We start from the raw sequence: 144,179 nt of genomic DNA, 5'->3' as shown, positions 1-144,179 counted from the left end.
TCATGCCACAGTCGAAATCACTGAGATCACATTTTTTCCCCATTCTGATGGTTGATGTGAACATTAACTGAAGCTCCTGACACATATCTGCATGATTTTATGCACTGCACTGCTGCCACACGATTGGCTGATTAGATAATCGCATGGATGATTGTTGGTGCCAGATGGGCTGGTTTGAGTATTTCTGTAACTGCTGATCTCCTGGGATTTTCACACACAAAAATCTCTAGAATTTACTCCAAATGGTGCCAAAAACAAAAAACATCCAATGAGCAGCAGTTCTGTGGATGGAAATGCCTTGTTGTTGAGAGAGGTCTACAGAGAATGGCCAGACTGGTTCGAACTGACAGAGTCTACGTTAACTCAGATAACAGCTCTGTACAATTGTGGTGAGAAGAATAGCATCTCAGAATGCTATTCTGAGATGCAGGTTGGCGCTGTTTTGGCAGCATGAGGGGGACCTACACAATATTAGGCAGGTTGTTTTAATGTTGTGGCTGATCGGTGTATATATATATAATTAGCTTCATTTTAAAAAGCTTAATTTTCTTATGCAATATCACCTGGAAATGTTCTAACGTTTTTGTAAAATTGACCCTTTTGCAGTGAGAAACACTGTGTGCATGCATATGCGTGGGCGCATGTTTCTGAAAGTCTGTGCTCTTGAATTACAAGCATGCCTTTCTAAAATCAAAGATGAAATTTCAGTCAGCAGTTTTTCACCACCCAATCCTGTTTTATCTCTTCAGTGTGTTCGGTGAGGTAACAGACAGGGTTCAGATTGACTGAGAGGAGATGTGAGTGGAAGACGTCGGAGCACATTATAAATGACAGCTGAGCTTTTTAGTGGCAGGTCTAATTCACAGTTGAACACTGACTGCCTATGGATAGCACGCCCCATGAGGCACAGAACAGCTGCGAGTATGCGAGTTTGTCTGGGTGTTTATGTGGGCTTGATCAGCACATATTCTGTGGAGGTTTATCTTACATCAGTACATCATGAGGGCACTGAGCGAGCTCGCTGTGGCGGAGAATGATTGTACCGTGCTGAGATAGAACGACCTTATGACTCACTCTCAGCTCAGGGGAAGGTGCAGGTGAGAGAAGATTTAGTTGAAGAAAAAACTGAGCTTTATCTAAAGACAAAATGTATTGATTTGGAAAAAATTAGCTGCTAAAAGTGGACCAGTTTGTGTGTGTTGTCAGTTAAAACAGTAGGGATTTAAAATAGTGATTGAGCGATATGGGTTTTTAAATGGCCGATGCCGCTATTCAGAGAGCAGGTTGGCCCATAGGCTGATATAATTTGTGTGTGTGTGTGTGTTGTGTGTGTGTGTGTGTGTGTGTATATATATTAGGCAATTGCTCATGTCTCCCATGCCTAAATCCGCCACTGATTTTATCAATGTAGCACAGCAGCAGAACATGCCCGCAAAGCAAAGGTAGAGCTCGGAACTTTATAACTTTATTGAAGCGGCAAGACAGCTGCCATTTGAACACCTGCCTTGCACTGAGAGGCGGATACTAAAGTATCGATACTTCCAATACTGATTGTGGTATCAAGAATATCGATCCTCACATACAAATATCGATTCTGAATGTTTTTGTTTGTTTGTTTTTTGTTAAAACAGGTAATCTTATTATTTCAATTATATGAATATCAGTGCATCTCATAAGCTTTGAAATGGAAAAAAAGAATTATATGAGCGAATTGTTGCATGGCACCAGAACTGTTTTTTCTTCCACTCATCTTGATGCGCAGAAATGTTAAAATACACCAGCAGTCACAGACAGCGCTCACCATGTCAGTCATAGTTTTCGTTCAAAGAGGGAGCAGTGCTTTCCTGATATAATGACAGAAAAACAGCATCTGGAGTTATTCACAATAAGTAATGACAAACTTAGACATGACATGTATTATAATGGGCTTGTTTGACATTTTTTACAGGTTTATTTCAATTCAGAGTTGTTAAAACATTGATAATGATCTTCAATCCTCATTAATATATGATACTGTTATGAAAATTTACTATGGATTTACTGTAGTAATATTATATTAACCATGACTAGTAACCACGACTGTAGTAACCATGTTTTTTTGTTTTTTTTTTGGCAGTAACCAAGGTTTTGATAAAATTAACCATGGTTTTACTACAGCATTACTGTAGTATCCATATGGTAACTTGGTTTTAGTATAATAATATCTATGATTAATTTTGAGGTTTTATATGTGGCTAATACTAACTTTTAAAGGGTAAACAAAGCAGCCTAATAATTTTCTGTTTTGGCCCATATATATATATATATATAAAAGTAATAATAAAACTACTCATTTTATCCAAAGAATTCCTAAAAATGTAATTTATTAAGGTAACGGTATTAGTATCAATAACTGCGATATTGGCCTAAAATTACTTGGTATCAGATCGAAAAGAAAATATGGTGCTGATTCCTTGAATAACATATTACATGCCAGTAAAGGCAGCCATTGGAGTTTCTGGTGCCCTACGCAGACTGCGTAAAATGCGTATAGGGAGTGGTGGCACTGATTACCGGTTAACGGAAACCCTGCTGCTGTCTACAAGGTTCTGTCACAGTGTCTCTGTTTGATAGTGCTCTAGCCAATGCAGAAGTTGGAGACATTGCTGAAACCCTGCAGATAATCTTCACTGTTATTAACTCATTTAATCCCACCAATTACAATTGTGTCCAGGGTCTAAAAGGAGTTTTTGATGTATTTTGCACAGAGTTGTCAATTGTAAATGACAGTGCAGACTTTTTTACACGAGTGGTGTAAATAGTCACATGACCAGAGCTATTTAATTCCACTGTGCTCCTGGAAAGATTATGTCTGTCAAAATTCCATAAAAAGAAGTGAATAAATCCTGTCGTAATACACTTACAACTACCATATTTTGTACATAATTTGAATTGAGTTGTGTTATGTTCAATTTCTGTTGTTCAACTCTGTTGGTGGGGTAGGTTTTGTGTGGATGACTGAAAAATACATCTGGATGAGGCATATTTTTAAATAGTTTAATCGTTTGACAGCCCTAATATATATATATATATATATATATATATATATATATATATATACATACATACATACATACATACATATATATATATATATATATATATATATATATATATATATATATATATATATATATATATATATATATATATAGTATATACTCTCACCAACCACTTTATTAGGTACACCTGTACACCTACTTATCATATGGTAGCAGTGCAATGCATAAAATCCTGTAGATACAGGTCAGGACCTTCAGTTTATGATCACATCAACCATCAGAATGGGCAAAAAGTTTATCTCAGTGATTCCGACCATGGCATGATTTTTGGTTCCAGATGGGCTGGTTTGAGTATTTCTATAACTGTTGATCTGCTGGGATTTTCACGAAAAACAGTTTACTCAGAAAAAAACATCATACATAAAGAAATTGTTAAAACTTACTAATAGAAGGAAGAAGGAAATAACAACAGAGCACACAAACTGTATGTGTGCATTAGCAGTCACATATTTTTATTTTTATTTTTTTACATAAAGACGAATCAAACTAATTATACATACAATGCACACTGAATATGACTATAATAGTGGGCAATTACATGTAGTGTACTTTGAATTTAAAGTTGCACACTCGCTATCTCATGTGGATGCAGCGAGAGCAGCATTCTCCTGACCGCTTCCAGTTACACGTCCTTGATCACCACCTCCTTTTGTCATGGACAAGTACAAAGTTTGATCCAGAGTGATATAATAAGTGCACCAGAAGAAGATCAATGAGTGCGGCTTGCGAATATAATCGGCCAAACTGGAAAACATGTTTGTCGATACAATAACTTAAAGGAAAACTTCTTCCAAAAATTATAATTCTCTCATCATGTACTTACCTTAAGCCATAAAATCATGATCACCAAGGACACTGCAGGTGTCAAAACTTATTGTGAAAAAGGAGTTTCTTTTTGGTCTGATTCTCTCCCTAAACCGATCATATCACTTCAGAAGACATGGATTAAACCACTTCAGTCATATGGATTACTGTACCTTTATGCTGCCTTTATGTCCTTTTTGGAAATTGAAAGTGTTGGACCCTGTTGACTTGCATTGTATGGATATAGACACCTCATACATCTTTGAAAATATAGTTGTTTGTGTTCTGCCGAAGAAAGAAAGTCATACTAGTTTGAGACGGTTGAGTAAATGATAAGAGAATTTTCCTTTCAAAATACCAAATATTGCCTGATTTATTGCCCTTGCGGATATATCGGTCAACCACTAATTTAAACAAACCCTTAAACTTTGGCTCATGATCCTGCTTTGGTTGTGCAAATAATACCTCAAATTAACCTATGAGAAAAGTGTGGCCATACAGTAAGATTAAAGAGCTATAGAAATTAATATATAACATGAATGTGTATATCACAGCTCAAATAATTTGGTCTTGGAAGTATTTGATAAGAAATGTTTGAGTTCTCATTGAATTCTCTTAGATCTGAGCACTGTTTGAGACATTGTTGAGATCTCTTTTGAAAGAGGAGACACGTATAAAGTTATTTTTCACAGGAGAAAGATATGAGAAGCAGAAAACTTAAACAAAAGCCTCAATTTAATTTCATTGCAGTCTAGGAGAAACAGTTGAGATATTTAAGAGCTCTCTTTTGTGATTTTTCTTTTCAGTGGGTATGTGTGTGTCTGTGTGTGGCGGTAGTCTTGTGGGAACCTCATCAGCTCTCATTGTTTCAATAAGACATCCCCTGCTCTCTGTGTTCACATCTCAATAGAGAGTGATTGGTGAAAAGAGACCTGTCACTCAAATAGAGTGGTGCAGGACTCGTGGCTCGGCCTTCGACAGTCAGGCGTCTATAGCGCTCTCACAGAGATTCCTCAGAGTGTCAGCCTTCATTCACACTCTCAGACCCAGACGGGGTCTGATGCCAAGTACTGGACTACGATGGAACACTCTCAAGCTCCAATGGCTTGGAGTTCCTTCCAAATTGGGGCCTTTTGTGGCCAAACTTGGCTGCTTCTGAAGTGAACGACGTTGTTGGGTCTTTTCTCTAAAGTGTGAAAACAGATTTCCAGAATTGAGTCAACCTTCGCTTTCAGAAGCGTCACATGCACGCTCCTCAAATAGGTGTAAATAGGCTCTGTGTGGAGTTGAGAGGAGTGTTTAAAGGATGTAAACATGGAGAAGAGGATCTCGCTGAATGGCTGGAGAGTGGTTTAGCTGTACAGTGGATATGCTTGGCACACACTGTGGGTTTTTTTTTTTTTTATCAAGAGTGTATAAGAGCTTTTAACTTAAGTCTAGCTAAAGTGAAGTGACTGTCCGTCAGCAAGTCAAGAGGCCAAGTGGTTGTCTGATTTAGATGAATGCAAGGAAGAAGAGGGGAATTGTAGGGGAAGAATATCTGTCAGGTTTCCATGACAGCCATCAGATTCATCAGGGCTGAGGTGGTGTGCATCGATATGGCCCTCAATCTCTACTGTGTAGAGTCCTGTTACCTGTCACACAAATTTCTGTGAGGCAGGAGTGTGTGTTTGTGTGCATGCATGACATGTGCACATGTTCTTGGAAATGTCAGTACGTTATTTCTGCAAAGGGTGTATTGTATTTCACCTTTAGAACCCCACTGTTCTAAAACCTAGTGAACTGCTTTGCTATGTCTACACTAGATGTGACCAATGGGCCAATCAGCTGAAAGCCCAATACTATACTTCAACAACAGTAAAATGGGTTAATAACCTTGTATTCTACTTTATTTTCAACGAGAATCAAAAATGTGTATAAAAGGTTGACTGAATATTATGGATACAACTGCGTATAGCTACAAATGGTTATAAACAAAAGATGCTTTAATTCTGGGTTCTCAACCACTGGGGCTCGGCCCAAAAGTGGGTGGCGGGTTATTGTCTGCTGGGTCAAGAGATCTTTTCTGTCATGAATACAAATTACCAATTAGAAGTATAGAACTGTACATTTGCAACGTTTGGGGCAACAGTGACCTCTATTGTCAAATCGTGTTAATATATCTAGATTTGCGTAAACAACCATCACAATAATCCATAAATGCTATGAATCGTTCTGTTTGGACAAGGTCTCTTTATGTAGCATTGCATGCGCTAGCAACGCTACTCGCCATGTGGCACGTGGCCCGCATGTGGCCCTTGAGCCATCTTTTGTGGCCCGCATTGTAATTTCATCATAAAAAATATATTTATCAATAGCCTATCAAATGTGCATGAATTTCATTGAGGTGTTCCTTTATCAGAGGGTTTACGGTAGCTCTCTGAATGGCTGAAGCACTGCACAGTTAGAGAGGAAAATAAACTGCAAAAGGATGTAACGAATGAAATAAACAACAAAGAATTACTGAGCTCAGCTGATGTTTAATGAGAGTGGCGGTCAGTCAGCGGGCAATCAAGAATGCGCGCACTCAAACTCACCTGAGAGTCACTCATCAGCACGAATCTGTCAAACTCGTTTGAATAGCTTAACAGAGATATTTGCTTGTCATGAAAACAGTCATAACAGGAAAAAAAATAATAGTTTATCCAGCAATAACGGTGTTGAGACGCCTTCACACAAATGCTAATAAGTGATCTGCATTACTTCACCGCAAAACATTAAAGAGGGTGAACAAATCTTTATGACTTCTCACTGGAGCAGTTTTGGAATTAATAGTGGATATATCTCTTTTGTTTTGGAACGTAGTATCTCAGGTGAGTGTGATGTTGAACACTCATGGAATTATAAGTTGACAGTGTCTTTGACAGTGACAACAGAACTGATCATATCGGTTTTCTTTATTGCAATGAATGTGCGTGAAAGTGGCTCTCTGAAAAATTTAAACCAAACCATGAGAAAATGTAACTGTTATATCCCTAATTTATGCCTTCATATAGGCTTGTATGATATTATATCATATTATAAAATTAAGAATTCTTAATATAAAAAATGTTCACTAAAAAATATGTATATTTATATATATTTTCTTCATAGTGTGTTTAATGTTTGAAAATGTTTGTGTATTTATGAAATTGCTTGGGCTACAAATATTGGGCTATAGATATTAGGCCGCTATATAATAAGCATATAAACATAACTAGATTAATTAACTATTAATATACTGGTACAGTATTATTATGTGGCGAACCCAAAAAAATGACAAACCATATCATGGCATAACTCGATATTTCGGAATTTGCAACATTGTTTTCTGTCCATGTGATCATAAATGAAGTAACCTGTCAAACATCATAATCTCTCGATCGCTTTATTTTACCACTACTGTGCTTTTTTTCTACACTGTTTACAGGGTCACATATGGTCCTTGAAGTGTGTAAAGTGATTGAATTTAGCTTTTATAAATTTGAGTACTGGAATACCTGGAAAATCGCCTTGTTTTGATGAAAAGTGCTTGAGATTAAAACAGATCGTTTCCTCTGTGTAATAGGTGTCCATCAAAGATGAGGCGACTCCACTTTCATTAAAAAATCTGTCTAAAGGTCCTTTCTGTTCTTTGCAGTCAGATAAAAAAGTAAAAAGAAAAATTTATTGTAATCTCACACAGCATGGATGCGCTAAATAAACCGAGAGATTCTCATTGATGTTCGCTGAACCGGATCACAGTGAGATCAATGCAAGTTGAAACTCTTAAAGTGACAGTAACCCTTTTAACATTTCTATACAAATGAATGTAAACTCAGTGTTTTTACTTGTGATTTTTTACACAGTGATAGCTCATATCATTATTATATATACCATTTCATGATATAATATTAATTAATAGAATGTAGAATTTTTATATGTTTACCAAGTTAAACTGTGATTAAAATAATGTGAATTAACAAATGATTAAAAAAATAAAATATTCACTTTCACATACTTTTTTTCAGGACAGGTTTTGTTCAAGTTCTTTCGCTTGTCCTGGACCTGATCAGCCTGAATGTACCCCACTATTTTTAAAGGCTTATTTGTTTGTGATCTTTTCTTATAGTGAAAGGTATATGAGCAACTCTTATTATTTAAACTTTGAGCATTTATTTTGTTTATTAAAGAACATTATTTTGATGAGAAATTATAATGTGTATTTTGCAAAAAAAAAAAAAAAAAATCTGAAAATATTTTTTGTAATTTAAATGTTATTATATCGAATCGAGTTTATATCGAATAGTGAACCTCATATCGTATATTGAGATACAATGTTTGCATTTTTGTTTTCCCTGAAAGTGTAATTGTAATTCAAAGACATTACATTATTGTGCCAGACAGTAAAGCATTAAACAGACAATACAAAAAGTGGCTTTAGAAGTCAATATATTGTTTCACTGAACATAAGCCTTCCTCTGTCCTACAGTCCACAGCAATCTGTTTAGCAATTGAGTTCATCAATCTGTGTCACTTTTCACTGGTTTTCAGTGTTTAATGTTCATAAATGCTGAATTTTTATAACACTTTGTCAAATTAAATGTACTTTGAAATGCACTGAATTAACTATGAACCTCATAAGTGACTTTTGAAAAACTTGTCATTAATGTTTCATTAATGCAGCAACTCAATTAACGTTTCAGTAGCGTTCACAATTTATTGCTATACAGTCTGACGTTAGCATGTTGTTAAGCTAACAAACTGATACACAAATGTAGGCTGAAATAGTTTTACTTTTGAGTAGTAAATAATATACATTAATACTCATAATTTCCCTTGATTTTGTCTGCGAACATAGATGACAGTGATTTGATTTTGACCAAAATAATGTGTCTTACTGGCCAGCATAATTTTGTTGCCATAATTTTGCAGCCTTCTTGTCTGTAGAATGCCTATGATGCATAATATGCTGTCTAGATTGAGAGCTCTTCAAGGGTTTGGAACAGAGCTTGTGTGGGTATCTGTTAGCATGTAATTTGTGGCCAGAAATATGGGTTATGTTCATTATTTTGCCTTATTATGCCCCTCTCCTCTGATATGAATGGCATGATGGCTTTCCTCCATGGCAGAGGTAAAGTGGTATTTTTCCCATGTCAAATAAGAGTGTGACATCCTCAACTGGCTCCGCCAATTATCAAGAGTACCTGCAGTTAATAGCAGCGTGAAGCTTGGTCCTTCTCTCTAATATGAACCCTGCAGGAGCGCTGAGCTTTACAGACAAAACAACAGCCTCCACACACACACACACACACACACACACACACACACACACACACACACGTTGGTGCGGCTATCCTTATGAGGACTCTCCATGGACATGGAGATGGATCATGTTTTTTATACTGTACAAATTATAGATTCTATCCCCTAACTCTACCCCTAAAGCTAACCCTCACAGAAAACTTTCTGCATTTTTACATTTTCAAATAAACATCATTTAGTATGTATTTTTTTAAGCAATTTGGATTATGGGGACACTAGAAATGTTCTCATAAACCACATGTATAGCATGATACCCTTTTAATTACCAGTTTGTAACCTAAAAAAATGCCCTCGTAAACCACCCAAACCTGTACACACACACACACACACACACACACACACACACACACACACACACACCAGTGGATTAGTGCCCCTACATTATTAAAGTTTTTCATCCAATCAGTGTCTGTTATGACATAATAAAGCAGTTTTGCTGGATGAACATAGATGCCATTTTTTTTTTTTTTTAGTAGCCAATAGCCTTTAGTTTACACCAAAACCATAATTTGCTACTTAGTATTGCTGATCAAAAGTGGTATTAGGGGGAGGGGACATTATTTTTTCAGAGGAAATGGACATTAAACCTGTGTGTTTCACCACATCTCTCCCTGTTCCAATGGATAAACCTTCTACTACAGCTTGCTGGACTCGTATTTTTACCTCTCACACGATTGATGACTTCACCACAGCTTACACAGAGGCCTGTACACCCCTAGCTTTGGACTCCTCTCTGCATCACTTAGATGCTAATGAACATTTTAACCTGTTTTAGACTACCTATCTTAAACTCTATTGCTCCACTAAGGCTTAAACATCACAAATTTACCCCGGAGCCTTGGATTAATTACACTATCCGCTCACTAAGACAGATCTGCAGAAGAGCGGAACGCAAGTGGAAGAAAGACAAATTACAGGTATCATATGATATTGTAAGAGACTCACTTTCTGATTTTCAGAAAGCTGTTAAGACTGCTAAATACACATATTTCTCTGAGCTCATTACAAAAAATAGTCATAGACCGAAAGTTCTATTTTCCACCATAGACTCTGCCCTTAAAGCTTTTCCTGTGACATCCGTTTCTCTCTGTGACCATTTTCTGAAGTTTTTTACTGACAAGGTCACTGCCCTGAGGTCACAGATCCTGCCCTCTGCCCATAACATCTCGGAAACATTACATTTCTCTGTGTCCTGGTGTGAGTTTGAACCTATCCCTCTCCTGACTTGCAAAGAAATTATTGTACACTTAAAGCCCATCTTCTGTCTCCTGGATGCCATTCCCTCACGTTTTCTTAAACAAATTACTGACACCATTGGGCCCGGGCTTCTATAGCCATTATTAACAAATGCTTAAGCACTGGAACTGTCCCTGAATGCATCAAACTCACTACGGTGACACCTTTCATTAAGAAACCTAATCTTGATCCCAACAATTTAGCGAATTTTAGACCAATTTCAAATCTGCCTTTTATCTCTAAAATTTTGGAGAAAGTGGTTTTAACACAATTATATATTTGATAATTGTCAAAAAAGTCATATTTGAGCAATAATTCCATCAACAAAATTTTCCAATCTGGTTTCAAAACGCTCCACTGTACGGAATCTGCTTCACTAAGAGTCATAAATGATATTTTATCTGCAACGGACTCTGAGAATGCTGTTGCTTTTGTTCTTTTGGATCTCAGTTCAGCTTTTGATATGGTCGATCATAATGCTCTTATTTCTCACCTGGAGCAGTGTATAGGTATTCAGGGAACAGTGCTAAATTGGTTTAGTTCCTAACCAATCGAAGGTTTTCTGTCTGTCTGAGTCAACATACAACTTCTGCTGCTCTTCTCTCCTGTGGTGTACCGCAAGGCTTGATCTTGGCTCCCACTCTTTTCTCATTATATATGCTACCAATAGGTTAGATTTTTCAACAAATACGGTGTTTCTTTTTACTGTTATGCAGATGACACCAAAATCTATTTACCTCTGAAGCGCAATGACAGACATGCCCTTGAGCCACTACTAGCCTGTCTAAAGGAACTGAAAGCATGGCTGACTCAAATGTTAATTTTGAACGAGAACAATACAGAAGTTATGTTGTTTGGTTCTAATGACCATGCGTGCAACCTCGAGTTAGGTACACTTGAGCCTTTTACTACATCATGTGCTAGGAATTTAGGCCTCTTATTCGACAATAATCTTAAATTTCATAAACAAATTATTGCTGTGGTAAGATCAGGTTTCTTCCATTTACAAATGTTAGCCAGAGTAAAACCTTTTCTCTCTGCAAGAAACCTTGAAAAAGTAATTCATGCCTTCATCTAGTCTCGTTTAGACTACTGCAGTTCCCTTTATAATGGAATTAATCAATCTGCCCTCAATCATCTTCAATCGGTCCAAAATGCTGCAGCCAGATTCCTAAAGAGCAGATGCAAGTCTGAGCACATCACCCCAATTTTAATCTCACTACACTGACTACCGGTCAGATACAGAATTGAGAACACAAGCTTAGAAAAAGCTAATGGACATGGACTAATAGCCACAAACTATATAAAAAATAAATTTAAAAATATTTTCCAGTATAAATATCCTTAAAATATCCTTTAAATATCCTTAAAAGATACATTTACTTGACATGCAATATTGTGTAAGATAATATGTCTCCTTTTAAGAGAGTACTAAATATTTTGAATTAAGTTTATTTTTCCTCACACATTGACTGATTTTTTTTATTTTATATTTTTTTATGCTTAAAACAAGTTGTTATTTTATTTTAATTTTTGGCCAATGAGAAAAATTAACTTAATTCAAGATATGTTCTCTGAAAACAAATCTTAATAACTTATGCAGTCTTGCATTTCAGATATTTTTACTGGAAAACAATACAAAAATGTTGATTTACAACAACTTTTTACACTGTAATTTTGATTTCATGGGGTCTTTAATGACTTGTTATTTGTGTAAAAAAGCATTTTTTTTTTTTTTCAGAGGAAAAGCAAAGTTCTGCATGCTTGACAATGATATTCAAACCATAATGAGGTCCCTGATGTGTTAAGCAACAGAGCACCGCTCGTTTAGTGAAGCGTGCTGCGCATGCAGACTATATTTATTTATTTATTAAACACAGCACTAATGTAATGGTGCTTTTATGGTTCTTTTATGGCAGTTTTGGAGCTTGACGGTAATGACCATGATTTACACACAGTATCGATTTGGATCGGCCTTGACGGACCAATACTCTATCCGGTTAAAAATGTCAGTATCGGAGCCAATACTGTTCCAGGTTTGTTTGAAGATTGTGAAGCCCGATCCCTGTGACGACAGCTTGGAAAGAGTTTTTAAATTCAGGGGAATATTTGGCAGTCAGCAGGACATTTACATTGAGTTGAACTCCAAGTTTTCTCCATCTAAAACATTCCACTGGTGTGATGCTAGATTGATCAGTGCTAATGTGTTTGAGTTCTACTTAAAGAGGTTTTCCTCATTCTGTATGTGTTTGTGTGCATGGGTGTGGATATGGTTGATGGTGCAGTATGTACATAAATGTGTGCGCCTGTATATCCTACAGTTAATGTGTCCTGACTTGTCACTTGTGATGTCATTCCTCTGAGCCAGAGGTTGGGGAGTTTTGCGGCACAGCTGTGAGGTTTGATTGACTTTGATGTATTAGGGCAATTGAGCACCTGCATCATCAGTCACTGGGGTAGAAATATTAATACACCCAACTTGTTCAAACAAATCACAGTGCTGACTAAAACACCCTTCCACCAGCCAACCTTACTCAACAACACTTATCAAGACCAGGTGCTCTGGAAACAGACCTAGAGATGTTGTGTATCCTTTATAAAGTGGTACTGTGAAAAGCTCTCTGCCTTCATGGGCAGTTGCCTTCCAACATGGCATCCTACAGTCATAAGTCATTTTTTTTGGAATGCTCTACTTTGGTTGCAACTCATGAATCACACAAATTATGTTTCTCACTCAAAGACCACGAGAGACAGGATTTGCTTATAGTTGAGTTCAGCTTTTCTAAACCCACGGTTTTCAAGTTCTTTTCTAAACCCACGGTTGTCAGGAGAGGCGTGGAGATTGATGATAAGTTCACCAAGTAAAATCAAAAGATACATAAATACAATAAAAATGTATGGTCAAGATAAATGAAAATTAACAGCTTAATAGACTGTAGCTTTATGGCATTATAATACTATTAAATGTCAAGAACGAATGCATATCATGCGAGAGTGCATCCATGTGCCAGTTGCACGAGCTCGAATCTCTCCGTCCGCACGCACGCAGATTTCCTTTGTTCTCACACAAAGCTGAACATGCGCTCTCAAATACTGTATATGCTGCTCCATGAAATCTCCCTGCTCTTGCTCATAGAGTGCATGTGCATGCTCAGAACATGTCCTGTGCACTCGCAAATCTATTATAAAGCCATATAGTTCTGCTTCTGTTCATCCTTCATGACGTGACCATTGTTATGAGTTCAACATGTTATCAGGTCGATGTGCCTTCATGTGTTTGTGACAAGTGCAGTTTTACATGGAGATGGACAATGGCTCATGTAATGCGAGTTTATCACAAATATAGGCTAAAAACAGACAATTCCTTTGTCATAAGGGCAAACATGTATTTTTAATAAAAACTAATGCAGAATATGGTTTTATATTATTAACAGAAATATTCATAGCCGCTAATCACGCACCAGTGTATGACGTATTGCTGAACGAGTCTGTCAGACTGAATTTAAGGTTATTGATCATCATTGGTGAATTGTTCCAATGCCTGAAATATGATGAATTTTAATAATATAACACTACTAGAGGAAAATACCTGATAAAAAAAGGGGGGTGGGGTTAAGGGGGGCACAGGGGGGCTTGCTGTTTAAGACTAATGACCCTGTTTAAACTAATGACAGTATACTCTTAACAACCACAAAGTAGAGTATGCACAAATATTGGGTGAAATATTTATCTCGATTCGTCCACTGTCTGAAATGATTACTTTAAAATAAGTTTCTATTTGTTAACATGAGTAAATAACTTCTTAAACTGCTTCAAAGAGTTCTCATCAACTTGCCATAGATGTGGCTGTCTTGTCGGGCACTTCTCACACACCTTACAGTCTAGCTCAGGGTTCCTCAATTAGTTTTCTCCAAGGGCCAAATTCTGCCAACATTACAAAGCCAAGGGCCACTGACCACAATGTTATGACCACAATGTTTGCTCTGCTATTATTATTATTATTATTATTATTATTACTATTGTTGTTGTTGCTGTTGTTTTTGTTTTGTTAAAAGTCATATACATATTCTGATTTTTTTTTTTTTTTTTACATTTCTCAGTAGTCTTTTATTCAAACAGTTATGAACATTTTTGTATTCAGATACAGAAAACTAAAGAACTTTGCCTGTTGAATATTAAAAACAAATGAACAAACAAAAAATCTTGATCTCCATGTCTGCCATGCGAGTCAACTGCTCCTGCTCATCTCCAGACTGGATCTCTGCTCTTCACTTTCCCTAATTGAAGATTCAATTATTAGACCTTTCAGCATTAATATTTTTATTGTTCTTACTTAGATTTTATGGGGATCAAACTGTAACAGTATTAACTGACATGTACTCGCCATTCAATGAGAGAAGTGACAGCGACAGGCTGAAGCAATACCTCTGATGTTGGGGCTATATTCTGTTGTAGCAATCCTGAGACACTGATCAAGATGCACACTGGACATTTTGTTTCTATCCTGGTTCTTGATGATGTCCATTATAGAAAACGATGACTCACAGATGTAAGTGGAGGGGAACATTGAAAGTAGGAACATTGCAATGATTCTGCTGTTCTTGAATTTAACTTGAGAAACCACTTTTGTCCAAAAGTCACTCACACTAGCCTCCTTGTGTTGCTCTCTGAGCAAATCAGACTTTGACATTTCCAAAATCTCCAGCTGCAAAGATGCTTCATCTAAGGATGAAACCAGCCGTTTGGCCTCAGCAGACCATTGCCCATCTGCTGGGACTGAAAATGGCTATCTTAGGAAGAGAAGAAGTTCACTTGACAGGTTAAAGCTCTCAAATCGCTCCTTGAAATTCTTTGCCAGTCTCGTCACGAAGTCACGCATTAGCTGGTCCTCTTGCATCTGGTGTTTCTCGCAATGCTGTTGCAAATGCGGAAAGTGTAGCTTTCTCCCTTGAAGATCCCGTTAAAAAAGTGTCAGCTTTAAACGAAAAGCTTCAACAGCTTCATACATGTCTGCAATGGTGTGGTTTTTGCCTTGCAATTGCAAATTAAGCTGATTTAGGTGAGACATGATATCGCACAAAAAATGCACGTATGCCATCTCTGCGCTGTCGTTCAAAAACCTCAGAAATTTCTCTGCCTTTTGGCTTTGAAGGCTGCTTAAAAATGAACAAAGTTCATTTTAAAGTTCACACACTCTCTCCAGCACACGGCCCTTGCTCAGCCATCGGACATCGTTGTGCAGCAAAAGATCATGCCGTTCTGCTGACATTTCCTCCAGCAAGGCTCGGAAAAGGCAATGTTGCAGAACTCGCGCGAATAAAGTTTACCAGCCTCATCACAGTATCCATTGTCTCTTTCATTTTTCCAGACAGTTTAGCGCACAACACTGATTTATGGATTATGCAGTGAAATGCTATGAGTGTTGGGTCAAAAGCAGCTAGCCTGCTTATCAGGCCTCTGTGATGTCCAACCATTGATGGAGCCCCATCAGTGACAACTGACACAACTTTGGTTAAATCCAATCCATTCTTTTCAAAGAACTGCATCAGTTCATTAAAAATGATTTCTCCGTGTTGCGTGCCCCTATATTGGCAGCAAACAAAGCAGCTCTTCACGGAAAACCTTCCCATCAAAAAATCTGATGAACACTGACAGCTGTTCAATGTCGGTTCGGTCGCAAGACGAGTCTATTGCAAGTGACATGACTTCTGCTTTCTTTATGTCGGATAAAAGATTGGACAGACACTCACCCGCCAATGCCTCTACTCTTCTTGTTGCCGTGCAATCTGATAACGGCACCTTCTGTAATAGCACCACGACCATTTTCTTCGTTTTGTCATCGTGATTTAAAACTTCCTCCACCATGTCAATTGCACAGGCTTTAATTAATTCGGCATCCGTGAACGGCTTTTTGGCCTTTGCCAGGTTCCAAGCCACACGTAAGGATGCTGGAGTGGCATTCTCCTGTATGGATGTGGTTTTGTGAATAACAGCAACTGATTGCTTGTAAGCTGCAACCAATTGTGTTACCTTCTGTTTGCGGCTCTAATAATGTTCTGGATAATTGCAGTTAAAATTGCTGTGTAATGCATTGGAATGACGTTTGATGTTATCAGCCTTACAGACCGCTATGGTCTGCGTGCATAACAAACATGTTGGCTTTGTGTTGTGGTGGTCAGGCAAAATAAAACAAAATTGTTCAGTCCATTCACATTTGAATTGTCTGTTTTCCGTGTCCACTTTTCTTTTCTTCACACTCGCCATATATTCGCTGTCAGACTAAGCTGTCAATGATGCTGCTTTGAATTTTCGCGACAGCGACGTACTTACGCTGACGTTACCTTGACAATACTATTTGAAAGCGCGGGCCAAACGGCCCACGGGCTGCCTATTGAGGAACCCTGGTCTAGCTGATCCCACAAAAGCTCAATGGGGTTAAGATCCATAAGACTCTTTTCCAATTATCTGTTGTCCAATGTCTGCGTTTCTTTGCCCACTCTAACATTTTCTCTTTCGTTTTTCTGTTTCAAAAGTGGCTTTTTTTGCAATTCTTCCCATAAGGCCTGCACCTCTGAGTCTTCTCTTTACTGTTGTACATGAAACTGGTGTTGAACAGATAGAATTCAATGAAGCTGTCAGCTGAGGACATGTGAGGTGTCTATTTCTCAAACTAAAGACTCTGATGTACTTATCCTCTTGTTTAGTTGTACATCTGGCCTTCCACATCTCTTTCTGTCCTTGTTAGAGCCAGTTGTCCTTTGTCTTTGAAGACTGTAGTGTAGACCTTTGTATGAAATCTTCAGTTTTTTGGCAATTTCAATATTGTAAAAAAGCATTGTATAGCCTTCATTCCTCAAAACAATGATTGACTGACAAGTTTCTAGAGAAAGCGGTTTCTTTTTTGCCATTTTTGACCTAATATTGACCTTAAGACATGCCAGTCTATTGCATACTTTGGCAACTCAAAAACAAACACAAAGAAAATGTTAAGCTTTATTTAATGAACCAAATAGCTTTCAGCTGTGTTTGATATTATGGCAAGTGATTTTCTAGTACCAAATTTTGCATGATTACTCAAGAATAAGGTGTTGGAGTGATGGCTGCTGGAAATGGGGCCTGTCTAGATTTGATCAAAAATGACTTTTTTCAAATAGTGATGGTGCTGTTTTTTACATCAGTAATGTCCTGACTATACTTTGTGATCAGTTGAGTGCCACTTTGGTGAATTAATGTACCAGTTTCCTTCTGAAACAGCAAAATCTGTACATTATTCCAAACTTTTGGCCGCCAGTATATGTAGAATTAACATTAATTAAAGCTAATACATTTTGTTAAGTATTGTTCATTGTTAGTTTATGCTAACTATTCTGTTAACTGATGTCAACAAATACAACCTTACTGTAACTCAAAAATGTACCATGGTTTAACTACACCATGGTTACTATAGGTGTAACGTTGGTGTCTGGAGTTGAAGAGGAAGAGAGGAGACGCAGGAGTAGATTCTTTTAATCCTTTAATAATAAACGCTGGAGTGGAAACAAACGATCAAGCTCAACATACTAACGTAACACAACAATAACTCAACGTAACACTTCACAAAATAACGCTTCAAGGACTGACAAATGATGAACAAAACTAGAGGGTATATATATATACACAGGGACACTAATGAGGGAATGGAAGGCAGGTGCGGATGAAGATGAACCGATGGAAGTGATAAGGGCAGTGAACTATGGGAAACGTAGTGCAGGGGAAAACTTCAAAATAAGAGTCCTTGAAGAAAATGAGGGAGACAGATTGTGACAATAGGTACCAAATGTACCTATATTAACTATATTTCAGCTATGGTATTTGTATTGAATCCATAGAAATAATACAGGAAAACATGGTTACTACAGTCATGGTTACTGCAGTATTATTACAGTAAAACCATGGTTTCTCTCAAAAGAAACATGGTTATTACAGTCTTAAATATTGCTATAGTAAAACCATGGTTTCTGCCAAAAAAGCATGGTTATTACAGTTATGATTACTACAGTATTACTATTGTAAAACCATGATTTCAGCCAAAAAAACATGGCTACTACAATGTCACTGTAGTAAAACAATAATTTATTGTGAGGAACTGCAAAACGTATTTTTTTCAAAGTAACGTTCCAAACGCTAAACATGACAACTCTCCAAATCTTGAGCTGTGGCTTTTTTAACAAGGCACAAAACAGACACTCTCCAGAGATCTCTTCAGATCTCTCACTCTGTACCAGCACATTATGTCAGAGTGGAGAGAAAATTCTACTTGTTTTGACATCGATAGTTTTCTTTTTACGGCACTTCACTGAAGTCCATTATAGTATTTGATTACAAACATTGAGAGTCGATGGCGAGAGAGAGAAGGATGGGCACAAACGGTGGCTCTCAATCCAGAATGCTGTGCCGCCCGGTCCCTGGGGACAGACAGTGGCTAATCAATTTCAGACCAATGAAAGCTTCATTTACATCACAAAAGCTAATTACTGCAGCCTAATCAATCAGCACATCCTAATTAGCTCAGGGCTTGAGCTGTGACTTCCAGAAAGAAAAAAGGAAGGGAGAAGAAGAGAAAGGGAAAGAGATATTTCTGCCCTGCTGTACAGAAACATTTTCAGACATGCTGTTATTACATATACAGACCAGCCTGAGGTTAGTTACTTTGTTAAACCTACATTGAGAGAATGAGTCAGACCGACTGACTGAAAGGAAAGATGTATGGATGTCTTCTTTTAATAACATTCCCAGAATCCCTTAATATTTTCCTCCCTCTAAGGCCTCTTTCATGGAGAGGATGTGTAGAGTTCTGATTAGAGATGTCACTCATTTTGGTGTGTGTGTTTGTGTGTGTGTGTTTATGTTCGCTTAAAAAAACATAAAACAAAACATACTAAACAATGTTTTTTTGAAAATGTAAATATGCAGAACGTTTTTTGTGAGGGTTAGGTTTAGGGGATAGAATATTTAGTTCGTACAGTATAAAAATCATTATGTTTATGGAGAGTCCACGGCAACATGTGTGTGTGTGTGTGTGTGTGTGTGTGTGTGTGTGTGTGTGTGCGTGCGCGCACATGCAAAACACTAAGGCTGTGTCTCAGTCAGCTCACTATTTTATTAGTCAGGGCACTGACCAGGGAGTGTTAAATTTTTTATGATACTTGACTTGTTTATGCAATGTGAGGGTGTTTTAGGTTCTTAGGGGGTTGCTCGGTGGTTGCTAAGGCATTAATAAATGGTTGCTAGGGTGTTGCTCACTGGCCAAAACAGACCATCTCCTGATCATTAGATATGTGTGGGGAGCTTTTCAGTAGAAGTCTATGGGATTTTTTACTCATTTTTCATCTGCTGACATTTATATTGTGAAAACTTTTAGAGTATAATCCATGATTCTGTAGTTGCTTTTAACAGATACAATGTGTAAGAATTTCAGTCAGATATATATACTACTAAAGAATAGTACCATCACTGACATATAGGTGGCACTCTTTCCAACAAGCCTACGTCAATGTTCATGGTTATAATCAAAAGGGAAGCATGCTGTAAATATTCTCTACTTTACTGGGTCTGTTATAGACCTGAACAGAATGGTTGTTTCTCACAAAACAGAAGGGTAAAGTATTATAGTATAGAAATCATGGGGGAAAAACACCCCTTTTTATTTGTATTTATTTGTTCATTTATTATGTTCTCTATCCTAATAGTGCTGTAGTTTTATCATGTACAACAGAAACAAATTTTGATGACTACCAGAAATCCTCGATTTATACCAGCAGCATTTTAAAGAGTAATTGTGTTGCAAGTAATCAGTGTCCCAATGTTCAGTGACCAACACTCTTGCTAGTGCCCAAATTCATGTTCATGATATACTGATTCACAGTATAGGGGACTAGGGACGGGGATGAGATACAGCCTGGGTAGTGCACTTACTACTAAACTAAGGAGGGGATTGAGACACCCTGAGAAAAAGGCTGATAGAGAGACATCCAGCTCATATTTTTATTTTTTATTTTTTCTCATTAGACTTACTGACCATTAACTTGGGCATGGCACACTGAAGGACTGCCTAGTGCTCTCAGCTATTTCCAAACAAACTGACATTACTGAGCTGTACACATCATTAAACATCCTCTTCATAATCTAATGACCATCACAGACATGGCCTGCTAATCCCCAGCAGTGATTTGACATGCTGATTTGCTTTGGGTTTGATTGTGTTTCTGTGGAAGAACCATGTCCTCATATGGCACATCATATGGCTTGATACAGATGAGGACACAATTTTCACTTTTACATCTGAGGATTGACGTTTTACATTTGAGTGGGCATATTGTATAGCACAGAAGAGGGATACATGTATGTTCTTAGCAGATTTCTAACCAAAGTGACTTACAATAATGAGCAAAAATTTGCTGCATCTGTAGCTCAACTGGTAGAGCGTTGTGCTAGCAACACCAAGGTCATGGTTTTGATTCCCGTGAAACAGACATTCTGATAAAAACCATACATTGAATGCATCGTACGTCACTAGATAAAAGTGTCTGCCACAAAAAGCATATGTAAATAAATGGCAGTTCCTGCAGCATAGAATGTACAACGCACTTTATGTTGGGACTTAAACTCCAAGAAGAAACCAAGAAACAGATGTAGATTTATTGACTTTTTAAAATCCTGCCATTTGTAAGCTAACACATGTCTAGGATGCTAATGTATACAAACATATTTCATTGCCAAAGGCAAGTCCCTGAAGACAAGTCGGGTATGTTTTAGTAGATTATAATTGTATTTGCTTTTCCTATGAGCTTCTATCTGGCGTTTGATGCATAGCTTAGAAGTGCCACATATTCTCAGCTCTACCTGTCCTGGCAATTAGCATTAACGTGATTTGCACACTTAATTGTAAGTTGGATGCTAATTGAAAGTGTCTACTATTAACATAAATGTAAATGAGTCAAGGCAGAATGCACAGAGCTCCAAAATGGGAGTGAGCACACCCACTGTTAACAAAATCTGCATAAAGAGAGCTTAAATATCGTATATCAAAAAGCTGGAATATTGTATGTGATAGTGCTGTGAGGCACTTCATTTGTAGTAGGATAGCAACAGAAAAGGATGTGAGGTTGAGTGATAGACAGCAGCAGATAGGGAAATGAGGCAGTATGGGGTGTTTTGAGTGTTGTAGAGCAGCATTTCTCAACTTGTGGGTCGCAGGTCTGTTCGGATAATACCATGGTCCTACTTTCATTGAAACTTTTTTGGCGGCCACCCAAGCAAACTGTTGGGCTGGCGAAGCAAATGTAATGAAAATCACGTGTTCTGCGCTTTATACGTGCTAAATATGCTTCTCGAAGTCTGTGTTTTTTTTTTGTTTTTTTTTGCCAGTGTGGCAAGAGCCATCATGGAGCCATTAGCACCAGTGTTCTGTTCTGCTTTATTTTATCTCTGGAGCACGTGCGCATCAACCGGACCTATATATATATATATATATATATATATATATATATATATATATATATATATATAGTTTTTTTTTTTTTTTTTGTTTTTTTTTTTTTGTTTTTTAGGACTACAGTACTATAGCTGCATTGACCTAAACACAATAATAAGGAGACATCCATTTTCATACCTGTGCTTATATGGCATTGCACTGTAAATATAAGGCCAAGTACTGGACCTCTAAGACTATACATCAACAACAAAAAATAATGTCACTTGATATATGCCCTTATACTTGAAAACCATGAAAAAAAACTATGCAATATAAATAAAATGCAACCCAGGCTACATTAAATAAAGGTTATTTTTTTTACTATATTGGGTCCCACTTGATGTCCAATGTAAAATCTGGGTCCCGAAGCAAAACCAGTTGAGAGCCACTGGTGTAGAGTCAGTGAGCACGTTTACATGCACGTTCTTATACTGATTATGCTTAATAAGCCGACAACGTGTGTGGTCATGTAAACGCATTAAACGGCTTTATTGCCTTAAGGTCACAGACCGCTGAAGAATAAACCGGTTGACACAGGTAGATTTTTGCCCATTACCCCGATTTCATGTTGCATGTAAACACCTTTGTTCTGGTGTTCTTACCAGCTTATCTAAAGAATGAAGGTATTGTGTGCATGCCTCTTCACGAATTTACATCAAAAGCAAAGAATAACTCGATTATTTCAAATCTCATGTAAACCCGGTTTTCTTGCTTAGTCTGATTTTTTAAATAACCTGATTTTGGGGAGTTGACAGCATATTGGTGTGCATGTAAACAGGCTCAATGTGTGTTTTGTTGTGAATTGTGACTCTTCCGCACTGTCTCCCTCCAGGTGTTTGTTTTTGTGACTGAGGAAATTGCTCATACATTTTTTAATGATGCTTTGCTGAGAGACAGATTTCCCCAGATTCCATCAGAGTCAGATGTACAATACAGCAAAAAAACGAGTGCTGATGTTCATGGAGTGCCTGCATCCACCTCTTTGCACACAAAATATACACTCAAACACATACACATGCTATCAGTGAAGACTCACATACAATACAATCTCTTATAGGAATGACAGCTACAGTAAATCTACCATTTTACTGAGACAATAGTATCATTTTCCAAGATAAATACAGTTCTTAGATAAGGTGTACTTTTCTGTTGTGCTGCTTTAGAAAGAACAGCTTTTGGAAGAGTTTTTGATTCTAAACTTAAGCTAACACCCACTATTACTAAGGGACCATACATGTTGATCAGCATGTGTGGGTTTATCTGTGCCTTTTTCATTAAATTAATTAGGCTGGACACAAAAACTTATTAATATTGGAGATTGTGGCAGACAAGCAATTACATCCTTATTGGCTTGTGGACCTCTCTTTAACCCTTGTGTGACCTTCAGGACATTTTGTTCTTTTTCATTTTTGTTTTTTCAATCATTTTGGCTGTGTTAATGCCAACAGCATAAATTTTGCCAAAGGTGTGTATTTTTGGGGGAATTTTGATATTTCAACCTCCGTTCCTAAAATACATCTATAAAACACTGTGTACACAAAATAGTTACACGCGGGACCTTCAGGACAACTGCAATATTTGATCCCAGTGCCATTAAAGCATAAAATCATGAATTCTATGATATTATGCTTTCATTCTGGAGCCCTGGCTTCAAAATTAAAAATTTTAATATTTTCCACCAGATGGTGCCATTTTTCTCATGTTTAGCCTATGGAGCAAATACATGCTTTTTTCCTATTTTCTGTTTTCTGTATTATAGAGCACTGCAGGCCAATTGAATAAATGATGCAGCTAAAATTGAGTGGGTGTGTTGGTATGGATGTCAGAGTGTGTTTTATATGTGTGCGTATTGAGAAATTTGTGTGTGTTTGTAAAAAACAACAATGGCAATATGTAAACAAACTAGCATTTAAAGGGTTAAAATCCTGAAAATGAATGAAGATTTGGTAGTTATGATCAGGACTGATGTTGGTTAAAAAATCAGAAAGTCAGTGAAAGTGGAAAATAATATTAATATATAATATTTTGATGCCAGTTTTTTGATGTGGACATTTTAGTCCTCTAAGGTCCTGAGTGTGAGTTTTTTTCTCTGACACTGCACAAAAAATAACAATGGGGAACAGTGTGCATTAACTTTTTAACTGTAATATATATAGACATAGGTTTAGCTTGTACATGATGATCATCCAATATATTATCATGGGGGAAAATGGAAACATTTGCTAATTTAGTTATAACACAAAATGTAAAATTATGAAAAGGGGCCAATTACCCCATTACTGGCTATGCTTGTGCCAGCAGTTTTCTGTAATTTTCCCTGTTGCACTACTAGGACAATGACTATGACCCTTACCCACCACACACTCTCTTTATCTCTCTTTCTTTCTCAAAGGCTCTCTATGACTGTTGTGCCATTTAGTTCTCCTTAATGAAATTCTGCTCTGGTGGTGTGTACTTAAATGTGACTTTTTTTTCTTTTTAATTTTTTACTGAGGCTCTAAATTTGTGTTTGATGGTAGTATATGCAAGTACGTCTTTGATAAAGAATAATCCCAGGGAATCCTGTGTGTGTATCGCCACCAAGTGGTCATGGCATGAACTACACTTTAGTAATCTGCTCACGACTCAGCAATGCCCCAGAGGACTGTGACTTTAGATGCATGATGATTGAAAACAGAGGAAAAAGGTCATCCGATAGGGTGGTGGTGAACATGTAAACCAGGAGGATGGAATACATTAAAGTGAACAAAGAGGAGAGGAGAACAGAGAAAGCAAGAGAAAAAGTGCTCAAATCAGAGGGAGAATTTTAAGATTATTTATGGGCTGGTACATTCTGGGATGGAAATGATGGTTAATGGAAGTCTCTCTCTCTCTCTCTCTCTCTATAGAATAATGCTGAATGCTGCTGTATATCAGAACAGCTCGTCTTAATTGAGTTGGCAGGAGCCATCAGTCTGTGCTCAGAACTGTGTGTGTGTTTTAAGACTGTTCTTGTCCCTTTTGGCCATTTGTGACAACTTTAAACTGCGTCATGCCATTGGCCACACACATCCATTATGTGTGTTTAATTAAGACGGTTTGGGTGTGCGTGCATGTCTATACATGTGTTTGTGTGCACAGAAAAGTATATGTTTGTGCTATTTTTATTTTGTTGGTGTTTAACACAGCATGTAGAGTATAGAAATTTGCAATTTCTCTTTCTTGCTTCTTGTTACATACTACAGTTCAGTAGTATAGCTTTCATTTACTGATGCTTGGTCTCTTTCTAATTTGACCTATAGACAATTAGGTATGGAGGATAATTATTTTTATGTTACGGCCAATAACCAATATGATTGCTGATGTGAATATATGCTGTTTTTAAATAGAATATACCATTCACACTAATTGTAATGACATACTCTAGTGAAATTAGGCTTCCAAATATTACAGTTTGAACTGGAAAAACTGCTTCCATTACTTCCAATCCTAATCCAGTCAGCCTAATCAGACTGATATGACAATTAAAAAACACTACAGATGGCTGTTACCGATAAGGTCACAGATATATTGTGAATGCCAAACACAACCCATATTACTCTATTCTCTTTGTTTCCCAGCTTTTTGTCCTACTCTGTGGCTTTTTTCCCCCTTCTTTTTTTATCACCCAAATTCTGTCATCTGTCTTTGAAAGATCTGTGTATGAACAGACATCAGACAGAGGCTACGTCCACATTAATCTGGAAACATTTGAAAACGGCGTTTTCGTTTTCGAAACGCTCACTGTTTACACTGCCGTTTTCAAGCGTTTTCCAAAAATTGCTCGTCCACACTAAAACAAATGAAAACTCTTAAATCCCTTTAATGTGTATGTGAAAAATCTGCATTCCATTTATGGTGTGAAACACAATTTTTCTTGTGTTCCGTCGTCGGACAGCAATTCCGAGTAAACTTCCCATCGCCTTTGAAGGAATGCAATGTGAATGTTGTACAAAGTAGCATTTATCTTAAACAACGCTATCAAAGTAAACAGCAGGCACAACAATGCCACTGCAACATGGGCCACCATCTTGATTGTTTTGGGTTGAATGGATCACATGGCTGCATCACATTACAACAAATATCCCATTGTTTTCAGATATCACCGTTTCCACACTACAACGCGAAGACAGCGTTTCCAAATGTACCCACTTGGGAGAGCGTTTTCGAGAAACCTCCATTTTTGCTGTCAAAAACACCGTCTCAGTGTGCACGGAATGCCAAAACAGAGAGAAAAAGGTGCGTTTTCAAATGAAAACATATTAGTGTGGACGTGGCCAGAGAGAGCATAAACAGAACAGAGTGGAAGAAAAGAGTGATGTTTACAAAGCAAGACTATGATTCATTGAGAGGGAAGTGTGTTTAACATTGGCTGCTTTTCCAGAGTATGTCTAACACACTGTAGGACACTGAACTTTTAGCAGAATTTGGATTCTGGTTTGTGTGTGCGAGTCGTACAATTGCCAGACAGTAGTGAGATTGTGTTTCTAAATGTGAAAATTTTACCTTGCAAAAAAAAAAAAAAAAAAAAAAAAATAGAATAATACATTTAGTGAGGTTTATGCTTAAAACAAGTGGGAAAATATCTGATAATGGAATAATACAAAATACACTTGGTAAGATTTCATTAAACAAGACATTTAATATACATTCTCTGGAAACAAGACTTGAAGTTTTACTGTGTTGACCGTTAAACGCTTACAGCAGAACTCTATGGTGTAAGTATACAACCACTAAGTGTTGCTAACCTGTTTGGCTAATTCACTGAAAAGAACAGACTCAAAAGACTTATTCATTCGCATATCGAACATCACTAGTTCTGATTCTATACAGCAGACAGAAATACAGGACACACGTCATGGTTGCTAAAATATTGTCAGGGAAAATATTTCTCAGGTGATTTGGAGCACTCAGTTTTCCTTTACTATCTCACAGAAACTTTACCACTGAGATAATTTATCTTATTTTCAGGATATTTTTAGAGGAAAACAAGACAAAGATACTGATTTTTGATATCTGATGATAGAACAGGAATTTCTGCAGAGTGGTTGAGTGCATGTTTGTGTGTTTATGTGTGAGAGGGAGGCAGAGTTTTTACTCTGCGTTTACCCTGAGGGTCAACATCGTACATAATGTGGAAGCTTATGGTAGACTTGTTGCCGTCTGCATTCTTGACAATCACAGATTAATAAAATCATGTTCTCCACTACGGCTGTTATAATAAATAAGCCCATTCTCCCCTGCTCCATATTAGCCCACTACATTAATGTAGTCTGATTCATTCGGCTCTCTTCATGTGCTCTACATGTTTCCACTCAAGTGCACAAGAGGGACACATCCAAGACTTCACAAATTTAGTATAGGAGTGCAGGTTCAAAATAGAAGAGAGAGGTGTTGTGGGACATGTTATGCTCTTTTCATCTGCATTATGAAGTCTTACTGAAGCATATAAGAATCAAGAGCTCTACAGTTCAATCCCCTTTACGATTGTTTGTGATCACACGCACTGAAATTATTTTCATGCTGGAGGGATAAGAATTTATAATTCTTGCCTACCAGTCTAGTGTTGGTCCTTTGCTGCAGTACAGACATTTATCGTCTGAATAATAGTGTGGGAGAGGAAAAACAATTACACTCTGCTTGCTTTTTAATGAGTCAATAAAATCTATACAAAACCATGTGCAGAAAATGTTAATGACTCACAGTTGTCAGCAACATTCTTTCCTAGTGGACTGACAGTTGCTCCCGCTGTTACGCCGGATTCACACATACTCCGTGAGTGAGGCGTGAGCAATGCGTCGTGTTTGGTCTTTCATATTGGCCGTCACTTTTCTAGGTTCCTACGGCAATGGCGGGCAGTCACTTGAACTTGTTTATCAGTGTACTTGGTTGTGATTGGTTAATATAGCAAAGCTTCTTTCAGTTCAAGTCAGTCCACTCTGCAGTCTTCTTTAGAATGCTCTCGGGCAGGCTGGGCAGCTTATTTTTGTAAACAAGTGGCACAAAAGTACAGCTCCTATCTACTTGAATGGGGAAAGACTGAAATTTCCAAAATGGCTGGTCATGATTATGATCAAAGAACATATTTAAAGTCAGCAGTAAAATCTCACAACAACAGTATCATAAATTGTGCTGCTTTACCTCAGATTACTTTAAAAAGGCTGGAGCAGCTAATGTGCATGCATGTTCTTGAGTTGATTGACAGGCAGTATCTTTATCTAAAAGGTGATTGGCTCTTTTATCTGTAAGGCGAGCATTCCAATTTCTCCCATTCATTTTAATATCAGTTGTCTGTCTCTTCTAAACTGTCTCTGTATATATACAACACGGGCAAAAGTCCTGTAGTTTATTTATTTATTTATTCTTTCCCTTATTTAATTAATTATTTTGTGTTTGAATGCGCACAGACCTATAAATTGTAGTGTATTGCAGGTTCAGTTTAAATATTTTTTATCTGTTTTTGTTTATTTTCTATAATCCTCTGATTATTAAAATTTTTTACTGCACCCAGAGCTTCTGAGTCCAGCGTGAGCCGCGTGGCAAAAATAGGCTCGGCGCCGAAACTGTCCGCTCACTGCCACTTCTGGGACGCTTCACCTTACGACTCACACTTGCAATGTGAAGGGTGTAATCTGTTAAAATGGCAGCGAAATGAAAACGCACTGCTCACGCCACACTCACGGAGGATATGTGAAACCGGCGTTAGAAATGGAATGATTTATTTTGTAGGGTAGTGGAAAACTACATATTTCCAATATCAACTAGTTGATAGGTTGTCTGAAATATTTGATTAACTAGAAATAAAGTTTGATGTTGGCTTGATAAAGCCTTGTCTGAATGTTTAAACTAGTTTGAAAACTATGAAGTTTATACAGACAATTCAGTAAGTCAAACAACCAGCTAGCTAGATAAACTGTGCCAGAGCTTGTAGTGAGGGGCTACTAGCATGTTGCTGTGCATTGCTAGCATGTTTTAGCATGTAGCTAGCCATTACTAGCATGTTTAAGCTTGTAGCTAGGCACTGATAGTATTTTTAACATGTAGCTAAGAGTTGCTAGCATGTTGCAAGGCACTGCTAGCATGTTTAAGCATGTAGCTAGGTGTTGCTAGCATGTTTTAGTATTTTGCTAGGCATTGCTAGCATTTTTAGCATGTAACTAGGCATTGCTAGCATGTTTCTATCATGTTTAAGAATGTAGCTTGGTGTTGCTAGCATGTGGCTAGACATGGCAGTTGTTAAGCATTGTTAGCCTTTTATTTGGCATTGCTAGCATATTTTAGCATGTAGCTAGGCTTTGCTAGCATGTTTTAGCATGTTGCTAGGCATTGCTTGCATGTTTTAATATGTATCTAGGTGTTGGTAGCATGTTTTAGCATATATATATATATACACTACCGGTTTTGAAAACTCGGTTTTGAAACCGAAATGTTTCACATGATCTTAAAAATCTTTTGATCTGAAGGCGTATGCTTAAATGTTTGAAATTAGTTTTGCAGACAAATTAATTTATTTCATTATAAATCTAAAATTTAATAAAAAAAAAAAAAAGTTTTTGAAATTGATGACTTGGACCAAATAATAAAGAAAAGCAGCCAATAAGCGCCCAGCATATAGATGGAAACTCCTGCAATACTGTTTAAAAAGCAACCCAGGGTGATACCTCAAGAAGTTGGTTGAGAAAATGTCAAGAGTACATTTCTGAAAACTCTAGGCAAGGGTGACTACTTTGAAGATGCTAAATTATAACACAGTTTTGAATTATTTTGGATTTTGTTTAGTCACAACATAATTCCCATAGTTCCATTTATGTTATTCCATAGTTTTAATGATTTTACTATTATTCTAAAATGTGAAAAAAAAAAAAAAATAATTATAATAAAGAATGAGTAAGTGTTTCAAAACTTTTGACCTGTAGTGTATATAATCTTTAAAAATATCTAGATTAACTAGTTGGCCTCACTATTTGACCAAGTTTTAATCATCCTAACCTATCCACAATCCCATGATGTTTTGTGGGCGATATGGGTGGAACGTCCAGTTAAGTGTAAACAATCATTATGTTATGTACTAATGCAGCATTATAAATGATGGAAACTTGAGAACAAATGATCACAGAATTATAGCGAGGTGATATTTTTCTTCCTCACCTATCTGTTAATGATTATGGATTTCAGGATGATGGCTAAATATCACAAATATAGAAGCATTTTGTTATTTTGTCTTTATCCATCGATGGATGAACTTGAGCAGACTAACCTGAAAAGCTATGCAGCCTATTAGCGCCTTTACAGCTGTAAAGTTGGACATGTTTTGAGAACTGTAGATAATTATGGTTATTTTAAAGCATATATTGAGTCTAGTCAGAACCTGAAGAGTTTGTTGTACCGAGATGTACTTACCGCAGATACAGGAGAGGTCCAGACAGCAGGTTGCTCGTGTATTACAGGACATAGGCGATGAGATTGTCATGCTGCCATTTTTCGGATAAAATACAAATAATTTGCATGAGATCAATGTGTAGTAAACTCAATTCTAGTGTTATAATTGTTAGTTTACATATATAATATCCATATCTAAATGATATAACCTACATAAAATGTTTTAGTGTTGACTGAACAACTGATCCTGTTGATAGATTGAATTTATTGTTCTTGTGCAGCCACACAGTAAACTATACCGTACAAAAAGAACTACATGCAATACAAATAAACATTTATTTGGACATACATTATAAACATTGTACACAAAAGTTCAATGTTCTCTGTAAAGCGACTATAAAACAGTATGTATTATTAAAAGCACTGTACAAATAAATTGAATTGATACTGAATTAATGTCCACAATGTTTTCCAAATCAACTTTTCCCCTTAAGGGAAGACATGCACATTCTGCAAAGTGAACTGGAGTCAGGAAAAATGCAGGAAAAAAGGAAAATCATAATACAATTAATTTCAAACGTGATAAAACATCTCACTACTGTACATGTCTCATCTAATAATTATGGTCTTCCACTATAGAATTATCCATTTAGCATCACAGCATGAAAACAGTTGAAAACATTGTCACTACTAACAGACAGTTCAGGAAAAACACAGTTCCTTTTTATACTCAGTAATAATGCCATTTCAAAACACGTGAAGCATTCACAAAGGCCAACGCTGAATAGAAATGAACAAATTCTCAAAATGTCTAATTAACTTTCAGCACATGTACACACACCTCTTAGCACAATAATGCTATCGTTTATGTAACTCATTGCACTCCATTTCTGGACGTCTATCATAGCCGGACCGTAACGGTGGATAATATAAGTAATCCCCCCATTGACTTGCCAAAAAGTGAAAAGAGCACACAAACAAATTATTTCAAAGCTTTTTCAAACAGAAGGCAACCGATGGAAGAATCAGCATCTGGGCCTGGAGTGCTTTGCGAGTAGTTTCTGATCATAACATTGCTGTTTTAGATAAAACTTTAGTTTTGCTTTATTATTAGGATAACCATTAACTGCACACATTGTCAGGGGAATTTTAAAGACATCTTTCAACATTTAGAAAGCTAGAATCTAACCGCATGACACACAAGCAAGCAGTGACCAGCTACACACAAAATGGCAACCGATCGCACTTCCGCTAGCCAACCGGAAATTCCACCCACCTTGCGAAATACAGTGGACTCGCTGAGAATATTGTGTATTCCTATTTACTTGTGCCCTAATCATTTCTTTATTTCTTTATTCCTACAGGAAGTTCTACTACATCACTCTGTTACGGGACCCTGTGTCTCGCTACCTAAGCGAATGGAGGCATGTCCAGCGTGGGGCCACATGGAAAACCTCCCTGCACATGTGTGACGGGCGAACACCCACACCTGAGGAGCTGCCACCCTGCTACGAGGGGAACGATTGGTCGGGCTGCACACTACAGCAGTTCATGGACTGTCCGTACAATCTGGCGAACAACCGACAGGTGCGCATGCTAGCCGACCTCAGCCTGGTGGGCTGCTACAACATGTCGTTTATCCCAGAAAAGAAACGCGCCCAGATATTACTAGAGTCAGCGAAAAAGAACCTCCGTGACATGGCCTTCTTCGGATTAACCGAATATCAGCGCAAAACGCAGTACTTGTTCGAACGGACTTTCCGCCTCAAGTTCATCCGGCCCTTCATGCAGTACAACAGCACGCGGGCCGCTGGCGTCGACCTGGATAACGATACAGTTCAACGTATCGAGGAGCTTAACGATTTGGACATGCAATTGTATGACTACGCCAGGGATCTTTTTCAGCAGCGCTACATGTACAAGCGGCAACTTGAGCGAAGAGAGCAACGTCTAAAGAACCAGCCCGCACTTTTTCCTTTTCGTCGGATGGCCAGCACCGATCCAATATCCAAGGATGATGCGACTGAGTCTGAGGCTTTGCGCTTGCCCACAGAGGACTACATGAATCACATTATCAACCGCTGGTAGCAGAGCTGGGGGGAGGGGAACGGGAAATACTGGCTGATGAGGAGAAAACAGCTTCAATCCCCAGATCAAGTTAAGCAGGTGACAAAAACAGAGACATAGAAATAGACAGGGCTTTAGCGCCACCACCTTGTCCTTAAAAACAAGTCAAATATGGCCCTCCCCCCTTCTGTTATGCTCCAGGATATCTCTGTCTCTGCAAGGAAGGACTAGAATTGTGGGAAACACTGGCACGGTATTTGCCGTGAAGACTTTGTTTGCCAGATGTCAGAAATAGAACTGACTAACTAAAGCACTGAGCCTGAAGACTTCAATGGGCCTAATCACCCAATGAAGAAAATGAGGAAACAAATGTAAAGATTATGGGAATTATATTCACTGCAGATTTTAAAATAATGAACAGGTTTAAATTGTATAGAGGTATTTGCTTAAATGTCTGCTGCCATTTCAGCCATGAATTTGTGACTATAGAAGTCTGTCTCTTTATGTTTTAGTTTATAATGCTCTTATTTGTTTTTATTATTTTTAAAGGGATTTTCCCTTTCCTCGAAGAGGTATTCTCACAGCACTGAGACCAACAGAGCTGCCTAACACTTATTGGATGCAATTTATTAGCTTTTCAAAATCAGTGATGACTTGAAAAGGTCTGTTCTGTTGCTTGTTTTGTATTTGTGCGTCGGTCACAAATTTCAACGCACAGACAGGACGTGGACCATAGCCATTATTTAAAGCTTTCAACATACTGGATTAGACACCCATTAGATATGTGTACTAATATAATCTTACAGAATGTGAGAGCACACCTCAATTGGAGGTATTTCATTTGTCCAATCTGACAGATGTCTTGCCTGATGCTCTTGGCCATGACAAATTCGAGGTTGACATGGCACCAAGCCTAAGCATCCAATCCAGGCCATTTCGTAGTAGCTGAGTCGTGGCTATTGTCTTATGCCTAAAGGGAGCAAGTGGAGACCCAAAGAGGAAACTGTGTCTTATTTTACACTTAGTAGGGATTAGCTTTGTGTTTCTGAGCTTCTAGGACTGGGTGATATACCTAAAAAAAAAATTGTATATCAATATTTTTCAGCCTTTTGTTGATATTCGATATATTGCCCAGCCCTAGTATGTGTAATAGAGAGCTCATGAAACCAAAAAGCAAAAGGAAGGAGCAGAAGGCCGCAAATGCAGCCTTTATAAATGTCATCACCATTCTCAATTCTCATAGATGAATCATTATTTTGAATGCAAGTGGATAAGGAATGTCTGTATGTGTATATACAATGAATGTTTTAAAAAACTGTTCTACAGTAAGTATGCAAGTGTTTTTGGGTGTTACCAAACTTGTATGAATAAGCAAGTATTCATGAATATCTGTATGAATATGTATGTGTGTGTGTGTGTGTGTCTCATGACCAATCTCTTGCCATGGTCCTCAGGGACTGAAGCCAGTAAAGGGACAAGAAAGATGTCACATGTCTCCCCTTATGCAAATCTTTGTGAACTATGAGTTTTTTGTTGTTAAAGGAATCGTTTGCCCAAAAATTGTAATTTATTTGCCTTCATGTCATTCCATTGACTGTTTTTGCTTGTGTGGAACACAAAAGGAAATGTTTTGTAGAATGTCTAAGCTGATCTTTTTTCATACAATCAAAGTGAATTGTGACTGGGGCTGTTGTGGTCCAAAAATGGCAAAAAAGGCACCACCATAAATGTAATCCTTATGACTCATGCACTATATTTTAAGTAAAATTCAAAGTCTTGGATGAGCACATGGGAATACAAGTTGCATGAGTCATGGATTGCTGTTGTGGTGCTTTTTTTGTCATTTTTCAGTCTCGACAGCTCCAGTCCCCATTCACTTTCATTATATGAAAAAGAGCAAAATCTCCTTTTGTGTTCCATGGAAGAAAGAAAGTCATACTGTTGGAACAACTTGATGGTTGGTAAATAAATGATGACAATAGTTTTTATTTTTAGGTGAACTATCCCTTTTAAGGAATATGTGAGGTTCAATTCAAGTTAAGCTCAATCAACAGCATTTGTGGCATAATGTTTATTACCTTAGAAATTAATTTTGACTTGTCCCACCTTTTCTTAAAAAAAGAAAAAAAAAGAAAAAGAAAAATCTGGGTAACAGTGAGGCACTTACAATGGATGTGAATGAGGCCAATCCGTAAACATTAAAATACTCACTGTTTCAAAAGTATAGCCACAAGATGTAAACAATATGTGTGTTAGCATCGCTTGCTAACCTTTTCTGTGTAAAGTCATAGGCTAATGCTATTATGTCATAAAATATTGATTATCGATTGGCACGTTATTTTATTGATACTTTAAGGCATCGATTTATTAACATCAGCCAACATTTAAATTAGAAGCTTAATTTGTGTGCCTTCAATTCACTGCCAGTTGCATTCCATTAAATGTAGTCTGACATAATAGCTTTGGGAGACCACAAGGGGGCGACATAACATTAACTGAAGCCAATGGTGGGATGGACAAGGGATAGATCACACACACATTACAAGCTGATGGCAGTCCAAAGTTACTTCAAGAATTTACAAAGTGACGTTAATGAGTTTGCAAGTTAGTGTATGAAACTGGTGTAACTGTGCAAACTGAACGATTAGAAATGGCGATGTTTATTATGAAATTTCTCTGTATGTAGCATTGAATAGGTCTTTCATTTAAGCTGTCAAACCACAAAAGACATACTTGTAACTAAAAATACAATGTGTATTTGAAAGATACTTATACTTATGTCCTTTATTAATGATTTGGGTCAAACTTAATGGGTAACTATGCGAGTTGAGCTCCATGGCGCTGCAGAATTTTTAATAGCCTCTGGAGATGGTGAGCCAGCGGTGTGTGTATGTACCTTCAAAGAAAATAATTGTTTCGAATTTTAGAATGTGCCATGTCGTCTGCCAGATGCAGGATGACACGACCCATTAACCCTGCCGCTTACACTTTACCAAAGTTGTGTTGAGAAATATGTTTGAAAAGACTATTGTGCAACAAGCAACCCTATTTATATATGTGAAAAATCTGATATATCAAGAAAATCATTGGAAAAACCTTCTGATTATCGATATGTGAAAACGGTATTGATCCCAAGCTTCGCCATTACACCTAAAACCCTAAAAAGACTGTAAAAACAAAAATATAAACAACTTTAAAGCTCAAATAATACACAAGTTTTAACAGAAGAATGAATGTAAGTGCTTTTATAAAATTATAAGCTGCACATTTCTGCCTTTAAACCCTCCAAAAATTGGCCCCATTCACTTCCATTGTAAGTGCCTCACTGTAACCTCAATTTTTTCTTCTTCTTTATTTTTTATTTTTTTAATAAAGGAGGGACAGGTCAAAATAATTTGTTTTGGTAATCAACATTACGCCACAAATGCTGTCGATTGAGCTTAACTTGTATTGAACCCGGAATATCCTCTTTAAGTTGACAACTAAACAACACAATGCTCGAGCAAACAATATGTGAATAAGGTATCAGGAAGAATTACCCCACTGGAAATGTGTCCTTCCTGTTCAACTGACTTTCAAGATGTTCTGAGGGATGTCTTCTACTTACTGTTCTGCAATGGGAATATTTTTGTTTCAGTAACCATAAACACAGACTACTCTTATTACATATTTAACCAAGCCTAGAGTGTATTTTACATTATACAGGTGCAAATTTCTTATCATGAACGATTCGCATAATTCATGAATGATCCAAGGCAGCCCTTTATTAATATCTCATTGTGATTCAGTCATTCCTTTCAGCTGAAAATATCTGGGAAATGCTTTTCAAGGAAGCCTGTTGTGGTAATTCCCCAATGCAAAACTGACTCCATCCAGCCAATCAGTGTGAAGTGTTAGGCAAGAAACATACTATAGGCAAGAACGCAAATGCTTGACCAATGCATTAAACATTAAAGTCAAACCTCAGCGTTCAAGGGGGCAAAATAGTTACCTTCAAATGCCTGTGCCAGTTAACCCGATATGTTTGATTTCGATAACTAACTTTAAACTGTTGCTCTGCCATAACTGCTGTTGAGCTGAAAGAGAAAACTGGCCATAGAATAAGACAGCTTATGCTACTAACTGCTCTAGCGCCCCTTGTGGCAGTACTGATAATGCAACATGTTGACACATTTCAGAATGCACCGAGGTGTGAAATCAAGCTTACATAGCTAGATGCGTTTGCATTCACGTACTTGCATAGAGTATGTTCCGGGCCTTTAATGTGAGTCGAGCAAAGTGACTTAAATTGTTTCTGAAAGAATGAGTGTGTGTGCAAGAGCGAAGGCCTGAGCTCTGCAGCAGAGAAAGTGTTCTGCTCCTGGATGCATTTATCCATCACATCACATTCATCTGCTCTGGGTATTTTTCTCGTCATTACAAAAAAAATGGATCGTCAAAGACACCAATAAAAAACATTTCATTTTTATATAAGCATGTTGATGCTTTCTGTCTGTATTGTTTCACTTTTGTAGATATTCTGTGGGCATATTCCTTCTAAACTCACACAAGCACAATTAAAGGAATTTTTCAGGTTATTTTCAACTTAATGTCAATGGACATTGTTTACCACAGATTTTAAATTCGACTCAGCCTTCAGTTTGTGGGGAAAAAAAATAAAGCATTTAAAAGAATAGTTCACCCAAAAATGTAAATGTTGTTACCATTTACTCATCCTCATGTTGTTCCAAACCCTAAGATTTCTTTCTTTCTTGTGTTGTACACAAAAGGAGATATTTAGCAGATTGTCCAAGCTACTTTCTCCATGCAATGACAGTCACTATTCACTAGAGATTGACCGATTTTTATTTTTTTATAACCGATACCGATTGTTTTTATGTACAATAACTGATATGCAGGACTGATATTTAATACGTTTTTTATTTATGCAATTTTGCACAATGGTAAGTATTCGACTACAACAGTAAAAGCATAATAGCATTAGCCTATGACTATTTTAATATTAATAATTTAAATAATACTATCACATAACAGCTATTGTATTATTGGTATATAAAAATAATATTCCATTTTAAACTACTCATCTTGTGTATTAAAAGGTTAAGGTATTGTTTATAAGGCTATATGATAGCTAAAAATGTAAGCCTTGTTTTGACTTTGATGTGATTACATCAAGTTCTGCAAAGCTTTCCCACTGGAATTACATTGGTAATGCAGAACCAAAAGTTCATACACCTATAAAAGTAATCCCACCACAAAAGGATCATTTTGACAATGTTATAACTCAAGTAAAAATATGGTTTACAGTACACTACATTTAAGTTTTTTTTTTAATAAACATACAAGCTTCCGTTTTCTGCTTTTAAACAAACCCTCAAGCTCAGTTGCTTTTTTCCAAAGGAACTTACAGTACACTCATTAGAAGGACAATATCCTATAGAGCAACCTGGGGTTGAGTGCCTCAGTCAAGGAATGATAATGACTTATACAGTAGCTTGCTCCTTAAATGTGAGTTTATGTTTGACGAATCATACAATCATTGTAGTCATTAAGTTTTAAAGCATGCATAATTTTTCAAATGCATCATTTTTATAATTTATGTTGTAGAATAAAATGTAAAAGTGTCTTCAAGTAAAGTTTACCACAGACCTTCAGTAAAGTTTATCACTGAAGGAATAATGCACCAAAAAAAGGATACTTCTGACATCATTTACACACCCTTATGTGGTTCCAAACGCAAGTGTCTTTTTCCTATGCAGAACAAACTATATATATATATATATATATAGTTGTTCATAGTTGCTGATTAAACTGTTGTATATAAGCAATATCACACTTGCAATCATGCTATATGGCCCTAAATCAGCACTGCTGTGATTACCTGTGGCCTCGTGCCTGTGCCCGAATCACAGCAGTGCTGATGTAGGGCCAGATCACACTCTTGTTTGTGTGATATTGCTTATATACAACAGTTCAATGAAAAGGTAAATAAAAAATAGGAAAAACTGTGTACGGTCATAAAAACACATTTGTGCATGGAACTATTTTCTATCAAGTTATTAGAAAAAACAAGGATGTGTGTGTGTGTGTGAGAGAGAGAAAGAGAAAGAGATGGAGCATGTGCCATCACCTGTTGCCACTCCCAAGCAGAGATGCTGTCAGCTTTCTAAAGATAATGTAATTGTGGTCAAATTCATCCTATTTTCTCAGTGGAAAAATAGCCGTCCAAGCGGGGGTATTCTTCCCTATTTCATGGTAGCTGGTGCGCAAGAGTCATTCACTATAGAAACCGCAATCTCCTTCGCCATTTTGAACAATATGTCCTCTCTAATGTAGAAAATCCAGTAAGAGGTAAGCGCCTTGAGTTTGTGTAATTAATCAGTCTGTTGTGTCTCTCAGCTGTGCTGAGCCTTAATGCTTAAGTTGTTAGTTTAAAGCCATTTAAAGCTATTTCCTAACTTTAGTAGTATAGTCAGGCCCAGTTCCAGATCAAAATCAATGAGGGTGCTCTGTATAAAGTGGAGATGTAGCATAATTGCACATTTTTAAATAGATTAAATCATGTTTAAATGCTACTTAAACAACATAAAGAAAAGTTTGTTTTTTTAATGTACAAAACATTTATTGTGCATTTTTCCCAATGATCTGTTGCTGAAAATGACAGCAAAATACAGTGCCTGAAGATTAGGACATTCTGATTTGCAAAATCATACAAGTTTATAAGGTTTGATGCAGCATTTTGTGCATTCACAAAATGCAAGAATTGTCGTGTTTGCTTGCCAATTTGCAGTATTAGTCTTACATATTCAATTGAGCAGGGGTGTGCAATTATTTTGGTACTGGGGCCACATCAGCCATTAAGTAGAACATGGAACAGAGAAAATAATATCTTTTAAGCCCAGACATGCACTCAATGAATGATGCACAATTTTCTGAAATGTATACTGATGGGACCATTCTGCGATTGCTTGAAGTTTTGCTGCTATACTTTCTATCATGTGTTAGTAAAACTGAATTAAGGCTGAATAAAATTATTAATTGATTATTTTACCATACTTCAATGCAGTGGTAATTTAGTATTCAATTTAACACTCTATATCAGGAGTCTGGTTTAAAAGTAAAATAAAATATTCAGGAAAGAGATTCTAAAAGCTTATTTTAATGTTGGCCGCAAAGTGGACCCGTTTACTTGTTTTATTCTCAGAACATTATCAACCTTTTTACATGCTCATGGGTTATGATGTGGGTCTTGTCAATGTTTGGCACCCCATTCAGCACACCACTGAATAAAACAGGCTGCATGACACTGATAAATGATTACTGCCAGAGTAACATTCACATACAGGTGTGAGGGACTTCAGCATTTTACAAATAACACAAAGAATAAATATATTCCTCTCTCACTTGGTTTTACTCGCGTGTCCCCTCCGTGCACTACTGAGCGCTAAGTTGTTGTTTGTTTGTTTTTTGCAGAGAGAAAGCGCGTGCACTCACATGTATGGTTGCAAGATTGCATAAATTAAGTATGACTTAAGGCGGAATATTTCCAATTTGTGCAAGGATAAGTCTCTGATTGGGGTGTTGCATCTATTATCTAGCAACCCTGAGCATATTAAAAGTTTGTGGATGCACCCACATTTCTTATGGGATTCATATTCAAGGTTATAACAGAATGGCACAATCATAAAACAAAAATGGCAACAAAGAAAAAAATTTAATGACCCCTGTTAAAAATTCTGCATACCCTTAGTTCTTAATACTGTGTATTGCCCCCTTTAGCATCAATGACAGCGTGCAGTCTTTTGTAATAGCTGTCTATGAGGCCCTAAATTCTCGCAGGTGGTATAGCTGACCATTCGTCTTGGCAAAATGCTTCCAGGTCATGCAAAGTCTTTGGTCATCTTGCATGAACCACATATTTGAGATCTCCCCAGAGTGGCTCGATGATATTAAGGTCAGGAGACTGTGATGGCCACTCCAGAACCTTCAACTTTTTCTGCTGTAACCACTGGAGGGTCAACTTGGCCTTGTGCTTAGGGTCATTGTCGTGTTGGAAAGTCCAAGTGTGTCCCATGCGCAGCTTTCGTGCAGAAGAATGCAAATGGTCTGCCAGTATTTTCTGATAACATTCTGCATTCATCTTGCCATCAATTTTCACAAGGTTCCCTTTACCTTTAGAGCTCACACACCCCCAAAACATCAGTGAGCCACCACCATGCTTCACAGTGGGGATGGTATTCTTTTCACTATAGGCCTTGTTGACCCCTCTCCAAACATAGCGCTTATGGTTGTGACCATAAAGCTCTATTTTGGTCTTGTCACTCCAAATTACAGTGTACCAGAAGCTGTGAGACGTGTCAAGGTGTTTTCAGGCATATTGTAACCGGGCTTTTTTGTGGCATTGGCGCAGTTAAGGCTTCTTTCTAGCAACTCGACCATTCAGCTCATTTTTGTTCAAGTATTGTCGTATTGTGCTCCTTGAAACAACCACACTGTCTTTTTCCAGAGCAGCCTGTATTTCTCCTGAGGTTACCTGTGGGTTTTTCTTTGTATCCCGAACAATTCTTCAGGCAGTTGTGGCTGAAATCTTTCTTGGTCTACCTGACCTTGGCTTGGTATCAAGAGATTCCCAAATTTTCCACTTCTTAATAAGTGATTGAACAGTACTGACTGGCATTTTCAAGGCTTTGGATATCTTTTTATATCCTTTTCCATCTTTTAAAGTTCCATTACCTTGTTACGCAGGTCTTTTGACAGTTATTTTCTGCTCCCCATGGCTCAGTATCTAGCCTGCTCAGTGCATCCACGTGAGAGCTAACAAACTCATTGACTATTTATACATAGACACTAATTGCAATTTAAAAAGAAACAGGTGTGGGAAATTAAACTTTAATTGCCATTTAAACCTGTGTGTGTCACCTTGTGTGTCTGTAACAAGGCCAAACATTCAAGGGTATGTAAACTTTTGATCAGGGCCATTTGGGTGATTTATGTTATCATTATGATTTAAAAAGGAGCCAAACAACTTTGTGATGATAAATGGCTTCATATGATCACTATCCTTAAATAAAAGACTGTTTTTATGCATGAGCAGTCATATTTTCAAAATCAATGCCAAAATTTCACAATTTCTGCTAGGGTATGCAAACTTTTGAGCACAACTATATGTATGTATATATATATATATATATATATATATATATATATATATATACAGAACTGTGCAAAAGTTTTAGGCACTGGTGAAAAATGTTGCATAGTAAGGATGTCTTCAAAAATAATGCCATAAATAGTTTTCATTTATCAATTAATGTCATGCAAAGTCCAGTAAACTTAAAAAAGCTAAATCAATATTTGATGTGACCACCTTTGCCTTCAAAACAGCACCAATTTTCCTAGGTACTCCTGTTTTTCTTGGTTGTTGGCAGATAGGATGTTCCAAGCTTCTTGGAGAATTTGCCACAGATCTTTTATCTGTTTAGGCTGTCTCAATTGCTTCTATCTCTTGAATTTATCCCAGACTGACTCGATGTTCAGTAAGGGGGTCTGTGGGGGCCATGCTATCTGTTGTAGGGCTCCCTGTTCTTCTGTTTGGGAGTCTAAAATGTATATTTCCTATTGACACACTAAAGCATCTCGGTTACTTTCGTAACTTCCGTTCCCTGATGGAGGGAATGAGATTTTGTGTCGATGTAGTGACACTAGGGGTCGCCTTTGGGAGCCCCAAACACCTCAGATCTTTGAGAAAAGGCCAATGAGAAGTGGCGAGTGGAATTTGCATGCCACTCCCCCGGACATACGGATATAAAAGGAGCTGGCTCGCAACCACTCATTCAGGTTTTGTGAAGATTAGCCGGGACAGGGTCCTGGTCATTTCAGCGGGTAGTACAGCATTGTGGCAGGGGGGACACAACGTCTCATTCCCTCCATCAGGGAATGGAGGTTCCAACAGTAACCGAGACATTCCCCTTCTGTCACTCACTCGACGTTGTGTCGATGTAGTGACACTAGGGGTCCCTATACAAAATTCCACAACTAGCTGAACCATGTTACGTGGACTGCCAGTGCAGGTGCAAGCAAGCTGCTGCGTGCATAGTAGCAGGTGCACCAGTCTGCACGTAGCCTCCCCAACGCCCCAAAAAATGTCATATAGTTCCCCACATCCCTGGGGTGGGGGGAAGAGACGTATCTAGTATGGGAGCAGGCTGTGCCAGCCGCGGCCTTTTCTCTCTATGTTTTCTCTCCACAGAGTATTCAGTTATTCTGCTGGGGCCATATTAACGCTCAATATATGCACTGAGGAATGTGTTCTTTTCCTATCCTATTCTTTCAGGGGTAAAAGACCCCGCAGAGACCACATCCTGCCTGGAGGGGAGGTAACATTTGGCAAGCACATCATGTGGGCTCAGAGCTGCACTGGAAGAGGCGTGGTGTTAGGTCCTGCCTGAAAGTGGAGGAGCTCTACAAACATGGCGACCGGAACAGAGAGGGCTCTGTCGAAGGGAGATGCAGGTCTGCCGACAGGGAGACCATACTGCCTAAAATACATCACAGGGGGTTACTGGAGTAACCGGCACCTGTGGAGCACCTACCTGAGTAAGGGCATATTAGCACACGTACTGGTTCCGGCTGTGAATTCCTCTGCTGAATTCGCGAGCCACAGGGCTAGGGAGGAAGGACATCCAGGATTCACGTGTTCCTGAACTCGCATGGAAAAAGAAGCGCACATCTTCGCCTCTTTGGAGGGGAAAGGCGCTATACACCCGGCCAGCTGTCCGTATTCCTGAACTTACCTGTTCGTACCTGACAGAACACGGGACAAAACCAGCTCAACCCGGAGATTGTAAAATCTCATGAAGGTATTGGGTGTCGCCCAGCCCGCTGCCCTGCAGATGTCTGCTAGAGAGGTGCCATGGGCCAGTGCTCACGAGGATGCCAGACTCCTTGTGGAGTGTGCTCATATTCCTGAAGGGGCGGGCACGGCCTGGGCCTGGTATGCCATAGCGTTAGCATCCACGATCCAGTGGGCAAGCCTCTGTTTGGAGACAGCATTGCCTTTCTGCTGTCCGCCAAAACAGACAACGAGCTGCTCAGAGCGTCTAAAGCTCTGCATGCGATCCAAGTAGATGTGCAAAGTACGCACCGGACACAGCAACAACAGGTCTGGGTCTGCTTCCTCCTGGGGCAGCGCTTGCAGGTTCACCACCTGATCCCTGAAGGGGGTTGTGGGAACCTTGGGCACATAGCCCAGCCGGGGTCTCAGGATTACATGAGAGTCACCCGGACCGAACACCAGGCAGGTATCGTTGACAGAGAACGCTTGCAGGTCCCCAACCCTCTTGATGGAGGTGAGCGCAATCAGGAGGACCGTCTTCAAGGAGAGGGCTTTCAACTCGACTGACTCTAGCGGCTCAAAGGGGGCTCCACGAAGGCCCAGGAGGACCACGGAGAGATCCCATGAGGGGAACAGGCATGGCCTAGGAGGAATCAGCCTCCGGGCACTTCTCAGGAACCTGATGATCAGGTCGTGCTTCCCTAAGGACAAACCGTCCACGGTATCGTGGTGTACCGCTATGGCAGCCACATACACCTTCAAGGTGGAGGAGGACAGCCGTTCCTCCAGCCTCTCCTGCAGGAAGGAAAGCACTGACCCAACTGCGCATCTCTGAGGGTCTTCAGCTCAGGAAGAACACCAATTTGCAAACCGATGCCACTTCAGGGTATAAAGCTGCCTCGTGGAGGGAGCTCTGGCATGAGTGATCATGTTTACCACTGCTGGTGGTAGGACACTTAGGTCTTCCACGTCCTGTCCGAGGGCCAGACGTGGAGGTTCCAGAGGTCTGGGCACGGGTGCCAGATTGTGCCCCATCCCTGAGAAAGAAGGTCCTTCCTCAGGGGAATTCGCCAGGGAGGGGCTGTCATGAGGAGCATGAGGTCTGAGAACCAAGTCTGGGTGGGCCAATACGGGGCCACGAGGGTGACCTGCTCCTCGTCCTCCCTGACCTTGCACAGGTTCTGTGCAAGTAGGCTCACTAGGAGGAATGCATACTTGCGCATCCCCCTGGGGCCAGCTGTGTGCCAGTGCTTCTGGGCCGAGGGGGCCCCCGTTGGATAATACCAGAGCGGGCAGTGGGAGGTTTCTCAGGAGGCAAATAGGTCTACTTGTGCTTTGCCAAACCGACTCCAAATCAGCTGGACCACCTGGGAGTGGAGTTTCCACTCTCCCCTGAGCATCACCTGCCATGACAGCATGTCCGCTGTGGCGTTGAGGTTGCCTGGGATGTGAGTGGCCCGCAGCAACCTCAGTCACTGACTCCATAGGAGGAAACGTGAGCGTAAGCCGCCTTGGCGATTTGTATATGCTTCTGTCGCTGTGTTGTCCGTCCAGACCAACACATGCTTGCCCCAGATCAATGGCAAAAGCCTCCACAGGGCGAGCAATATTGCCAGCAATTCGAGGCAGTTTATGTGCCAACACAGTCGCGGTCCTTTCCAGGAGCCAGCGGCTGTGTGCCCGTTGCACATGGTGCCCCAGCCTCATTTGGAGGCATCTGTCGTAATGACGACGCACCTGGACACTTGCTGTAGGGGAATTCCTGCCTGTAGAAATGCAAGGTCTGTCCAAGGGCTGAACAAGTGGCGGCAGATCGGCATGATGGCCACGCAATGTGTGCCGTGGTGCCATGCCCATCTCAGGACTCGAGTCTGAAGCCAGTGCTGAAACGGTCTCATATGCATCAACCCTAGTGGCGTGACCAGCGCCGAGGATGCCATATGCCACAGGAGCCTCTGAAAGTGTTTCAGTGGAACCGCTGTTCTCTGCTTGAACGACTTCAGGCAGTTCAGCACCGACCGCATGCGCTCGCTCATGAGGTGTGCTATCATCAAGACTGAGTCTAACTCCATGCTGAGAAAAGAGATGCTCTGAACCGGGGAGAGCTTGCTCTTTTCCCAGTTGACTCAAAGCCCTAGCCGGCTGAGGTGCCTAAGCATGAGGTCCCTGTGTGTGCACAGCAACTCTCGAGAGTGGGCTTGAATCAGCCAGTCGTCGAGGTAGTTGAGTATGCGGACGCACACTTCCCTTAACGGAGCAAGAGCTGCCTCTGTGACTTTCATGAAGACACGAGGGGACAGGGACAGGCCAAAGGGGAGGACCTTGTACTGATATGCCTGGCCGTCGAAAGCAAACCGTAGGAAGGGTCTGTGTCGAGGTAGAACCAAGACGTAAAAGTACGCGTCCTTCAGGTCTACCGCCGCAAACCAATCTTGATGCCGTACACACGTCAAAATGTGCTTTGGCATTAGCATCTTGAATGGGAGTCTGTGCAAGGCCCGGTTCAGAACTCGCAGGTCCAAGATTGGCTGCAACCCACCGCCTTTCTTCGGTACGATGAAGTAAGGGCTTTAAAACCCTTTCTTCATCTCAGCTTGAGTGACTGGCTCTATCGCACCCTTGGAAACTAAGGATTTTCCTCCCGGCCCTCCACCGGGGGATGGAGTGGTCGGAATACCAGCTCCGGGTTTGCAGCAGACATCTCGCTCCCTGGGTCGTCCATCTCAGGGGCACTTAGGAGCCTTCCGGGTCCTTGTGCCGGCCCATGAGGTGGGGGCATCAGCTTCCTGTGGGGGGCTCTATGCTGGGGCCGAGAACTGGGCTCGGGCTGAGGCAGAGCCGCCTGGGCTGTCGCCACCGCAGGGGGACGCCCTCGGTGAGCAGACGGGATACAGGATCTTGAGCCACGCCAGGGCAAAATGTGTTGTATAGTCTCCGTCTGCTTCCTCACCACCGAGAACTGCTGGGCGAAGTCCTCGATGGTGTCACCGAATAGGCCGATCTGGGAGATGGGGGCGTTGAGAAAGTGAACCTTGTCCGCGTCCCTCATCTCTACCAGATTCAGCCACAGGTGCCGTTCCTGGACCACGAGGGTGGACATCGCCTGCCCGAGTGCTCGCGCAGTGACCTTCGTCACCCGGAGGGCGAGGTCGGTCGCCGAGCGCAGCTCCTGCATCACATCAGGATCAGGACTACCCACGTGCAGTTCCTTTAATGCCTTGGCCTGGTGTACTTGCAGGAGGGCCATGGCATGCAGGGTAGAGGCGGCCTGGCCAGCGGTGCTGTAGGCTTTGGCTGTCAGAGATGATGTCATCCTACAGGCCTTGGAAGGGAGTGCCGGGCGATCCCGCCAGGTGGCTGCGCTTTGTGGGCACAGGTGCACCGCAACTGCCTTTCCACCTGAGGGACCTCCGTATACCCGTGGGCCACCCTGCCATCAAGGGTAGTGAGAGTGGACGAGCTGGGAGGTCGGTTTTGGGCAGAAAAAGGTGCCCTCCACGATCTCGTCAGCTCGTCGTGCACTTCCGGGAAGAAAGGAACCGGGGGGGGGGGGGGTGAGTGGCGTGGCTGTGAGCGGCGCCCCGAACCCAGGAACCAATCATCTAGCCACGAGGGCTCAGAGGAGCGTGGAAGGTTCCAGTCCAACCCGACACACGTGGCGGCCTGGGCAAGCATGGCGGTCAAGGGAGGTCCACGGGGATTTTCCCGGTGGAGCCGTGCCCATTGAAGCCTCCAAATCACCTCCAGTGCCAGCCGGGCTGGCCTCGTACCCGGAGGTAGAAGGCACGGCACGGGGGGCGGCTAGAGTGGCTTTCCCCCGGAAGAAGGAAAGCCATGGAGCGATAGCGACCGCATCCAGGAATCACACAAAGACGGAAAGGCATCTTGAAAAAGACGCGTCTTTAAAAAGATGTTCACATCAATGTGTTTGCTCTAATAGAGAAAATATACTCTTTGGAATATAAACTCTTTTAGCGCTGTTGAAGTGCCCAGGGCCGTAATCTGCACAGATCTGTGCAGAAGGAGAGAAAAGCTGCTGGGATGTGCTGTATATCCAACAGCAAATGCTTCTTGGGAGGTGAACGGACCGGTAGTGGAAGACCGCTTGCTGATACACAACAGCTCGGCTCAGAAGAAAAATCTGAATGAGTGGTTGCGAGCCAGTTCCTTTTATACCCGTATGTCCGGGGGAGTGGCATGCAAATTCCTCCCAAGTGTGACCCCTAGTGTCACTACATCAACATAACATCGAGTGAGTGACAGAAGGGGAACTGAAGATATACATAACTATCTTAAGATAAATGTTCACAGTTGAAGTCAGAAGTTTACATACACTTAGGTTGAAGTCATTAAAACTCATTTTTTAACCACTCCACAGATTTAGTTTTGGCAAGTCGTTTTGGACATCTGCTTTGTGCATGACACAGGTAATTTTTCCAACAATTGTTTACAGACAGATTGTTTCACTTTTAATTGACTATATCACAATTCCAGTGGGTCAGAAGTTACATACACTAAGTTAAGTGTGCCTTTAAGCAGCTTGGAAAATTCCAGAAAATGATGTCAAGCCTTTATACAATTAGCCAATTAGCTTCTGATAGGAGGTGTACTGAATTGGAGGTGTACCTGTGGATGTATGTTAAGGCCTAGTATAAACACCATGGGACCACGCAGCCATCATACCACTTAGGAAGGAGACACATTCTGTCTCCTAGAGATGAACGTAGTTTGGTGCGAAAAGTGCAAATCAATCCCAGAACAACAGCAAAGGACCTTGTGAAGATGCTGAAGGAAACGGCTAGACAAGTATCTATATCCACAGTAAAACGAGTCCTATATCAACATAACCTGAAAGGCTTCTCAGCAAGGAAGAAGCCACTGTTCCAAAACCACCATAAACAAGCCAGACTACAGTTTGCAAGTGCACATGGGGACAAAGATCTTACTTTTTGGAAAAATGTCCCTTGGTCTAATGAAACAAAAACTGAACTGTTTGGCCATAATGACCATCGTTATGTTTGGAGGAAAAGGGGTGTGTCTTGCAAGCCTGCATCATGTTGTGGGGGTACTTTGCTGCAGGAGGGACTGGTACACTTCACAAAATAGATGGCACCATGAGGAAGGAAAATTATGTGGATATATTGAAGCAGCATCTCAAGACATCAGCCAGGAAGTTAAAGCTCGGTCGCAAATGGGTCTTTCAAATGGACAATGACTCCAAGCATACCTCCAAAGTTGTAGCAAAATGGCTTAAGGACAACAAAGTCAAGGTATTGGAGTGGCCATCACAAAGCCCTGACCTCAATCTGAGAGAGAATTTGTGGGCAGAGCTGAAAAAGCATGTGCGAGCAAGGAGGCTCAGTTATACCAGTTCTGTCTGGAGGAATGGGCCAAAATTTCAGCAACTTATTGTGAGAAGCTTGTGGAAGGCTACCCAAAACATTTGACCCAAGTTAAACAATTTAATGGCAATGCTACCACATACTAACAAAATATATGTAAACTTCTGACCCACCGGGAATGTAATGAAAGAAAGAAATGCTGAAATAAATCATTCTCTCTACTATTATTCTGATATTTCACATTCTTAAAATAAAGTAGTGATCCTAACTGACCGAAGATGGAATGTTTTCTACGATTAAATTTCAGGAATTGTGAAAACTGAGTTTAAATGTATTTGGCTGAGGTATATGCAAACTTGTAACTACAACTGTATATATACATACATACATACACATACACACACACACACACACACACACACACACACACACACACACATATATATATATATATATATATATATATATATATATATATATATATATATATATATTATTTTTTATTTTTATTTTTGTTTGTTTTTTTGTGATTGCTGATTTCCATATAATAACAGTGTATAGTGTCTTATTCATATTATGTTTAAAAAAAAAATTATACATCATTTATGGTAGGGGTCAAATTGACAGTAATTGGTTTCAGTGCAATTCACAAAAAATAACACTACGAAAAACAGCAAAGAATCAGGTAAAAAAAAAAAAAAACAATTCTAATAATTGTGGCCAGTCAGAGACTAAAAAAAATAAATAAATATGAGAACATATTAAATTTAAATTATGTTTAACCCTCATTTTGTTAGAAACAAAATTACATATGTTATGTTAAAGACAAATTGACCTACACAGTTTAAATAGAATCAAAAACAGCTATGAACCAGGTTAAAAAATAAACTTTTAATTTTATGAATTTTCACAGATTACAAAAAGAAAGAAAATAAAATATGAGAACATATGATATAAACTGTATTTATAGAGAAAAACATATAACTCAAAACAGGCTCATTTATTTACCAACGTTTCCAAACAAAAAGGCTTGTATACAAAAAAGGCTTGTATTTGTATGCAACATCATTGTTGTACAACATTATATAGGCTACAGACTTTCCATAACACATCAGCGTGTAAATTTCCACTGGTGCTGCGCTGCTGCGGCTCGGGCACGAGAGACAGGTGTTTTGTTTGTTTGTTGAAAGGTTTGTCATGTGTGTTGAAGTCTGTAACAAAAACAACTAAAGTAACAAAATAACACAATGGGGAAGAAGACTGTCGGAGTGATGTTATTGTTGGTGCTGATTGAATTCAGTGCTTGCACGCATTACAACACCACCACCGTGTTTTCCAGGGGAAACGACCAGGTGCTATGGGCAAGGTTGGGAGGGTTACTTTTGAAATGCATTCCACCACAGATTATAGAATACATGCTGTAAAATGTAATCTGTAATGTATTCCGTTAGATTACTCAAGGTCGGTAACATATTCTAAATACTTTGGATTACTTCTTCAGCACTGGTAGATCTATTTCTTGTGCTCCAAACTTACTTCAAACTTAACTAGCCAAACGTTTTGATTCTGTAGGGAATTACAGATTAATGTAGAAACCTGTCTAATACAGTGACATGTGATCCAACACAGGATAGACTAGTAATTGATCCAAGTGCTGTGGCCAAGGTTTTTAAAAAGTTGTACATTAAGAAGGCCAGTGGGCTGGATGGTATTGCGGCTCTTCTTCTTAAAACATTTGCTGATGAGTTGACCCCAGCCTGGAGCCCTTTATTCCAGCTCTCAGTTGATACATCATTCATGTCACCATTCCTGTTCCAAAAAATCATTGCCCACAGGAAAATAAAGATTTTAGACCGGTAGCACTAACATCAATAGTGATGAAATCGCTTGAACGCATTAAGGTAGGGAACCTACAAGGTGAAGTACAACATCTCTTAGATCCCCATCAATTTGCTTATAAAGATGTTAGAGGCACTGCTGATGCTTTAAACACTACAGCACATTTTATTTTAAAGCACCTTGAAAATCCGACAGCTTATGCAAGAATAATGTTTATGGATATTAGCTCAGCATTTAATATACTCCTGCAAATCCTATTAAACAAGCTGAAACAGATGGAGGTGAATCCCTATATAATCAAATGGTACCATGCATTTCTTATAGGAAGACAACAGCAGGTGAAAGTCAATGAAATCCTTTCTGACATACAGGTTATAAGTAGTGGAGCTCCTCAAGGCTGTGTAAGCTCCCCCCTTTTTTTACACTGTACACAAACGACTGTAGAAACCAGTATACAAACAACTGCATTATCAAATTCTCGGATTATACAGTCATACTCAGTTTATTGACAACAGACTCAGACATTGCTATGTATAAGTCAGAGATCGAAGAAGTTGTGCAGTGGTGTGAGGGGCATAACCTGATGACATTAAAAAATAAAATAAAAAAAAAACTAAAGAAATGGTCTTCAATCCCAGGTCTGTTTGTGACCATTTTGGCTCTTATTGTGGGGGATGTGAAATATCTTGGTGTAGGGCATCTGTGCAATATTTCGTTGTAGGATATTTGTGCAATCTTTAGGTGTCGGACATTTGTGCAGTATTTAGGTAATAGAGCAACTGTGCAATATTTAGGTATAGGGCATTTGTGCAGTCTTTAGGTTTAGGACATTTGTGCAATATTTAGATATAGGGCATTTGTGCAGTCTTTAGGTGTAGGGCATTTGTGCAATATTTAGGTGTAAGGCATCTGTGCAATAGTATGGTATAGGGCATTGTACAATATCTGATGTGTGTTTGTGTCTCTGTGTTCTGGTGTTTATATAGATCTGGGTGAAACTTCATGTTAATTGTAGTTTGATTGTATATGCGTGCTGCTATGTTGACTGTGTTCTCTCAAATGCCCAAGACAAATGACTCCTAAGGGAGACAATAGAGGCTAATCTAATCTAATCTGATCTGAATTTTCACAGATTATGAAGAAGAAAAAAAAAAAAAAAAGAAAGAAATATGAGAACATATGATATATAAACTGTATTTATAGAGAAAAACATATATAAATATAGTCTAATTTATTTACCAACATTTCCGGAAAAGGCTTGTATACAAAAAAGGCTTTGTATTTGTATGCAACATCATTGTTGTACACACATTAAATAGGCTACAAACTTGCCACAACACATCAGCATGTTTACAATTTGCATGCTTTTTTCAAGGATAACAAAATAGGTTAAAATAACTCAACAATGCAAATGAAAGCTACATTTTACCATCTGTGTTTGACAAAGTCTGTTACTGACAAGAAGTCTGTAAAAATCATAAATTGTTCATGACCTTAAATGAGGACAAGTCAAAAATTCAAGGAGAAAAAAAAATAATAGGTTAACTAGTATTTCAGGTAGCCCAAAAATGCAAATGAGAGCTAATTTTTACCATCTGTGTCTGACAAAGTCTGTTGCTACTGAAAATAAGTGTGGATAAGCTCATTTTTACCTTCACAGGATAGTGAGAAACCAACATAACATGTGTTTAATATTTTTATTTTTATTTTATTTTAGGTCTGTGCAGCTGTCTTTGAACATGACCCGCAAACATCATAATCATAATAGAAATTATATATACACATTCCACAACGCATCAGTGTCCACACTTTGCATGCATGTTCGTGACCCATAAATAAGGAAAAGTCACAAAGTTTCAACAACAACATAGGTTAACCAGTATTTCAGACAACTCAAAAATGTAAATGGGTCAAACTGACACCAAAGATAATATGAGGGTTAAAAAACCCACTTTAAGTGTAATAAAAGTAGTCCATGCCACTTGTGCATCATATGCCAAGTCTCCTAAAGGCATACGGTCACTTTGTTTGATGAACAGACAAAATTTCAGTTGTTATTCACTCTCAAATCAAAACAAATCAATGACTTGTTGATATATCATTGACAACTCATGTATACAGAGCCCAAATCAAATATGGCAAACTGTCAATAACGTCAAACCTCATTGGTTCATTGACACAGGAGTCGTGTTGGACTACTTTTATGACACTTTTGGGTGCTTTTTAAGCTTAAAAGTGAGGCACTATCCAATGTTGTTGTATGGAAATCAGCGATCACAACATTCTTTAGTTAAAATATAACCCATGGACCTTCACAGTACCACCTGTTGGCGTCATGACTTTAGGAATTGCATAAATATGATATTAAATTTTTTTGTGTGTCTCTCCCTATTTATAACTGTAGCACTTTACAATGACAACAGAAGTTAACATTCCATAGAAAATAATATTTGCCCCCCCACTCAGGAACAGTTAGCAGCTCTGCAGTGGGAAATTCAATCACAGAACTGGCAGAGAGAGAGAGAGAGAGCGGCTCACTACACATACTGCACCAGACCGCAGCTCCTGGAGCCAAACCTACACCACAGAAGCAGCTGACTCAGACGAGAACGCTCTCCATGGTAATTGCAAAATACCTCCTGGTACGGATATGAAGACACACTTCTTTGTCCTGTTGAACTGAAAGGCAGAGAAGCACCGTATCAGCAGCCATTATTGTCTGGAATGGATGGGGGTAATCACTTGCACTCCTCAGAGTTCTGCAGGGGTAATGAATTGCTACGCTGTGTCTCTTGGACATGAGCCACGCCGAGAATCACTTGCACCATGGCCATTGTTCTGCAGGGATATAATAAGAATTCCCAGTATGACATATACAGTTTATAGAGAGAAGATGAAGTGGCTGCAAGAAGAATTAGAAGCATTTCTATTACGCTGCACAATAAGTATTGAATCTGGGAGATGATGGACTGCAACAAACTTTTGTTTTGACCCAGACATTTAAACAATAGCCCCAGCAGGTTTTCAGGTTCTTTAAATACAGGTCCAAAAAGCAGATAAAAGCAGCATAAAAGTAATCCATAATACTCCAGTGGTTAAATCCATATTTTCAAAAGTGATATGATAGGTGTGGGTAAGAAACAGATCAGATCACTTTCACTTTTTAAGGGTTCTATCAAAAGAACCCTAAATGGTTATTTGAGCCAGGTGGAAAGGCTCTATATAGAACCTTTAAGGGGTTCCCAAAATGCAGTCATAACATTTGGTTTTTATTTCGTTTTTACATTTATTTTTTGTTTTATTATCAGAAGAATGTTTAATGGATATGTGAATTGAATAGTTTATATACTATAATCACTAAAAGACATTTAAGTATCATTAAGTAAAAAAAAAAAAAAAAAAAATAGTTTGTATTAACAACAACACAAGGAATAATTAACACAATTCATAATGCAATAGTTATGAGAATTGACTTAATAAATCCACAGGTTTGTAATAATAAGCTAAAAGTTAATTAGTAGTATTATAATTTATATAAAAATAATTTAACATTATAACCATAAGTAAGATTAATAAACAAGTAAATAACTAAGTAAAAATCAATGAAAACAAATGACCTATGAAAAGCTGTTATTCATTTTTAGCACTGGGGCAGATACAGAATCATTTTGTTGCCACTGGTCTGACAAACATATTAAACAAAAGTTCACTTCACTTCAGCCATCTCCATGACATCAGTTTAATACCAACTCTCTGCACTCTCTGAGGGGTCTTGACACATATGTATGTATATTTCAGATATTTATTGCCATGCCAGCAGTTGCATTGGCCCATCACAATTTTTACATTTTATTTTTAGCTCGCTATTTTTAAGTGTGCCAGAAAAAAATTATTAATAGGTTTTTCTTAAATGTTACATTTTCTTTACAAAAAGAAAGAAAGAAGTACTAAGTTTCTCATTTGCAATCCATAGCTGGAAAATAAGAGCTATAATACATGACATTACTAAGTTATGCTTCTAAGACGATCACAATAATTGTCAGGTCAGTTTAAATCAACAGAATTCACAACAATAATGTTCAACACATTACAGGAAACCAAATAAATTAATGTTTGCAAGGCATAAAAATGTGTACATTATCAGTGATCACAAAATATTTATAACTCTCTCACACTGGCCCTGTGCTATCTTTACAGTTGAGCCCTGATATAAAATAAATATTAAGATATTTTTTTATTAAAGCAAAGGCGGCACAGAAGCTTCACCATATACATATACGGTGGATGAGGAATATATGTATTTGCACAGGAATAATAATCACAGGCTCACGGTATCACACGTTAAAATTTAGATTGTTAATTGTTGTGCACAATGGACAGAAAACAAAATGTGTTTATTGTCTTGACAGAGTGGCAGTTTCAAGACGCTCTAGAAGCAGCACTTGCCAAATTAAAGGTAAATTCCCTCATCTTTTACTCACCCTCATGCCATTCCAGATGTGTATGACTTTCTTTCTTCTGCTGAACACAAATGAAGATTTCTAGAAGAATATCTAAGCTCTGTAGGTCCATATAATGCAAGTGAATGGTGACCAAAACTTTAAAGCTCCAAAAGCACATAAAGGCACCATAAAAGGTAATCCATAAGACTCCAGTGGTTTAATAAATGTTTTCTTAAGTGATCTAATAAATCTGGGGTGAGAACAGACCAAAATATAACTCGTTTTTCACCCTAAATCTTGCCATTGCAGTCTCTAGACATGATCAGGATTTTAAGGAGGGGATGTTACTAAGACTAATTTAATGTCTTTAATTGCCGTGACATGGTGTAATTGTCAACATCATAAGGCCCAATATAACTATATTTTACACTTACTCCCCATATTAAAAAAATATATTGAAATAAATAAACTGACAAACATTGTATAAAGTGGGCCCTGACAACTTTACACTTTCAGAGTAATTAGAATTACAGCCTTTAAGCAAATTACAAAGTTAAAACCCGAAAAAGGCAAGGATGGAGTGGAGAGAAATAATATCAAGGAGGAAAATAAGGATGGAATGAAAGAAAATATATTAAATGGAGAGATCAAGATTAAAAACCTAAAATTTGACATAGATGGGAACTGCTTAAAGAAGTAATTATATAAAATGCATGATGACGATTCTTTCTGTTTGAAAGAAATGTAATAAGCAATGATCCTGCCCCACAAAGGCAAAACGCAAAATAGAGTTATGAATGGAACAGGTCTCTTATGATCTGTCCAGTGACAGATGAGTTTTCTTGTTTGCTGAAATTCAGAGGCCTTTGTAGGGTAGTAAAGGGTATTTATATTTTTACCAGTGAAATATGTGTAGTCATTTAGGGAATAGGCCTACAGGAATTTGGATGGATGGATGGGTGGTAATGCCATGTAAGCACCAAAGGTTATTTTCAAGGCAAACAGAGTAGTTTAAAGCGCAATGACAAACAATAAACAACAAACTATCACAGAACTGTAAAATTTGTATATAAAAGAGATGTAAGACACGAGGAGACAGACAGCATCTCTCATCGACACTGTATTAACAACAGGGGAAACAGAAGCACACGTCCCGCAAAACACTGTTTCCAGCTCTGAATCATGATCACATACGGTACTATCAGCTAATATTGGCCGCTGAATCAATGGGACCCGGCGCAACAGATTGAGACGCAGGATGATGTGTGCGCAGGAGCGGGAGAAAGAATTGACTCGTGGGACTCCCGCAAAATATAAATATCTAAATAACAAAATAGATGTTCCTCAAATTTATTTAATGTATTTAAGGTACAGAGTGTTATTCATGTTATTCGTCTACTGCGCAAGACTAGAACCACTAGAACACTGAGAAAAATGAGACATCACTGACGATAGCTGATGTTTTTTTTGTCGCCAGATGTGGAAGAATATCGCTAAACTACAAAAGTCACTCAAACTGTCGCCAGTCGCTAGAGGGCTCTTTTACTCGCAAAGGGGGTCAAAAAGTCACTAAATCTAGCGACAAAGTCGCTAAGTTGGAAACACTGTTTGCAGCATCCGCTTCTTGAGTGTATCGTTGCTTTTGATCAGTGACAAAAATAGAAAAACACTACACATTTCCTGTGCTGTTTTATGATTGGTTGGGCAGTCTACAGTCCACCCTTAATGTTTGCAACACACAGCCCATCTCCATATTGCTTTTAACCAATGCACAAATTGGAGAAAAAAATAAAATAAAAATTAATTTAAAACCATGTTTCCAAAGTGTTTGATTGAGTGGGAAAGACTCACATTTGGGTGGGCTCAGCCAATCCCTGCCCATGCCTACATCCGGCCCCACCCCCCTCTGAGATAAAAGGTGAGAGCTGCAGTGGAAAGGTTAACAGCCACTGAGGTAGAGCACAGTGGCTTTGCACTACAGTTTTCTCTTTTTCTGTACACAGGCTAATGCACAATGGAGGCACCTTGACCCCATAAAGCACTCAGGGCTCTCTGCACCCACCCCCACCCCCAGAAGCTCACTGCGACCTGTCACACTTGATCTACAGTTTAATTTGGTCCTGGAGCATACAATTTCAACCTCCCGTCACTGGCTGGTGTGTGGTTCTCTACCCTAAGAAAGGCCAATGGAAGCATGTACTGTATAAATATCCAGCTGAAATATCAGGCATGCCCTTGTCGGTAAGAGCAGGGGCTGTAATAACCAAACAGATCCAGGAGTGTCTGATCTGACCCATATTGATAAACAGAATATGTATCTGACTCACCAGTGGCATTGAACTATTTATCAGCACTGGGGATAAGAACAGCATCACAGCTGCAGGCTTTTCTGCTGGCTGTTTAATTCTTATGCTGGCTAGATGACGTTCTCATAGGCAGCCAAATTAAACAATAATAGTAGAATAGCCAAGGGCTAATGCTAATGCAGGGTAAGGCTAGCTGACAAATAACATGGACAACTTTTTTAATTTAAGCAATGTTTTAGGGTAAAATGTGAATGTGTAATGGAATATTGAAAGTGTATATTTTAGGTGCTGTGACTGGTTACCTTTTTTAATCACTTGTTTTTTTCTAATTAGCTTGTTTTGCAGTTCTCTTAAATAGTCCTGCGGTGAAATGAATTAATTTTTGAGAGTACAAATGTTCCATGTAGCATCCCAATTAATGTGAGGTCATAAAAACTGCATGTATGATAACTATTTGAGACTTAGACAAATGCTTTGAAAGCAGTTTAAGATGAAGTATAGTATGTCACACTACAGGTCACTGCTGCCTGTCACTGTGTGAAACTATATGTCAGCTATTCGTAGAAACAAAGCAAATTCAGTAAATTAAGTTTGTGATTTATAAGCAAATTCTACAACAGAGCACATACATTTTCTGACAGCCTGAAACCATTTACATCAATCAGCCACAACATTAAAAGCACCAGTCTGGCCATTCTCTGTTGATCTCTCTCATCAACAAGGCATTTCAGTCTGCAGAACTGCCGCTCTCTGGATATTTGTTGTTTTTGGCACCATTCTGAGTAAATTCTAGAGACTGTTGTGTGTGAAAATCCCAGGAGATTAGCAGTTACAGAAATACTCAAACCAGCCCATCTGGCACCAACAATCATCCATGCGATTATCTAATCAGCCAAACGTTTGGCAGCAGTGCAGTGCATAAAATCATGCGGATACGGGTCAGGAGCTTTAGTTAATGTTCACATCAACCATCAGAATGGGGAAAAAATTTGATCTCAGTGATTTTGACCGTGGCATGTTTGTTGGTGCCAGATGGGCTGGTTTGGGTATTTCTGTAACTGCTGATCTCCTGGGATTTTTACACAAAACAGCCTCTAGAATTTACTTCGAATGGTGCCAAAAACGAAAAACATCCATTGAGTGGCAGTTCTGTGGATGGAAATGTCTTGTTTATGAGAGAGGTCAACAGAAAATGGCCAGAATGGTTCGAACTGACAAAGTCTACATTAACTCAGATAACCGCTCTGTACAATTGTGGTGAGGAGTATAGCATCTCAAAATGCTATACTGAGATGGGGGTTGGCGCTGTTTTGGCGGCACAAGGGGGACCTACACAATATTAGGCAGGTGGTTGTAATGTTGTGGCTGATCGGTGTAGATCTTCTGTAATATTAGATAAACATATGCATTAAAACATTTTTTTTTTTTTTAAAGGGTTAATTTATTGATGCTTCAACTGAAACATTAAGGATTAAAGACTGATGCTGCTTCAGTAACTTAGATCTGTCAGAGTTATTTTAAAAAGGTTGCTACTGAACAAAGCATATTGAAAGCATATACATTTTCTTTGCCATGAAGTTGTACAATCCTTAAACAATTGAGCATCCATTGTTCCTTGACCTATTGTTCAGTTCTTGTGCATTTATCTTGCTATTTTAAATGTATAATAATGGGGTCACTATGCACTTGGGTAATCATGAACGGTCTGGCCCCTTTTAGAGACACTTTGACACTAACAAAAATACCATAGTATAATATACAGCAGTTCCTGTCCAGTTAGGTGGAACCAACTCATTTAGCTAGCTCCTATTTGCTTGGGTTCATGGCATGGGTACCATCAAGTTTCTGTTTGTCTGTTAGGTGCAGTAATTCAGTATGACAGACCATGGAAATCTTTATGTTAAGTGTACAAGAATACATAAAGGTTTTCATGCAGATTGATCTCTAATGCCTTTCTTGCACAGGATGTTACTAATAAACATTATCAGGATTGATTGACAAGTTTGGTTCCTGCTGACCAAGATTGTTTATTCGTTTATACAGTTTCAGATCTAGTGTGGTTTCAAAAGTATTATTGGGTTCAGATCTGCACTATGAGACCAAATTTGCCATTTCATAAAATGGAATACCATTTGGAATAAATTATTATTATTATTTTATAAGAAAGTTATTTTATTGTCAGTTTTCTGTGTTCAGCAAAAATAGTCAATACATACACAAGTATAATTTACAGTAGCCTAAATACAGGCAATTAATACAGCACAGATTATTTAGAAATATCTATATATACAGTATTGGTAGCCATTTTACAATGTATAAACAATAAAAGCAGCATAAAATGGCAGCATAAACAGTAGTGAAAACATTATACAATATATTAAACAATTATAGTTTTCTACATTATAGGGAAAAACGTGTTGTATTTTTTCATTTTTTTCTCACGCATTGTCGCTGTCATTCCAGTTTCCATTCTTTCCCTTTAAGTTAAATGCTCCTGCGCGCTCTTCTTGCGCCAAAATGTTGTACATGACGAACAAACTGTCTAATGTATCGCCTGAAAACAATTCTGTAGTTTGTTGTCCTTGTTAATCACATTACTGATATTTATTAACAAACCAGATGTTAAATTATACTCATTTATTTTTCACTGTGATACAGATAATGTACAATGAAATGTTTTTAATGTTTAAATGCATATTTTTGGAAAGGCACAGAGAGTAGGTCCTACTCATGACCCGTGACAGAACATATATCATTGAAAATACTATTGCAAATTGCCCCAAAGCAGATTAAAGTTTCTGATGTTCTCCTAAATTCTATAAAAACAACAGGGTTGATTAACAGAATTTAGAGTGGTATATTTGTGTATATATAGATATGTGTGTGTATATACTGTACATGCATATACTATATCTGCCCTTTTTTTTCTTCTTCTTCTTCTTCTTTTTTCCCCTTCCAATTTCACGGCTTCATGATCCAGATCAGTAGGTGGCGGAAATGCACCTTTTGTTGGTTTGCCAACCTCCATAAAACGAAATAGAAGAACTCACGAAGCAGATTCAGAAGCCGGTGCTGGTATGATGCTTATTCTTCTCACAAAATTATTCTGTTGCTTGTTGGGTACTCTTATTATTATAATAATGTCTTTCTAGTCCTCACACCATGCACATTGCAACAGGTGTTACATATGATGGAAATTTAGTGCGAAGTAAATCCATGTCTGTTGTTTGATTAGTCGTGCTAGCTGTGTGTCAGGCTAATACATATACTGTCATTAATCTTTCAAAAGAAAAGTTAGTTAATTTAGACGCTGGGTTCCTCTGTTTAGATTCATTTCCGGACATTCATTTTCTAACGGTACGAATCGCAGTTAATTCCCATGTTGTGTAAAATTAAGCAGCGATCCTATTATGATTAAATAAATCATGTGGTCGGTCGTATTTTTATTGTAAAATTTCATTCAGCTCTATTTAGATGCAATCTAAAATACTAAATTGCTAAATGTGTTTTAAAAGAATGTTTTCTAATGGCAAATGGAGGACGTTGATGAGAACCCGGAACTCTTGCTCGATGAGCACGCTGATTGGATACAGCTCACATTAATGTCCACGCTTAGCGATCTGATTGGCTGAGAGTCAGCACAAGTTCGACTATCAAATGTTTCGAGACACAAACAGAGCAAAAACATGTCAACGCCGTGATAAATTACCCGAATGACATTATTAGTTTAATTTTATGATTATAATTCGGAAAGTTGACGTGTCAAAACACTGACCAAAAATAGTCCTGTCGTTTGGTGCATTAAATTAATTGAAAGGAAAGTTGCACTGTATGTTTCACTTTTCCAAAGTTTGACATGTTTATCTACACGAATTGCGTGAGTTATAGTGGTTTATGATTACATTTGAGTTCTCTCATTAAGCAGAGACTAAACAATTTCATTTTCTCATGCTCAGGAGGGAAGATGTGGATTCTGTGTGCTGCACTGCTGGCTCTGGGCTCTGTCACCTCTGTGCATGGGGACTCCAAAGCTGTTACAACAACACTAACCACAAAATGGCCCTCTACACCTCTTCTGCTGGAGGCTAGGTTAGCTATCCTTGTGTCTTTGGAGCGTGGACACAGATAGTTTGTTAGATGTTACATGTTTGTTTGCTGCTGTTCGCGTATGATTGTCATCACCATTGTACCCTAATACTAAACCCCAGCGTATAAGCAACTAATAATGTTGCTTTTTGTCCCACAGTGAATATCTTGCTGAGGAGAGTCAGGACAAGTTCTGGGACTTTGTGGAGGCCAACCAAAACATTGAAAATGAGCACGATGGTAATGTTTAATCTGAATCCCATCTTTTGCATTCATTATTATTAGAGCTTTCAGAATTAACACGTTAACACATGCGATTAGATAAAGTATAACACGTTAATTTTTCTTGATCACCATTAATGTATTTACCGTTAATAAAGCATAACTTAACAGAATAAACACTGGTTGGATGGGTGAAATGTTTGCGATGTGTCCATCCAGAGTCATTACACTGACTGACACACCACAAACACACACACACAACAGCGATTCCATGTCAGTGATAAAATGGAGGAAGGAGCCCTTAATGTTATTTGATGTACAAAACAAGCCCAGATGGGACTTGTGATAAAAATAAAGTATTTTTCAGCCTATGTAGGGTGCAATTGAGTTACCACAGAAGCACTTCAAGTCTTAACTATCACAAAAATACAGAATGAGACATTTTTGTCTGCAAGTGCTTTTAATGTGGAGTTCAAAGCGGCACTTGACACTGGCTTTGACACATTGACGCGAATCATGAACACGGTTTCACTATTACTGTACCAAAGTGGATAGCCGATTAATATTGTGGAAGATGAGAGTTTAAGAGATTTAATGCCCATTGCAATGAAAATGTAACCTATCTGTGGACAAGTTCTTTTAATTAGTCAAACTCACACTTAGACTTTGGGAAATGTTTAAAGTTACTTGAATTGGTGCTATTTTAGTGCATTTCTGTCTTCATACTGTGAAAGGCTTTGTTTGGAAAATGTTAATAAAGCATTATATTGTTTCATATTGTTTTGTCTTTCCTAAAAATGAAATAAATGCATTTTGAGAGAAAAAGATGTATAGAGAGTCAAAATTCAGCACTTTCAAAATCTGCGATGAATCATGTTTAACTACAAAAAAGTATGCAGTTTATCATGATAAAAAAAATGTAGTCGACTGACAGCACTAATTATTATACATGCCTGTCAGTATAATATGAAGCTATCAGCCTTTCAGATCTTGTGTTTGATCTGTTTCAGAAACAGATCTGGCTTACTATGAGCTCATCCTGAAGAGGGCCAGTGAGCTTCTCAGTCCAGTGCAGCAGAACCTGCTCAAGTTCGCCTTGTCTCTGAGGGCATATTCATCCACTGTTCATTCCTTCCAACAGGTCAGTGGAGCATCTCACTGTAGACTCAAAGTTGATCTGGAGGAAACCTGTTTAAGTTTGTGTTTGTTTATGTAGATCGCATCTAATGAGCCTCCTCCAACCGGCTGTAATGCTTTCTTCAATGTTCATGGACAAACGTCTTGTGACACAGAAAAACTTAAAGCCATGATAGATACTGCCTTAGAACGGTAAGTTAAAACCATGTAGCCATCTTTACATCAGCAATAAAAAAATTACAACACTTTAATGATTTTATATATACTCCAGACATGGTCCCTGACTGTTTCATGTTTATAAATACAGTCAAACACACTTATTTATTAATTGTTTTTTACTTTCAGACCAAAACCATACCTGTTCAAAGGTGATCACAAATTTCCATCATCCAATCCAGATGCACCCATTGTCATTCTTTATGCTGAGATGGGCACCAAAGAGTTCGCCAGGTTACATCAGTTAATGCTTGCTAAAGCCAACAAGGGCCTGATCACTTACGTTTTACGACACTTTCTCTCGGTAAGAAATCTAGACCATAAACGTTTAAGAATATTATAACAATATTCTTGGTTCAAAATGAAAGGCTTTTAAAAGATAAATAGCTTTCGAATTCACTGAAAGCTGTCTTTTTATCTTGTGAAGAATTTGCTTAACACTTCAAAGCTTAGAAGCTCTACTTTACAATGCATGTAGAAATTATGACCAAAACTGAACAAGTGCTTTGAAATTTGCAGAGAAATCAGAAGTGTTTCGTTTTGATAATTTTGCACTGTACATGTTATCTTAATCAGTAAAAACATCAAACTCATCAAATAGCCATGTGTCATATGTTGTTGGAAAGCTCTCAAAGAGTAGAATAAATACCTATTTGTTTTACTCACAGACAAAAATATAGCAAGTTAAAGCTAAGTATATGTCTTTGACATTTGTTTCATGTGAACGTGTTGCTAATATGCCGCATTTTCTCTTATAACTTAATGAAAAATAAACTGAATATAAAATATCATATACCATTTCTTAGAAGAGGTGATTATCTTTCAAACGAGCTCAATGGTGCAGAATCATTGATTCAGATGGCACTCATTCTATGAAATCTCATTACTAAAATCATGTCTGCGTGCTGTGCTTAAGTCATTGTTGTGTTTGCATGTGTAATTAGTTCTTATGTACAGTTATGTTTTATTTTTTTGGAGTAGGCATGCGACGGTATCAGATTTTCACATCACGATAATTGCTGAAGCTTTTATTACAGTATACGGTATTATCACGGTATTGAATTACATTACAAAAACATGTTGAACGATAAACACATTTTATTGTTGTTCTCTAAATAACAAGTTTAATTACATTGCGCCTAGATTTTGTTGACTCGCACACGCGGTCCTCGAGCTGTGAGCGTCTTCTGCGCATGTGCTAGCCATTGAATGTACTAAAAGAGTGTCACAAACACTGATATATAAATAGAACTGGATCGCTGATGCAGCGTTAAACTGCCAGCAGGAGGTGAAGTCACCGGAAGTGTTCGAGCGGCCATCTTACTATGCCAAACCTTTCACAGTGCGTCAGTGACTGACAGGAGAAAACACCCCCGTTTCACTGTCTCCGACCTACAGATACGACAGTTGCATTTCGCCTGCTAGTGACAAACATGTTTAATGTTTGGTTTGCTTGTTATGGATAATATTCGTTACGAGGGAGAAGATATATGAGGATAGCAATGTGAGAACATTCACCTGCCCCGGTGTTCAGTCTATCATTGCAGCACAATAATCACCAAAGGAAGTGGGAAATCTGTCCACAAGTTGTATTGTAAGCAGGAAAAGCTGTAATATCTGCTTGTTTAGGGTGACAACATGCCCTTACCCCCGAAAGGGACTTTAAAAAAGTCCGGGATTTCTAAATTGCCTTAAATGCCTGGGACTTTCTTGTTTTCACATTGAAGTGCTCTCTGTAGTCAGTTTAATTCATTGTCCTCCAGTCGAACCTGTATCAATTTAATTTTAACCAGCTTTGCTTTGCGTGTCTAACCTCAATCTGAGCACCCACTGCATGTGTGATAGAGGGAGTGAGAGAGCGTGCTCTTATTCAAGTGACCATGAGAAAAAGGCACTTTTTGATAAAACATAAAACAAGTAACTCTGAACAAACACTTCGATTATCACAATAAATAAGTCTGAAAATGTCTGTTTGTATCTTACCTCAGTTTCAGTGAACTTGTTTACATTCTGCTGATCTGTTCGCTGATGAAGTTTGTTAGAGGTGGATACTGTTTAATATACAGTAGATATACATAACTTGCTCTGGCTTTCAAGAAACAGGAAAAATTCCCGACCTTAAAATAAATAATTACATGTGTAGGACATTCGTGTTGTAGGGATTTACAGTACATGCAGGTTTCAGATATAAAATCAGTGATTGAATAAATAATGTTTACTTGCTGAAATGAGTCAGTAGGGACATTGGAATGTTTGGGCATAGCAATATGGCGGCACAGTGGCTTCACTGATATGACGTCATGAGCAACCCAGTTCTATATATACATCAGTGGTCACAAAGCAGTTGTAGTTTGCAAGCATTGAACAGGTTCCTATTCGTTCGCGGTCAGAAAAGTATGCTCACGCCGGATTCACACGTAATCCGTGAGCATGGCATGAGCAATGGGTCACGTTTGGGCTTTCACATTGGCCGCATCTCTTTTCTAGGTTCCTACGGCAACGGCGTTTAATATATCAAAGCCCCTTTCAATTCAAGTTAGTCCACTGTGCAGCCATCTTTGGAACGCTCTCGGCCAGGCTAGGTAGCTATTTACTTTGTAAACAAGAGGCATAAAAGTACAGCTCCAATCTACTTGAATGTTGAAAGACTGAAATTGTTATGATCAAAGAACATATTTAAAATCAGCAGTGAAATCTGACACAACAGTAGTATCATAAATTGTGCTGCTTTACCTCAGATTACGAAGAAAAAAAAAAGAAATTCTGGCTGGATCAGCTAATGTGCATGCATTCTTGAGTTGACTGACAGGCAATGTCTTTATCTAAAAGATGATTGGCTCTTTTACCTGTAAGGCAGACATTCCAGTTTCTCCAATTCATTTTAATACCAGTGGTCCATCTCTTTTAAACTGTCTCTGAATATATACAACATGGTCAAAAGTCCTGCAGTTTATTTATTTATTTATTCTTACCTTTAATTATTTTGTGTTTGTTTGTATGCAGACCTATACATTGTATAGTAGGTTCAGTCTAAATATTGTTTATTTGCTTTTCCGTCTTTTCTATAATCTCCTTATTATTTTAGCTTTCTGCTACACCCAGAGCGACTGAGTTCAGCATGAGCCGCGCGTCAAAAATAGGCTTGGTGCCGAAACTATCCGCTCACTGCTACTTCTGTGACGCGTCACCTCGTGACTCACGCTTGCAATGTGAAGGGTGTAATCTGTTAACATGGGTGCCAAAATGAAAATGCGCTGCTCACGCCCCGCTCACGAAGGATATGTGAAACCGGCGTCAGAAAGGCAACAAGGTCGACCGGGTGCACAAAAATGAAGTTCACCTGGGCCTTTAATTTTTAAATGGTCACTATGCCAAATAGCCACTGATCATTACAGTTCATACAGATCAGTACAGGCCTACAACTTATCTTGTTGAGGCTAATGTTAATGTAAGGCTAGACTAATTTTATTGGGCCAGCTACTAGGCTGCAACAATAGTATGCATGTTTTTTCTGGATGGCAAGCCAGTTGCTAATATAGCTAGGCGCTAACTACAAATTTAAAAACCGCAAGTTCACTCGCACTGTACGATTGTGTGGCTTTCCAACATTAACTTAATATTGAAATCATCATTGTGCCACATTGGCATTATTAATTACAGGATGTAGTATTAGCTGATTACAACCGTATTTTAGTTGTTACTACAAGACATTTTGGCCACTTGAATGCAAGCTATTATCTGCAAATGGCAACAACAGTTCACTTTCTTTGTCATCATAGTTGTCACTTAGCTAGTTGTCTCAGTTTTCAAAAACAGTTTGGAAAAACGAGCAGAACTGTCACAACTTACCTGTCCCGCAGATGAGCGAACATGCTGGCTGTGTTTCATTACCACTTTTCTGCCACGTTATACTCAAAGGGAAGCCATCTTCAACCAACAATCCTTCTGCATTTTTATGGAACCCAAAATACTTCCACACTTCAGACTTTACCCTATTAGAAGGCGAATAAAGGGTCGGCTGCGTTCCTCTTCAGCCATGCTTTTGTTCACGTTGCTTTTGTTTACATCAGAGTCCGCATGTGTCATTTGTGCCGCATACACGCAGTGTTATGAATCTTGATTCGCTGATGGGGAAAAAAACTACTGTGCTATCAGAAAAATCGAAACAATTTGGTTAAAAGGTTATCTAGAATTATTTACGGTATTTTGAAGTGCTATGTTAATTACCTTGATATACCGTATTACCGAATACCGTCACATGCCTTGTTTGGAGAGGCTTTTGTACACTAGGATAAATTAGTTTTGTAATGCTATAACTTTTGATTGCTTTGCTGAATCAACACGATTTTTCTCAGTTCCAGTTGACATGATTGGGAACAAAATAAAAGCAGTTTTTCGGAGCCACCTCATTTAAACCCAGATATGTATAATGTCAAATCAGAAAAAAATAAAATTAATTTGGCTAATTTTTTTTCAGCAGTTTCTTAGGCTGAGAGTCTCAGAATGTATCATAATCTATATCATTAAAAAGTTTGAAAAGTTTTCTTGACAATGACACCAAACACTTTTTTTCGAATTATAATGCTTTAATTTTGGGTGTGCCACTGAAACAAGAAATCTTTAAAAACACCCTCAGAGCTTAAAGTCTTTTTATCTTCTCTGCCAGAACCCCAGCAGAAATAAAGTTTACCTGTCTGGATATGGAGTGGAACTGGCCATCAAAAACCAAGAGTACAAAGCGAAAGATGATACACAAGTTCAAGGTATGATGGCATCCAGAGGTTGCTATATTCGTATTATTATAATAATATGAAAATTCGAGACCGATGTTCTTATCAGTAAGTAAATTTTCCATCTTTTACAGCTGGAGCTGATGTGAATGCCACAGTAATAGGTGAAAATGATCCTGTGGATGAAGTTCAGGGTTTTCTTTTCGGTAAACTCAAGTAAGTGGTTTGTTCCGTTGATCCAGTTGTTTTAATTGTGCAGGATAACACATAAGCTTGACTTTATTTTGTCTGTCAGGACTATTTATCCTGAGCTAAAAGAACAGCTGAAGGAGCTCCGCAAGCATTTGATTGAGAGCACCAATGAGATGGCACCACTCAAAGTCTGGCAGATGCAAGGTAAGTGTTTTAGCACTGGATTACTGCTGACATGCACAAAACCTACTTTTATAAAATGGAAAGTTTTGACTCTAAATTCTGATTGGATGAGCTCCTCTTGAAGCTGTTGTAAAATAGCCGATAAATGCACACCTATGACTGCACATTCTTCAGTCAATGTTACTGCATTGCTTTTCCTACTAGTAACTTACAGCTAAACAAATGAACTGTATTACTGTATAAATTAATTTTATTTTGAACCTTTAAAAAACATTTGGCACACGCAATAATGCTGCTACTTGAAACTCAATTATTATATTACCTGTGACTAAGGAAGTACTCTGTTGGTTCAGTTCTCATTCTGACTGTGTCCAAACGGACTGTTCCCACATTGTTAATTAGCTGTGGTTCTGCTGGCCTTGTGTGGTTGTCAAACATGAGTCTCTCAGGCCCAGAGCTCATTACTGCTCTATCAAGGTAAAATCAGCAGAGACTAGTCACATCTAGCAAAACTGAGCCAACACAGTTGAAGGCACTCTACCCGTCGCAGTTGTACTGAAATAGTGCTTTAACACATCAAATTTATTAATGTTATGTGTAGAATTGGGCCAGATATGCATGCTATATATAGAAGGTGGCTACTTAGAATGATACCATGGTAATTTCAAGAACAGCAGCCGGGTGCAAGAAACCCCTCGTTAGGAACCCTTAGTGACAATATAGGGTTTTTTTTTTTCACCCAATTTGGAATGCCCAATTCCCAGTGCGCTTTTAAGTCCTCGTGGTCGCGTAGTGATTCGCCTCAATCCGGGTGGCGGAGAATGAATCCCAGTTGCCTCCGCGTCTGAGACCATCAACCAGCGCATCTTATCACGTGGCTTGTTGAGCGCGTTGCCACGGAGACATAGCGTGTGTGGAGGCTTCACGCCATCCACCGCGTCATCCGCGCTCAACTCGCCACGTGCCCCACTGAGAACGAACCACATTATATTGACCATGAGGAGGTTACCCCATGTGACTCTACCCTCCCTAGCAACCAGGCCAATTTGGTTGCTTAGGAGACCTGGCTGGAGTCACAGTGACAATATACTTAAAATTATAACTAAGGGCTTTTTTTTTCTTTTTTTTCTCCCCAATTTGGAATGCCCAATTCCCAATGGCTCTAAGTCCTTGTGGTGACATAGTGACTCGCCTCGATCCGGATGGCGGAGGACGAATCTCAGTTGCTTCCATGTCTGAGACCATCAATCCGTGCATCTTATCATGTGGCTTGTTGAGTGCGTTACTGTGGAGACATAGCGCGTGTGTAGGCTCACGCTATTCACCATGGCATCCACGCACAACTCGCCACTTGCCCCACCGAGAGCGAGAACCACATTATAGTGACCACGAGGAGGTTAACCCAACGTGACTCTACCCACCCTAGCAACCGGGCCAACTGGTTGCTTAGGAAGCCTGACTGGAGAAGCTCAGCATGCCCTAGATTCGAACTTGCAACTCCAGGTGTGGTAGTCAGAGTCTTTGCTTGCTGAGCTACCCAGACCCCCCCCCCAACTAAGCGTTTTCTTAACTTAAGGGATGGGGCCCAGAACTTTATTTTTGAGCTTGAAATGTTGTATGTTCTGTTTCCTCCTCCATCAGATCTCAGCTTTCAGACGGCTGCCCGTATCCTGGCAGCTCCCTCTGTAGACGCTCTCAATGTCATGAGGGATTTGAGCCAGAACTTCCCTAACAAAGCCAGGTAAAGGAGAATCAATCTCTCTCCCTCACTGTATAAAATATAAAGTGTAATTGGACACAAGTGTCTCTCTTTCTCTCTCTCTCTCTCCCCCTCTCTCTCTGTCTATTTCCTGTAGCGTCGAAAACATGCTATGTCATAAATTCACAGAAACAAAAACCTTGTCTTAACCAGATTTTATGTGATAAAGCAACAAACAATAAGTCATATCTCTTCTGTAATAACAGATTTTTTTCTGTTATAACAGAATATACAGTTTTTCACTATTCCTGACATTTAATCATAGAAAACATTGCCTGTCTTAGGTCAGTTAGGGTCACTACTTTATTTTAAGAATGTGAAATCATGCATGGATTGAGTGTCTCAGAAGCAGAGTCAACTGAGACTTGTCCTCCACCACCCGGATTGAGGTGAGTAACCGCGCCACCATGAGGACCTACTAAATAGTGGGAATTGGGCATTCCAAATTGGGAGAAAAGGGGATAAAAAAATAAATAAATAAAAGATTGTGAAATGTCAGAATAATAGTAGAGAGAATTATTTATTTCAGCTTTTATCACATTCCCAGTGGGTCAGAAGTTTACATACACTTTGTTAGTATTTGGAAGAATTGCCGTCTGTAATAACAAATATAATTTTTTTTATATTTTCTGTTATAACAGAATATACAGTTGAAGTCAGAAGTTTACATACACCTTAGCCAAATACATTTATACTCCAGTTTTTCACAATTCCTGACATTTAATCATAGAAAACATTGGCTGTCTTAGGTCAGTTAGGATCACTACTTTATTTTAAGAATGTGAAATGTGGGGGGGCCTGGGTAGCTCAGTGGTAAAAGACGCTGGCTACCACCCCTGGAGTTCGCTAGTTCACTAGTTTGAATCCCAGGGCGTGCTGAGTGACTCCAGTCAGGTCTCCTAAGCAACCAAATTGGCCCGGTTGCTAGGGAGGGTGGAGTCACATGGGGTAACCTCCTTGTGGTCGCCATAATGTGGTTCGTTCTCGGTGGGGCGCGTGGTGAGTTGAGCGTGGATGGCGTGAAGCCTCCACATGTGCTATGTCTCCATGGCAACATGTTCAAGCCACGTGATAAGATGCGAGGGTTGGCGATCTCAGACGCAGAGGCAGCTAGGATTCGTCGTCTGCCACCCGGATTGAGGCGAATCACTACGCGACCACGAGGACTTAAAAGCACATTGGGAATTGGGCATTCCAAATTGGGTGAAAAACGGGAAAAATCCAAAAAAAAAAAAAAAGAATGTGAAATGTTGGGGGCCTGGGTAGCTATGCTGTCTACCACTCCTGGAGTCGCAAGTTCGAATCCAGGGTGTGCTGAGTGACTCCAGCCAGGTCTCCTAAGCAGCCAAATTGGCCCGGTTGCTAGGGAGGGTAGAGTCACATGGGGTAACCTCCTCGTGGTCATGATTAGGGGTTCTCGCTCTCAGTGGGGTGCGTGGTAAGTTGTGCGTGGATCGCGGAGAGTAGCATGAGCCTCCACGTGCTGTGAGTCTCCACGGTGTCATGCACAGCAAGCCATGTGATAAGATGCATGGATTGAGTGTCTCAGAAGCAGAGGCAACTGAGACTTGCCACCCGGATTGAGATGAGTAGCTGCGCCACCATGAGGACCTACTAAGTAGTGGGAATTGGGCATTCCAAATTGGAAGAAAAGGGGATTAAAAAAAAAAAAAAGATTGTGAAATGTCAATTTTATTTCATCACATCCAGGTCAGAAGTTTACATACACTTTGTTAGTATTTGGAAGAATTGCCTTTTAAATTGTTTAACTTGGGTCCACAAGCTTCTCACAAGTTGCTGGAATTTTGGCCCATCCCTCCATGTAACTGAGTGTAACTGAGTCAGGTTTGTAGGCCTCCTTGCTTGCACACGCTTTTTCAGTTCTGCCCACAAATTTTCTATCTGATTGAGGTCAGGGCTTTGTGATGGCCACTCTAATACCTTTTTTTTTTTTTTTCACATTTTTGCCCCAATTTGGAATGCCCAATTCCCAATGCATTCTAAGTGGCATAGTGACTCGACTCAATCCAGGTGGCGGAGGACGAATCTCAGCTGCCGCCGCGTCTGAGTCCGTCAACCCGCGCATCTTATCACGTGGCTTGTTGAGCATGTTACCGCAGACCCATAGCGCATGTGGAGGCTTCACGCCATACACCGCGGCATCCACGCACAACTCGCCATGCGCCCCACCGAGAGCGAACCGCATTATAGAAACCATGAGGAGGTTACCATGTGACTCTACCCTCCCTAGCAACCGAGCCAATTTGGTTGCTTAGGATACCTGTCTGGAGTCAATCAGCATGCCCTTGGATTCGAACTCGCAATCTCCAGGTGTGGTAGTCAGCATCTTTACTCGCTGAGCTACCCAGGCCCACGCCAAACATAACGATGGTCATTATGGCCAAACAGTTCAATTTTTGTTTCATCAGACCCGAGGACATTTCTCTGAAAAGTAAGATCTTTGTCCCCATGTGCACTTGCAAACTGTAGTCTGGCTTTTTTATGGCGGTTTTGGAGCAGTGGCTTCTTCCTTGCAGTGCAGCCTTTCAGGTTATGTCGATATCGGACTCGTTTTTACTGTGGATATGGGTAGACAAATATCTGTTTCCTTCAGCATCTTCACAAGGTCCTTTGCTGTTGTTCTGGGATTGATTTGCACTTTTCGCACCAAACTACGTTCATCTCTAGGAGATAGAATGCGTCTCATTCCTGAGTGGTATGATTGCTGCATGGTCCCATGGTGTTTATACTTGCGTACTATTGTTTGTACAGATGAACGTGACTTGGATGAGCCAGACTTGTGGAGGTCCACAATTTTTTTTTCTGAGGTCTTGGCTGATTTCTTTTGATTTTCCCATGATGTCAAGCAAAGAGGCACTGAGTTTGAAGGTAGGCCTTAAAATACATCCACAGGTACACCTCCAATTCACCACACCTCCTATCAGAAGCTAATTGTCTAAAGGATTTATATAATTTTCTGGAATTTTCCAAGCTGCTTAAAGGCACAGTTAACTTAATGTCTGTAAACTTCTGACCCACTGGAATTGTGATATAATCAATGAAAAGTGAAACAGTCTGTTTTTAAACAATTGTTGGAAAAATGACTCGTGTCGTGCACAAAGCAGATGTCCTAAACAAGTTGCCAAAACTATAGTTTGCTAATATGAAATGTGTGAAGTGGTTAAAAAATGAGTTTGAATGACTTCAACCTAAGTGTATGTAAACTTCTGACTTCAACTGTAATTCCTTTCTGGGGTAATTTGTGTTTTGTCATAATCAACCATAACAAGCGAAAAGACATGTTGATGGTTGCTCGGGTTCTGTTATTATTGCATTGGTTAGCCCCACCCACAGTGAAATCTCATTGGTCTAAAATCCCACTCCTCACAGCTGTATATTGAACGTTACACTTTTGGTAAGAACAAAACTTAATTGATGCTGGAAACACTTGGTTAGGACACTTTCGTAGAATCATGTTAGGTTATTCATTAATTCATCATTGGCCCTGTAGCTGTATGGCTTACTGTGAATCTGGCAGCGAAATACTCAAGTAATCAGAAAGTTATCACTCTTGCTTGTGTTTCGTATCCAATGATCTAAGCCCAAAATAAATGTTTTCTTAAACTCCGAGTTAGTTGAGATGTTTAGAAAGCAAAAGTGACTTAACTGTCTTCATAGATTTAATTCACACTGTAAGTGGGAAAAAAAAATTACCTGTCAGCCCTTACGATGAAAATCATATGCTTTGTTTGGCCGAGACTGCAGAGCCACAGCTGGGTTTTTTTGTAAATGTGTTTTAAATGCTTCTTCCACACTAAAATGCCATTTTGTTTAAGTGATCCTCGACATTATGCAGTATAATTCTCAGTCATGGATCACCCAGAGCAATTAACTGCAACTCTGACTCATCAAATGTGAACACTGAAGATGGTGTACATAGCATGTGTGTGTAACCACTCCATATTTTAATCAAAGCTTTAAATATGAATGTAGACTTGCTTAATATCAGTGAATGAATCTCATCAGTATCTAATTAAACAGCAGTGATTTAAAAAGACATTTTTTATGCAGATTATAGTAGAGTATGTATTTAGGAGCTGATTAAATGAATAATCATGATTTGGAATAGGAATTTTACGGAATTTAATGAGTCTGGTTCCAATTCCAATTACACCTAACAATTCTAGTTCCTTAATGATTCCATTAATTATTTGTTTTGTACTTTTTTAGGAAGCGACAAATAATTTACCTTAAATTTATTATGCTACATACTACATTGTGTTTATATTTATTATGAACACAGATACAAATCAAAAACAATATTATTTTTGCTAACAAGTACCATTTACTACAATCTGAATATTTATACACATTGATATGTGAACAATTATTGTCCAACCACGTCTATTTATTTTTTTTGTATAATTTCATGGTACTAAGTCTTTCTCATCACATTCAGTTCTTTTGCAGTGCCACTGTAGATTAAACAGTGGTGCAAGAAACATTGTCGGAGTATTTTAATCCACATTAGCAGAATAATGCTGATATTCAAAAACCATTAATTGAAAAATCAGCTGATTCCTGTATAAAATAAATAAATAAATTAAAAAAAAGCCTGTTTGTAGTAAGAACTGATTTTCGATTCTCAACCTGTATCATGATGAACCAATTAATCATTTCCTTTTTTAACATACATGTCACCTGTTCTATCTTCTTTCAGGTCCATAACAAAAGCAGTGGTTAATTTAGAGATCCGCAAGGAGATTGAGGAAAATCAGAAGGTGAGGGCCACCTTTGTCTTTTTTCTTATTTTTCAAGAATCCATTTATCAAAGCTGTGGCATCAGCAGGTATTTTCATTGACTACCATTTTCTACAAACTATGCTGGAAACCCTTACGTCTGCGCCACCAAGATAAGCCATTGTTTTTTGCCTAATAATTCATAGAGGAAAATCTTTATGATGATTCTCACTTGCCATATATATATATATATATATATAAATAAAATGTCTGGAATGAAAAAGCAGTGGTTTCAAACATCTATTTTGGTTAAGTTAGTGAAATGGAGAATAGTTTTTCTGCAGCTCTGTGTCTTTTCTTCTCGTTCCTCTGTCGGGACTGAACGTGTGTAAACGCTTTTGTGTTTTCACCGAAAAGGAAATGAATGAAGCAGTTGCGATGAATGCGTTTTATACATGGCTTCTTTAATGTATTTATTTTTTTTAGCTCGTTTCCTTTTGTGATTAAAGCTTTTTCTTGCCTCTTGTAATGAGGATGTGTAACGGGACTGCTCCTCATCCTTCAATGTAATTGCACGCTGGGAAACAGCTCTCTCACTTTAATTCATGTGCCTTTACCAAATAAGAAACATGAGAGCAGGGGATAAGAACACGAAAATATAGACTGGAAATGGCCTGAGGCTCAAAAGAGTGTATATGAATTAAAGATCGTATTGAGCATCCCTTCTTTTTCAACTTGTGTTTGGCTCTGTGAAGTGACACAGACATATGCTTCATCCAGAGATTAGTAGGCAAAAAACAGCTGAAACGTCCACGCCAAACACTGAAAAGCTCATATATCCATGTTGCTTCGGTGCGTAAGCTCAAAAAATCTAATCCAAAGAGAGGAAAGGCATGCACAATGTCCATAGAAACAATCTTCTAGGATATTTATTTAATAAGAGGCCAAAATGTTTTCGATTTACATCGTCATCAGCTTTTACTTGGATTGATGACGATGCAAATCGAAAACGATTTATTCTTGAACTGAGAACTTTGGCACTTTTTGGCCTCTTAATAAATATCCTGGAAGATTGTTTCTATGGACATCATCCAGATATTAGCAATAATGAATAATTAATAGGCTTATAATGGATATGCCGTACCTAATGTCCCATTCTTTCTTTTCTCCTGTAGTATTTTAAAGGCACGTTGGGCCTTCAGCCTGGAGACTCGGCTCTGTTCATCAATGGACTCCATATTGACCTGGATGTGCAGGATATCTTTAGGTTAGCAGCCCAATTTGAAATAGTTTTCTAATTAAGTAGTTTGTTTCAATGATTGGTTGGTACTTACCTAACCAATCCATTAAACAAATTGGAACTGTAACCAAATTATAGTGTCTGTCGAGGCCGCAGCCTAGCTATTGTATTAACATGGCTTTGCGAGGTTGAATCTGGCTTAAATTTTTTATCCCCCTTCCATCATTTCCTGTTCTGCCTCTCCTCTCAATAAAAGTGGCAAAATGTCAAAAAGTATAGCTATATATGTTTGTTTTTTTTAATACAGTACTGTGCAAAATTCTTAGACACAAGATGTTTCACAAAAGTATTTGTCTTAAGATGATTATTTATATCTTCAGCTTTAGTGTGTCAATAGGAAATAGAAATGTTAGACTCCCAAACATTACTTTTGCAAATAGAAAAGATAAGAATAGAAGAACAGGGAGCCCTGCAACAGATGTCATGGCCCCCACAAAGCCCCCCACTGAACATTGTGTCAGTCTGAGATTACATAGAGATAGAAGCAATTGAGACAGCCGAAATAGATGGAAGAACTGTGGTGAATTCTCCAAGCTTGGAACATCCTATCTGCCAACAACCAAGAAAAACTGTGTCCAGGTGTACCTAGGAGAATTGATCAACAAATATTGAATTAGCTTTTTTATGTTTACTAGACTTTGTATGACATTAAGTGATAAATGAAAACTATTTATGTCATTATTTTTGAAGACATCCTCACTATGCAACATTTTTCACATGTGCCTAAAAATTTTGCACAGTACTGTGTGTGTGTGTGTGTGTATATATATATATGTATGAATGATATATAAACAGTGTACTGTATATAGTTAATTTTGAATTCAAACGCATATATTCTAGATTGATTGATAGATGATTTATTTAAAATCAATGTGTTATGTAAAGCGTGATGTATTAAGTGGCTGTTGTTTGTGTTTGCAGTGTGTTTGATGTGTTAAGGAATGAGGTGAGGGTCATGGAGGGTTTACGCAGTCTACTCATAGACACACCCTACATCCACAACATCCTCAAACTCAACGTCCAACCATCAGACTCTGACTATGCCGTGGACATCCGCAGCCCTGCCATTAATGTGAGCCACATGATTTACAAGTCTTATATACATATTTTCTTCTTTACCATAGAAAGTAAGCCTTATATAGAATATATAATAGCAAGACATTAATAGACATTTAAGACTACTTTGCTTTACAGACAATGAATGAACTTGTGAATATAACTCTTTCTCTCTCATTTTCCAGTGGATTAATAACCTAGAGACAGACGGCCGGTATGCGTCCTGGCCCTCTAATGTACAGGAGCTACTGCGGCCCACCTTTCCTGGAGTCATTCGACAGATCCGCAAGAACTTTCACAACTTGGTGAGTTGTATATTTGCTGCACTCTTTATGACTCTTTCTTTCAATCACTTGCTTTTGACAGAAACCCCACACAGAACAGAGTCCTGCAAATCTTTTCATAGCAAGCATTTATCATTCTTGCAGTTGATGATTCTGGATCCTACCCATGAGAACACAGCAGAGCTGATCAGCGTGGCCGAGATGTTCTACAGCAACAACATCCCACTCAGGTCATTCTGAACATAGATTACAGGAATATGATTAATATTGAAATATTTGGATGTTAGTGCTTTGGCACATGGTAGCGCACATGGTCACAATGGATAGGAGCAGGTTTGATTCTGGTCTGCCCCATTCTTTTGCTCTCACTCAACTACTGTCTCGCTTCACTGTTCTGTCATATTATAAAGGCATAAAAAGGCCATAAATTTACATTACATTTTACAGTTACCAAAATAACTTGCAGTACATTCACAGCATACATTTTACCCATTAGTATGTTTCCTTGGAATCTAACCCATGACCTTGTAGTTACCAGTGCCGTGCCCTACTAGCTACAGGAACGAAAATATACAAAATAACAAAAATAAAAAAAGTGGCTGGATTTATGTAGCCAGATTTTGATGTAAATTCTCCCATTGATAGGTCAACTGGGTATCCTGTGGGTGGAGGTGTTGTCTCTCTCTGTTACTGATGAATGACTTCTCAATTTCTGTCTGTCTGCAGGATTGGATTGGTTTTTGTGGTGAATGAATCAGATGATGTTAATGGAGTGCAGGATGCTGGTGTGGCTCTACTGAGAGCCTTCAACTACATTGCTGATGACGTGGACAACAAGATGGCCTTCGATGCCATCATATCAGTAAGCCAGCATCATCTGGTTCCATGAAGCTAACTTCATGCAACACTTTAGTATAATGTCTTAAGGGTCATTTAAACTGACTGTGATATTAATGCACTAGAGGTCACCAAGTTGGTGTTTTGTTTCGTAGCAGGCATTCCGACTACTGGTTGTGCTAACTTGGTCTGCATAGGTAGACAAAGCTACTGATGTCTGTTGAGGGCTGTGTTTTAATAGCATCTGGTGTCTTTCAGATGTTGAACAGAGTTCCCAGTGGAGGCAAACTGAAGGTGGAACATGTGGTGGGTGTGTTGGAGAAGAGATATCCTTATGTGGAGATCAGCAGCATCCTGGGGCCTGACTCTGCCTATGACAACAACAGAAAAGTAAATTTATGAATATTTCAATAGTTTCTTATCTCTGATGGCATATTCATGCAGTTCTATAGAATATGCAGCATTTTTGTAAATGTGATAATGTTTAATCAACTTTCCTGCTTTTTTAAAAGCTCCTTGCATCTCCCAATACTCACCCTATGGAGATCATATGTTCTGTCTCCACAGGAGGGAAAGGCTTATTATGAGCAGACTGGTGTTGGACCACTGCCCGTGGTGTTGTATAATGGAATGCCTTTGCAACGTGAGCAGTTAGACCCTGATGAGCTGGAGTCTGTTGTCATGCATAAGATACTGGAGACAACCAGCTCTTTTCAACGGGATGTCTACCTGGTGAGAATTACATTTCTGTCAAAAAATCTTTACAGTGTCTTCTCTACCAGTGTTACTGTACTTTTAAAAGTAACACTTTACATTATTGTGCTATTCCGATTAAAGGGGACATGACATACTTTTTATTTATTTGTAAAATAATTTTATTATCTTCCCTTAGGTCCACTGAAAATGTTAGTACATTTTTTTTTTGCACAAAAACAGACATAATTTAGTAATATAATAATTTTCTACCCTGTCTCTAGTCCTCTGTCTGGAACGCTCCATTTTGGCCGTAACGCCTCCTTAACTGTGGGTGTTTGAAGTTTTATGATTGTCTAACATTGTGCAGTTCCTTGAATATGCACATTTGAAAGTCAATCAGAAGAGAATGAACAAGCTCCACAACATTATAATAACTAAATTTAAGGTTTACACATAATGCATATACAACTCATTGCAGCCGAATATATATATATATATATATATATATATATATATATATATATATAACTGTTCATCTCAAGCACAACTGTTAACACTCAGCACCATAAACTCATAAAATCATACAGTCATGACATTTGAAATATTCATGAATGAAACCGTTTACGTACAGTTTTGCAATCAGGTCCAAGTGTTTTTAACGGCCCCATCCTTCAATAACAGTTCATTTGTAAAACTTGAATCATATTATGACTGGTTCACAAGCAATCCACGCTGATATGAGCTGAAACAAATCACATACGTAGTCCAAAGCATGATGAACAAGATAAAGACACACATACTTTACAGTATCATCCTGCACTGAGGTGCACTTTGCTGGAAACACATCAAAAAGTTTAAAAACATCCATCTAGTTTATGTTCACCTACACCAACAATTAAAAATAGCACAGATGGGAGCAAGAAGGCATCTAGGATGCATTTATGCTCAAAACAGAGGCAGAGCTGCTGATGAAACAGAATGCTATCTTCTTTTCAGAGTTGTAACTTGACACAGAATCATTTAAAAGCAGCAGCAGATTGGTCAAAGATGTCTGTGTAGTGTATGTTTATATACAAAAATCATTCAAAATAGTCCAGATGGGGTTTTCTTTGGTGTTCAGGAATAGGTAGGCCACACTAGGCCTGTTTGTCCTGCTCTCTCTCTCTCTCTGAATACAAACAGAGCGCCAGTGGGCGGGGCCATGGGCGCGATGATGTAAAGTAGGCATTGATGTTTTTCGTTGTAGAGGCGGTCATGAATTAATGAGCCCCTTAGTGACGTAGGGAAGCAGAGAACGAGGTGTTTTTGCAGCTTGGTTTCAATAAATGCTTTTATTGCATTGGGGTTTAAGTTTTGAGTTCTGAAATTTACAGTATGTTTTTATAGTAGAATGACCTCTAAGATGTCAAAATATCAAGGAAAATTGTATTCCTCATGACATGACCCCTTTAAAGTAACTAATATTGTTTTTGTTTATTTTTATTTCTAAGTGTTTGGCAACTTTTGAAATGCTAGTGAGGGGTAACATGATGAACTGTGTCTGAATTATGTCATGGTCTTTTCAGGGTGAGCTGAACAGTGATCATGATGTGGTGGACTATATCATGAATAAACCCAATGTTGTCCCAAGAATCAATTCCAGAATCCTGACCACAAGCAGAAATTATCTGGATCTCTCCGCCACCAGTGAGTTCTCATCTAACACCTGACTCTGTTCATAACAAAATCAAATTTCCTCAGTGTTTCATTGCATGCTTTTCATCTGCAAACACGCTAGTTTGAAATTTAGAAATAAAACACGTACACTCACAGGCTCTCGGGAATGAATATCTGCCTCATTGTAAATTCTGTGCTAAATGTCTTGTTTGTTCTAGAAAGCCCATTTATGTAAAAAGACGTACAAATGAGACCCCTGAAATGATATTCATAAACTGCTTTGTATCTGCGAGGAATACGCAACTGAATTTTAATAGCTTTTGATAGCATATTTACAGTCTTCCAGGAAGCTGAGAGAAAGTCTCATTTCTATTTGAACTCAAGTAGCACTCAGTGTTCAGAAATAGCTGCATTCAAAATGGCTTTGGTTGGGTTCAATTATGAATGTGAATGTACCTCTTACTGAGAACAAAGAATGGCCATATTTTTTTATATTCTCCCTAAGCATCTGACGCCACCCGACCCCACAAAAATAAATTGTTTTTTTTCCCCCCAGACAATCATTTTATCAACGAATATGCTCGTTTTCTCTTCTTGGACCCCAAAGACAAGAACGCAGCTGTGGCCAACAGCATGAACTACATGAAAAAGAAAGGTAAGATGATAGCAGACATTGATCTCCATGAGAAACGGTCTTCCTCATAAACCACAATGGAGGGTGAGAGCCCAAGTTCCACAGGGGGGCCGGGGAGGTCCTGGCCCACCCAATCATGAGCTTGGCACACACCACAACCCCAAGGATGGGCAAATGCAAACCAGTTTTAGTTTGCACCAGATTTACATTGGAATAATTAACTCATGGACTTAAAAATAAAATGTAATCAAATATTTTAATGAATGTACTGGTCGCTCTTTTCCGTGCAATTACACTGAATGGGGACTGGAGCTTTCAAGCTTCAAAACTGCACTATAAAAGTAGTCCAACCAAATATGTTCTACATTTGATAAACTTGTGCATTAGTTCACAGCATTAGCCTTTCTGTTGTCCCTGCTTGTGCATGGAAAACACCTGTGATTCATGCAATTTAAGTGCACTTGCCAAGGACGTTTGGTACATTTTAAAGTTGAAATATATAATTGATATTTCCTGTCTTGGTAATACACTAAACTCTACCTTTAATAAACTCGACATATAATAATCCTAATCACATTCTTTTTTTTGTAATTGTAACTTGTAGATAAACCACGTAAGACTTGCCCCTAGAATCCTATTGCCCACCTTACATCTTTGACCTGGGCCTGGTGGATGGGGTTACTCTGTGGGTCCTTTCTCAGCACAGTCTGTACATCTTATATGAATAACCCTATGTGTAAAACTCCAAAACTGTCTGTGTAGCACTAAATGCCTATCTGCCTTTATTTATTTTTCTCTGTCTTTTTTTTTTTTTTTTTAATGCTGTTTTCAGGGATGTCATCCAGGGATTTTTCTTGTTATTGCATTGAGCTGTTATACTCACCATACTGACCCTCTGCTTTCCATAGATCTCAACTAAACATGTGGTGCTATAGTATAGTTATGTAGACTATGCCTATATAACCATCATTAACATAAAGCTCACTCTTGCTTTTAAGAAATATTACAGGTTTGTCTATGTACAGCATCTGTGAAATGATGTGGATTACTACAGACAATAATTCAGGATATACAAGAATGTACATAAAATATGCTTAAAAAATACAATATACTTTTTTTACATACTGAGGGGCAATTTAAAATTATTGTCTGTGGTAATCAACAGCATGCCACAGATGGTATCGATAGAGCCTGAAGTTGTTAATAACCCAGGATATTCTACTAGATTTTGTGACAAATTTAAAGATAAGAATTGTTTGTCTTTTTTCTTTTTTTAAACCATGTGAAGAAGTTGTATTGCTCTTAGTATTGATTTAAGCACAGCGGTGCATTTGTCATCTGTCACAACTGTCAGTGTGTGATGGATGAGAGAGAATCTCTTTCTATCCTGTGGTCCTCTGTAATATCTTTCTTTTACAAACGTTTACAGTTTTATATCTAGCTTAAAATTGCCTGTCTGGACATTTGGGATACATCTCACCTATTTGGTTATTGCGGCTCAATACGAACAAAAGAAGCTTTTTGGCTTGTCGCATCATTTTCACTCATCTTTTCAGATTGTATGAGGTAACCGTGTCTCTGCTGTGTAATTTCATGAAGCCCATGTGTCCATTTTTCTCTGACTTACAGATGATGGCATCATCCGTCCAGTGACTTTCTGGGTGGTAGGCGACTTTGACCAGCCCTCAGGAAGGAAACTGCTATATGATGCTATACGACACATGGTAGGCCACTTAGTCAGTTTTAGCTGTTAAATGGCACAACACAAGGTCCAGACTGAACTTTTGGCCAATGGCTGAGAAATTGAGAAATATTGCTTACTGACCATGAACTGTATTTTAGTGGTCGCAAGCAGGGCTCGAGTTGAGGGGGATGCAGGGGGATGCCATCCCCCTTATTGAAAGAAATCACAAAAAGCATCCCCATTGTAAAACCACCATCCCCTTTAGATTAATTTTGTCTTGTATTACTTAGAACTAATCAGGCAAATAAAATATTTGAATTCTCTACGTTTGATAAATAACAGACTTTAACCACGATTAGCCAATCAGAATTAGATTTTGAAATTTTGGGGGTTGCCAGATATCAAGAGAGGCAATTCCCCATTCAGATCTTTACAGTTGCACAGTTTGGGCATATTCTGCCAGTCTGAAGCTTTAGTTGTGCAATCTGGCAACCATAAGCGTGCAAGCTTTCTCTCTCCACAGCGAAAAGGTGCTGGTGTTCAGAAAAAAAGGGCGAACAGGTATGTCTGAGACGAGCGACGGGTTAACCTGTCTTTCTAAGTGTTCGCATGAAATTTACGCCACTGAAAGTAGTGCAAGTTTGCAACAGTTTCCACGCACTTTCAAAAATGGCCAAGAGAACAGTTCAAGGAAATCTTTTGACTTACGTTAAAAAGAATAGAACAGAAGGTAAGATATCGCTGTGACTAGTGTTTGAGAAAATTTTCAGTGAATTAACATTAGAATAAACCATATACATGTTTTCAAATCAAAACATTTTCAGGTTTCGTCCCTAAAACCAAAGTCTTTCTAGCAAGTCAGTCCACTGTCGGCCATCTTTGGAACGCTCTCGAGAGGCTATTTCCAGTCATGCCCAGTGCAGCTCCTATCTACTTGAATGGGAAAAGACAGAAATCTCCTAAACAGTTGGTCAAGATTATGATCAAAGGACATATTTCAAATCAGCAATGAAATCTGAAAACACTGGTATCATAAATTGTGCTTCTTTACCTCAGATTATGCTAAAAAAAAAACAAAACGCTATTTTCTTGGATTGTATAGCTAACACGCATGGGCGTTTTCGAGTTGATTGACAGGTGATGTCTGTATCTAAAAGGTGATTGGTTCTTTTACCTTTAAGGCGGGACTTCTTTTCTACATTCTTTGACTGTTGGCTGCCATAGGGCATTCAAATTTCTCCCATTCATTTTAATAGAAGTGGCTCATCTCTGCTAAATAATCTCTGCCGAAACTCTTTTGTGTGTAGAACGACTTTCTTACACCACTGTTTAAGCATCATGCATGGAGACAGCTCAAACTTCCTTTACTTGTTCAGTTATTGGAGTAGAAACGATGCGGTGTGACAGTGAGTGAGTGATGGAGAGAAAAAAAAAAATTCTCATGATCTTGAAATTTCATTTTTACAAAATTCAGCATAAAATAGAATAACAGAGGTTAACTGGTGCATAGTATGGCCATGTATAAGCATTAGCTCCATGAATGTAAAAATGACATTACACACAATCTACTGCATACAGTATATAAACTTTAAATCATCATCGAGTGGTTACAAAATGTACTTTTCTAATCTCATGTGGATTCTATTTATAGAAAAAGCATATATATATATATATATATATATATATATATATATATATATATATATATATATATATATATATATATTTTCTTTTTTTTTTTTTTTTTTTTTTGCAGTGTGGACAAAATGACAGCTGCAGTGATTATTTGTCTTTTCTCTGTAATAAACAAATACACATACACAAGAGACTGCTTGGAAAATAGAGACAAACAATATATTGTCATAATCATTTATTTATTTGCTCCGTTCCATCAGTCAAAACGATATTTATATGCTTTATGTGGAAGTTACATGGATGATATGGCATAGTATGTGGAAGTCCCTGTCATGTGGCCTGTGAGGTATGCATGATGTGATAACATCTAATGTCCATATTTGGCTTTGGATGTTGTCTACAGAAGCCTGCTAAAGAAAAATCAATGGGAGTTTACACAATTGAATTGGCGTGCGTCTTTATTACGTTTTCATTACTGTTGTTTTGATGTTTTGATATGTTGACACACATAGATAAATTACTCTCACTGTAACATTTACATAGTAAAATTGTGGCAAAACAGTGTAGCTGGAGTGCACCTTTCTAATGATGTATAGGTTGTCACGATTAAATATTAATTGTATGGCAATAACATGCATTAATTGAAAATACATATTGCAAGGCTGTCGGCGATCTTCGCAACTATATTACATGATATTTCAAACATTAAAACAAGCATGATCATTTTATTTTAGGGTTGGAGTGCTCCAAACAACTTAAAACATTGAAAACGTAATACGTTTAAATAAATCTGAACTACAAGTCTGAGCTATTTTTGTTTTTTGTGTTTTTTAGAAAACCAGTAATAATGTACGTTTGGGAGTGATCAATAACCCCAGCGAGAGCCCATCTAATGGGAACAGCCTGATCGCTCGAGCCATCTGGGCAGCCATGCAGACTCAAACCTCCAACAACGCCAAAAACTTCATCACCAAAATGGCTAAAGAGGAGACCGCGCAGGCTCTTTACGCAGGGAGTGACATTGCAGAGTTTGCTGTTGGGGTAAAATAAGCTCTACTGTAATTTATTTATAGTTGTGATGGATTGTTTGCTCTGGGTTATGTTACTGTTGCTGCTGTGAATGTCACTTTAAAAGTGGAGAATTTAATATAGAGCCACTTTAACCAGATACTTATCTCTCCCTTTGTTGCAGGGCATGGACATCCCTCTTTTTAAAAGTGCATATGAGTCCCCTAAAGTTGACTTCCTGTTGGCTCACTCAGTGTACTGTCGGGACATCCTCAAATTGCAGAAGGGCCAAAGAGCTGTGATCAGTAATGGAAGGGTGAGCAGACAATCAGCAGACTGTATCAGAAAGTCTTCTGATAGTGTGGTTATGGATGCACCATTATTGAAATGTTGGCTGATACTGATAGCTGATTCATATTTTTATAGCAGATAACTAACTTCTATTACTAGTCAACAACATCATAATGTGGCATAATGTGAAATATAGCATTATGGTAGGTTGATTTAAAACCAAATTGAGTTTATTTTTTTGGTTTATAAAAAAAAAAAAAAAGGCATTACAATATGGTTATTTTATCAATAATTTTTTTTATTTTCTATTATTGTTTATTTTTTAATTTTTTTTGTAATTATCTATATTGTGTTATATATTGTTATCATGGTATAAAATTTCATGTATCGTGATATAAGATTTTGGTCATATCGCCCACCCCTTAGTGAGGCACTTTTTTTTGGAGGGTTTAAAGGCAGAAATGTGAAGCTTATAATATTATAAAAGCACTTTAATTATTTTGTTGAAACTTATTATTATTTGAGCTGTAAATTTCTTTAAATATTTTTTTTTACAGTTGTTTTAGAGTTTTATTCTTTTGAAACAGTGAGTACTTTAACGTTTACAGATTGGCCCCTTTCATTTCCATTGTAAATGCCACACTGTTACCCAGATTTGTGCTTATTTATTTATTTTAAAAAAATAAATTGTGGTTATTGCATTATGCCACAAATGCTGCAGATTAAGCTTAACTTCTATCGATCAGGGAATATTCCTTTTAATTAAAAAAAAGACCCTCATAATTGGTTGATACTGATTAGAGAGAGTTTATTTGATCAATATTTTTACTAGTATTTACCTTTTTTTATTTTTTTTAATTTATTTAACCTTTTTCACAGATTGTGGTGGCATGTTTCCACAAATCTTGCAATTTTTTTTTATATTATACATTTTTAAAATATTGAGTGTAAATTTATAACATTATGCTGTGTGTTATATCACCCTGGAATTAGTTAAAAAAAAAAAAGAATTACCACAGCTGCGAGGGGGTTTCTATTACAGCTGCTGAGAGAGTGACAGTAAATTTGGCATCTTCTTCCATCTGACACTATTATTCCACCGCTCTCTATTTTTTTCCTCTTCTGGAAAGTCATTCAAACATTATAGTGGATTTTTCTTTTGGTCTTGGAGCAAATGGGTAAGTGAAAATAATATTTGCTGTGATCTCCCATTCACCGCTGTCGAAGTTTACCCTGCAAATGTTTACTTCCTATTCTCTTGGTCTATTGGTTAAAACGGTGGCATTTTGTACTGTAGGTCTCTAAAAATGAAATAATGTTAGTACATAATTGGAAAATAACTTAAAATTTATAGACAACTTAAAGGGTATAATTGCAATATTAGTCCCATAAAGTCAGACGTTAGTGATGAATAAGTTATTATTGTGTCAAAAAGCAGAAATAAATCAATACTTGGACACCTAATCATAAAAATTATCATTATCGGACATGTTCTTTACCTTTATCAGACACAATTAAACTATATCGATCTCTAGTACCGATGGTCATTGAAATATATGTTGTGCATCCCTAAGCGTGATAGTCATCTTCATTGTGCATTTTTTAATTTTGTTTTATTGTTTGCTGCAGATCATTGGTCCGCTGGATGTAGGGGAGGTTTTTAACCAAGATGACTTCCTGCTTCTTGAGAGCATTATCCTAAAGACATCAGGGGAGCGAATCAAGGGCAAAATTCAACAACTGGGCATGGTAGAGGACAGGTAGAGTCCCCTGAGCTTTAAGTATATCCTATTGGCCAATCCAGTGCTAAACAAGTCACAAATGCTTTTTCTTTGACAAAGTTTCAAAAGATTATAATATTAGCTGGTTGCATACTTAGAAGCTGCTTATTAGTGTTCATCCATGTTATGCATACATGCACACTTTCTCTTAACCAAAAGCAGAGCTCAAGAACTCTTTAGCAGGGCTTTACGCTAACGTTTTTAAGAGTGCACGTGCCCCTAAGTGAATATTTTTAGGGGCACAGTCTAGGGTTGCAAAGGGGTGGAAAATTTCCAGTAAATTTCCGGAAACTTTCCAGAAACTTTCCATGGGAAGTTAAGCTGGGGAATTTTGGAAATATTGGAAAAAACTTTGGGCACTTGGCTATATACTGCTGCATCTTTGTGGCATTCTTAACATAGGTCTTTGCACAGTATTTGCAAATGTACACAGCCTTTCCTTCTACATTGGCTGAGGTGAAATGTATCTAAACATCAGATGGTGCACGCGGCATTGTTCTGTAGAATAAGATTAGAAAAAACTTGTAAAAAACACTAATGCAATGCCATGCACAGATATATAAATAGTTAGCTAAACAATTGGAATATTCTGGAATGGTAAAAATATTTTACAGTTGATGCTGGACAAATGAATAGAAATAGGCTAGATGAATAGATGAACACTCCTCAATCAGCATGCTAAATCAAACTATAACCTACGTTCTTGTAAGATAACAGAAAACTGGCTGGCAGAAGAAACAGCATCACAGTTGAGCTAGCTAGCACCATGATAGCTAGCCTCTTAAACTGTCAATGAAATGCTGTTAGCTAGCTTACATTTAGCATATCTGATTTACTGGCTAGCTAGCTACTGTATAAACACATTTTGATTTAGTATTTGCTAGTTAAATTTAATACCATAGATCAAATATATTTACCCTAGTAATATCATCAAAACTTACTTGACTGGATGTAGTCTTGGGCTCAAATGCAGTAAAGTGGCTTCAGTAGTCCTGCTGTAGTAAGTTGCCTGCAGTAAGTAGTGTGCTGTGTGCATGTGATTGAGGAATATGCAGGGTAGAAATTCAACTGAATTTGCATTAAATCTGGTTGTTTTAACCAAGATTATGCTGCAAGATGTTTTTTTGTTTTTTTTCAACTACATTTAAGTTCCCTGTTATAGGCTAACTTGCAATTTAGCAAATTTCCAGTTTATTCCCATTAATTCCCATATATTCCCATTAATTCCCATATATTCCCATTAATTCCCATGGAAAGTTTCCAACTTTGAAAATTCCCGGAATTTTGCAACACTAGCACAGTCAGAGGTTAGTTAGACTGTAACGTTTAAAGAATTACAACAGAATTCAGAAACTAAAGATGCTTGATACATGACAATTTTCCAAGTTAACCTTACAGGCAGCACCAAACAACATCAGTCCTGACTGATCAACTTTATATGGTATATATTCATTTTCCACTTTAAAACATTATATTGGCAAGTTTTTTTAATAGTTCATCAACACTCAGATATATTATATCAAACTTTCATGACATTCATAACTATTTAAATGCATTTTTGGTTGTACCCATCTCTGTTAGGTGTTGTATAATGCAATAATGCTTAATGTAAATGTTATTCATGAAAGTTATAAAATGTTAACAATATATTTTCTATGACCCGCACATAAACAACCTCACAATTTTATTGAAAATGTGTTTCTGCGTCCGTATTTGCTGTTTTTTAATTGTTTTTCTATGAAAACCTATGCCAGATGGAGGTCTTTGACCATTGCACCACATCTCGCTGTTTTTCTCAGAATCTTACGCACGAGTGTCATGTTTTTTGGACATCCGTCAATCCGTCAGAATTCATAACACTGTTCGTCATTTTGACATAAAACAAGCGAGAAATTCTGCTTACACAATCTTTATGTGGTACATCTGCCTTTGCGGCTTCACTCTCACTCGCCAGAGAGAGAGAGAGAGAGAGAGAGAGAGAGAGAGAGAGAGAGAGAGAAGAGCGCTTGCAGCCATGTGAGAGTGAGAAAACTCTTAATGCAAAAATAACGAACGCGGCACATTTAAAAGTACTTCATATATATGAGGTTAGATGCATTAAGGAGCTTTTATTCTGATGCTAGTCTACAGTATACATTCATAAGTTCAGGTGTTAGATCAGCTGCCACTCGCACAAGTGCGGCCACATAGTTTTCCACTTTCACACGCACTAATCGCACTGTAAAGCCCTGTTTAGTACAGAATGTTCTCCTGGCAGAGCTTGGTAAAGGATTACGATGCAGGGCACATTACCCTAACATGTACTCTCAGCTGTAATTACTTCCTCTTAATGAAGTGTGTCAGTCTGCCTTAAAGACGGAGATGTAATAAATGTTGCGTTTTATGTGTATTTACTGGAAGAGTAGACAGAGACAGTGACACCGTGTTCATTATCCTCTCAGTGAACTTTTAGAGGGCTGATTATTGCAGTGTTGCCTGTAATAGAGCAGGCAGTTATTGTCTTAATCAGTGTTTGAATCTGGAACTGGGCATTTGCAAGAGTTTGAACAAACTTTGGCTAGTCTGAGCCGTGGTCTTGTGGTTAGCGCATGTGCTCAGATGCATTGAGCCTTGGTGCTCATGTGTGCAATGCAGGTTTATATCTGGTTCACAACATTTCCAAATTCAGTTTTCCCTTCTTGCCTCTATCATTTGTTGTCCTCATGTCACTGTCTGGATCAATAAAAGTGGCAAAAAGGTCAAAAGAAACACACTATGGCTTAGACTCATTTTGTTTGTATGTGTCATTTAGAGCTAGTGATCTGGTCATGAAGGTGGATGCCCTGCTATCTTCCCAGCCCAAAGGTGAGGCAAGGATTGAGCACACCTTTGCAGAAGACAGATACAGGTATGTAACCTTTTCTTGTAACAGACGCAATAACTAACTTATTTTAGTTAACCCAAAAATAAATGTTCTGTCATCATTTCTTCAGTGGAACACAAAATAAGATGTTAAGCAGCAGAATGTTAGCCTCAGTCACCATTCAATTTCCTCTTAAGGGGGGAAAAAAGGAAGAAGGAAAGTGAATGGCTAAAAGTCCCTAACACTCTGCCTAACATCTGCTTTTGTGTTCCACAGAGAAAAAAAAAAAAATAAATAACATAAGGGGTAAGTGATGATAGAAGTTAGGGACCTAACCCTAACTATCCTTTGAACTGAAGCACATGTCTCCTAAACTTTCTGAGAGTTCTCTTATCAGTTAGTCCCTTTCCATTTGTTTTTTCTTCACAGTGCAGTGAAGATCAGACCAAAGGAACAAGAAGTGTACTTTGATGTGGTAGCTGTCGTGGATCCAGTGACCAGAGATGCTCAGAAACTGGCTCCCCTCCTCCTGGTGAGAACCTCAGTACACCTGCATCAGTCATTACAGCACATCTGGTCCTTTATGTGACATTTCACATGTACAGTCCGTCAGCAGTCACTCTGGATTTGTTCGCTCTGTCAGTGAAGGTGTGTTCCTCTGGTTGTTTGCACCTTGACTTGTCACTTCCTGTTTCTCCATGTGGCTGCCTAGGTCTTGAAGCAGCTGGTTAATGTCAACCTAAGAGTGTTCATGAACTGCCAGTCCAAGCTCTCTGACCTCCCGCTGAAAAGGTTAGCATAAAAAAACTTATCTGTGACAGCACATGCTCAGACACAGTCACCTTCAGATTTTACTGTTTACTTGAATACATTTCATTTACAACTGCAGCTACATAGGACGTTACATGATATCATCATTTAGAAGCATTAAAGTGTCATGAAACCCACTAATTCAGCACCATTCGTTCACACATCAGACTTAAAGGCTCATGAAATTGACGTTCAAATATTTAGGAAGGTGGGAGGGTAATGGATGGGAACGGAGGGCGGGAACTCACTCCCAGGCTTACTACACACTCTCGATAGAGATGGCTGAACATTAAAATGTGAGTGGAGACAAAAGCAAGAGTTTTGGGGCACTTCGTTGTATATCAATCATCAGACAAAAGTGTAAAAAGTGACGATGATGAAACAGAATGCAGTGAGAACTGCACTCAGAGCAGCATTGCCACCAAAACAAGGACTGCTTTGAGACTTATCATAAATTAATAGGTATTTGTTCTTACAAGGAAGGTTTTGGGTTTAATACAAGGTAAACTCTATTGGCAGCATTTGTGGCATAATGTTGATTACCACAGAAAATACTTGGACTTGTCCCTTAATGAAAGTAAATGGGTCCAATACACAAAACATTAACTACACACTGTTTTGGAAGTATAGTGACAATAGCTAAACATAATGTGTTAACATGACTCTAGTGTGAGAAAATCGCTTACTTTGTCTGCGAAAAGTTATTCAGTATTTCTAATTTTTTGTCGTGACAACGGAATGCCGTAAAACACTGTTGGCTAAAATCCTGGTAACTTTGCATTATGTACAAGATACCAAAAAGAGAGCTAACATTACATTTAAGTTGGACTGAGAAGCTATACGTTTGGAGTGCTAAAGTAGCAGAACTGAAATATGCTTTGGTCCAGTTATGGACTGCAGTTCGTTCTGACGAATGATTTCAGTCTCACGATGGTGTTTAGTGCAAAAGCCCCTCTCATTACTGTTCAGCGAGTGCTGTTGAACTGCACCGATGCGGAACCGCTGTTATATCCGTGAGTATTTTTAGAGTCTTCACTGTAATGTGATCTTATGCATGAGGCAGCGCAGTGATTGAATGGAAGCGTTCCTTCTCTTCCGCCTCACATTTTGTGACGTTGCTTTAACTTTAGTTTTTAAAAAGGAAGAGCGAAATGGCACAAAAACCCCTAACAATTAACCACTTTCCCCTTATTATTAAACATAATAGCCACATTTCCACTTTCGGGCCATATGAGGGTGTGCTAGTGCATGTCAGGGCCAGTTGCGTTCCACTGTCACTTCAGGGGCTTCATCGTGCCTCCTTTGGATCTTCGTCTAGGCCAATGGCCTTTAGCCCGCTGATTACCCTTGGGCCAAAGAAGGCCAACTGGGGATTGAGGTGGGGTTAGTGTCAAAGGCAGAATTTTGCCGAGTCAGGTCAGAGGTTTGAGCACCAAGATACTCATTTCCCAATCTTTCATATCTAGCTACCAGCTTAACTCAACAGATCAATGGAGAATGGACAGTCGTCAGTACTAGTCAATAGACGAAATCAGGGCTCTTCTGAATATTTGGGCTGATGAAAATGTGCAGTGTTAGGTCGGCAGCAACTGCCGAAACGAAGACGTGATTAAGTATATTGTCGCCAAACTTGCCAAGTTGTTTTGTGGGTCAGTGCACAATGGTACAGGTTTGAAAAAAAAACAAAAAAACTTTACAGTACAAATCAGTGTTCATTTTGAGGGCTAGCTAGTCTGATAGCTTCCCTCTTGCTTGTGAAATGGGCAGGGTGTGTGACGTTGGCACCAGGGTGGTTTATTAAGGGCGGGTTTTGGGCAACGCTGCTGGGCCATTGGCCCGATGGTGGGAATGCAGAACGATTTTGGTCTCGCTGCTCGAGGTACGAGGTACTATTATTGGTTGATAATACTGGCCCAATAGTGGAAAAGTGTCTAATGAGTGCTATCATTATTTTCAGTCATGTGCAATGTTTTCATAACTGTTAACATTTCCAAAAATTTGTTTTGGGGTTTCATGACCCTTTTAAATAATTGTTTTAGGCTAGTTTCATTTAACATTTCAAAGTGTATCTCTATATCTCTTTTCTGTATTCGCTGTTGCTGTAATGTTTGTGGTTCTGCTAAAACTACACCATTATCTATCTTTCCTCAGTTTCTACCGATATGTCTTGGAGCCAGAGGTTTCATTTCTGGCAGATAGCAGCTTTGCTCCGGGTCCCATGGCTAAGTTCCTGGACATGCCTCAGTCTCCTCTGTTCACCCTCAACCTCAACACCCCCGAGAGTTGGATGGTTGAGTCCGTCCACACACGCTATGATCTGGATAACATTTACCTTGAAGAGGTGAGCATGCTTTTTACCATTATTCCTCACTCACTCTGTCTATTCTGAGTTGCAGTCCTAATAAAGTTGAGAGTTGGATGTTTTTGTTGACTGTTAAGACATATGGCCAGATTTACTAAAGCAAACAGCAAATGCAAAAATGGATTGCACTATTGGTTGACAGATATGGATTATTCAAAGGCCAATGGAGACAGTGCTGATAATGGTAGCAAATGACAAGTCCACAAAATCACTGAAAATTAGTCACTTTTATTTTTCACAACATTTACACAGAATTCACCTAAAATATCTGAAAATTAAAAGTATACATTATCCATTGACAGTAGATTTTTTTTAAATAACACGAGAGCCAGAACTGGCAAACAGGCACAGTACTGAAACCTCAGAATGATGAAATATTGCCAGATATATCAGTCTATCGATTATTTTTACATAACGTTCATTAAAGCACAATGATTGGGTTAAAACAAACTTTTTGTCCAGTTTGCTACTGAAATTTGTAAACCCATATACTGGTGCATTATGACCACTAACAGTGGTTTTTCTCTGCAGGTTGACAGTGTTGTGGCCGCTGAGTATGAGTTGGAATATTTATTACTGGAGGGTCATTGTTTTGACGTCACAACGGGTCAGCCGCCCCGTGGGCTGCAGTTCACACTTGGCACTGCCTTTGATCCTGTCATTGTCGACACCATTGTTATGGCCAACCTGGTGAGGGGATGTCACATACCCAACCAGGAAATAACTGGTTATTGTCTTGGAGGTAACTATCCCTTACTGTGATGTATTTTTTAACAGGGTTATTTCCAGCTGAAAGCAAACCCAGGAGCATGGATCCTCAGACTTAGGAAGGGCAGATCAGATGACATCTACAAAATCTACAGGTATGTCTGTCTCTCTTTGGCTCCCTCGATCTGTTTGATTGATTGATTTGTTGGATAGGTCATTCTACAAAATGGTTGGCATTTGCATCAGTCATGTTAATGTGTGTAAAAAAAAAAAAAAAAAAAAATATATATATATATATATACACACACACACACACACACACACACACTCACCGGCCACTTCATTAGGTACACCTGTACATCTACTTATTCATGCGATTATCTAATCAGCCAATGGTGTGGCAGCAGTGTAATGTATAAAATCATGCAGAAATGGGTCAGGAGTTTCAGGTAATGTTCACATCAACCATCAGTATGGGGAAAAAATATGATCTTAGTGATTTAGACCATGGCATGATTGTTGGTGCCAGATGGGCTGGTTTGAGTATTTCTGTAACTGCTGATCTCCTGGGATTTTCACACACAACAATCTCTAGAATGTATAGAGAATGCTGTGAAAAACAAAAAACAACCAGTGAGCGGCAGTTCTGTGGACGAAAACGCCTTATTGATGAGAGAGGTCAGCAGAGAATGGCCAGACTGGTTTGAGCTGACAGAAAGGCTACAGTAACTCAGATAACCACTCTTTACAATTGTAGTGAGCAGAATAGCATCTCAGAATGTACAACATGTCGAACCTTGAGGTGGATGGGCTACAACAGCACATTGGGTTCCACTTCTGTCAACCAAGAACAGAAATCTGAGGCTGCAGTGGGCCTACCATTTGTGTACCTCAGCAGAGATCTAAATTTGTCAGACCAGCTGATGTTTTTCCAATCGTCTACTGTCCAGTTTTGGTGAGCCTGTGCCCACTGCAGCCTCAGTTTCCTGTTCTAAGCTGACAGTAGTGGTAACCGGAGGGGTCTTCTGCTGCTGTAGCTCATATCCCGCAGTTATCGACATGTTGTGTGTTCAGAAATGTTTTTCTACACAGCACTGTTGTAATGTGTTTTTATTTGGATTACTGTCACCTTACTGTCAGATTGGACCAGTCTGGCCATTCTCCTGTGACCTCTGTCATTAACAACCGTTTTCGCCCACAGAACTGCCGCTCGCTGGATGTTTTTTGTTTTTCGCACCATTCTCTTTGCACTCTAGAGATTGTTGCATGTGAAAATCCCAGGAGATCAGCAGTTACAGAAATACTCAAACCAGCCCGTCTGGCACCAACAATCATGCCACGGTCTAAATCACTGAAATCACATTTTTCCCCAATCTGATGGTTGATGTGAACATTAACTGAAGCTCCTGACCCATATCTACCTGATTTTGTACATTACACTGCTGCCACACAATTGGCTGATTAGATAATCGCATGAATAAATAGATGTACAGGTGTACCTAATAAAGTGGCCGGTGAGTGAGTGAGTGTGTATATATATATATATATATATATATATATATATATATATATATAGTTTGTATTATTAAAAAGACTTGAAGTTGTGTCTCAAGGTAATGTCATATTTCATAAAAATTTAAAAAAGACTAATTTAAAAATTATATCAGTCTGTCAGGAGGTGAACTCTTCAGGGACAAGCTTAAGTCTCCTCAGTATTATCACTTAAGTCTTAAAATGTCAACCATGTTCCCATAGTGTAGAAAATGAATGTTAATTAAAAATAAATATTTGTAGAAATATCAGCATTACATTTTATTTTTTAAGAAGCAGCTTGTAGTTTCACGAACTTGAACTTAATGTAATATCTAATTAAACTAAAACTGTTAACCCTGTTACCTTTCTGAAATCATAATTATGTCTCTACATATATTAAAATGTATTGATTTAGCTTGAGGTGGCACAATGTGTTTTTTTTTTTTTTTTTTTTTTTTTTTTAAAGGGATAGTTCATCCAAAAATGAAAAGTTTCTCATCATTTACTCACCCTCATATCATCCCAGATGTGTAATGCTTTCTTTCTTCTGCTGAACACGAATGAAGCTTTTTAGAAGAATATCTCCGTTCTGTAGGTCCTTAAAATGCATATGGATGGTGGCCAGAACTCTGAAAGTCCAAAAACCATATAAAAACACCATAAACGTTATCCATATGTCTCCAGTGGTTAAATCCACATCTTCAGAAGCGATATGATAGGTGTGGATGAGAAACAGATCAATATATAAGTCATTTTTACTATAAATTCTCCTCCCTGCCCAGTAGGTGGCGATATGCACAAAGAAGGCAAAGTGGCAAATACAAAAGAAGAATGTGAAAATGAAAGTTATATTTTTAGTAAAAAAGGACTTAAAGGTGCTGTAAGGAATTTTAGCTGTTCTGCTTCAAAGAGACTGAGCCGTTGGGTAAGCCACGGCCCCTCTTTCCAAAACTCCGCTCTCCAAAGATACCAAATTATATTTACTGAGACCAATATAGAGCAGAAACTGTTGTTAAAAACAGCTGACAACTGTTAAGAGCAATATGGCATAAAAATGGCATTACGCCTTTTTTTGCTGCAGCTACAATACTATGAGAATGTGCAAAATGATTGACAGATCGAATGGGTCAGAGACCGTGACCCGCGGACACATTTTTGTTTGCCGTTTGTTTGAGTCTAGAGCTGTCACAGAGACTGGTGAGATATCTCACAACACTTATTTTATTAATATCTTTCAGGGAGTAGGAACATTTTTTGCATACCTTTCCATAAAATAATCACTTACAGCACCTTTAAATATTGATCTGTTTCTCAGCCACACCTATCATATTGCTCCTGAAGATATGGATTTAACCACTGGAGTCTTATGGGTTACTTTTATGCTGCCTTTATGTGCTTTTGGACTTTCAAAAAAATGTACTTGCATTGGATGGAACTGCAGAGCTGAGATATTTTTCTAAAAATGTTTGTTTGTGTTCTGCAGAAGAAAGTCAGTCATACACATCTAGAATGGCATGAGAGTGAGTAAATGATGAGAGAATTTTCACTTTTGGGTGAACTATCCCTTTAAACCTTGAACAGATTTTTAAAAATCTAATAAACAATAATACATATATATACAATAATAATTTAAAAAAAACTTATCAGGAACTGTCCACTCATTTGCCTTTTATAAAGTCATAATTATGGCCCAAGATATATTCAAATGTATTAATTTAGCTTAAGGTGGCATAATGCAAATTATTAGCAACTAGAGTGTTAAAAATAAAATATATTTTTTTTTCCTTCTCTTAGTCATGATGGCACAGACTCTCCAGCTGAAGCTGATGATTTAATCGTCGTCCTCAACAACTTCAAGAGCAAAATCATTAAAGTGAAAGTAAGTAATGGGTGTGTTGGAATCAGGTTTCAGCTTGAGGTCAGATCCAAGCTCTTTGTCTCTGTAATTTGCCTGGTATTAGTAGAGTGAATGTTCTCAGGCAGCTGTATTCCTCCGATTTCTGTCCAAATGGAGAAAGAGAGAGCATCTTCTCATCTTCTCTGGTGTGTACTGTAATATCTGACAGGCTGTCACATCTCAGGCACTGTGTGGGTGTGTGTCCAATATGAGGCCTGCTGCTTCCATCGGGCTGTGGGTGGATTAAGAATGTGGACAGGGATGAGTGTGCTGAATATATATCTGTATTTTTGACATTCTGCAGCTTTAAGTATACAGCCTCGGCTGTTGGGTATGTGTGTGTTTATGAGAGAGAGAATGTCTTGGGGTTTAGATTATTGTTTCCTCGTCAAAAGTTGGCAGTCGTGTTCTTGCCAATGGACCTGTCAACAGGGTCCAAAATTATCATTTTGTCTCACCTGCCAGTGGCTGGTGAATTGAGAATATTTTCCAGCCTCTGGCGATGAAACTATTTAAAATTAAAAGACATTTTTTGCCCCTATGAATAAAAGAAACAATTTAGCAGTTTTTCCACTGCATACTATGGTCAAACAGTGTAGATAATTGTGTCAAGGTTTGTTAATCATTTTTGCCTTTCTAGCTAAACCTCTGATGGTTAATTTTCCTCAAGGTAAAAGTTGTTAGAAGATGCATGTCAGTCACTGTGCTTTTCTTAGTTTTAAACTCAGAGTGAGACTACTAGTTTTACATTACGTACATTATTTTGCAGTTCTTGCGAAAGTTATTGGCCAACTCACAAGTAACTGTTTTATTTACTTAGAAAAAGACAATTTTTACTCTCATTTGCTGCTTTGGTGAGTGTTCATTTAAGGATTGGCCTTCACCCATTTTCCATAGGGCCAAAGCTCTTGCATTTCATAATCTAAGCTGTGAACCATGTTTTTCAAAAGTATCACAGCATTTGTTAAACAGTCTTGATGACATGATTATGACCACAGTTGGCTCACAGAATGTTACATATGCTCCGTATTAGTGCTATGAGATCTGATTTAGCTGTTTTAAATGCTGGGAATCTGTCTGTTAAAGAAATATTCCGGGTTCATTACAAGTTAAACTCAATCGACAGCATTTGTGGCATAATGTTGAGTACCTCAAAATTAATTTTGACTTGCCCCACCTTTTCTTTAAAAAAAGTAAAAATCTGTGTTCCACTGAGGCACTTCCAATGAAAGTGAATGGGGTCAGTCCGTAAAAGTTCAAATACTTACCGTTTCAAAAGTATAGCCACAAGACGTAAACATGTCTTGGATGATAACATGATTTTAGTGTGATAAAATCACTTACTAACCTTTTCTGTGTAAAGTTGAAGCCAATTTTACAACTTCGTTGCCATGATGATGTAATGTCAACAAACCCTAAAATGACTGTAAAAAATGAAGGTATAAACAACTTTACAGCTTAAAAAAAAATAAAATACATCAGTTTCAGAAGAATTAATGTGTGCTTTTTTTAAAAATTATTAGCTTCACATTTCTGTCTAATAAACCTTTTAAAAATTTGCCCCATTCACTTCCTTTGTAAGTACCTCACTGTAACCTTGATTTATGTTGTTGTTTTTTTTTGTTTTTTTTGTTTTTTGATGAGTGAAAAGTAATTTTTGTGGTAATCAACATTATGCCACAAATGCTGTTGATTAAGTTTTAACTTGTATTTTGTTAAGCTTAACTCAGGATATTCCTTTAATGTTCTCAGGTACAGAAAAAGCCTGACAGGTTGAACGAAGAGCTTCTCAGTGATGGAACTCATGAGGACGACTCTGGATTCTGGACTTCACTGACCAGGTACAAACCCATCAACTGTGTTGCATTTTCTCAATACTGCTGTTGATTGCATTTAGGGAAGTCCATCCAATGGCTTTCTCTTTCTGTCTTTCACTCTTTCAGAGGATTTACTGGTGGTTCCAGACCAGAAGAACCCAAACCAGAGAAAGACGATGTCATCAACATTTTCTCTGTGGCCTCTGGTCACTTGTATGAGAGGTTTCTCAGGTAAACAACATGACTGATGCCCTCAAATGAACCATGACATTTCTGCTATGACAATGACATGACTTAAATCTCATTCTTATGCAGTAAAAATGACTACAACTCGTAATACAGGCAAATCCTCCTGTGTATATCCCTATGTGATATTTGAAAATGACACGTGTGTATATACAGTGCATTCAGAAAGTATTCAGACCCCTTCATTTTTTTCACATTTTGTTAGGTTGCAGCCTTATGCTAAAATGCTTTAAATTATCAATCTGCACTCCATACTAGGGCTGCAACAAATGATTATTTTGATAATCGACTTATCTAATGATCATTAGAACGATTATTGCAACGATTAATCATTAGCTCTCAATCGACTATTGTTGTATTAAACCTGCTACTAACAATAAACAAGACAAAATCATCTTTTAAAAATACATCTAAATGACATTCACTGAATTAAAGGGAAATAATTTTTTTTATTAAGTTTAATTCAGTAAAAAATTCACTGCAAAAAATCTTTATCAAGTGTTTTGTCTTAGACTAGCTTTCAAGTCTACATGTCTTATATGTTGCTTCTTAGGTAAATGTATCTTGTTTTAAGGATTTTTAGATATTTTAAAATAATTACATATTTAATATTATATTCAACATTCTCAGATAACAAATTCTTAAAGTTCCAACAAAAGCTCCTAAAGTAAATGTACATTATTTTAAAGGAGTTTTAGATATTTGTATTGGAAAACAAGCCAAAACAACAAATCAAAAACGTATTTTGTTGCAGTGTAAAATGGACCAAGATTACCCTTTCTCACCTTTTTGTTCACTTCGATCCATCTTTAACTCACAAAAAAACCTCTCTCTTCTTAATAGAGCTGCATATTGCTGATTTTCTTCACAATAAGATACATATTTTATCATTCACAAATCACTAGCAAGCAAGCGCGCGTCAGTGTGTGTATCAGCCGGGATGCAGTTTCAATCTCTCCCCCTTAGATCGGGACAATTCACGCGACTCATAGAAGAGGCGCTGACTGCAAAGTTTCAGAGTTTGTACTTAGTTACATGAACTGCTTCCTTATTATTTGATCTTTAATAAAGAATGCATTAAAGATATAATGCCGGGGTGTTTCCTTTAAAGATGCTCTGACATGCAAGTTTTGTTTCAGTGGAACGGCAGCTCTGGCTCTGCTTTATTTCACAACGAGAGTGCTTCTGTATTTAATTATTTGGTATTTGGTATAATTACCTCATACTTTGCAATCTACATCACCTTAAGCTGCTCAAAAGTTTTGAGTGCGTCTGGACTGTGAGCTGTGTGATCTCCTCAATCAGGCACAAGCTCCTCTCGGGCGCCATCATTAGAGATTAATGTGATCTCATGTTGCGTTAAATGAGATCAAATGACTTTTCGACAAAGAAAATTTTTTTCAACAATTTTGTTGGTGCCAGATGGGCTGGTTTGAGTATTTCTGTAACTGCTGATCTCCTGGTATTTTCACGCACAACGGTCTCTCTAATTTACTCAAAATGGTGCCAAAAACAAAAAACATTCAGTGAGTGGCAGTTCTGTTGACAGAAATGCCATGCTGATGAAAGAGGTCTACAGAGAATGCCCAGACTGGTTCGAACTGACAAAGTCTACGGTAACTCAGACAACCGCATTATACAATTGTGGTGAGAAGAATATCATCTCAGAATGCTATTCTGAGGTTACAGATATACATGGGTTGACACTGTTTTGGTGGCACAAGGGGGACCTACACAATATTAGGCAGGTGGTTTTAATGTTGTGGCTGATCAGTGTATATATTTGTTTTTTTAAGGGGATAAGCCTATTTTCAAATGCTGATCTCTGGACTTGTCGTGTCTAATTAGCTGCAGTGTTATTGGTTGTGCAATGCAACTCCGTTTAGAAGGTCACTTGCATAACTCTTGCAGCCTGTCACTGCAGCCACACTGTGTTGAGCTTTGCCCTCTCTTTGTCTCTGTAGGATAATGATGCTCTCTGTGCTCAAACACACCAAGACACCTGTCAAGTTCTGGTTCCTCAAAAACTACCTGTCTCCAACTTTTAAGGTGCTTTCAGAATTTAAAATTATAATGATGATGATGGCACTCCTGTATGACCTTGTCCGTTAAACTGAGTGGTTAAAGAGATGTATTCGCATCCGACCAAATGTGTCCCTGCTATAATATTGCATTTTTTACATTTATTTGTATTATATTTATTTATACATTTGTAATAATTTTATAGTATTTCTTTTTTTATTTTAACAGTTACTATAGATCTTTAAAATCTGTCCCATTTGAAAGTCAAAAGTTTAAATCATTGTATCTATAATAAAGTTTACTGTTATTGTTGAATATATATATATATATATAATATATATATTAGGATCAGTCTGATTAACTCACTCTCTCTGTAATGGACCAATTGTAAAAGCACTTTTTAGTTGATTTATTTATTTATTTTTCTCAGAATTTCATGCTAGGTGAAAATATTTCTCATGATAAAAATTAAAGCTATAAACACAGATGTTTTATATAGTGAACAGATATTATAGGCCTACTATATCACAATATCTATAGATAGAAGCTTTTTCTTACAGTACATTTGGGGTATATTTTTCCATCCATGCATACCAATGGAATTGAACCCATAACATTAGCGTTTTAGCACCATGCTCTTCTAGTTGAGCTACAAGAACACATTTCCACCCTCTCTTTGAACCTTACAATTAAACAAGCTTTTTTTTACTACTGTAACTTTAAGAATTCTATATTTAAATGGCATCTGTTATGACCTGTCCATTTTGACTGATATCTGTGTATATCTCTTGCAGGAGTTTATCCCAAGTATGGCAGAGAAATATGGCTTTCAGTATGAGTTAGTACAGTATAAATGGCCACGTTGGCTCCACCAGCAGACGGAAAAGCAACGGATCATCTGGGGTTATAAGATCCTGTTCCTCGATGTGCTGTTTCCTCTCGCTGTGGACAAGATCCTTTTTGTAGATGCAGACCAGGTACAGAAAAGTAACATAACATAATCTATGCTTTTTAATCATCACCAAGAACCAACCTGCCTTTGATTCCTAGGCTGTGTTCGGAATAACATACTACCATACTACTCTTAGTATTTCTGCAGTATATAGAATATATACTGTGCACAGTATGCACATTTGCTGTATACCTGGGTAACCTGTTTCGTTCACTAAAATGTGAAGGACACAAGCTTAGCACATTCTCTCCCACAATGCAATGCACCTGACTTTGTTTTCGCACAATAGGATTAAAATAAAAAATAATATATATTTTCGCAATAACTTGACGCCACTCCCTAAAATAAACATGCATGTGATAAGGTCTTGTGATAACAATGTGACATGGTACTGTTTGAAGAGTTATCATGGAATAATGCATACCGTTTCACTTACTATTTTTAGAAAATAACAGTTAGTGTAGTATGCAGTAAATTGTAAGCTAGTATTCCATTTCAAACACTGCATTTATCATGTCACTGTAATCCAAATATAAATCTAAGAATGTTATGCACATTCATTATGCATCTGATGTTACATTGCTGCCACCTTTGGGTGGTTATATACAGTTGGAGTTTAACTAGTGGAGGACATTCAGCATATGATGTGTGTATGAACAGGGTTTACTGAATTGTTATTAAGATTCTAGGCTTAAAACTCTGTGAAACATTTTATGTCAGTTTAATTATCTAATTAGGCCATCTCATTATTTAGGGCTGTATGAATTGATGAATTTTGGTGTGTTTTGACACAGATAGTTCGCACAGACCTGAAGGAGTTGCGGGACTTCGACTTGGAGGGGGCACCGTACGGTTATACGCCTTTCTGTGAGAGTCGAAGGGAGATGGATGGGTACCGTTTTTGGAAGTCAGGGTACTGGTCCAGTCACTTGGCAGGGCGTAAATACCACATCAGGTAAGAATGACTTACGTATGGATGATGTGTTATGGAATTATGATCTATACTTTTTGGGCTGCCTTTGGCTGCCAGTTAGAGTGTGCATCAAAGTGTGTTGTTGTGTGTTCCTCAGTGCTTTGTATGTGGTGGATCTGAAAAAGTTCAGAAAGATTGCAGCAGGAGACAGACTGAGAGGCCAGTACCAGGGTCTGAGTCAAGACCCCAACAGCCTGTCCAACCTGGACCAGGTGTGATATCCTTTCCTTGTCTGCTCACCTGCATCAGTTTCCACACTGAACAGGCTCAATCCATGTGTAGCATGTTTCTGAATAATGCAACCTAAACGGAATAATGCAACCTAAACACTTTTCTTTCAGATCTTTAATGTGAACTTATTAGTGTTTGACCAATATGGGTTTTTAAAGGCTGATACAATATATTGGAGGTTGGCTAATGGCTGACATAATGCTGATATGTTTTAAATAATCCAATATAACGAGGTATACATACATTTGCAATAAATTACTCTTATTTCACATTGTTTACTCAAAATTCACTTAAAGGGGTCATGACACAAATATATATATATATATATATATATATATATATATATATATATATATATATATAAAATTGTATTATCTTCCCTGAGATCAACTTATATTGTTATTAAAGTTATCATAATTTAGTAATATGTGATCATTTTCCACCCTGTTTTTGGCCCTCTGTCTAAAAAACTCTGATTTGGCCACAGCGCCAAATTGCACCACTTTGCAAGTCATTTAGGACATCTACTTTGTGCATGACACGAGTAATTTTTCCAACAATTGTTCACAGACAGATTGTTTCACTTTTAATTGACTATATTACAATTCCAATGGGTCAGAAGTTTACATACAGTGAGTTAACTGTGCCTTTAAGCAGCTTGGAAAATTCCAGAAAATGATCTCAAGCCTTTAGGCAATTAGCCAATTAGCTTCTGCTAATTAGAGTAAATTGGAGATGTACCTGTGGATGTATTTTAAGGCTTACCTTCAAACTCAGTGCCTCTTCGCTTGACATCATGGGAAAATCAAAAGAAATTAGCCAAGACCTCAGAAAAAAGAATTGTGGACCTCTGGTGTCTGGTTCATCCTTGGGAGCAATTTCCAAATGCCTGAAGGTACTACGTTCATCTGTAAAAACAATAGTACGCAAGTATAAACACCATGGGACCATGCAGCCATCATACCGCTCAGGAAGGAGATATATTCTGTCTCCTAGAGATCAACATAGTTTGGTGCAAAAAGTGCAAATCAATCCCAGAACAACAGCAAAGTACCTTGTGAAGATGCTTGAGGAAACAGGTAAACAAGTATCTATATCCACAGTAAAACGTGTCCTATATCGACATAACCTGAAAGGCTGCTCAGCAAGTAAGAAGCCACTGCTCCAAAACTGCCATAAAAAAGACAGACTGCAGTTTGCAAGTGCACATGGGGACAAAGATCTTACTTTTTGGAGAAATGTCCTCTGGTCTGATGAAACAAAATTGCCATAATGGCCATCGTTATGTTTGGAGGAAAAAGGGTGAGGCAAGCTGAAGAACACCATCCCAACCGTAAAGCATGGGGGTGGCAGCATCATGTTTTGGGGTGCTTTGCTGGTGCAATTCACAAAATAGATGGCATCATGAGGAAGGAAAATTATGTGGATATATTGAAGCAACATCTCAAGACATCAGCCAGGAAGTTAAAGCTCGGTTGCAAATGGGTCTTCGAAATGGATGATGACCCCAAGCATACCTCCAAAGTTGTGGCAAAATGAGTTTAAATGTATTTGGCTAAGGTGTATGTAAACTTCTGATTTTAACTGTATATATTTGAAACTGAATTGGAAGGAAATACACCAATTCCACAATAATAATACAAAAATAAATATCAGGGTTCACACATAATGCACACCCAACACATTTCTTCTGAATGTATTAAACTGTTCACTCAAATACATCAGCAATATAAACTATCACAAAGCCATGACATTTGAAACATTTGTGAATGAAACTGGTTATTTACAATTCTACAGTCGGGTCTAATAGTGTTTTAACTGCCCCATCCTTCAATAATAATTCCTTTGCAAAGCTTGAATTATATTGGGACTGGTTCACAAGCAATCCATCCTGATATGAGTCGAAAACAAATACAATTTGCGATGAAATTTTCAAATGTAATACAAATGTAATATGATCCAAGCACATTGCCAGAAACTCATCAAAACAATCTAAGATGTCCATCTAGTGCATGTTTACATAGACTAACAATTAAAAATAGTGCAGATGGGAGGAAAAATGCATCCTGGATGCATGTATACTCAAAACAGCAAGACACAGAATGGGGGTGTCCTTTTAAGAGTTATATAACTTGACATTGCATCTTTTGAAAGCGGCACGAGATGCATGATAATGGTCAAAGAAGTTTGTCTAGTGCATGTTTATGTAGAAAAACATTTAGGAATGTGTCCTGTGTAAGTCCCCTTTGGTGTAGATGAATCTCATGACGGATAAGTCCCATCTTTCTCCTCTTCACCTTTCTGACTGAGGGCCAGTGGGCGGGGCCAAGGTTTGACGTTGATATGTTGCTGTAGAGTCTTTTGCTGACGTATTGGTCCTTGTGACATCACAAAATCCATAAATTACAAACGAGCCATTTTTGCAGCTTGGTTTAAATAAATGCTCCTTTTCTGTTGAGGAGGAAGTTTTAAGTTCTCAAACTTACAGTATGTTTTTATAGTATAATGATCTCTCATATGTCAAAAGATTAAGGAAAATTTGATTCCTCACGTCATGACCCCTTTCAAATATTAGAAATATTTTTTTTTTTATTATTATTATTATTTATCCATTGGCAAGGCTATTGTTAGATTTTGGAAACTGAAACTAGGTGGGAAATACCACTTCTCTTAATCAGCCAAATGGTCTTGGCAATAATTTCAAAATGGCCAAATATCGTGCTGTTTATCGGACTGGCCCATATTTTGGTCCATCACTTGAACAACATAATTTCTTCCATTTGATATATTTTTTTTTTGTTTGTTTGTTTTTTTTCTCTCAGGATCTGCCCAACAACATGATCCACCAAGTTCCAATAAAGTCACTTCCTCAAGAGTGGCTTTGGTGTGAGACCTGGTGTGATGACGCTTCTAAAAAGAAAGCCAAGACTATAGATCTGGTAGGTGCAGAAGTTCAGGGTTCCTGCAGATCCTTAAAAAGTCTTAATGTCTTTAATTCAGTTTTTCAAAATTTAAGGTCTTAACAAGTCTTATATCTTAAATGATACAACAAAATTCGTAATTTTTATTTAAAGAGGTCTTAAATTTGGGGGTGGAAAGACAGGAATCGTGATATGACCTAATGTGATGATCGAACTTAAAAAGAATACGATTTAATTAATGCATGCGCTGCGTCCTTCAAAGTGAAAACGCGGCACTATTGTATTTTCTCCAAGCACTCGGGGGCTTGTGTTTTCAGCTGTTGCATAGCATTTCACAACAATTAAGCTATATCTGAAATTTATTACAAGCTATCACTAAAGATCAACTGTTGATGATGATGATGGAGGGTTGATGAAAAATTACGGTTTACTTTTAATTGTTTATATTGTAATACCTTGTAGATTATTGTAGGAGTGCACATTTTATATCCCTTATTTGTTTGAATGAGCAGCTGGAAGCAGTGAAGTGCAAACATTTCAAAATAAGAGTCCCTGGTGTATTTCAAAGTTAAAGTGCCTTTAAAGTTAAAAGTTCCACGCTAAGAATCAAATTCCCCCCCCACACTAAGAACATTTAGTTTAGGCTACCAATTTTAAAAAACTATTGGCAGACTAACTGGCCTTTTTTCAACACATTATCAAATCAGCACAATCCAAATCAGTCTACCTCTAATTTGTATTTATTTATATAATGGTACAAAAACCAATTTAATGTGATATATACACTGATCAGCCACAACATTAAAACCACCTGCTTAATATTGTTTTGGTCCCTCTCGTGCCACCAAAACAATGCCATCCCACATCTCAGAATAGCATTCTGAGATGATATTCTTCTCATCACAGTTGTACAGAGCGTTTATCTGAGTTACAGTAGACTTTGTCAGTTCGAATCAGTCTGCCATTCTCTGTTAATCTCTCTCGTCAACAAGGCATTTCCATCCACAGAACTGCCTCTCACTGGATGTTTTTTGTTTTTGGCACCATTCGGATTAAATTCTAGAGACTGTTGTGCGTGAAAATCCCAGGAGATCAGCAGTTACAGAAATACTCAAACCAGCCCATCTGGCACCAACAATCATGCCACGGTCCAAATCACTGAGATCACATTTATTCCCCATTCTGATGTGAACATTAACTGAAGCTCCTGATGCATATCTGCATGATTTTATGCACTGCACTGCTGCCACACTATTGGCTGATTAGATAATTGCATGGATGATTGTTGGTGCCAAACGGGGTGTTTTGAGTATTTCTGTGCCATGTCAGAGATGCGCCAACCCACTGTGTTGTCAGATAGTGGAATAGCATCAAGCTTAGAAGCAACTGCCTCTCCTACCTTCAAGGAACACATATCTTTGGCTGCCGGCAGAATCAATTTCTCTTCGATGTTATGTGCTTTGTCCGCCTTACCAATATGCAGCACAACGTGATATGAAGCTTCAGTGGCCTTTACATTTAATTTGACAAATTCTCAGACAACTTTTTTCTGATCTTGAAAGGATTGAAGTTTTCTTTGGAAAAACTCAGGAGGTTTTCCCGCTACCTCAGCCTGCTTGGTGTCAAGGTGTCTGCGGAATTTAGCAGGTTGCATGCTGTCATTAGCTAAAATCTCCTGACAAACGACACATAAAGGTTGTGGTGCACCAACTGATCCTGTCCATGTAAATCCTAAACTTAAATACTGCTCATCATATCGTCGTCTTTTGAATTTGACCCTTGAAACTGAAGGATTCGAATTGGTGGTCTCAGAAACCGCTCCATTGTAATTACAGACTAATACGTTCACATCTGCTTTATTGGCGAGCTTGACAAATATCAGAGAATCTTCACAAATATTCTTGATAATATATATATATATTTTTTTTGCCTATTTTTTTTCAGAACTGTTTAAATAATGTTTTAAATATAATAGTTAAACTCAATACATAAATATATACATTTAATAAAAAGAATTACCACTCTCCACGCCTCCCCTGACATCTAGTGCCCTCCTGGGGAGGCGCACCCCATACTTTGAAAACTCCTGCACTAGACTTTTTTTTTTTTTTTTCTCTCCAATTTGGAAAGCCCAATTCCCAATGTGTTCTAAGTCCTCGTGGTGGTGTAGTGATTCACCTCAATCTGGGTGGCGGAGGACAAATCTCAGTTGCCTCTGCGTCTGAGACCGTCAGTCCTTGCATCTTATCATGTGGCTTGTTGTGTGCGTTACCGGGGAGACATAGCATGTGTGGAGGCTTCACGCTATTCTCCACTGCATCCACGCACAACTCACCACGTGCCCCACTGAGAGCGAGAACCACATTATAGCGACCACAAGGAGGTTACCCCATCTGACTCTACCCTCCCTAGCAACCGGGCCAATTTGTTTGCTTAGGAGACCTGGCTGGAGTCACTCAGCACACCCTGGATTCAAACTCGTGACTCCAGAGGTGGTAGCCCTGCTCTAGATTTTAACAGCTGCTGATATTTCTGACAATGAACAAGAAGCTTGTGAGTTTCCTAGGTGCCATTGTTTGGATTTTCACATTTGACCTAGTCAGTAATTGACATTGTTTCTGTCTTAGTGCAACAACCCTCAGACAAAAGAGCCAAAGCTGCAGGCTGCTGTCCGTATAGTAGCCGAGTGGAGTGACTACGACCAGGAGATTAAGAAATTCTACAACACCTTCGTTCCAGGTGGCACAACAGGCACCCATCAGACAACAGACAGACAACACACAGGTGAGTTCTATCTGTCTTTTTCTTATTTTATTTTAAATAAAATAACAAATATTGCACTGCACTGACATTTCAACCTCTCTCTCTGCTCTTTCTCTCTCTCTCTATCAGGTGGTGATAAGCATACAGAGCTTTGATCTGAAGCTCTACTGCCCAAGAAGAGGGGACTCTGTTTAAAGAGCCACCTATTCTTTACCCTTTTTAAACCAAGCCTATCCTCCAGGAACGGGTTGACATTCGTGCTGAACTTGAACTTGAACAGAAAACATAATGCAAATTTCCTCTTTTTTTTTTTTTTTTTTTTTTTTTTTTTTTTCTAGTGGTCTTTTGTTTGGAGGTGTTGGGATCAGGGTAAAAGACATGAAGGACATTTGTACATTTATTAGGGCAGAGGGCATCTCCTCTCACCAGGCACTTTTGATGCTTAAAGGGATAGTTCACCGACAAATAAAATTTCTTTCATTACATACATTGTTGTTCCAAACCCACATGACTTTTTTTGTGGAACACAAAAGGAGCTGTTAGGCATATTGTTAACCTCAGTCACCATTCACTTTCATGACATGTTTTTTTTCTATGCTGAATGAGACCAACGTTCTGTGTTCCATGATGAGAGTGAGTAAATGATGACAGAATTCATTTTTTGGTGATCTATCCCTTTTACCCCCAAAACAAGCTTGGCTTGATACACATACACATTTGCCACATTCAAAAGCAGATCCACTGGAGCAAAAAGACAAACACAGTCTCTGATTGGTCTAGTAGTAACCATAGGGAATAACTTAATTTAACGAGCCACTGAAACTGCATGTGTACATTTGTTTTTATATTAAAAAGGATTTGATAAATGTCCCTGTTAGCTGTAATATCAGGCACGGACTTGCTCTCAAGAAAATGATTAAATTGTGATACATGGGACACAGACTGTTCATTTTAAAGCCACCCATGTTTTTGAAATGTCACGGCAGCAGTGATGTCATAATAGGTTGACTTCAAAGCACAAATCACTTCCCGGGACACCTCATCTTTTAATTTAGTCTCAATGTAAAAATCTGGATACATCTTTTGGTAAACAATCTTTATTTCTTTCTAGCTCACATCAATCCTGTCTGTTTTTGTGTGTGTATGCAGTCTGAGAGTGGTGTGTCAATTTCACTATATCTAATGTAAGTGGTGACAAGGCATTGTGTCCAAAAGGCATTTTAAAAATGTTAATTCGCATCACTCCTCAAAGAGAAACGTCAAAAAGACCATTTGACTCAGGAACAAGCTATTTGGTTGTTTTAGTCACAGCTGACTGAGGTTGATAAAGGACTTTTTTTTTCATTCTGCAAGGAGATTTTAATTTACTGACAAATTTCTGTGGGCATCGACAAGCTCCAGTAGTGTTGTCACAGCCTAATGCTGGCTGATGGTTACTCCACATTAAAATGATTCATAATGGCATGTTCAGTTAATGAACCCAAGTCAATGGTCCTTTTAGCCCCAAAGGAATAAAATTATGTCTTTAGAAGGCTGCTTGTCAACTTTCCCTAGATATGCTGTTAGCAGGGAAAAAGTAATTACAGGTTGTATTTCTTTTTTTTTTTTCTTTTTTATCAGGAATTGTTTTATTTGGTATTCTTTGATATCACTGGATTTCATATGTAGCTCATTGAAGTAGTAATGTTTTCTGAAAATTTCTTTCATGGTCTGTCACTGTCTATTTCTGTGGTAATGCTTTTGAGGGTTTGAGAATGGCCTCTCTCGACCGAGAGCCCAATACATTTGATTATCGTAATAATCATCATCATATGTAATGGGACTTTAAGAAATATGGATGTATGTTAGTTTTTCGTCTTAGATTATTACCTGGAAATATATGCGTATTGCCAATAGATCCCTGAGGCCATATGACGTCAAACAGACCCTGCAGAGTGAAAGGAAAACAGTGTTTGTACAATGCCTTGTTTCGTTTTGTCTGAGAGGTACATTATGGTGTCTTGTGGTTGTCTTTATCTACTGTATTGTTATTGAGTGCACTCAATACAGGGGAAAAAGGACCGATTTAGTTGCTATGATGATCCTTGGGAAATACTGTAAGATTAATTTTGGGATGACAATATTTTGTAATAAAAGATGGACCAAATTGTTGCTTTAATTGTTTAACCTGTTAAACACAATTTTGAGCACAGCCACCAACAGCCAATGTGTGAAGTATGGAGAGAGTCAGCACCATTTACGTGAGAAATTTAGCCTGATGTACGTCTCCGCTGAAGAGAGATCATTATGGAAGTATGAAGAATGTAAAAATTTGCACAGCAAGAAGTAACACCGCTGCTACCATTGAAGTTTGAGGTGACTGCTGGAAAAAATAACTGAATATGTGTATTGAATTTCTATAGATTCACAATAAGAACATACATGCTTATTAGTTTTAAAAGCATATATATATATATATATATATATATGTGTGTTAAAAGCCTAATATTAATGAAGTGCAGGCCATAACTGTGATAGCCTACAATATAATTTTGATTATTAGTTCAGGTGGAAAGACTCGTCACACAATAAATGTGTCTTTAAAGTGTGGCAATCACCTTACAAACACTTCTGCAAACAGTATTTTTCAGAGGTTCTAGCATCACGCACTGTCTGCATGCAGTATGTAAAGCAATGCAAAGAAATTCAGTAATACATTATTAATGTGCTGCTCATTAGATAAAGGAATATCCAAAGATCTCTCGAATAAACCATCTTTTAATATTGTAATATACACTCACTGAGCACTTTTTTAGAGACACTATGGTCTTCTGCTGTTGTAGCCCATCTGCCTCAAAGCTCGACATGTTCATTCTGAGATGCTATTCTGGTCACTACAATTGTAAAGAGTGGTTATCTGAGTTACCGTAGCCTTTCTGTCAGCTTGAACCAGTCTGGCTATTCTCCGTTGACCTCATCAACAAGACGTTTCTGTCTGCAGAACTGTCGTTCAATGGATGTTTTTTATTTTTTGCACCATTCTGAGTAAAATCTAGAGACTGTTGTGTGTGAAAATCCTAGGAGATCAGCAGTTACAGAAAGACACATACCAGCCCTTCTGTCACCAACAATCATGCCATGGTCCAAATCACAGAGATAAATTTTTTTTTCCCCCAATTTGACGGTTGATGTGAACATTAACTAAAGCTCCTGACCCGTATCTGCATGATTCTATGCATTGCACTGCTGCCACACCATTGGCTGATTAGATAATCGCATGAATAAGTTGGTGTACAGGTGTTCCTAATAAAGTGCTCAGTGAGTGTAGGCCTAAATATTAAAACTTAGTATATCAATTTAAATCCAGTAGCCATACATATTTCCCTGCGAATTGCGCTTTAATTTGGCACGAGAGATGCAGCCTGGGTGACTGGTATTGCAGCAGAGATGTCACTTTACTCACAGCTTCACAAAGTGAAAGTAGAGATTTATAGTAAAAAAGGACTTAAATATTGATCTCTTTCTCACCCACACCTATCATTACCACTTCTGAAGATATGAATTTACCACTTGACTTGTATGGATTATTTTTATGCTGCCTTTAGGTGCTTTTTGGACCTCCAAATTTCTGTCTATCATTCACTTGCATTGTATGGACCTACAGAGCTGAAATATTCTACTAAAAAAAATTTGTTTGTGTTCAGCAGAAGAAAAAAAAAGTCAAATCTGGGATATCATAAGGGTGAGTAAATGATGTGAGAATTTTCATTTTTGGGTGAACTATCCCTTTCACCTGGCCAATATATATATATATATATATATATATATATATATATATATATATATATACATACACACATACACACATACACACACACTGTGGCTTTACCATGGAGTAGTTATGGTATTAGATAATGCCATTAATATCATGTTACTTTGATATATACAATGAAACTGAATGATAACCATATTCACATGTACCATGGTATTTATATAGCACCCCAAGATAATTCAGAGAAAACATGGGATTGCCTTCGTTATATGTCCAGAGAAGAACGTTACTACCATGTTAGCCTGTCCAAAAACGCCGTGGTAGCCCAATGGAGCTTAATAGTAATTTTTTGTCAGCATAGTAAACCTTTCTTTAGAGGAAGTAAAAATCCTCTCGTTGCAATGCATTATTCTACCACACGATGGCAGCAAAACTCCTTGCTCAATTACTTCAACACAAACATACCCAAATACTTTTCTATTTTGGTAATACCACGGTATTCACTGAGGAATCCTGGAGTAATATGAAAACACTATGGAATATGAATATGGTAATCATTCAATTCCATGGTATCTATCAAAGTACAATAGGATTACCACCTGATACCAGCACTGTGCTTTTTTGAGCAGGGAAACAGGAGTTTTGTATTTTGAGAAAGATGTTTAATGACAAACCAAGATCTCACACACTGCTGTATAGACAATTTATTTATAATGGGAGCGATCTGGTTTTGTCACATTGTTCACTGTTCAGTGTAGAAGTTTACAAGAATTGCAGTGGATAAATGGTTAACAATTCTATTTTTAGAGAGAGAGAGAGAGAGAGAGAGAGAGAGAGAGAGAGAGAGAAAACAAAAAGTTTGTCAATATCAATTGAGAGCAGGGCAGTGGAGCCAGAAAGAGGATCATTTACATGTAGATGATAGTCAGTTAAACTCTGTCGGTTCATAGTTACCATGACAACGCTCATGCCATTTATTTCTGTATATTATGCGCAGACTGCTCGTCCTCTGCCATGGCTGTTTTTTTTTTGTTTTTTTTCTTGTTTTTTTTTTCTCCCAGATCTCCTTTTTAGGAGGATGAATTTGCATGTAGATGAGTTTGTGCTGTCTGCCTTTAGCCCCCCTGTTTCTCTCAGTCTCTGTCTGTCTGTGTGCCTTCCCTTGGTTTTATCTTTCCTGTCTTTCTGCCCTCCTTTTGTGACCTTTATTCCGACGATTTAGTCTACATCTCATCTGTCTTACTCTTCTCTCAATGCCTTCTTGCTCCTCTCTACTCACAGGTAATGGTGATCTGGCTCAGTTGAGACCTCATCAGTTTTATTATTGTTAACACAAACTAACTGAAAATGTTTTTGCTAAAAGGAATAGTTTATCAATTAAAAAAAAAAAAAAAAAAAAATATATATATATATATATATATATATATATATATATATATATATATATATATATATATATTATTATTATTATTATTTTTTTATTTTATTTTTTTTTATTAAAAATATAAAAGTGAATGGTGACTGTGGCTAGCAATTTGCCTAAAATCTCCTTTTGTGTATTACGGAAGAAATATACAGATTTGGAAATTACATAATGGTGTGTAAATGATGGGGCGAACTATCCTTTATACATTTGTGTGACTCCCAGATAATTCAAATAAGATAAAAATGACCACATTTTAGTTTTACTTTTAATATACAGTATAACCATAGTTTTTAAGGGACAAGCACCTGTCAAGGCATGTGCAAGATAAAGGTGTTTTAATGAGTTTAAGACACTGAGTCTTTTGAATCCATTCACCAGAAAGATTTGTTCTGTCACCATTTCTGCAGTTAACAATCTATTTGCTTGTGACATGTACCACAAAGAAAGGACTGGTTTTAGTTTGACAACCCACCAAATCCAAACAAGCTTCATTATGGTTAAGTTGTATTAAGACGCTGGTTATCAACTTTCTTAATCAACTTAGTTAACAAGGGTGTTCGCATGAATGAATATGACATTTGCACTGAAAAGCCAATTGTGTGCAGCATGGAGAGAGACATTACAAAAATTATAAAGAATTTAAAACACATTTACACAGCAAGAAGAAACACCGCTGCTGCCACGAGAGCTCAAAAGGACTGCTGGAAAAAGAAAAAGAAAAAGAAAAAATTAAAGCTTAAATATTTATTTAAAATATAAAACACTTTATATTAATTTCAATTAAAAGCCTAATATAATTTTATATTATTAAAATTATACAACAGTTAATTCCTGTCCTCGAATCTGATTGGACGAGAGGCGTTCCAAGAGTACTGATAGCTCACACTATCAACAATGGGATGCTTTACTATTTGTATCACTCTGCTTGTGTTCGTGGTGTTCCAAACATGTAAGAGCAGCTATACAGTATGTGTGAATTTTCATTCATCCCTGTGACATTAAATATTTGAACCAGCAGGTGGTGACAAAAGACCGTCTTGTGTGTTATGAGCGAGTTGAGCTGATGTTGACAAACTGTTGTCAGTCAGTGCGCAAATTTCTTCAACCTCCTGAGACCCGAGCATGACTGCTGTGTGCATTTTCCCATTCCCCTTTTTGACTTGTAACTAGTAGCATCTAATAAACAAGAAAAAAAAAAAAAGAAAACCTTTCTAGAGCAAATAGTTTTTCCTAAAAATTAATGTCCACGTATGTGGACAGAGAGACCACGTTGTGAGATTTTAAATAACACTAAGCTATAGAAAGTCCGATTTTTTTTTTCTTTTAAATTGTTTATTATGTTTCCAGGAGTGTTGGTTATTCATGTTTTGAGATGTTACAGACATTACAGCTGATTTTCTGTAAAGCTTAATAAATAATTCTCATTCAAAGTAATGTCCAGCATCATCCAATCATTGCTAACCATGTTAAAATAAAATGTAGCATTATACAATTCTGAATCTATGTACTGATTACCATTGGCCCATGTCTGCCAAACATGTTGAGTGGTCCAAACATCATCTGCAGCCTGAAACTGAACTTTTGTTTGGATTTTAGGAATGAACATAGTTGCATAGAAAGCTATAGGATGCTCCCTTGCTCCCTATTTAGTGGATGACTTAACTTCCAGTGTGCTGTCTGTCTGCACTGGTCGCAGAACAGTTTGAAATGCACCTTATTTTCATCCTAACTCCATATAAAGCCTCTGAAAGCAACATTTTTCAGCATTTGGATGAACCTGTTTATTCTCAATGCGAAAATGCACATTAAATACAGTGGTGGCCAAAGATATTGGCACCCTTGGTAAATATGAGCAAAGAAGGCTGTGAAAAAAAAAAAAAACATCTGCATTGTTTATCCTTTTGATCTTTCATTCAAAAAATTCACAAAAATCTAACAACTGAAAGATGGGAAATATCTCATGATTGAATACATATTTTTCCCCAAAACACATTGGCCACAATTATTGGCACCCCTAGAAATTCTTATGAATAAAATATATCTGAAGTATATTCCCATTCATATTTAAACATTTTTAGTGCACCTGGGTGACTAGGAACATGAAATTGTTCAGCCATGACTTCCTGTTTCACAAGGGTACAATTATGAGGTAACACACAGGCCAAATTCCCTTTATCATCAATTACAGTGGGTTAGACTAAAGAATATAGTTCTGATGTGCGGCAAAAGGTTAGTGAGCTTCACAAAATGGGAAGTGGCTATAAGAAAATAGCCAAAGCATTGAAAATGCCTATTGACCAGGGTAATAATTAACAAGTTCCAATCAACTGGAGATCTTAAGAATCGGCCTGGAAAAGGATGTGTTTATATTGTCTCCATGCACAGTGAGGAGGATGGTTCAAGTGGCCAAAGAATCTCCAAGGATCACAGCTGGAGAATTGCAGAAAGTAGTTGGGTCTTGGGGTCAGAAAGTCAAAAAAAAAAAAAAATATATATATATATATATATATATATATATATATATATATATATATATATATATATATATATCAGAAATCACCTACATCACCAAAGACTCTGCTCTCATCCAACAACAAACTCAAGTGTCTTCAGTTTGCCAGACACTACTGGAACTTCAAATGCTACTGGGTTCTATGGTCAGATGAAACAAAAAAATTGCTTTTTGGCAGTGAACACCATAGATGGATTTGGCACTCACAGAGATGAAAAAGTACCCAATGCCCACAGTTAAATGTGATGCTGGATCTTTTATGTTGTGGGGCTGTTTTTCTGCCAGAGGTCCTGGACATCTTGGCATCACAGTCTCTATCAGATACCAACAGATAAAAAATCAAAACCTGGCTTCCTTTGCCAGAAAGCTTAAAATGGGCTGTGGTTGGATCTTCCAGCAGGACAATGATCCAAAACAAACATCAAAATCAACACAAAAATGGTTCACTGACCACAGAATCAAGGTTCTGCCATGGCCATCCCAGTCCCCTGACCTGAAACCCATTGAAAATTTGTGGGGTGAACTGAAGAGGAGAGTCCACCAACATGGACCTCTGAATTTGTAGGATCTGTAGAGATTCTGTATGGAGGAATGGTCTCAGACCCCTTGCCAGGAAAAGACTCAGAGCTGTTATCTTGGCAGGATAATATATCAAGGGAGGTTGCAAAAAGTATTGAATAAGAGATTGCCAATAATTATGGCCAATGCATTTTGGAGAAAAATATTTATTTAATGAGATATTTCCCCTGTTTCAATTGATTTACTTCAATTAAAGGTTAGATTTTTGTGTTTTTTTCTTTTCTTTTTTTTTTTTTTTTTTTTTTTGAATGATCGAAAGGATAAACAATGCAGATTTATTTTCACAGCCTTCTTTGCTCATATTTACCAAGGGTGGAAATATTTTTGGCCACCACTGTATATAGGAATGCATTTACTAATGTTAATGAATAGAATCGTATTGCACAGTGATAACAAAATTAAACATAACAAAATGTATATTAAAATGAAGCCACAGATGTGTTATGTTGACATTAGATGAGTTGTATGTTTTTCAAAATAACTAACATGTTTTTTCTACTTTTTAGGAAATACAGTGCCAGTGTCCACATATGTAGACATCATGTTTATCAGCGTGCTAATGCACGAAAAATTACAGATTTTTTAAAGCGGCATATCAAACAAAACTAGAGACACTACTCTTTACAACCAAACAGGTTTCAATAAAAAACTTACAGATATTTCTTACCGGAGGCACTTTTGTTGGTGCTGCGTCCGTAGGAGGGCTTTAAGGAAATCCACAACATGCTGTTGTGTCACGTGACTCAGTGTGGCAGAAGTTAACTGTTTAAATGACAGTCTAGAGTCTTGTGAACAGTATTCAGTCGGTTTTTATTCATTTAAATTATGCGTTGCATATAGCAAAGCCAAAATACAATGTCCACGCATGTGGACACAGGGTCGCACAAGGTTAAAGTCATAAGGAATTGTCTCTCACTCCATGATTGTTCGGATTACTACACTGCACGACAGTCCTTCGTTTTTCCCTACTTATTTCTTTATTTGTTCGTTTAACAGTTGATTGGCTCTTTTACCTGTCAGGCGGGATTTCTTTTTCTACATCCACCATACTGGGCGTTCCCATTTCTCCCATTCATTTTAAAACAAGTGGTCCATCTTGGGCTAAACAGTCTTAGATGTTTCTATGGCAATGAACCTTGATGAAAACCTATCCACCTTTGTGGTACAACAAATTTAGAGTTCGCTCAAACTAAGTTTAAACTTATCAAGCTAGCCACTTAATCCTGCTTTTTGATATTAGGCCACATGAGGTGCTGACAAATGAGCGTATTTTGTGTGTTCTAATTGAGTCATTGAGTGATTGATTCAGATGATTCATTCAAAAACAAGACCAAAACAGCTGAAGTGAACCAGAATGATTCGTTCACTTAAAAGAACAAAACACTATTAGTGTTTTAAGCATTTAAAAAAGTGAAGTGAAGTGGAAAGGATTGAACTAAATTACAGAAGAATAGTACATAAATATGAATTTACGTGTGTCACATAATGAACCACGTCCACAGTGTTTTGAGGTGTTTACAAATGTAATGTTTCGGCACTATGTTGATTACCACAAATGTTTTTTGTTTTGTTTGTTTTTGTTTTGTTTGTTTTTTACGCAAAAATATTGGTTACAGTGAGGCACTTACAGTGGAAGTGAATGGGTCCAATCTGTAAATGTTGAAATACTCACTATTTTTAAAAGTATTGCCACAAAATGTAAACAATTTGAATAAACTGTAGATAGCGTTAACACTGGACACCCCTGAAGAAATTTAACATCGCAAAAAAAATATTTAAATTATTATATCTTGTAACACAGTAACTTTGGCAGTCATTAGGCCTATACTAAAACTAAAATAAATATTTAATAAATAAATACTGAAATTAAAATTACACCAAATTAAAATGACAAATTAAAAATAAAAGAAGGGAATAAAAACTACATTGAAAATTCAGAGAGAGAGAGAACTGATGTAACCGTGTCATATTGGACGAGAGGGACCTAGAGAGACATTAAATGGGCAGCCCTCTGTTTGCCGGGGCAGACACCATGGCTCCAGAGTTGGAGCAGAGGGAGGGGGGGTGTGGGTACTGTGTCTCTATCCAGATGGCAGTGGTCAGCCTTCCCTTACTTAGTGGGCATATTAAACGGATCACTGATAGTAATGACCAGTACCCACATCTGTTAAGCTACAGTACGTCCCCTGGCTGAATATAAGGGCATCCCAGTGCCTTCTGCCCTCAGAGTGCTTGCTTTGATCTGTCTAATGGCTGTCAGTCTGGGCCAGGAGGCGGCACACCCCTGTACCCATGCCATCACCAGGCCAGCAGGAGAAGCGGAGTTTTAGTTACACATTGCCAGCTTGGCCTGTTGTAGCTCAGGGATTTATCTCATTTGCTGAGAATTCATTGCGCTTATGACAAGTATTCTACAATGAAGTAGGCTCTGCTTCAGACAGATCGTCCGGTGCATATTGCACACAACAATGGCAAGAGCTTTCTCAGTTGCAAGCTTAAATTTTATTGGCTGGCTTTACACTATTTCCTAGAGTCAGATTGTGCAACTTTTATAGGTGCTATTGTTGGGAAGTCCAACTATTTCCACAAACTCCTTTCACACAGTTGGAAAAAAGTCTGTTCTCATCTCTTCTTCCCAGACATCCTGCGACATTTTACATGCTTTACAAGGCACCAGACTGCTACAGTGAGAGAGATTCATAGCATAAAATCTTTCTTTCTTTCTTTCTTTTTTTTTTGAGGAATGTAGACAAGACTTGATGTCAATTGTCAAAAGTCAGACCCTGCAAGACTACAACAATCAGGTAGCTATTGCTTTGAAGAGCAATACTGGACTGATGACTACCAGCTGGGGCAGATCTTAAGAAGTAAATGGTATCCTCCATATCCATAGCAGTGTTTACCTTTCATGCCGTGACTGGTCTGACCCAGCTTTGCAGTTCAGTCTTTAACCCTTACAGATACCTTGACCGCTCTGTTTCCAGCCTTCAGTGGACTGTGGCTACACCTTTGCTGTACTCTTCCATAACCTTTGTGTCATTCTCACTCCACAGGATGGTTCTGTGTTTCCCATTGTCTTCAATCTCCTATAGACCTTTTCTGCTTGTCAATTCTCTCAGTAGGTTGACAGACCCCTGCTGAAAGTGTTGGAAGTCTAAATGTCTTTTAGTTTTTAAAAAGTGAAGGCTAAAATATTCAGAAGCTGTTCTTTTTGTTGAGTATACCTTTTGAAAGGTCCTTTGGTGTATCATAAGTATATGATACAGTATGTTTTTTCCTTTTTATTTTAAAAGTGAACTATTAGATGTGCACATTTAATGTAGGCTTTTCCACTCTGCTGAACAGGAAAAACATTTTTTTTTTTTGCACTATAGTCAGCCTTTACAGGCAAAAAAAAAAAAAAAAAAAAAAAAGTCACTAAAGCAGTCTCTCACTGCAAACTAGAGCTCACAGTGGGCGATCACAGATTTGCATGCTTATTGCAGAGTCACAGATTTTTAAGGAGGCTGAGATTAAATTTGGGGGGGCTGAAGCCCCCCTAAATAGGGTCTAGCAATGCCCATGTCATGACTAATGCATCAAATCTGTCCACATGTCTGAAAAGATTGGTTAGCATGTTATTTGTCACATTCATATTGCAGACACTGGGTGAGCCATTGGGTGGTGCTCTTACTCTACGAGCCACTGATGTAAAAAAATGGTCCAATAGAATGTGAGCATGAAGAGCACTGCAGGTTTTAATAGTATAAATCAGTCTTGTTTCTCTAAATGACTCTTAGATACAAGGATAATGGCGGCAGGAACAAATATATTGTTTTTAGAGCACTTTTCCCTCAAAGCCATTTAATTCTGTACTGCTACATTTTCAAATCATCAACACCACTTTTTCTCCAAGACATTGACTTCCAAAACAGGATGAAGAATGTCCATGTTAGTTTTTGCTGGTTTGTGTGTCTGTTAGACACAGAATAAACTCTGTTCTGTTATCAGATCATTCATGGTCAGTAAAGAAATCTGTGTTCACACTCAGTTATTGATGCATATGTCAGGCAATTAATCAGAGGTGGGTAGAGTAGCCAAAAACTGTACTCAAGTAGAAGTAAAAGTACTATCATAAATAATTACTTGAGTAAGAGTAAGAAAGTATCCAATTAAAAGAGTACTGAAGTAGTGAGTAACTCGTTACTTTCACAAATGACATAATAATCTTATCTACCCTATATTCCATTACATAATACACATTTAACATGTATTACAGAATTATTATTATTAATGGAAATTCTGTCATCATTCACCATCATGTTGTTCCAAACCCGTAGGACTTTCTTTCTTCCATGCAACACTAAGTAGATATTAGACAAAATGCTGAGTCACTATTTACTTTCAGTGAATGTGTTTTTTTTTTTCTCCATATTTTGTAAGTGAATAGTGATTGAGACTGTCAGTCTCTAACATTCTGTCTAACATATGTTGTGTTTCACAAAATGCAGAAGGTCACACGGATTTGGAACAATATGATGGAAGGGAAATGATGACAATATTAAATTATGCTATCACTTTAAAGGGATAGTTCACTTAAAAATTTAAATTATCTCATCATTTACTCACCCTTATGCCATTGCAGATGTGTATGACTTCCTTTCTTCTGCAGAACACAACTTATGATTTTTAGAAGAATATTTCAGCTCTGTAGGTCAATACAATGCAAGTGAATGGATGCCAAAATGTTGATGCTCCAAAAAGCACATAAAGGCAGCATAAAAGTAATCCAAAAAAACTCCAGTAGTTAAATCCATATCTTCAGAAGTGATATGATATGTGTGGGTGAAAAACAATTCAATATTTGTCATTTTTTGCTGACATTCTTCTCCCTGCCCAGCAGAGAAGCTGGGAGGAATATGAATCACCAAAAACAAAAGAAGAATGTGAAAGTGATCTGTTTCTCATCCACACATTCTCATATCACATCGCTTCTGAAGATATTGATTTAACCACTGGAGTCTTATGGATTACTTTTATGCTGACTTATTTGATTTGTTTTTAGTTTTAAAATGTTGGCATGGGTTTCATTTGCAATTCATTTGCATTTTATGGACGTACAGAGCTGAAATATTCCTCTAAAAATCTTCATTTGTGTTCAGCAGATGAAAGAAAGTCATACACATCTGGGATGGCATGAGGGTGAATAAATGAGAGAATTTTCATTTTTGGTGCCAGATGGGCTGGTTTGAGTATTTCTGTAACTGCTGATCTCCTGGGATTTTCACACACAACAATCTCTAGAATTTACTCCAAATGGTGCCAAAAACAAAAAACATCCAATGAGCAGCAGTTCTGTGGATGGAAATGCCTTGTTGATGAGAGAGGTCAACAGAGAATCATCAGACTGGTTCGAACTGACAAAGTCTACGGTAACTCAGATAACTGCTCTGTACAATTGTGTTAAGTAGAATAGCATCTCAGAATGCTATTCTGAGATGCAGGTTGGTGCTGGTTTGGCGGCACGAGGGAGACCTACGCAATATTAGGCAGGTGGTTTTAATATTGTGGCTGATCGGTGTATGTGCGCTCATAGTTGATTAGTCAGGTCTTATAGTCTATTGTGCTTTCACTTGATTAGCCAAGACTAATAGGTTTTGGTGCTAGAGTTCCCATTATGATAATCTTGAAGAATTTGCCATCAGAAGTCAGGACACAGCATGGCTGACTGATGACTTTAGACACTTACTACTGATTAACCAGGTCTGCAAACCCTTCCAGATATCTAGATCTTCCTCTCTGATAAACCAGGACTATCTGTAAAGAGATGGTTGCATGTTAGCACACCATATTTGCAAGGTCATTTTCTCATCTGTGTAATCCACACTTCACTCTATATACTGTGGGAGCCAATGGTGAATCTTGGGTTTCTAAGTAGGTCTACTTGATTATGAGAATTTGTGAATTTGGTGTAATCTTGCAATTTGTGTATGAATGCCATTAGATAAGATTTGTGTTTATTACACCATTAATATGCTTTCATTTGACAAGTTTTAGGGGCTTGTGCTCATAATAATATAGAATACAGGAAAAACAAGTGACTGGAGTATCATTGTAGTGTAACAGAAATAGTAATGTACCTTATGTCAACGCACTGCATTGGGTGATTCCAGTGTAAACAGCTTTGTTTATTATAATAGGAATGATGTACACTGAATTTTTTTTTTTTTTTTTTTTTGTGGTGAAATAAATACAGCAGAAAAGATTAAGTACTTTCTACATTGAATAAGTTAAACTGCAAACTTGAAAATGTTAAGTAAATTATACATTTGTACTCAATTCAAACATGTAAATATTAATGGTCTATCTTATAAGTATATATTATTTATGATTGTTTATCTTTACGAGTCATCTTGTATCAATCTTAAAGTAGAAATCCTTGTCATAATTTGAATAACTTTCAAAAGTAAATGAAATAAATACATTTTACTTAACTTTTCAAAGCTGGTGTTCCCAGCATGCACCAGGCTTGAATAATTAATGAGCTTGCATGGTTTCACTGTTTGCAAATTTATTTACACCATTTTATTGTTGATTTTGTTGTTACATTGTGTTACATCTTGTTTTTTTAAGTCTAAAGTTAATTTTGTACTCAAATTACCTGTTCATGATCAATATATATATATATATATATATATATATATTGATTGTTACCATTATTGTGTTTTGTGCACTGTGTTCACGAAAGGGTTCTTATTTTTATTTTATTCTTTTCGCAATGGACTACGTAGCATATGTTAAGCTTCCCTGTGAAAGGCTTCCATGTGTCATGTAGTACATGACTAAATACAATAAAAAAAAACTTTACAATACTAGTACACTTTTAAAAGCATGGCTTAATTCAGTGCTACATTGCTTGAGTAAAATATGCAAATAAAGACTGAGTCAAATTTACTTGGAAAAAAGGTCATTACAAAGTAAACTTTACTTATTTCATTAAAGCCACCAAGAATTTTGAGTAGCCTTTATGCAATTTATATTATAATAGAAGCCTAACTTTTTCTCCTGGACAAAATAAAGCACCCTAGGTGAACAAAGCAAGTGTTTATAATAAATGCTGTGACATTTTAAAATGAGTTTGTGTTGTAAATAATATAAAAAAAGTGTACATCTGCAAAATTTCTCAGAGACAGGCTTCAAATTTATACATTTTCAACAGTAACTACTACTCACGCATGATGGTAAATAAATAACATCACGTCCAAACCACACCCATGATTAGTGTATTTAAAAAAAAATTTTTATCCCCTTTTCTTCCAGTTTGGAATGCCCAGTTCCCACTACTTACTAGGTCCTCGTACTCACCTCAGTCTGGATTGCGGAGAACAAGTCTCAGTTGCCTCCGCTTCTGAGACCGTCAATCCGCGCATCTTATCATGTGGCTCATCGTGCATGACACCGCAGAGACTCCACATGTGGAGGCTCATGCTAATCTCTGCGATCCACGCACAACTTACCACATGCCCCATTGAGAGCGAGAACCACTAATCATGACCACGAGGAGGTTACCCCATGTGACTCTACCCTCCCTAGCAACCGGGCCAATTTGGTTGCTTTGGAGACCTGGCTGGAGTCACTCAGCACACCCTGGATTCGAACTCGTGACTCAGGGGTGGTAGTCAGTGACAATACTCGCTAAGCTACCCAGGATTAGTTTTGACCAATCGTCAACACTCTTTGTCTAGCTGAGTTCTCCTAGGTCAAGAGTTTTAGAGATGTGCACGAACAGGAGAAATATCACCAAACTAACAATTTGGCAGAACAAGAACTTCACTGCATTTTGTCATCATTTTAGGCAAACTAAGAGATCCTGTTCGCCTAGTAAGTAGAAATTAGCCATAAGAAAAAACACTGCTGTTGCTGCAGAAGCTTGAAATGACTGCTGAAAAAATAGCTGAATAAATAAGTTAAATTAACAAATGAAATGGGGTTAGTTTGGGCACCAGCTCCAGCTCCAGCACCTCTACCATGTCACTTTAAAAGGGGTAAGAGGTATCATGGTTCCAATCAAGAAAACAACACAAAGACCCAATACCACAGACTAAAGCATACACCCTCTCTGAGTGTCCCTGCTCGATCAGATTAAATAGACTAATGGATGACCCTCTTTCCACCCCTCTTCTGTTATTAGGCTTATCAGTGTCCCTGTTCTGATGTCTTTAGATCTGATTAGATATAAACAAACATGTCCAACCTGCACCAGAACATGTGGAGAATTACATGCATCCGAACACTGAATGACTGAGAGAAAGCGAATGCAAGCAACTGTAGCTTTCAGAATACTGACATATAACTAACAAAGCATGCTACAGTATTCCACATCCTAAATCACAGTTTAGGCTACAAAGTAGGAAAATCAATATAATAAATTCCAATCATAAAAGAATATAAAAGCTCAATTTAATTTCGACAAGACTAAATTGATCTTTTGATTCTGATTTCCACAGAGAACAAGTATGTCACCATTGTCAATTGAGTGTTTTTCTTTATCTGTGTGTACACAGCATTATGAAAAATCAAAGGCATGGCAGGGTTCCTCAGCGTGAAACCTATTGTCAATCTCTTACTAAGGTAAACAAAAGGACATTGTAAATGCATCTGGCGTAAAAAAATAAATAAAATCTGATTAACATTGATTGACATCCCCTTCACAGAAGTGACTACCGTCAATTAACACTGAATAAGAAGGCTGTGGCGTGGGATGTGTTTTGCAACCGCACGCCCAGCAGGTGATTGGCAACTTTGTATGTGACCTTCAGCAGGTGTTGAAAGAATAAAGAGGTTTGCACTAACACGTCCACCACACACACCCACCTCTATCATCCGGCGTCCTGCCTGAAGCACAGTCGATACTGATAACTCAACCCTGAGCTTGTGTTTGCATGCTTTGCCTGCCCTTGATCCCTTGTGTCCTCTCTAGTGAGTGTACAACCAGTCCTGCTCCCTCTCTAGAACAGAGGAGCCAGGGGCCTCAGACTAATGACTCCATCCAGCTTTGTAGGCACAACAGCAGTTAAAGAACTCAAATGAAATATTTTTTTTTTTTTTTTTTTGACTTGACATCTCACAATGGGTTGAATTGAAACATCTTATTTTGGTTTCTTCACCACAGTTCAGAGAGGAGGGATAAAACAGGTGCTTTGCCTATCAGAGAGTTGAATTAAGCATGTCTGTCAATGAGAATTGCACTTCAACCCAGGGGCGTTGCGAGGGGGAGGCTTTGAGGGCTTAAACTCCTGATGTATTGTCCCAAGCCCCTAATCTTTTTTTGGATATCCACACACATTTCACTTTTACAAATGTTTTATGACTTTGAATTTTTTCGCTAAGTAGTTCGTCTGTCCAGGATAAAAAGCAATGGGTGCTGGCGGTGGTAGATAACTACTAGTGCGTTTATTCAGTTCAGGGCAGAAAAGATGTGTCATCTGGATTTTAAAGCCCTCACATTTATAGCCAGTAGGTGGGACTGTTGTTTCAACAAAACATTATTTCAACAAACCGTTATTGTTTCAAACTGATGAGGTAATATACATGCAAAACTAGGTACTATCCACTGTTCAGCGATATTGAGAATTTATGTCTGACTTCTATGCTTAATAATTTTCAGTTTACAATGTGACCTGTTAAGTTTATAGTTTCAACTTCAACATTATTTGGAGGAAAATAATAATTGTAAATGAAATACATCATAAATGTTTATACAACTGTTAGTTCCGGTCCTCGAATCTGATTGGACAAGAGATGTTCCAAGAGTGATGATGTCTCAGAATAGTAGCACTCGGATGTTTTATTGTTTGTATCACTCCGCTTGTGTTCGTGGCGTTCCAAACATAAATTTAAAGGGGGTCGCACACCGGGCATGTCTGGCAGACGACATGGCTTGTTCTAAATTTTTTTCTATGAATGTCACTGATCTGCGTCGGTTGGCGGCACCCAGCTATGACTCCGGAGGCTGCTCAAATTTCTGCTGTGCCACGGAGCACAACTCGCCTAGTTTTCTATTAAATTCGACCCAAATCATTATCAAAGGACAAAAATTATTTACTCTAGCCATCACTGGATATTATATTGAGTATATGTATCTTTCATAGAGCCTACAAAATTTATTTTCAGTAACAAGTATGTCTTTTTGTGGTTTGACAGCTTGAATGAAACGTATTCAGTGCTACACATAGATACATTTCATAATCAACATTGTAATTTCTAATCGTTAAGTTTGCGCAGTTACTCCATTTTTATACTTAACTGCAAACTCATCAACGTCACTTTGTTAATTCTTGAAGGAAAAAACCATGGTAACTTTTGTGTGTACTGTCTGCCAACTGAACCGCATTGGCGTGCCCTGAATTTGATACCTGTGATGCGGTGTGGCGATACTCCTCCAGTGTGTGACTGCCTTGAGAGCAGCGCAGATGTGTGAAAAGCAGCTAGATGTGTGTATTTTTATTTTAGCCAGCAGGTGGTGACAAAAGAGTGTTTAAAAAGGTGTTTTATGTGTACTAATACACTACAGCTGGGAAATAGGGTTAAACTTACAGCTTAAGAATTAAGGTTTATCACAGCTGAAAAACACAGCAGACAAAGTAATTATACATACTCGAGGTGCTTACCTACCAGAGGTTCTGCTTTGGGAGCAGATGTTAACATTCAGCATGGTGGAGGAGAGAACAAACCAGCTATTACTCAGGGAGGACCTCGCTCGGACAACTATTTTTTACACAGAAAATAGGATATATATGACCAAATTGCATTATCTTCAGCAAGCTGACTAACACTACAGATGAGGAATAGAGTTAAACAGCTAGCTGTTCTGTTTATCTCTGCTTGGAAGCAGACAATCTGGTTAATCCGAACATCTGCTAGCTGCCTTGAAATGTCACACAGGTCACAACTACAACACATAGAGACTGTATCACCTAGATATCATATAGACACTGTAGCTGTGTCTCATTTGGAAGGCTGCGTCCTCCGGAGGTCGCATTTGTTGGCCACATACGTCATCAAGGCTGTCTCGTTTCAGAAAAGCGAGTAGGACACTTCGAATGCAGCCGTCGAATGCAACCTTCTTTCACGGGAATTCGGAGGATGCATGAGGTGTATCATTTGTGGGCACTCACAACCCACAATTCTTTGCTTCAACGGAAATGTCTAAAAACAATAATGCCAGTTTGCCCATAAATATGATGTTCAAACACAAGTAATGTTAATTCCCAAGTTGAAGTACCTCAGTAGATGGGTGCAGAGTATATAATATGTATAATTATATTAATATATAATTTAAATAAAGTATTAGACTAAAAGTACACCTGTAAAATCTATTTACTTTTCTCTTTACATCATTATAACTCTCCTAAAATGTACCTCATACATTCCCTTCCAAAGGGAATTTGTTACCTTCTCACTCAAAGCGCTTGCGCTTTTTAAAGAGTGACATGCTGTCATAGCAACCACGATACGTTACGTTTCTGTTCATCCTACGAAGGCTGTCTCGTTTAAACGAGACTTGTTTAAAGGAGGACGCTTGGTATACTGCAGCCTTCAAAGGACACATCCTACCTAGCATGCAGCCTTCGAAACGAGACACAGCCTGTGTCTGTTCCCTGAAATACCAAACACAAACCCCTCACTAAATTATTTAGAACATGTTTTATTAAGGTCAAACTTTTATGATAAACATCATATAAAGGTAGGGCTACTAAACATTAGATCTCTTTCTATCAAAACACTAATTGTAAATGAAATTATTACAGATCATAGTTTGGATGTGCTCTGTTTGACTGAAACCTGGCTTAAACCGGATGAATAGATTAGTTTAAATGAATCTACTCCCTCAGGTTATTGTTATAAACATGAGCCTCATCTGAAAGGTCGAGGAAGAGGTGTTGCTACAATTTACAGTGAAGTTTTTGGTGTTACTCAGAGGACAGGATATAAGTTTAAGTCTTTTGAACTAATAATGCTTAATGTGACACCATCAGAGATAAATTAAAAATATCTGTTGTCTTTTGCACTTGCTACAGTATATAGATCACCCGGGCCATACTCAGATTTCCTTGGTGAATTTGCTAATTTTCTGTTGGATCTAGTAGTTAATTCTAGTAGGGATTAGCATTTATCGATATTCTCAACTCTATTGGAGTCAGACAAAATGTGACAAGACCAACTCATTGCAATAATCATACGCTAGATTTAATTCTGTCATATGGAGTTGATGTTAATACTATGCTTCCCCTGGAAGATATTATCGGGAATCATGGAATACGTTTCCACTGTTATGCCGATCATACCCAACTTTATATTTCTTCTAAACCCAACGAAAATTCACAATTCTCCAAATTAGCAGAGTATATCAATTAAATCAAAGATTGCATGGCCAGAATTTCCTTCTTCTAAATTCAGACAAAACAGAGGTACTAATTATTGGACTAAAAACCTCTAAAAATAAGCAGCTAAAATATAATTTGACTCTCGATGGATGGACTGTTACGTCGTCTTCTACAGCGAAGAAATTGGGTGTTATATTTGATACCAATCTGTCCTTTGAAAATCAAATTTCCAACGTTAGTAGAACAGCATTCTTCCACCTCAGAAATATTGCCAAGTTATGACACATGCTCTCTGTTGCTGATGCTGAAAAACAAATTCATGCGTTCATGACCTCAAGACTAGATTATTGTAATGCATTACTGGAAGATGTCCAGCAAGTTCAATAAATAAACTTCAGTTGGTTCAAAGTGCAGCTGCCAGAGTGCTGACCAGAACCAAGAAATATGATCATTTTAGCCCCATTTTATTGTTGTTACATTGGCTACCTGTTAAATTTCGTATTAATTTTAAAATTCTGTTTACTACATACAAAGCTTTGAATGCTCTAGCTCCACAGTGACCTTCTGACACGCTACATTCCATCACATTCATTACTTTAACAAAATTCCGGCATGTTAATAGTTTCTAGAATATCAAAATCCACAAAAGGAGGTAGATCCTTTTCCTATTTGGCTCCTAAACTATGGAATTGTCTTCCTAAAACTGTTTGGGACGCAGACACACTCTAGATTAAGTCTAGACTAAAGACTCATATATTTAGCCAGGAATACACCTAATTTATCCATCAAATCACAATTAGGCAGCTTTTGTTAGGTCTGTCGGAATCAGAAACATCTATCAATGTCTATAATTCTGCATAAAATTGAATGACATCTACGCTAATATTATTATATTTGTTTCCATGTCTCAACCTCGGGATTCATATTTCGAGGTTACCAGAGCCGGCCAGATCCAGCTCCGTTCCTGCTTGGTGTCGGACTCCACTGCTATGTGTCTCTGAGTGATGATGACTAAATGCAGCCGATGCTAGCCAGACATCACTTCAGTCTTTTACGATGTACTTCAGAGAATGAACTGATGCCAACTCCAACTGTAAGACATTGGATACTTCATATGCCACTGCCTGAACCTTGGATTTAGGATGGACCCCACCGAACCTCACCAAAATGACCTGCTGGTTGAACTGCGATGCACCTCATTGATCTCTGCCTACATTATCTTTGTCTATTGATGGACTACACCCTTGAAATGGAATACACAGACTATCATTTAAATGCCAACAAAAGCCTTCATCAGCCAACTAACAAAGGACAATTGCATCTATGTGAACTTCTGCAGTTAATCCAGACTGGACTTCAAAGACATTAATCATTAATCTTACATTTCATAAAAAAAACTTTTTTTTTTTTTTTTAAACACTGGACCTTAACACTTACTTAGTTTACTAATCTTAAACCATGACCTGCCTGCACATAAATAACTAATACTGGCATTATGTTCATGCTGGTTAGCCAGAGGGGAACTGGCCCCCACAGTGAGCCTGGTTTCTCCCAAGGTTATTTTTCTCCATTAACCAACATCTTATGGAGTTTTGTGTTCCTTGCCACAGTTGCCTACAGCTTGCTCACAGGGGTTCTAAATACAATTATTATTTAATTATTTAATTTTTATACACAATTTAAAATATTTAATCAAACTACACAATGATCACTCTAAGACTTTATAGATATTACAGTTTCATTTTTTTGTTAATGCATGATTTTCTGTAAAGCTGCTTTGAAACGATGTGTGTTGTGAAAAGCGCTATACAAATAAAAATGACTTGACTTGCTTGGGAGTCATGACAGATGCTAGTTCGCACATGCTCAATTGCTCTCTCTCAAAGACACACACATGCACATCCTTGTTCCTCTAATAACTTGTTAGGAAACAGCCCAAGCCATTGTAACTAGTTCTAAAATGACGTTTTCAAATTAGTAACAGAGGCTTGGGCGCATCTTTTGGACTATCAACGGCAGATCCTGATCTGTGCCATAAGAAAGTAGTTCCATGCACAAGTGCATTTTTTTTGTGACAGTCCTTAGTTTTTCCTTTTTTTATTTTTTATTTACTTGTTTGTTGATCTGTTACATAAAAGCAGTATCACACTCACAATCCTGCTGTATGGCCCTAAATCAGCATGGCTGTGATTAGCTGCGGCACTCGACCATCTGCCTCGTGCCGTGCTGATATAGGGCCATACAGCACTCTTGCTCGTGTGATATTGCTTTAATATACAACAGTTAGTTCTGGTCCTCAAATCTGATTGGAGAGAGATGTTCCATGAGTACCGATGGTCTCACACCATCAGCACTCAGACGCTTCACTGTGTGTTTCACTCCGCTTGTGTTCGTGCCGTTCTAAACTAAAGTGTAAGAGCAGTGCATATGTGTTAAGAGCTACTGTATGTGTCTCTTTTTACATGTATTTTTTTTTTTTTTTTTTTTTACATTACATATATGTTAGCCATCAGGTGGTTGCAAAAGATAATTTTTGTGAGAATATGAGCCAGTTAGGTGATGTGAAGTGAATCCGAGACAGCCAGTGTTTACATACAACAGCTCTACATGATCGCTCGTATTACTACTACACTACTGAAGCTAGGAAATAGCATTAAACGGCTTTAAACGAACAAATTAAGTTTCATCACAGCTGAGAGTCTGGGGCCTCATGCCTGTGGCTGAATCACAGCAGTGCTGATGTAGGGCCATATCACACTCTTGCTCGTGTGATATTGCTTAAATATAAATACACGTGCATTGTAATGGAAACATTTTCTTGTAAATTTTAAAGGGTTAGATATTAGAAATATATTATCTTGGTTTGATATAGCCAGCTAGGTAGCTGTCTGATAACAGCAGTTGCTGTGATGTTACTTACCTAATGTTGGGCAAATCAGTTGTTCCTACTTGAGAGCAAGCTAGTTAGCCAACTTTTTTTTTTATCGACTAATGCCAAGAACAATCTGCATAATTACAGCAGCTGCATAATATAACAAATAAATAAAAAACAACAAAAAACAAAATTTCTGAGATATTTGCTTAAATCCTTCCAGAAAGATAGCAATAACACATTCACAAGGTGTTTCATCATCTCATATTTGTCACAAAAATTCTAATTTTTCTTCATTTTGTCAATATACTGTATTTAGAAAGCATACAATTACAGGTATAACATTTATGTAATATTGTAAAAGACACCTCTTTAACTTTATTAGTCAACACATATTTAAGAGGAGGAGGCCAAACCAAATATCAATTGACCTCATAAATAGCCATCCACTGAAAAATAGAAAGATGCTGGAATAGTTTTTCTTCTAAGACAATTATAGACAAAGTGGTTATTAAACTTGTCATAAGTAACAGGAGTTCCTTGAACTGAGATGTTGTTGGTCAGAGGCATTGGATCAAACAGTGTGTGCTCTCATTTTAGAAGAATCTTAATACTAACAGGAATGGCATTTACGACAATTTCAAACCCATTTGGAATGTCCTCAAAATTATACTTTTGGGAAAATTATGAAAGCAAACCTAACATGGTCATTAAGAAACTGGCTAGCAAAAAGAATATTATCTCTAAACAGGGGCGTAGCTAGGGGGTGGCCAGGGGTGGACGTGGCCACCACGGATAGAAGCCTGGCCACCCCATTGGCCACCCCACTCGCAGCCGCACCTCTCTGTCCCAGGTGTCACTGTATCCACTTCCCTCTATTTTTGTACCCACGCACCTCCGATAATGACGCACGCACCCAGAGGCTGACCTATGGGACAGGCAAGCCAGGCAATTGCCAGGCAAATCCACTGTTTTATTATATACATTTTACAGTAAGAGTAATTCCTTAAGTAATATAAGGAGTACACATCTGACATGTAAAATCAAAACGAGAGTTACGGACATAAACATGTAATAAAGACACACATGTCCATTAAAGCGAGTAAGCTCTCGTCTTTTTGTCATTGCGAGGTAAACAATGTCCATTAGAAGTTGTAGTACAAATATATGTGCATTTAGAGACAATTTTATGAATTCTCATATGTTTACTTCACATTTCTTTAGAAAAGATTGGATTATCATTCAGTTTTCCTCTAAATTATGCGACTCTCATGGTGTGTGTTACATATGTACAGAAAGAGAGGGGTAGATATAGAAGAGATTTATTACATCACAGCTAGTTTATTTTTTCTGTCGAGTTTATTGTAAATAAGCAACTTCTATTATGGATTAGATCATTTATTTTTGACGAAAGGAGTGGTTGTGAGATGGCATTGCCAGCTTTAGAACCTATACTGAATGTTACAAAATGAATGCTTGCTAGTGAAAGAGTAGCTTAAATGCTCCATGCTTTCTTTTCTCTCTCTAAGAGCATTACTGAAGTCTTTACAACACCCCATACAGCACATATTGAATGCGAATTCAATGTACGACAATGTGGTATTATTGATATCGAAATGGCCTTCTCTCATGTGTTACAATGAGAATATTCATGCTGAATGAGAATATTCAAGCTAAATTTACTGATATCTGAATTTATATAATTATTTACTTTAATTATTTAGCAGTTCCATGGACTTCCAGTGCAGCCTCCTGCTCTGCTCATGATGAAGAGGATCTTCACACATCCAGCAGTGCCATCAGCAGTACCACAACAGCAGGTACTTCCATCACATCAACACCTCATAAAGAGAAAGAGGCCACACCACTCCCTAGCGACATCACCAGAACCACAGATCTCTTTAAAAATATCAGGTGATCAGTACTATGGCTAAGTGTCAAGTGATGCTGTGTGCTGTGAAATAGTGAAAAAGGAGTCCTGAGTGCACTTTGAATGTATGTATTTATTTATTTATTTTTTGTATTACAACGTGCACTTTAAATTTTTTTTTATTATTGCATGAATTTAATATATGTGCATTTTACATATAGCTTACTGCAAATGTTCTGTTTGATATGTTCCTGTTATTTTTGGAAAATAAATGGTTAGTGTTATAAAAGGGTGTTTGTGGTTGGGGGGGGTGCCTCTGATGCCTCTGCACACATCACCCCCCCAACCCCACCCCCATGTCCAATGAAATTTCTGGCCACCACAGACCGATCGCTGGCCCCGGCCTGGCCACCCCTGTGAAAAAATCTTGGCTCTGCCCCAGTCCCTAAACCAGTTCTCAAAGAAAAGTGATTTATTCCTAATATGAAGCTATAGTTAAATCAGAGGTTAGATGGCTATACCTTGCTGCACCTCAATTAATTCATTACTTTGCCCAAATTATAATGCTTGTAGCCATGTAGTAGATTGCTTGGAGTATGCTACATATACAGTAGGCTGACATCTTAAAGCACACAATAAATCATATTTTTATATATTCTTTTAAGTAGACACACTTTCAGTCAGGAGGAGATAGGAAGCTCAAGAGGTATGACATGATCCATGACAGACCAGTAAATGAGAAGTAGATTGATTTATGCAGACAGTTATTTTTTAAAGGGCCAGACTTCTTATATATTCTCATTTACATTTTTTTTTTTTTTTTAACAAGTGAATAATTCACCCATACAATGTAAATACATTAGAATTGGGCATTTACCTCCATGCAATGTAAACAAATATATATCTGTAATTTATATATCTATCTATCTATATATACATATATACACACACACACTGCTGGTCAAAAGTTTTGAAACACTTGACTGAAATGTTTCTCATGATCTTAAAAATCTTTTGCTTAAATGTTTGAAATTAATATTGTGCCACCATATTAAAATCTAAAATTAAATAAAAAAAATAAATTAAAAAAAAAGTTTTTGAAATTGATGACTTGGACCAAATAATAAAGAAAAGCAGCCAATAAGTGCCCAGCATATAGATGGGAACTCCTTCAATACTGTTTAAAAAGTATCCCAGGGTGATACCTCAAGAAGTTGGTTGAGAAAATGTCAAGAGTACATTTCTGCAAATTTTAGGCAAAGGGTGAGTACTTTGAAGATGCTAAAATATAACACAGTTTTGATTTATTTTGGATTTTGTTTAGTCACAACATAATTCCCATAGTTCCATTTATGTTATTCCACAGTTTTAATGACTTTACTATTATTCTAAAATGTGGAAAAAAAAAAAAAAAAAAAAATAAAATATATATATATATATAATAAAGAATGAGCAAGTGTTTCAAAACTTTTGACCGGTAGTATATATATATATATATATATATATATATATATATATATATATATATATATATATATATATATATATCAAAGCCCCTTATCTCTTCAAACCCTAGCAATGCCCCTGCTTTAACCATATCTTCAGCAATATATCAGTGTACTTGACAGTTTAGAACTTGCTTTGAAAATCTGAATTAGGCTCACACAAGCAGTGCAAGACTGACCCATAATCAAAAACAGGGGTTAAGATATAATTTCAGCCCAGAGGAAAATTAAATTGATCAGATGTTGCTCTTTCATAGCTCAGGAAATCTTATGGAGTTTTAACATCATGTTTGTTAAGTATCAACTTTGTCAGATATTTCTCCTGAAATTTCTTAGAACAAACAAAAACAGAAATGAATGAGATCAGCTTAGGTAATTTGGTTGATTTAAATGAGAATTGTTCATACTGAAATCTGCTGTCTGATTGCAAACTTTTGTATCTCTGCAAATCTGAGCACAGTATTGAGACATGGTTGTGATCTTTTCTAAACTGTAGTGGAAATGAAATTTTGAGAAGCAGGATTCTCTCCATTTATTCTTTATTTAATCCTGTTGTTATCAAGGACACACAAATGAGGTATTAAGATCTCATTAAAGATCTCTTTCGCGATTTTATGGGAACTTGGTGATGGATTGTGAAGAGGATGTTTTTCTTTACAATTGTGATTGTAATGTTGACAAGATGGGGGTTTATGTACCTTATCAGAAAATATATTTACCTTATGTTCTCTTAGAAATGTCATTCAAAGCATATGTACATCATTAGTTATTTCCCTTGAGGCTTAGGCCAAGTCCACACTAAAGGTTTTCAGTTGAAAACGCTTTAATTTAGCTACGTATACACCTCTCATCGACACTACAATGGCATGTACCTCCACTGAAAACGGAGCATTGGAAAACACTCACAATTGCAGCATATAGAAAATGATGACATAAGGAAACTGAAAACAGAGTGTGGATTTGGTCTTAGAACCGCTATTTTAGATAACATATTCCAGATATTCTTCTTTATTCTTGCCCTTTTGGTCTGTTTTAATGTAATTTAACTAGAGTCAAACTGCCTGCTTAGTATTTGCTTTCATGACTAACTTTATTTATCTCTCTGTTTTAAAAAAGTAATTTCTAGTCTTAATGAAATTAATTGGGTTGTCTAAATGCATTTTTAAAGGGGAGTGATGGATGGATTAATGGATGCTTGAAAGAGTGTGGCCAAACAGAGGGGTGTCAGTAACTCTATTAGCCTGACCACGTTCAGCTCTGGCAGCCTGACAAACGCTTACACACATATGGTCATAAATCCTTCTCTAATGCATAAAAGCAACCTTAAAGTGCCAATGATTCTCTAAAAGGCATTGCGAAAGGCGTCTCCACCTTGACAAGATGCATGACGAAATATCCATAAGCTCATTTCCATTTCAAAATGATTCTTTGCGCTGGCAAGGACAGGATGTTTGACAGGTACTTTAAATTAATGTTTTGTGCAAAAAACACTGGCATTTTTATTGTCATCATTGCTAGACAAATTATACACAAACCAGCATTGCACAAAAGCTTTGTATACTAAATTCTATAAACATAAGGTGTGGGAATCTTTCAGCATCTCACAGTTCAATTCAATTTTGATTCAGGGAGTCACAATTCCACGAAACAGCCATGCTGAAATAATAAGTCTGCTAGTAAGTAGTAAGTAACCGAGGTGGCTCTGCTACTGTCATTCTTTGAACATTAAAGGAATCCATGTTCAATACAAGTTAAATTCAGTCGACAGCAGTTTTTAAGGTGTATATTAGATGGATGTTTTAATGAGCAAAATGTACCTCCCTAACCTAAAACTTTGACCTAAACTTAACCAAAAGTGTTCAAAAAGATAAATGAGAGTTAAACAAAACAGACATCCTTACCCTAATCCAACACTTTAACCTAACTGATAGTGTTTTAGAAGTAAATTAGACTTCAAAAGCACATTTACTGAAGCAACCACATCATTTTGTGTTACTTATATGGCACTTTTGCTTCACTTTCAATTTCGTTTCAAGCGTCCTTGGCTGGGCTCGAAGCTTGTTCTCCGGGTCCAAAGTCTCAACACTCCGCTACCGCGGAAGTAAATCACATTGAAATAAGTGTGTAAATGTAGTTGGGTCTGTAATACAAGCGTTAAAATGTATAGTTTTTCAAATGATGCATTAGAGTAAAAGTGTTTTATATAATAACATATAATACGTTTTTATGAAGTCGTAAACAGCCATAGTACCAGTTGTTGTAGCACCTCTAGTGTACATATAAGTACATAAAACTCTGTATGCAAAAATTTAGATTTTTAAAAATTCACTTTAAAAAGTAGAGCAAAGCATTTTTATACTTTAAAAATGTAATTCAAGAGATTACATATCTAACTAGGTAATCTACCCAGCACTGGTAGTAGAATCTGTGATGGAGACGAGAGATTTCAAAGTGAAACAGAGACTATTGCCTTCACAGAGCAGATGGTAGGCTCCTGTCTTCACAGCCTCCCACAACTCCCAGATTCACCACCTTAACATGAGTCAGCAGGACTCCTGCCTGGCCTCCTAATGATTTCAGAAGATTTGGCTCAAGGCTCTTACAGGGCCGACATTAAAGCAGGAAGTGTGTCTGTGGAGGGAGCAGGCCCCCCTCTGATTACTGGTAGATTGATGTCTGGTTGATCTGAGGTACGATCCAAAGTCTTGGCTAGCCATGAAGGTTCTCGAGAAATTAGAGAACATCCAGCCTCGTACCTGATTCCAACACAGCAAATGATCCTGAGCTTTTTTTTTTCAAAAACAGTTTTTTGTGCATGATGTTCCTACGATATTTATGTACAAGTGCTCCAAAATAACTCATCCCGCACTGTTTGTGCTATAGACATGAATGATGCCTCAAATAGTGCAGCTTAATGAGGAGAGAGAGGTGCACTAATACTTTGGTAAGCAGTCAGACTTAGGATTTTTGCCTAGCAGATGAAAAATAGGTGAGAACTTGGTAAATTATACATTGACGAAGGAAACCTAGCCATATCTTGGGACTAGAAAATAGAGATTTGGAGGTGGGATCTGTGCCTGTACTTTATTTACTATATTTAAAATCGCATTTGCAAATGTTTAAGCCTGAAGCACACTGAGAATCACATGCCTGGTACTCTTAGTCTCTTAGAGACAGAAACAAACCCTTGCTGAGAAAAACCTGTGTAATAGGCCATTAGTACTGATTTTCCATCCATATATGAGTTGTGTGCTTTCATTTAGTGTCTGAGGGTGGGCAGGAAATGCAGGTTTCATGCCCCCTCACATGTCTGTCTACCACTGCATCACCAGTCTGATTCCATTTTCACTTTCATGTCTTGCCATATGTGACTTTTCCCCTCCACACACCTGTTAACCTGCATCTCTTCAGTAGAAGGAAGCTTTTTACAGTGTTTTGTTATGATCAAAAACATGATTTTGGAAATTAGTTAAGACAGCCAAAAGAAAGACAAATCAAATGATGTCTCTTTAAATTCTCAGTTGTTTCTCTAGTAATGACAGCAATGAGATTAAATGTCAACATCAAACAGTCTCCACAATCCATTTTACTTCTGTAATGTGACATACTGTATTGCAGAGTGAAAGGATATTCAGTGAGAAAAAGGTAGGGTGGGACTCTGAAGTCAACCAAAGAGGAAATTTGTTTCAGAGGCAGAGCAAATTATTACATTTTTGATGAGAGAAGTCAACAATTGTCTCATTTGTTTCTATATTTTTTTTTATCACTAAAGGGTTTTTAGGAGAAACATTTGAGACAAAACTGATACATAACTAAGTACTTTATTAATTCACCTGAAAGAGCATATTATGAGTGACACAATTTTCCTCTAGGAGAGTTTGGGTAGGCAACAGAGTTTATTTCGAATATGAAGTCGATGATTCTTGTGCCTGTGACAAAGTGAGATCAATCATCTTCAAGGGCAGTCTCACTGTAGCAATTTTTTTTTTTCCCTGCACCATCAACATGTCATTGTCATGCCATTTTCACCTCAGTTTGGACGATTCTGTCACAGGCTCTGCATTCTCCGGATTTATCACACGTTTAACCACAATATGTTTCACTATACAAATGAGTTGAATACAGCATAAGAGTTACTTTAAATCTTATATTTTAGTTGCGGAGGCAAAAAGTACCCCCAGTGATGTTTGGTGATGAGAGTGTGTTGCATCTTCTTATCGGTTGTGTGACTGCATCAAATTACACCACTTTAATGAAAGATCTCATTGAAACTGAGACTCAGGTGTGATATTCCGATGTTCCTTGTTATTTGCTTTAAGAGTCTTCATAAACATCAATTGAAAAACACACTTGTAATTTGATTATTTGTTTCAATGTGTGATTCTGTAATTATGGAAACAGTAAATAATTAGAAAACAATACATAATTCATTGTTGACTCGGATTCATTAGTTAGAATCACTTTAATGAATGTTTAATAAGTGGATGGATCTCATTTGGAAGGTGGGGAGATGTTGGAGGTAGCTGGTTCTGCTAAAAGATGTAGTTCCCTTCAGGATGACTATAGATCATTCAACCAGAGACAAACAAACTTGGAGTTCAAAACAGCCCTGCTGTGAGATATGGAGATGAGTGGATTTGTTGAGTGGAAAAAAACACTGTTAATCTTTAAAAGGAATAATTCACCCCAAAATGAAAACTTCTGTCATCATTTACCCATGTCTTTCAAAACCTGTATGTCTGTCTTGCCATGAAACACAAAAGGATTATTTTATAGTAGAATGTCTAAGCTGCTCTTTTCCATACAATAGTGTGTTCCCTATCTGTCACTCACTTGACGTTGTGTCGATGTAGTGACACTAGGGGTCACTCTTGGGAGCCCCAAACACCTCTGATTTTTGAAAAAAGGCCAATGGGAATTGGCGAGTGGAATTTGCATGCCACTCCCCCGGACATACGGGTATAAAAGGAGCTGGTATGCAACCACTCATTCAGATTTTCTCTTCAGAGCCAAGCGGTTGTGTTCAGCAAGCTGAATTACTCTGCCGATCCATTCACCTCGAAAAGCTGTTGGATTTACGCCACATTACAGCGGCTTCTCCCCCTCTTCTTTCTACTGAAAGAGTATATTTTCCCTTCTAAAAGAGTGGCATTAACAGAGAGTGTCTTTTTAAAGATGCCTCTCCGTTTGTGTGTATTTCCTGTTTGCGGTCATTACCTCTCCGCTTCCGATGGCCACGATCGTGGTCGTACGTGCTTGGGCGCTGCCCATGCGGAGACAGCGTTCGTGGACGGGTCATGTTCTCACTGCGAGAGCGTGACCATGGAAACGTTGCGGTCACGATTTTTCCTTCGTTAGAGGGAAAGACCACCCCAACGGCTACGGGTTTGAGGCCGCGTCGGTTAGCACTGGGGGCGATTTGGGGACCCCAATGGGAGCCACTCTGCCGGGTAACTCCCCACTGACCTCCCATTCCCCAGTGCGCTCGTTTGCCCCGCTGGGATGAGACCGCCGGCTCATCTCAGGGCGAGTTCGCGATCTCGTTTTGGCGCTCGCGAAGTGGATGAGCTCTTGAGGACTCGACTGGGCTCCCACCTTTTGGTGCGGTCGCCCAGTCGCAGCCTGACACACAGCTGGCAGCCATGCTTGCCCGGGCGGCTGCGTGTGTGGAGCTGGAGTGAACCCTCCACCCTCCCTGAATCCTCGCAGCCTGACGATTGGTTCCTGGGCACGGAGCGCCGCTCACGGCCATGCCCACCTGGCGTGGGCACCTGAAACTCCCGTCCAGGGCCTGTAGGTTTACGTCGTCCCTGACGACTAGAGCCTACGGTGCCACTGGACAAGCTGCCTCCGCCCTGCACGCCATGGCTCCTCCTGCAAGTTCACCAAGCCAAGGCGCTAAAAGAAATGCACGAGGGTAGTTCTGACCCGGGATTGATGCAGGAACTGTGCTCGGTAACCGACCTCACTCTACGGGCGACGAAGGTCATGGCGCGGTCTCTCGGGTAGGCGATGTCCACTCTGGTGGTCCAGGAGCACCACCTTTGGCTCAACTTGGTTGAGATGCGCGAGGCTGACAAGGCACGGTTCCTTGACACCCCCATCTCCCAGGTTGGCCTATTTGGCGACACCGTCGAGGACTTTGCCCAGCAGTTCTCGGCGGTGAAGCAGCAGACGGAGGCCATACAACACATCTTGCCCTGGTGCAGCTCATCGCCAGGGGCATCCTCCTGCAACTACAACACCGGCTCCACCGCAGCCGCCCTGTGGCCCGGCCACGGCGTGGAGCCCAGCTTAGCGCAGGAAGCAGACACCACCCGTCTCATGGCTGGCCGCCAAGAACCCATGGAAGGCTTCGAAGCGCCCCTGAGACGGGCGACCCAGGGGCAAGGAGACCCGCTTCTCCGGAGCTGGTGAGCAGACCACTCCATCACCCGATGGAGGGCCGGGAGGAGAATCTTTTGTTTTGTTTTCATTTAATTTCGCCGCATGTCCAAGAGGCAGCGGTACCCAAAAATTCAACAAAAGAGCACTTTTCTTGTACCCTGGGTCACATGTTCGATGCGCATGGCCGTTGTCACGACCAACGTCCACCATCCCATCTTTGCAAGTATGGCGCTCCAGCGGCGGCCCCCCCCGCCCCTGTGTGCCCAGCTGTGGCACAAACACGCTCACACGGGATTGGGTCCGGTGGACTATGGGGACGAGACTCCTCCTCCCCCCTCTTCAGCCAATCTTATGGTGGGCGGCAGGAGCCAGGTAAGTGCTTCGATGTCCCTGGACTCAGCACGGCCATGGGGCTCGAATCCCCTCGATGTGGCACCTCGAGCTCAGCCCCACCATGAGGCCCACCCGCCGCGAGGTCCACCAGCCTCGAGGCCCACCTGCCAGTACATCCGACGTGATCATTCCCTTGGTCCCCCTTGCCCGGGGTTTGGATGCGTGGCTCCCACTTTCCAACCTGTTGCGGTGGCTGACCCAGACTGTCTGACTCGGCTACGCGATTCAGTTCACCAGTGCCCGCCCAGGTTCAGCGGTGTCCGCTTCACCTCGGTGAAGGGTGAGAACGCCGCTACCTTGCGTGCGGAGATCGCTACCCTTCTGCGCAAGGGTGCGATAGAGCCTGTCCCTCCAGCCGAGATGAAAAAAGGGTTCTACAGCCCTTACTTCATCATAATGAAGAAAGGCGGTGGCGGTGTATCTGCGAGTACTGAACCGGGATTTGCACAGACTCCCATTCAAGATGCTGATGCAAAAACGCATTCTAGTGAGTGTCCGGCATCAAGATTGGTTCACGGCAGTAGACCTGAAGGATGCATACTTTCACATCTCAGTCTTACCTTGACACAGACCCTTCCTGCGGTTTGCCTTCGAAGGCCAGGCATACCAGTACAAGGTCCTCCCCTTTGGCCTGTCCCTGTCCCCTCGTGTCTTCACGAAGGTCGCAGAGGCTGCCCTTGCCCCGCTAAGGGAAGTGGGCATCCGCATCCTCAACTATCTCGATGACTGGCTAATCCTAGCTCACTCTCGAGAGTTGCTGTGCGCACACAGGGACCTCGTGCTCCAGCACCTCAGCCGACTGGGGTTTCGGGTCAACTGGAAAAAGAGCAAGCTCTCCCCGGTTCAGAGCATCACTTTTCTCGGTTTGGAGTTGGAATCAGTCTTAATGACAGCGCGCCTCATGAACGAGCGTGCACAGTTGGTGCTGAACTGTCTGTAGGCGTTCAGACAGAGAACAGCGGTTCCACTGAAACTTTTTCAGAGGCTCCTGGGGCATATGTCATCCTCAGCAGCGGCCACACCGCTCAGTTGATGCATATGAGACCGCTTCAGCACTGGGTTCAGACTCAAGTCCCGAGATGGGCATGGCACCGCGGGACACATCGCATGGTC

General features: G+C 38.4%; 2 protein-coding genes across 2 annotated transcripts in view; both read left to right on the top strand.

The window, feature by feature from the left end:
• Positions 1-35,207, top strand: part of LOC127441922 (heparan-sulfate 6-O-sulfotransferase 1-A-like) — a 228,689-nt gene extending 193,482 nt beyond the window's left edge. The window contains exon 2 of the mRNA XM_051699495.1: positions 31,737-35,207. Coding sequence (XP_051555455.1) covers positions 31,737-32,460 — 724 coding nt within the window. The 3' untranslated portion in view covers positions 32,461-35,207. The remainder of the gene's footprint in view (positions 1-31,736) is intronic.
• A 25,022-nt stretch (positions 35,208-60,229) lies between these two features.
• LOC127442458 (UDP-glucose:glycoprotein glucosyltransferase 1-like) lies at positions 60,230-111,564 on the top strand. Its single transcript, XM_051700509.1, has 40 exons — positions 60,230-60,277; positions 61,159-61,291; positions 61,449-61,528; positions 62,521-62,651; positions 62,727-62,839; positions 62,993-63,167; positions 67,530-67,626; positions 67,728-67,809; positions 67,889-67,989; positions 69,610-69,709; positions 74,448-74,508; positions 75,643-75,734; positions 76,689-76,839; positions 77,009-77,128; positions 77,252-77,337; positions 77,834-77,969; positions 78,203-78,334; positions 78,512-78,676; positions 80,206-80,326; positions 80,853-80,951; positions 82,560-82,654; positions 85,084-85,290; positions 85,442-85,573; positions 87,178-87,308; positions 90,121-90,216; positions 90,601-90,703; positions 90,884-90,963; positions 93,133-93,322; positions 93,875-94,033; positions 94,121-94,206; positions 97,379-97,463; positions 99,234-99,322; positions 99,425-99,529; positions 101,509-101,593; positions 102,361-102,543; positions 103,313-103,473; positions 103,589-103,703; positions 106,545-106,661; positions 109,271-109,427; positions 109,536-111,564. The coding sequence occupies exons 2-40, from the start codon at positions 61,167-61,169 to the stop codon at positions 109,559-109,561; spliced, it is 4,569 nt and encodes a 1,522-aa protein (XP_051556469.1). The 5' UTR covers positions 60,230-60,277; positions 61,159-61,166; the 3' UTR covers positions 109,562-111,564.
• The last annotated feature ends 32,615 nt before the right edge of the window (positions 111,565-144,179 follow it).

This window comes from Myxocyprinus asiaticus, chromosome 6, assembly GCF_019703515.2.
Source record: "Myxocyprinus asiaticus isolate MX2 ecotype Aquarium Trade chromosome 6, UBuf_Myxa_2, whole genome shotgun sequence".
In the NCBI taxonomy this organism is placed as follows: Eukaryota; Metazoa; Chordata; class Actinopteri; order Cypriniformes; family Catostomidae; genus Myxocyprinus; species Myxocyprinus asiaticus.
The sequence above is the reverse complement of the archived record's forward strand: the minus strand, read 5'-3'. Positions and strand labels throughout refer to the sequence as shown.

Bases quoted from the DNA above. Each gene is read 5' to 3' on its own strand.
- LOC127442458 (XM_051700509.1), top strand. From the start codon at position 61,167: ATGTGGATTCTGTGTGCTGCACTGCTGGCTCTGGGCTCTGTCACCTCT. The intron at 67,810-67,888 runs GTAAGTGGTTTG...TTTGTCTGTCAG, and splicing joins TTTCTTTTCGGTAAACTCAA to GACTATTTATCCTGAGCTAA. The intron at 94,034-94,120 runs GTGAGGGGATGT...ATTTTTTAACAG, and splicing joins CCATTGTTATGGCCAACCTG to GGTTATTTCCAGCTGAAAGC.